The 144,179-nt window shown below is 41.7% G+C and overlaps 2 protein-coding genes across 3 annotated transcripts; both read right to left on the bottom strand.

The window, feature by feature from the left end:
• Positions 1–4,244: 4,244 nt before the first annotated feature.
• Positions 4,245–35,299, bottom strand: LOC138751726 (CKLF-like MARVEL transmembrane domain-containing protein 7). Its single transcript, XM_069914400.1, has 5 exons — positions 34,996–35,299; positions 12,400–12,573; positions 11,038–11,136; positions 8,564–8,645; positions 4,245–4,764 (listed from the first exon to the last, which is right to left on the bottom strand). The coding sequence occupies exons 1-5, from the start codon at positions 35,089–35,091 to the stop codon at positions 4,751–4,753; spliced, it is 465 nt and encodes a 154-aa protein (XP_069770501.1). The 5' UTR covers positions 35,092–35,299; the 3' UTR covers positions 4,245–4,750.
• A 15,130-nt stretch (positions 35,300–50,429) lies between these two features.
• Positions 50,430–134,300, bottom strand: cmtm8b (CKLF-like MARVEL transmembrane domain containing 8b). Of its 2 annotated transcripts, none has more exons than XM_069914398.1 (4): positions 133,816–134,298; positions 70,196–70,369; positions 57,765–57,884; positions 50,430–52,889 (listed from the first exon to the last, which is right to left on the bottom strand). In XM_069914398.1, the coding sequence occupies exons 1-4, from the start codon at positions 133,942–133,944 to the stop codon at positions 52,803–52,805; spliced, it is 510 nt and encodes a 169-aa protein (XP_069770499.1). In that variant the 5' UTR covers positions 133,945–134,298; the 3' UTR covers positions 50,430–52,802. The 2 variants fall into 2 exon arrangements, with proteins under 2 accessions (XP_069770499.1, XP_069770500.1); XM_069914399.1 differs by having other exon boundaries at positions 52,807–52,889; positions 57,800–57,884; positions 133,816–134,300.
• Between the last annotated feature and the right edge of the window lie 9,879 nt (positions 134,301–144,179).

The raw sequence follows: 144,179 nt of genomic DNA, 5'->3' as shown, positions 1-144,179 counted from the left end.
ATATTGTCCATTGTTCATCTTTTACTATTTTTGGTACACAGTTGGCCAATCTGTTTGCTAATAGTTTTGCTATTATCTTATAATCTGAGTTGAGTAGAGATATTGGTCTATACGATGCTGGTGTTAATGGATCTTCCCCGTCTTTGGTATTGCTGTAATTATTGCTGTTTTACATGAATCTGTCATGTTTTGTGTTTCTTCAATCTGGTTCATTTCTTCAAGGAGAGGAGGAATTAATAAGTCTTTAAATGTTTTATAGAATTCTATTGGGAGTCCGTCCTCTCCCGGCATTTTATTGTTCGGAAGCTTTTTTAATATATCCTGTATTTCCTCTATTTTAAATGGTTTTGTCAATTTGTTTTGCTCCTCTTCTTGCAATTTCGGTAGTTCAATTTTAGCTAGAAACTCATCTATTTTGTCTTCTTTCCCTTCGTTCTCAGTTCAGCATAATTGCTCGTAGAATTCCTTGAGGTTTTCATTGATCTCTGTTGGGTTATATGTAATTTGTTTGTCCTTTTTCCTTGATGCCAAATCCATTCTTTTAGCTTGTTCTGTTTTAAGCTGCCAAGCTAGTATTTTGTGAGTTTTTTCTCCTAGCCAAAATCACTATTGACGCAAAATCCTCTAATCCCTTTTACAATAGACAACCTTTCCTTTAGAGAATGGGAGAGAAAAGGAATCAAAAGAGTAGAAAATTGTGTTTTGGGAAATAATTTATTAACATTTGAGCAGTTGAAGTACAAATATGGGAAAACTCATGGTACAATGTTTGCATATCATCAATTGAAAGCTTATTTAAAGGATAAATTAGGATACAGACTGAGATTACCAGAAGCAAGCGGCTTTGAATATCTGATTACAGACACAATGATAATTAAAAGATTTATAACAAACATGTACATTAAGCTGCAAGATAAAGGGTCACATGATGGAGTAGTGGCCGGTCAGGGAATTCCAGCCCTCTCCCGAAAAGTTAAAAAAAACACACAAAGCACAAAGGTACAAGATTAAAATTTACAATAAAGTAAAAATAAAGGTGAGAAGAAAATGGCAGCGAAGAGAGAAAAGTCAAAAACAACGGGAAGAAAAGAGGAAGAACGTTGGAAGAAGGTGAAGGCCTTACCTGTCTGAAGAGGCCCGCCGCGGAGAGAGAAGCCCGCTCCCTCAGGTCAGTGGAAGTCCCGGGCTCGGGACTACAAAAATGGCTCACAGAGCCGAGTAAAAGTGCGCAACCGCGCATGCGCGAGGAGTCACGCATGCGCGATGCGCATGAAAAAAACACACTGACGGGAGGGGGGAACAGCTGGGGAGTCGATCTCCACAGCTGAGAGAGACACCTGCAACACAGCAGCAGGTGCAGAACACAGACAATAACGACAACAAGAAAGAAGAGGGTAAAAAGAAAACAAGGAAACAACAGATGGTCAACCCAGAGGAAGAAGAAGAACAGAAAGAAATGGAAGAAGAGAAAGGCAAGACAATGGATGTATCTTTTTTAAAGAATATATGGAATCAGTGAAAGAATGGCAATTACAAGAATTTAATGAGATAAAATGAAGAATTAAGAATGCAGAAGAAAAAATGAATAAAATAGAAATGGTCATGTCAGAGATAGGAAAAGAGTGGAAAATATGGAAGAACGAGAAATAATTGTAGAAATGGAAGTAGAGGACTTAAAAGAGAAATTAGAAGAATCTAATAAAAAAGTTAAAGAGGCACATGAGCTGTTAGCTCATAAGATAGATATAATAGAAAACTATAATTGAAGAAAAAATATAAAGATAGTGGGCCTTAAAGAAGATGAAGAAGGCAAGAATATGAGAATTTAAAAAAAGATTGGATCCCCAGGGTCCTAGGAAGACCAGAATTACAGGAAGAAATGGAAATAGAGAGGGCACATAGAACTTTAGCCCCGAAACCACAACCGCAGCAAAAACCAAGATCCATTTTAGTAAAATTCTTAAGATATACAACAAGCTGCAAGATAAAGAAAATGATGAAATAAGCTATAAACCTAAACAAAAGTGGGAAAAGGATTTAAACAAAGATAAAAAATGAAACATGGGAAAAGTTATGTTCTGGAACTATGAAGAATATAATAAACACAAGGTTACGCATGATACAGTATAATTGGTTACACAGGTTATAATCACGCCCCAAAAGTTTTTAAAAATGGGAAGAACAGTGCATGCAATTTGGGCATGTGAGAAAGTGAAAATGTTTTGGGAAGATCTAAATCAGATATTAAATAAAATCACAAAAAATAACATATCAAAAAATCCAGAGATCTTTCTTCTAAGTAATACAAGAAATAAGGAATTAGGACTCAAATTGGATAAAGCACAAAAAAGATTTATTATGATAGCCTTAGCAGTAGCAAAAAAATGTATAATGTCAATTTGGAAAATGGAAGAGAGCCTGAGAATACTGCAATGGTACATGGAAATTAATAAATGTATTCCATTGGAAAAAATAACATATAATTTAAAAAATAAAGTCACATAATTTGAACAAATTCAGGAATCATATATGGAACATAACAGAGAGGGCTTGCCTCGGACCTCCACCCCCTAAAATGATAAGACAAAATGACTTGATCCAGTGTGTAAAAGTAGATGACACATTTTTCTTGTTTATTTTTCATTGTGTGATGACATTGTTTTATGGTTTTATTGTAGTGTGTATGTTGAATATTTATTGGTTTTGGAGGGGGATGGGAAGGGTGGAAAAAAAGGAAGAAAATGACACTGAATATTTAATGAGAAACCTTTGTATATATTTTGGTTGATATGGTTCACAGTGTGAAAAATAAAAAATTATTTAAAAAGGTAAACAAAGCTGAGATTCTTTTTAAAAAATATGTCGAAAGGAGAAACCATGTCCTTCCAGTAGACAAAGAATTCAAAAAGATGCCAAAAATCTAAACAAAATATTGGAAATATTTAGCAAGACAAAGAGGAATAATGTTGCATGTAAAAAAGCTTTTTACTCCAATTCCAGTTCAGTAACGAAGCAATTCAAATTTATTCGTTGAGGATTTGGACCAACACCAAGGAACTCTGTATTCATTACAAGAGAACTTGGAGCCAAAAGCAAGACTGAGGTTGCATTAGGGTGTTGGGCATACCATATTTGGAGTATGGTGAGCAGGATATACTGGTGTTAGAGATTTCTGAGAATGATCCCAGGGAGGAGAAGGTTAACAGATCAGGAGCATTTGATGGCTGTAGTTGCTGGCATTTATAAAGATAAAGGGGATGTCATTAAATCCTGCAGGATAAAATTGATGTGAGATGTTTCCAGTAATAGGGAGAGTAGAAACCAGCCTCAATAAAAGGGCATATTTTAGAGCAGATGATTTTTTTTTCCAGCCAGAGGGTTATGAATCTATGGAATGCATTACCAGCAACTGCTGTGGACACCAAGTTATTTGGTTTATTTTAAGCAGAGATTGATAGGTTCTTGATTGTTAAGGGTGCAGAAGGTGATGGTGAGAAGGCAGGAAAATGGATCAGCCATGATTCATATGGAGGATCAGAATTACTGGACGAAATAGACCAATTCTGCTCCAACATCTTAGTAAAAAGTGAAATCATGTTGGACGTAGTTTCAGCAGTAGCCGTTTAAAGAGAATAGCTGCAATCATTAAAATCACACAGGACTATGGGAAAGGACTAAAGAAAACACAGCAGATGTCAGAAATACATAGGTTCAAGCAAGAGCTGATGAAAGATTCACACCCAAAATACAACTTTTGTTTCTGCCTCAGCAGATTCTGCCTGACCTGCTGAACATTTACAGGATTTTCCATTTTATTTCAGATTACCAGTTTCTGAATTACCTTTCTTTATACTGTGATGAATGGTTGGCTGTCAAATATCTGTTACATTAACAATTTGCAATTATATTTGCAGATGGCTACTGGCTGAGGTATAGATAGTTTTTTTTAAAAAAAGTATCCGGCACCTATGGGGATTGGTAGATGCTGAATAAATGAATTTTCCGGTTGCTTGAGATCGTGTGTTGCCTGGATTGGCAAACTGACCATTAGGGGATACCAATTTTAAACTTTTGTATTTTTTACCTATTTATTTCCATGATTATTTTGCCTGTTGCTTGAATTCCAGATAATGGTGAGTTTACGGTATACAATAGGCTTGTTGTTTGGATCAGGCTTGCAAACATTTGGCATCTCTTGTTTCACTGCACCAAATGAACAAGAGTTTGGAAAGAACAAGAACAAAAACAATGCATATTGGGTTTATTTTATCCACTATTGATCCTTCTGTCCAAAATGCATGCACAAAAATCACATCTTGAAACTAGTCATGCAAAGTTGTTTCCTGCCCAACACAGCACATCAAAAACTCCTAACTGCATGATAAAAAATAAAATCATACTTTGAAACAAGGAGGATTTTACTGGCAGTTTTTTAGAAAGTGTGAACACAAAATAGTTACAAGGATTTTTTTTGAGTTTTACATATTTTACACAAATTTGTGGTACAAATACTCTGGTAATACTGTGGTAAACCAAAATGAAGCCATATATTTTTAAGCTATTGTACAAAATATTTTCTTCCATCTCATCTTTGGTATAATTTTATAAGCTCATTTATAAAATATAAAAATATTTAACTTTTCAGACAAATAACATTAAGCATGTTCTTGCATAGTTAGATCCTAAAGTCAGTCATAACGAATAGGTGAATCCAATGAAATTGCTTGCAGCCAATTTCTAACAGCAACCATTATACAGCAACAGCTGAAAAAGAGAACAAATAAATGGAATTCCATTTACCAAATATTTTCAGGAAACTTGTACATTCATTAAAATAACTTCAAAGCTGCACTACTTATTAGGGAATGTGTATAAACCACAGATCCTTGCATATTTGGTGATTGTATGAACTAATATGCAGAGCTCACACAGTGCCCTCTAGTTCTGGCCCTTGCAATTTTTCTTGTACATCATCAGCCTTCTACGTTCCAGAGAAAATAAACCCAGCCTCTCCACTCTCTTTTAATTACAGCCCTCCATTCCAGGCAACATTCTAGCAAATCTCTTCTATTGCAGCCAGATGATTCCCATGGTGTGGCAACAAGAACTGTACAAACACTCTGGTCCAATCAACATTTTGCACAACCAACATCTCTTCTATTCAATGCTTCAACCTATGATGGCAAGAGTATCAAATGGCTTAGATAAACACAAAGGCTACATAATCTACTGCATTTTGTGTTCTGCATGACTTCAGTGAGACCAATAGCTTATTGGGTGATCACTTCAAAAAGCACCAACACTATTTGTGGGTCTCAATTTGAGTTTCTGTAGCCAACCATTTAAACTCCCCACCCATTCTATTTAAATTTTTATTTAGAGATACAGAGTCTTCCAGCCACAATACACACATGACCAAATTAACCTTTTAACCCTATACATTGTTGGAGAGTGGGAGGACCCAGAGGAAACTCAGGAGAGCGTACAAATTCCTTATAGACAGCACTGATGCTATAATGGCATTGCACTAACCTCTACACTAACCGTGCCGCCCATTGCACTAACCTCTACACTAATTGTGCCGCCCATTGCACTAGCCTCTACCCTAACTGCGCCGCCCATTCCTAATTGCATGCATATCCTCAGCCTTGTGCATTGTCAGGGTGGGTGAAAGAGAAACTTGAGGAACAACATATCATATTCTTCCTGGGCAGTCTTAACCTAATTGCAAGAACATTGAATTTTCTAGTTTTAGGTAACTGCCACCTTCATCCGATTCCACTGATCCCATCTGTTTTTTTTTCATATATAAACTGACTCTTGCACTTTTTAAACTTTTCTTTCCCCACCCCCTTTCCTAACAGTTTCTCCCTCCACCTGATTTCCAACTCTCACACCTTCTGTCCTATACTATATCATCTCAGGACCCTCTCCACCTTCTTTTCCCCCCTTTATACATGTAATTTCACCTACTCCATCGTAATCTTGAAAACAGGTTCAGACCTGAAACATTAACCCTTTGGACTTTGTGTCCCAGTTTTCAGGAATACCAACAAGCGCATCTACCCCATGTGCCAGTTTTCCAGAATTGGTTTTTATACCCAACCACCAGCTGGTTTGTACTGGTGTTTTTACTGTAGTTTATCCATAGATCCAGTCCAGAGTACAAATTATGAAAGGTTTAAAAATAGCTGGAGTCCAAAGGGTTAACTGAACTTTTTTTTCCCCCATGGATGCTGTCTAACTTGCCAAGTTCCTCAGCAATTCTTTGCTCACATCCCTTCTTCACTACTCAATCTACCTCTGTCACCACTTTAAGGGAGCTATGGTCTCTGAAAGATTCGTCCACATCGATGTTCCTACACTAGCTCTAAATAAACGACCAAAATTTGACTTCTCACAGTGAATTACCTGACACTTGTGTAGATTAAATTCCATCTATTGCTGTTCCACCAAACTTTCCAGCTGATCCATGGCTCGCTGTATTTTTAGACATCCTTCTTCACTATCCAAACTTCTATCAATTTCTAGGTCTCTACTTACTTACCAAACATGACCCTCCACATTCCAGTTCATATGTACAAGCATTAAAATTACAGTCAAAAAAATGTTTGTCAACTCCTGCCATCACCAAACCATTTTTGGATCAGGTTTGTCTACACATGTGGGATCGCTTGAGCCTTCATCTCCTAGACTGGCCTGTCATGCTCCCCTTACTCTTAATTAAGTGCTCTCTACCCTCAACAAAATAGTATTCAAGCAGGATAATTAAACTGCCCTTTTAATCCCAAAATTAAGGTGGTAAATTGAAGACATGAATACAAATTCATGAGATGAACAGATTGGGTAAATGCAGAGAGTGTTTTGCCCAGAGTAAGGTACTTGGTAATCAGAGTACAAAGGTTTATACAGGCAAGTAGCTAAAGATCTGTAATCGCATTCACGCAATTTTCTCAATGGAACATTTTGAGCGCCCCATCAATACAGAGTAACATTTTCCAAGGATTCCTACTGCAGAATTAATAATCAGAGGTTTTAAAGTCTTAGCATGATTTTCAGAAAGTTGAGGACAACACAAATGATATGGCTGCTATTTGAACATGGCATATCAAAGTTCAAGCAATATTTCATTCCTCACATGGAAGGGATCTTGTATAAACATAAAAGTAACAGATACTGGTCTAAAGGTGCTGTACTTAAATGCATAGAGCATTGGGAATAAATTAGATGACCTTGTACAGCTACAGATTAAAAGTTATGACATTGTGGCCATCACCGAAACATGGCTTAATGATGGATGTGATTGGGAGCTGAACGTCCAAGGGTCACTCACAGTGTATATGAAAGATAGGCAGGTAGGTAGAGGGGGTGGAGTGGCGTGGCCATGATAGTAAGCAATGATATTAATTACTAGAAAGAAGGGACATAGGGTCAGAAGTGGTAGAATCCTTATGGGTTAAGAAATGGCAAGGGTAAAGAACCCTATTATCAGTTATATACAGGCCCCCAACCAGCACCCAGAAAGTGGACTACAACTTACAGCTGGAAAGAGAAAAAGTGTGTCAGAAGGAAAATGTCAAAATAATTATGGGGGATTTTAACATGAAAGGGAATTGGGAAAGTCAGGAAGGTACTGGATCTGAGGAGAGAGAGTTTGTAGAATGTCTACAGGATAGCTTTTTGGAACAGCTTGTTGATAAGCCCATCAGGGGATTGGTGGTTTGGGACTGAGTGATGTTTAATGAACCTGAGGTGATTAGGGAATGAAAGGTAACAGAACCCTTAGGAAGTAGTTATCATATTATGATTGAGTACAGTTTCAAATTTGAAAAGGAGAAGCTGATATCAGGTGTGTCAATATTTCAGTGGAACAAAGGAGATTACAGTGGTATGAGAAAGGAACTGGCCCAAGTTGACTGGAAAAGTAATCTGGATGGAGGGACGGCAGAGCAGAATTAGATGATATTTCTGCAGGATAGATATATTCCAAGAAAAAAGAAAATTATGAATGGAAAAATGGCACAAATGTGGCTAACAAAAGAGGTTAAGGCTAAAATAAAAGCAAAAGGGAGGGCATACGAGGAAGCAAAAATTAGAGGGAAAACAGAGGTCTGGGAAACTTTAAAAAACTTACAAAAAGAGACAAGAAAGCCATAAGGAAAGAAGAGATGAATTATGAAAGGAAATTGTCAAATAACATACAAAAGGATACTGAGTTTTATTTTAAATCTATGTAGAGTGAAAGAGACATGGGTAGATATAGGACCAATTAAAAATGCTAGAAAAATTATAATGGGCCACAAAGAGCTGGCAGAAGAACTAAATGAATATTTGGCCTACTTCTGCTCCTTTATCTTGTGATGTGAAGTTGGGAATAGATGCTATCGATCCTCACATTTTACTGATCTTACGGCATCGGAGATAAGTTACCATATACAACATGGTGCGTTTGGGGGGGGGGGGGGGGGTGGCCAGGGTGAAATTAATGGAAGGGTAATGAAGGTTGGGAAACATAGGGGGAGAATGCAACTTTGATGTTTTCTGTATCTGGAAGCTTTCTTACTTGCTGGTTGAGGAGTACGCCACATCTTGTAGGACTGCCAGGCACCAATACCATAGAGAATTGTTGATACAAAGCCAAAGAACTACAAAATACAACAATGTTTGCAGTAATTAGAGTCAGAATTTTACAGCACAGAAACAAGTCCTTCATCCTAATTTGCCCACAAGAGCCAAGTTGTCTACTCAAACTAGCCCCATTTGATTGCATATACTGGAATCTGGGGGACAAAACAATCTGCTGGAGGAACTCAGCAGGTCAAACAGCATCAGTGGGAGAAAGAGAATAGTCAATGTTTCAGCTCAGAACCTTTCATCAGGTTCAGTCCCAAAACATTGACTATTCCTTTTCTCCCACTGATGCTGCTCGACCTGCTTAGCTCCTCCAGCAGATTGTTTTATGCTCCATTTGCTGTATTTAGTCCATATCCCTCTAAACCTTTCATATCCATCTATCTATCCAAATGTCTTTCAAACATGACAATTCTACCTGCCTCCAGCACTGCCTCTAGCAGCTTTGCTCCATATATTCACAAGTCTGTGTGAAAACATGCCCCTCAGGTCCTTTAAAGACTTTTCCTTTTCACCTTAAATTAATGCTGTCTAGTTAGTTTCCTTTATCCTGGGGGAAAGTCTAGGATTATTTACCATATCTATGCCCCTATTGATTTTGTAAACTTTATAAATTTATAAAGTGAGAACACTAAGAGACGAAAGGGGACCTTGAGTTCCAAGGAGAGAACTCCCTGTCTATCCAGCTTCTCCTATTCAAACACCACCCACCCATCCCATCAGTCTCTGTATTTGTCTCACAAATCTTTTCTGCACCCATTCCAGCTAATGATTTAGTTCCTATAGCTGGGTAAGCAGAATTGCACACAATACCCTGTCGTCTGAATGTGGTCTAATCAGTAAATGCATTGCACGCCTCCTGCGTCACCTGTTTTGTAGAACTATACATCTTCACCCCAAGTCTTTCCATTCTTCAACAATCTCCAGGGCCCTACAATTCACTGTGCAATTCCTGTCCTGCTTTAACCTATCAAAGTACAACAACTCTCACTTGTCAAGAGTTACATTTCATTGATACTTCCTTGGTCCACTGTCCCAGGATAGTAGTCAGAAAAACTTCTTCACTGTCCACTGTATCATAAATTTTGAGGTTATCTGGAAACTTAGAAACCTTTCCAACTCTATTCCGGGGAGTAGATTTAGGAGTGAAATGAGGTGGAACTGCTTTTTCCCCAGATTGTAGTGAATCTGTGGAATTCTCTGCCAAAGGAAGCAATAAGGGCTGTCCTATTAAATATATTTAAGACAAAATTGTATCGATATGTTGGGGAATTAAGGGTTATGGAGAAAAGACAGGTAGGTGGAGCAGAGCCCACAGCAAGATCAACCATGATCTTATGAAACAGCAAAGTAGGTAAGATGGCCTACTCCTGTTCCTGCTTTATCTTCTTATAGTTATCCAAAGTAGTAATAAAAACTGAGCCCAGAGCCAATGCCTTTGGCACATCACCTTCATCCCTACCTGGTTCTTTCTGCCCATCATCCCTGCCCCATCTGCTTTCATCTATCACTTACTCGCCTATCTTCTCCTCCCCCTTCCTGAACATAGGCTGACCAATCTTTTCTCTTCCATTTCAGTCTGACACAGGGTCTTAACCTGAAACCAACTTATGACTCCACAGATGTGGAGTTCTTCTACCATTCTGTTTTTGGACTATATTGGCTGCTTTACAATGTCAGGAAATGCTCAGCACAAATGAGAACATCGAAGAAATTATCCCTTCTTTTTAATTTATAATTTTTAAATTTAGACATACAGCGTGCTAAGAGGCCCTTCAGTCCACAAGTCCATGCTGCCCAATTACACCCAATTAACCCGCCACCCCAGTACATTTTTGAATGGTTGAAGGAAACCAGAGTACCCAGAGGAAACCCACACAGACTAGGAGAGAACATACAAACTCCTTACAGAGAGTTGCAGATTCAAACCCTGGTGGCTGGAGCTGTGATAGCATTGCTCTAAATCCTATGCTAACCATGCCACCCCCACAAGAGAGAATTTTATAAAAGACTCGAGTTGGAATGGGAGAAGAGTTCAAAAATAGGGCTGCATTGAGCACTATTCAATGTAAAATGAAAATAACACCTTGATATTTATGTTAACATTTTGTTTTCATTTTAGTATTCATTCCAGTCTTGTGGTTAGGTAAAGCAAATTTAAGTGCAAAAAATCTGCGGGGCAACTGTTTCACATAATTTCTTTTTAATGTGATTCATCATGTTACACTGGGTCTCTCAATGTACTCCATTGTTTTGAAAGGCATAAACTTTGTTGAGTAGTCTACTAGTGCATTCCCACAACCTGTTATAGAAAGCAATGTCATACATTCCCCAACCTGTGGGAACGGTAATTCACAAAGACATTTACATAACGTTTTCAAACGTGCAAAGAAAAATATTTCTTACCACTCCAGCTGCCAATCCAGCATAGCCAACAGCCCAAGTTGCTCCAACAATTGATGCAATCAATAGAAGAATGGTAGCAACAACATAGTGTAGGAGCTCCTGCATCAAAGCCAGAACAGTGCAACAAATGTACAATTCATTTGGTTTAATGTCAACTTAAACATTTTTATTTAAATTTAGATATTCAGCACAGTAACAGGCCCTTTCAGACCATGAGCCCGTGCTGCCCATTTACAGCCAATCAACCTATAACACCCAATATGTTTGAATGGTGGGAGGAAGCTGGAAAAAATCCATGCAGACAAGGGGAGAATATACAGACTCCTTACTGACCATGTGGGAGTTTAACTCCGGTTCCAATCGCTGGTGCTAATCGCAACGCTATACAGTTCTTTAAGAGTATGTCACAAAAAAGAAATCTGACACTTTTTCCCATTATGTTACAGTATGGACTTTAAAAAGTAACAGTGAGGAAGTGTTATAATGTTGGAGGCGCTGCTTTTTGGATGAGAAACTAAAAGCTCTCTCAAGTGGACAATAAAGTCTTACGATGTTTTACACAAAAAAAATGCAGATATCTTCCCGGTATTCTGCTTAATATTTATCCTTCAAAAGTCACCAAAAAAAAAAATGGATTACCTGCTTATCTCACACCAACCTTGGGAAGCACAAAAACTGCAGATGTTGAAATGCTGTGTAACTAATGAGAAGCTGGAGGGACTAAACAGGTCAGGCATCATCCATGGAGAGAAATGGTGAGACAACATTTCAAGTTTAAGTCTCAAGAAAGGATCTGAAGGCCCAAAACAATGACTAACCATTTTTCTCCATGAATTCTGACTGACCCAGTCTTTCTAGTTTATCATTCTTTACCTTTGCAGTCTTGTGGCATGATGCCTCCAAATTAAAACATATTTAAAAAGAGACATTGATTGTGAACTCTTTGGGATATCCAAGCTTACAAAGGATCTCACAGACACACACAGACACACACAGACACACACAGACACACACAGACACACACAGACACACACAGACACACACAGACACACACAGACACACACAGACACACACAGACACACACAGACACACACAGACACACACAGACACACACAGACACACACAGACACACACAGACAGCTTATGTGCAAGTGTGCACACAAATTCTTATTCTCACAAAGGACATTTTTTTTTAAATTGTAAACATTTGGTTAAATTATATCCCAGTTTCCTACACTTGTTTTCAACAGTACTGGTCAACATTAAGCAAATTAATGCAAGGAACCTAATAGATGTGAATATACTCACAATAAAAGCAGAATAGTAAAGTCACCAGGGAATTATTAGAATTGTAAAACTTACTGTTAATGGCCAATGTAGGCAAGTTATCTTTAGGTGAAGTCTTGTTATGTAAATGATGTAAAATATCAAAACCACGATAAAAAACCAAATGGTGACAACTTCAAAATAACGGAATGTTGGGTAATGAGTCCATTCTGAGCACCTTAAACACAGGAATGTAATGAACACCACGATCTGAAAAAAAGAACAAATATTCATTGCACTAAAGCAGATTTAACTACAGTTTCTTCTCAGTCATTGTAACTGTGCAGTATTTTTATTCCAACACAGGAATGAACTGCTGGACTGCTCAGAAAATGCCAACTTGGTATTACATGACAATAAACTTGAACTTGATTAAGCATCCTTGAAAATATTTAGAATGCAGAACGCATCCTTAAACTTTTTTTTTTAATTTTTTTTATTTTTCACACCATAAATCACATTAGCCATGATATACACTATTTCTTTTTCACACATATACAGTGACTTTTTCTCCCCCCCCCCTTTCCTCCCAAACCACCCCCCCACCCCCCCCTCTCATCCATTTTAGGTATACAATCTAGGTTGCATTAAGCCAGTCAGACAATGTTGTCATTCAACAAAATTACACCAGAAATTCTACTGAGTCCATTCTTTTCTTTTCTTTCCTTCTCCTTCCATCAACTTAGGTAATGTTTGTCCCTGGTAGGTTTTCGCTATTGTATTTAATGTAAGGCTCCTATACTTGTTCGAATATTTCAATATTATTTCTTAACCAATATGTTATTTTTTCTAATGGAATACATTTATTCATTTTAATTTGGTAGTTTCTTCCTTTTAATTTGGTTATGTATTCCATTAATATTTAAAGACATATAGTTCAGCGTAGCCCTTTTATATTTTGTTTATCTTCTCTTTCCGTTTTTCCATCATTACCTTTCCTCCTTTTCCATTTCTGTTTTCTTATTTTCAACTCTTTATAAGACAACATTCCTACAACATCTAACATTTTCCTTATTCTCCTATTTCTATCTTATTTATCCCCAATCTCCCCTTCACCTCCTGAGTTGTCCTTTATCCCTTGTCGGACAACCACATCTCCCCTCTCCATTTGGATTTGCGAATCCACTCGCAAGCGTCAACTGATTTTGCAGTGACCGCTATTTCCCCCCACCCCGCCTCCCCCAGAAAAGATTTCACTTTTCATATGTCACAAAGGTCACTCTTTTAATTCCCTCCTTATTCTCTCTATTCCATTACCTTCCCTTATTAATTCTTGTCTATACTATCTATATTTTCCTCTAAGTACAGATACATTCATGTATGCTCATTGTCTCTATTCACTCTTATACCTCTTTACCCGCATACATATCAATTGTGATCATTTTTACTCTCATTACCCGTCTTCATCCCTCAGTCTATTTTTGTCTTTACCCACATACATATCAATCGTGATCATTTTTACTCTCATTACCCGTCTTCCTCCCTCAGTCTATTTTTGTAATTGTTCTGCAAATTTTCGTGCTTCTTCTGGATCCGAGAATAGTCTGTTTTGTTGTCCTGGAATAAATATTTTCAATACCGCTGGATGCTTTAGTATAAATTTATACCCTTTCTTCCATAAAATCGCCTTTGCTGTATTGAACTCTTTTCTCTTCTTTAGGAGTTCAAAACTTATATCTGGATAAATGAAGATTTTTTGCCCTTTATACTCCAGTGGTTTGTTGCCCTCTCTTACTTTTTCCATTGTCTTCTCCAGTACCTTTTCTCTTGTAGTATATCTTAGGAATTTTACTACAATAGATCTTGGTTTTTGTTGTGGTTGTGGTTTAGAGGCCAATACTCTATGTGCCCTTTCTATTTCCATTTCTTGATGTAGTTCTGGACATCCTAGGGTCTTAGGGATCCACTCTTTTATAAACTCCCTCATATTCTTGCCTTCTTCATCTTCCTTAAGGCCCACTATCTTTATGTTATTTCTTCTGTTATGGTTTTCCATTGTATCTATTTTTTGAGCTAGTAGTTCTTGTGTCTCTTTAGTTTTTTTATTAGATTTCTCCAATTTCTTTTTTAAGTCTTCTACCTCCATTTCTGCTGCTACTGCCCGCTCTTCCATCTTGTCCATTTTTTTTCCCATTTCTGTTAAGGTCATCTCCATTTTAATTATTTTCTCTTCTGTGTTGTTTATTCTTTTTCTTAAATCCTTAAATTCCTGTGTTTGCCATTCTTTAAATGACTCCATGTATCCTTTAATAAGAGCAAGTATATCCTTTACCTTGCCTTTCTTTTCTTCTTCTATTTCACCGTACTCTTCCTCTTCCTCTTCCTCTGGGTTGACCATCTGTTGTTTCTTTGGTGCCCTTTCCTCCTCTTCTTTCTTGTTTCTATTGTCTTCTGTGGTCTCTTCTTGCTGCAGGTGTTCTGCAGCTGTCGTTGCCGGCTGTGGAGATCGACTCCCCAGCTGGTCCCCCCTCCCGTCGGTGTGTTTTTTTTCATTCGCATCGCGCATGCGTGAAACTTCGCGCATGCGCGGTTGCGCACTTTTGCTCGGCTCTGCGAGCCATTTTTGTAGTCCATTATTTACCGACCTGAGGGAGCGGGTTTCTCTCTCCGCAGCGGGCCTCTTCGGACAGGTAAGGCCTTCACCTTTTTCCTCCTTTGTCTTCTCTTCCTCTCTTCTTACCGTTGCTTTCGACTTTTCTTTTTTTGTCGCCATCTTCTTTCCACCTTTATACTCACTTTTCTGTAACTTTTATTTCTGTGCCTTTGTGTTTTCTCTTGTTTTTCCCGACTTTTCTGGAGAGGGCTGGAGTTCACCGTCCGGCCACTACTCCATCACGTGACTCCTCCACGCATCCTTAAACTTGAAGGAATATGCAACAGGCGTCACCGACTTCATCAAGGCCTGCGTGGATGAGTGTGTGTCACTGCACACATACCAGGCATTCCCCAACCAGAAGTCTTGAATGCATCAGAGGATTCACAACCTGCTGAGGGCAAGATCAAGGGTGTTTAACGCCGGGGATCCAGATCTTTACAAGAAGTCCAGGTACGACCTGCGGAAGGCTATCTCTGAAGCAAAGTGGCAAATCCCGAGGAACCTAGAAACAGAGACAGATACACGCCAGCTATGGCAGGGAGTACCTATAAAGCAAGGGTGAACACCATAGATGGCTGTAATGCTTCATTACCTGATGAGCTGAATATCTTCCAAGCCTGCTTTGAGAGGGAGAACCCAACAGTGCCCATGAGAATCCCTGCAAAGGCTGAATGAGAACCCAATGATATCTGTCTCTGAGGCCAACGTCAGAACATCATTCAAGAGGGTGAACCCTCACAAGGTGTCAGGCCCTGATGGCATACCTGGCAGGGTACTGAAAATGTACCAACTAGCCAGAGTGTTCACGGACATTTTCAACCTTTCATTGCTACAGTCAGAGTTTCCCACCTGCTTCAAAAGGGTAAACATCATCCTGGTACACAAGAAGAGCAGAATGAAGTGCTTCAATGAATATCTCCCAGTGGCACTAACATCCACTGTGATAAAATCCTTTGAGCCAGAATTAACATTTACCTAAGCAAAGGTCTGGACCCACTGCAATACTTGGCTCTAGATCAGCAACTCATACATATGGCTGCTCTTCATTGACCTTCAACACCATCAGTGTTGGTCAAGAAGCTCCAAACACTGGGCCTCTGCAACAGGATCCTTGACTTCCTCATTGGAAAACCACAGTCAGTACGAATTGGAAACAACGTTTTCTCCTCACTATCAACTCAGCCTCAAGGATGCATCTTAGTCCACTCACTATACACCCATGACTGTGTGGCCAAACACAATTCCAATGCTAGGTACAAATATACAGATAGCACCATAGTTGTCAACAAAATCATATTCGGCAATGAAGAAGTGTATAGGAGGGAGATAGATCAGTTCGTTGAGTGGTGTCATACAAATAACCTTGCACTCAACATTAGCAAATCCAAGGAGATGATTGTGGACTTCAATCAGAAGATTCAATCCTCATTGAAGGCTCAGTAGTGGAATGGGTCAAAAACTTAAAATTCCTGGGTTTCAACATCTGAGGAACTGTCCTGGAGCCTTGATTCAATCACTGTCCTGGAACTGTCGATGCAATCATGAGGAAGGCTTGCCAGTGGCTGTACTTTTTGAGTGTTTGAGGAGATTTGGTTCATCATCGAAGACTCTTGACAATTTCTACAGGTGTACAGTGGAGAGCATTCTGGCTGGTTGCATCACCGTCTGGTATGAAAGTGCCAATGCTCAGGACTTGAAAATAAATCCAGGGCATGATTAACTTGGCCTGCGACATCATGGGCAACAGACCACTCCATCAAGGACCTCAACAAGAGACAGTGTCTTAAGAAAGCAGACTCCACCCAGATCATGCCCTCTTCACTCTGCTACCATTGGGAAAAGGGTACAGGAGCCTAAAGACAAGCACAAGGACAGCTTCTTCCCCGCTGCCATCAGATTCCTGAATGATCAATGAACCAGAGACACTGCCCTACTTTGACCTTCTGTGCACTATTTTTATCAGGTGGTTTATGTAAATGTTTGCACTCTGAACAACCAAATCCATGACTTGTTCATGACAATAAATTCTGATAATTATGAAATTTCACAATATTTTTAAACAACAAGGCAGGTTAATTCCACTTCTAGTTCAAAAGATGCAAATTAGTGAAGAGGTTGTAATCCAGAATTTGCTGGTCAATAAAATGAGTGGAAACAAGTGAAACTACCATCAAGGAACCATTTTAATCATAGTTATCAACTTTTAGCATTGAGGAAATATGGCAGTGCAGGAGAGAGTGCAACTGGCTTTGTTCCAGGGTCCCAGATTCAATCCACTCTCTTAGCTACACAAGCTTACTATGGCATCCTGAAGAAATACTGGAAGGTAAATTAACCTTGTATGTAGACATGTAGAATCAAAAAGAAGTTGACAATAGAGAATCCCCAAATGATATGTTGCCTCCCTGATGCCAGGGTCTGACTGAGTTCACACCATTTTCAGGAGGATGAGTAGCCAGATGTCATGGTCCACGTAGAGACCAATGACACGGGTAATGTCATTGATGACATTGGTAATGTCATTGATGACATTAAGGTTGATGAGGTCCTGCAAAGAGAGTTCAAAGAGTTAGGCACTAGGTTGAAGGACAGGACCGCCAGGATTTTGATCTCAGGATTGATACCAGTGCCACATGCTGGTGAGGTTAGAAATAGAAGGATAATGCAGCTTCACAGGTGTCTAAAGAGATGGTGCAAGAGGGAGGGCTTCAAGTTTCTGGATCACTGGCAATTTGCACCGGAACTAATATCCTTGCAGGAAGGTTTGCTAGTGTTGCTCTGGGGATTTCAACTAGATTTTCAGGGGTATGAGATCCAAAGTGTCAGAGCAAATAATGGAGTGGAGAATGAAAAAGATGTGAAGACTTCCATGTAAAGTCAGAAGTTAAATGGTTGTATGTGGTGGAAATGTTTTCAGGTGCAGCTATTTCAATGTCTGGAGCACTGTAGGAAAGCAAGATGAGCTTAGAGCATGGTTTGGCACATGAAATTATGACATTTTGGCCATTAGTGAAACTTGGTTGCAGGAGGGGCAGGACTGGCAGCTCAATATTCTGGGGTTGCATTGTTTTTGACGCGATAGAGAGGGAAGAATGAAACGGGGAAGAGTGGTATTGTACATTAGGGAAAATATCACAGCTGTGCTCAGACAGGACAGAGGGCTCGTCTACTGATGCTCCTATTAGGGAACGGGCTAGGATAGGTGGCATGTGCAGGGGAACATTTTGGGTCTAGTTGTCAAAATGTCATTAGTTTCAAAGTAATTACAGCTAAGGATGGGTCTGGCCCTCAGATTGAGATTGTAAATTGGAGAAAGGCAAATTTTGAGGAAATGGGTAAGGATCTGGAAAGTGTGAATTGGGACAAATTGTTTTCTGGCAAGGATGTGCGAGGTAAGTGGAAGGCCTTCAAAGGTGAAATTTTGAGAGTACAGAGTTGTGTTCCTGTCAAGATTAAAGGCAAAGTCATTCTTTTTTTGTTGATATATTTGAAATGTATGCAATTGGATGTATTTTGAACTGTTATTAACATTTATAAAATATTTTTATATATATGATTTAAATTTTTGGCTCCCCTTAAGGGGTGGGGTTTCTTTTTTTTGTTGTGTTTTTGTTTTTTTATTTATATGTAAATATTTAAAATTATTTTAATGAGATCACTAAAAGAATGGTTATTATTAAAGTTTAATACAATTAAAAGAAAAATGAAAAGAACAGAAGATAAAATGCAAAAGGTTAGAACTGGTAATGACAGAAATAGGGAAAAGAGTAGAGAATGTAGAAGAGCGGGAAACGGCTGTAGAAATGGAATTACTTAAGACAAAAATTGGAAGAGTGATAAAAAATTAAAAGAGACACGAGTTGTTATCTCAGAAAATTAATATGTTGGAAAATTAGTAGGCGAAACAACATAAAAATAGTGGGTAAAGAAGGCACAGACATGAAGGAATTTATAAAAGGATGGATCCCAAAGGTCCTGGAAACAACAGAAATGCAGGAAGAAATGGAAATAGAAAGAGCACACAGAGCATTAGCTCCAAAAACACAGACACATCAAAAACCAAGAATCTTAGTAAAATTTTTGAGATACACGACAAGAGAAAATATACTAGAATAGGCAAGGAATAAAATTAAAGAAGATAATAAACCATTGGAATACAAGGGTCAAAAAATATTTTTTTACCCAGACATAAGTTTTGAACTCTTAAAGAGGAGGAAGGAATTTAATACAGCAAAATCAACTTTATGGAAAAAAGGTTATAAATTCATATTACGACATCTGTGCTTAAAATATTTATACCCGGGGAGCAAAACAGACTGTTCTCGGATCCAGAGAAAGTGCAAGAATTCACAGGACAGGAGAAGAGATGTAATAAGAATGAAGAACGGCGATAAAGTATATATAAAGATGTAAAATCAATGTATATATAAAGAACTAAAGAGGAAAAAGAGATGGGAAGGAAGGGAGTAAGGGGGAATAAAAGGAGAGAGAGCTTTGTTATATGTGTTCAAAAAAAGTGTTTTCTGGAGAGGGCTGGGTGGAGGGGGAATAACAGTCACTGCAAAATCAGTTGACGCTGCGAACAAGATCGCAACCCAAATGAAAGGGGGAGTTGTGGTTGCCCGGCAAGGGGTATGGGACAACTCAGAGAGGGGGGGAACTTTTTGGGTTAAGGTATTAGTGGATGTGGGAACTGCGGGGGTACTTTATGTCTTAAATGTGTTGTCGTACATTAAGTGTAATAAAAGAAAACTATAAGATGAAAATGGGGAAAAGGGGGATGGAGGTGGCAAAGAGTTAGAAAAGAGATGAATGCAAGATACAAGATGGCCATGTTGAACAATATGACTATAAACATTAATGGAATACATAACCAAGTTAAAAGGAAGAGGCTACTAAATTTATTGAAGAAGGAAAAAAATAGATATAGCATTTGTGCAGGAAATGCATCTAACTGAAGCAGAATATAAACTAAAGAGTCACTGGGTAGGACATGTAATGGCAGCATCCTATAATTCAAAAGCTAGAGGTGTAGCCATACTAGTTAACAAAAATGTACTAATCAAAATAGAGGAGGAAATAATAGATCTGGGAGGGAGGTATGCAATGATAAAGTGTCAGATATACGCAAAATTTTGGAATTTGCTCAATATATACGCACCTAATGAGGAGGATCAAAAGTTTATGCAGGATATTTTTTTGAGAATTGCAGACACACAAGGAAATATATTGATAGGAGGGGATTTTAACCTTAATTTGGACCCAATATTAGATAAGACTGGACAAAAGACAAGTGAAAAGAATAAAGTAGCCAAATTTATGGTTAAATCAATGCAGGAAATGAAATTTATGGATATATGGAGGAGGCAACATCCAAGAGTGAAGGAATGTTCATATTATTCGAGTAGGCACAACACTTACTCAAGGATTGATAGTTTTCCTTGAATATGGGCTGACAACAAAAACTTGAGTATAAAGCTAGACTACTATCAGATCATTCACCCCTATTATTAGCAATAGAACTGGAGGTCATCCCACCAAGAACATATAGATGGAATGCCAAATTAAAACATATTTTGAAATAAACACAGGATCAGTGAGAGACAAATTTATATTATGGGACACAATGAAAGCCTTCATTTCAGGGCAGATAACAAGTTATGTGACTAAAATGAAAAAGGACTACAATCGGGAAATAGAGCAGTTGGAAAGGGAGATAGTAAGTACAGAAAACTAATTAGTAAAAAGGGATGATATAACGAAAAGGAGAGAATTGGCGGACAAAAAAATTAAATACAAAATATTACAAACGTACAAGGTGAAGATGAACATAATGAAAACAAAGCAAAAGTATTATGAACTGGGGGAAAAAAAACACATACACACAAAATATATTAGCCTGGCCACTTAAAACAGAACAAGTTAAAAGAACAATACTGGCATCAAGGAAAAAGGACAAACAAATTACATATAATCCAAAAGAGATTAATGAAAATTTTAAGGAATTTTATGAACAATTGTATCAAACTGAGAACGAGGGGAAAGATGATAAAAGAGAGGAATTTTTAGCTGAAATTGAACTGCCAAAATTGCAAGAAGAGGAACAAAACAACTAATAAAACCATTTGAAATAGAGAAAGTAATGGATATATTAAAAAAGCTGCCGAACAATAAAACACCAGGAGAGGATGGATTTCCAATAGAATTTTATAAAACATTTTTTTTTCCACACTATGAACCATATTGACCAAAATACACAAACATTTACCTCTTGAATATAGTGTATTTTACTCCTGCCCTTTCGTCCCTCCTTCCCACACACTAAACTTTCAACATATACATTAAACCCATTAAACAATGTCATCACACAATGAAAATAAACAAAAAAATTGTGTCATCTACTTTTACACGCTGGGTCAGTTCATTTCGTCTTCTTCTCATTCTGTCATTTTAGGTGGTGGAGGTCTGCGGTAGGACTTCTCTGTTGTGTTCCATGTACGGTTCCCAAATTTGTTCGAATACTGTGATGTTATTTCTTAAATTATGTTATTTTTTCCAATGGAATAATTTATTCATTTCTATGTACCATTGCTGTATTCTCAGGCTATCTTCTGATTTCCAGGTTGACAGTATACATTTTTTTGCTACAGCTAAGGCTATCATAATAAATCCTTTTTGTGCTCCATCCAAATCGAGGCCAAGTTCTTTACTTCTTGTATTACTTCGAAGAAAGATCTCTGGATTTTTTGGTATGTTGCTTTTTGTGATTCTATTTAATACCTGATTTAGATCTTCCCAAAACTTTTCCACTTTCTCACATGCCCAAATTGGATGGACTGCTGTTCCCGTTTCCTTCTTACAGCGAAAACATCTGTCTGATACTGTTGGGTCCCATTTATTTAACTTTTGGGGTGTGGTGTATAGCCTGTGTAACCAATTATATTGTATCATGCGTAACCTCGTGTTGATTGTATTTCTCATAGTTCTGGAGCATAGCTTTTCCCATGTTTCATTCTTTATCTTTAGCTCTTGTTCCCACTTTTGTTTGGGTTTACAGCTCGTTTCCTTGTTCTCTTTCTCTTGCAGTTTGATGTACATGTTTGTTATAAATCTTTTAATTATCATTGTGTCTGTAATCACATATACAAAATTGCTTCCTTCTGGTAACTTCAGCCTGCTTCCCAATTTGTCCTTCAAGTAGGTTTTCAGTTGGTAGTATGCAAACATTGTACCATTGTAAGTTATACCATATTTGTCCTTCATTTGTTCAAAAGATAATAATTTATTTCCCGAAAAACAATTTTCTATTCTTTTGATCCTTTTTTTCTCCCATTCTCTAAAGGAAAGGTTATCTATTGTGAAAGGGATTAGTTGATTTTGCGTCAATATTAATTTTGGTAGTTGATAATTTATTTTATTCCTTTCTATGTGAAGCTTCTTCCAAATGTTGAGCAGGTGGTGCAGTACCGTTGAATTCCTATGTTGCACCAGCTTTTCATCCCACTTATATAGTATATGTTTAGGTACCTTCTCCCCTATTTTATCTAGCTCTAATCTGGTCCAATCTGGTTTTTCCCTTGTTTGACAAAAATCTGATAGGTATCTTAATTGTGCTGCTTTATAATAATTCTTAAATTTTGGTAACAATTGAAATAGGTATTGTATCCTTGGAAAGATATTCATTTTAAGGCAATTTACCCTTCCTATCAGTGCTAGTGGTAAATCTTTCCAATGTTCTAACTCATCTTGTAATTTCTTCATTAATGGCTGATAATTTAATTTGTATAGATGGCCTAAATTATTATCTATTTGAATACTTAGGTATCGGATTGCTTGTGTTTGCCATTTAAATGGTGATTCTTTCTTAAACTTTGTGAAATCCGCATTATTCATTGGCATCGCTTCATTTTTATTTGCGCTGATCTTGTACCCCGATACTTCTCCATATTCCTTCAATTTCTTATGTAATTCTCTTATTGATAATTTACCATGACATTATCTGCAAATAGACTGATTTTATATTCCTTCTCTTTTATTTTTATCCCTCTTATTTTATTTTCTGTTCTCATCAGTTCTGCCAAGGGTTCTATAGCTAACGCGAACAGTGAGGGAGATAGTGGACATCCATGCCTAGTTGACCTGCTTAATTTAAATTGGTTCGATATATATTCATTTACTGTCACCTTCGCCAATGGTCCCTTATATAATGCTTTAATACAGTTAATATATTTCTCTGGTAGGTTGAAACTCTGTAGTACTTTGAATAAATAATTCCATTCTACTCTGTCAACGGCTTTCTCTGCGTCTAAGGCAACCGCCACTGTTGGCGTCTTGTTTCCTTGTACTGCATGGATTAAGTTAATGAACTTACAGATATTGTCCGTTGTTCGTCTTTTCTTAATAAATCCTGTTTGATCTTGTTTTACTATTTTTGGTACACAGTCGGCCAATCTATTTGCTAATAGTTTAGCTATTATCTTATAATCTGAGTTGAGTAGAGCTATTGGTCTATACGATGCTGGCGTTAGTGGATCTTTCCCCGTCTTTGGTATTACTGTAATTATTGCTATTTTGCATGAATCTGGCATGTTTTGTGTTTCTTCAATCTGGTTCATTACTTCCAGGAGAGAAGGAATTAATAAATCTTTAAATGTTTTATACAATTTTATTGGGAGTCCGTCCTCTCCCGGTGTTTTATTGTTTGGTAGTTTTTTTAAAATATATCCTGTATTTTCTCTATTTCAAATGATTTTATCAATTTGTTTTGCTCCTCTTCTTGCAATTTCGGTAGTTCAATTTTAGCCAGAAACTCATCTATTTCGTCTTCTTTCCCTTCGTTCTCAGTTTGATAATAATTGCTCGTAGAACTCCTTGAAGTTTTCATTGATCTGCTTTGGGTTATATGTAATTTGTTTGTCCTTTTCCCTTGATGCCAATACCGGTCTTTTAGTTTGTTCTGTCTTAAGCTGCCAAGCTAGTATTTTGTGTGTTTTTTTCTCCTAGCTCATAATACTTCTGCTTTATCTTCATTATGTTATTCTCCACCTTGTACATTTGTAGTGTTTCGTATTTTATTTTTTTGTCCGCCAATTCTCTTCTTTTTGTTGCATCTTCCCTTGTTGCTAATTCTTTTTCTGTACTTGCTATTTCCCTTTCCAGCTGTTCCATTTCCCGATTGTAGTCCTTCTTCATCTTAGTTACATAACTTATTATCTCCCCTCTGATGAATGCTTTAATTGCATCCCATAGTATAAATTTATCTTTCACTGATTCCGTATTTATTTCAAAGTACATTTTAATTTGGCACTCAATTAATTCTCTAAAATCCTGTCTTAAGTAGCATGGAGTTTAATCTCCATCTATGCGTTCTCAGTGGGATGTCCTCCAGCTCTATTGCTAATAACAGGGGTGAGTGATCCGATAACAATCTAGCTTTATATTCCGTTTTTCTAACTCTCCCTTGGATGTGGGCTGACAATATGAACAGGTCAATCCTTGAGTATGTTTTATGTCTACTTGAATAATAATTGTCTCCTCCATATATCCAAAAGTTGCATTTCCAGCATCAATTTAACCATAAATTTGGTTACTTTGTTCTTTCTGTTAGTCTTTTTTCCAGTTTTATCCATCTTTGAGTCCAATTTAAGGTTAAAATCCCCTCCTATTATATTCCCTTGCGTATCTGCGATCTTCAAAAAGATTTCTTGCATAAATTTTTGATCTTTTTCATTAGGTGCGTATACATTGAGTAAATTCCAAACTTAATATATCTGACATTTTATCATTACATACCTCCCTGCTGGATCTGTTATTTCCTCCTCTATTTTGATTGGTACATTTTTATTGATTAATATAGCTACTCCTCTAGCTTTTGAATTATATGATGCTGCCGTTACGTGCCCTACCCAGTCTCTCCTTAATTTCTTGTGTTCCACTTCAGTTAGATGTGTTTCCTGCACAAATGCTATATCAATTTTTTCTTTCTTCAGTAAATTTAACAGCCTCTTCCTTTTGATTTGGTTATGTATTCATCTCTCTTTCTGTTTTGCAGGCGTTCTGCAAATTTTTGTGCTTTCTCCAGATTCGAGAACAGTCTGCTTTGCTGCCCCGGGATAACTATTTTAACCACCAGTGGATATCTTAATATAAATTTATAGCTTTCTTCCATAGGATCGATTTTGCTGTGTTAAACTCCTTCCTCTTCTTCAGGAGATCAAAACTTATGTCTGGGTAAAAAAAAAAAATTATTGATGGTTTTTTGTCTTCTCTCATTTTTTTCCTTGCCTTCTCCAATTTATTTTCTCTTGTCGTATATCTCCTTCCTTAAGGCCCACTATCTTTATATTGTTTCTCCTATTATAGTTTTCCATTATATCCATCTTCTGAGCTAACAACTCTTGTGACTCTTTTAATTTTATTTCTCATTCTTCCACCTTGTCTAATCTTTTCCCTATTTCTGTTATGACCAGCTCTATTGTACTCACTTTTTCTTCTGTACTTTTCATTTTTCTTTTTATTTCACTAAATTCTCATGTCAGACATTCTTTCAATGCTTCCATATATTCTTGAAAACATTTTTTTATTTATGTACTGTCCATTCATTTTACCTCCTATCCCTCTGTGCCGAGTTTGATGTTCTCCTTCTTCTTCTGTGTCTGCTCTAGGGTTTGTGTCTTCTATTTCTCTTCCTTGTATCTGTGTCTCTTCTGACTTTCTTGTTGAGCTGCTTGTTTCAGTTTGTTGGGTTTTTTTTTAAATATGGTGTCTTGATATTGGTCCTCTTCTTCTGGGCTGGTTATCTGCTGTGTCTCTAGTTTCCTTTTTTCATTTTCACCCATCCCGTTCGCATTATTTTCTTTATCTTCCCGCTGAGAGCCCTGCTGTCGGGTCTCTCTCAGCTGTTTGTGATGTAGAGTTCCACTCCACAGCTGGTTCCCCCTCCCGTCGGTGTTGTCTTTGCCGTGCGCGTCACGCATGTGCAATTCCTCATGTATGCACGGTTGCACACCTCTGTTTGGCTCTGTGAGGCATCTTTGCAGTCCTGCATTCAATGGGTCGCGACCCTGCAGGGTCTCCACTAACCTCGGGGAGTGGGCTCCTCTTTCCACGGTGGGTCCCTGCTTTTTCATACAGGTAAGGCCTTCACCTTTCTCTTCCGGCGTCTTTCTATCTTCTTTTCTTCCCGTTATTTTTGGCTTTTCTTTCTTAGGTGCCATTTTCTCCAAACCTTTATTTTTTATTTGTTGTGATTTATGTGTCTGAGGCTTTGTTTTTTTCCTCACTTTTTTCCTTCTTTTCTGGAGAGGGCTGGATTTTTCCTACTGGCCACTACTCCATCACGTGACTCCTCAATTTTATAAAACATTTAAAGAATTATTAATTCCTCCTCTCCTGGAAGTAATGAACCAGATAGAAGAAACACAAAACTTGCCAGATTCATGCAAGACAGCAATAATTACAGTAATACCAAAGATGGGGAAGGATCCACTAACACCAGCATCATATAGACCAATATCTCTACTTAACTCAGACTATAAGATAATAGCAAAATTATTAGCTAACAAATTGGCCAATTGTGTACCTAAAATAGTAAAACAAAATCAAACTGGATTTATTAAGAAAAGACAAACAGCGGATAATGTCTGTAAACTTATTAATCTAATCCATTCAGTTCAAGGAAATAAGAAACCAACAGTGGCTGTTGCTCTAGACACAGAAAAAGCCTTTGACAGAATAGAGTGGAATTACTTATTTAAAGTATTACAGAAGTTCAATCTACCAGAAAAATATAGAAATTGGATTAAAGCATTGTATAATGGACTGTTGGCGAAGGTGACAGTAAATGGATATGTATTGAGTCACTTTAAATTAAGTAGGTCAACTAGACAGGAATGTCCAATAGCACCCTCATTGTTCACCTTAGCAATAGAACTTTTGGCACAACTGTTAATAGAAAATAAAATAAAAGGGATAAAAATAAAGGAAAAGGAGTACAAAATCAGCTTATTTACAGATGACATCATAGTGTGCCTAACAGAACCAGAGGTATCAATAAAAGAATTACATAAGAAATTGAAGGAATATGGAGAAATATCGGGGTACAAGAACAATGCAAATAAAAGTGAAGTGATGCCAATGAGTAACGCAGACTATACAGAATTTAAAAAAAGAATCACCATTTAAAATGGCAAGCACAAGCAATCCAATACCTAGGGATCAGGTTAGATAATAACTTAACCCACTTGTAAAAACTAAATTATCAGCCACTAATAAAGAAATTGAAGGAAGACTTAGAACAATGGAAAGAATTACCGCTAATGTTGATAGGGATGGTAAACTGCATTAAAATGAACGTGTTCCCAAACATTACCAATTCCCTTAACAGAATAATTATTTAAGGAACTAAAGACAATAATAAGGAAATTCATGTGGAAAGAGAGGAATCCAAGGGTAGCATTAGATAAATTAACAGAGAGGTATAATCAAGGTGGCTTACAGTTACCAAATTTTAGAAATTATTATAGAGCCACACAATTGAGGTATTTATCAGATTTTTACCAGACAAGGGAAAAACTAAACTGGGCTAAGATGGAACTAGATAAAATAGGGGAAAAGGTACCGGAACATATACTTTATAAGTGGGATGAAAAGCTGGTGCAATATAAAAACTCACCAGTACTGCATCATTTACTTAATACATGGAAGAAGATCCACTTAGAAAGGAAAAAAATAACTCATTATCAAATACCAAAATTACTATTGACGCAAAATCTGCTAATCCCTTTTACAATAGCCACCTTTTCTTTAGAGAATGGGAGAGAAAAGGAATCAAAAGAATAGAAAACTGTTATTTGGGAAATAATTTATTAAGATTTGAACAGCTGAAGTACAAATATGGAATAACTCATGGTACAATGTTTGCATATCATCAATTGAAAGCTTATTTAAAGGATAAATTGGGAAACAGCTTGAGATTACCTGAAGGAAACAGCTTTGAATACGTGATTACAGACACAATGATAATCAAAAGATTTATAACTAAGATGTACATTAAGCTGCAAGGTAAGGAAAATGAAATAAATTATAAACCTAAGCAGAAGTGGGAAAAGGATCTAAACAAAGATAAAAAATAAAATATGGAAAAAGTTATGTTCTGGATCTATGAAAAATACAATAACACAAGGTTATGCATGATACAGTATAATTGGTACCAGGGTATATATTACTCCACAAAAATTAAAAAAAAAAGGATTCAACATTATCATAGATGTTTTCACTGTAAGAAGGAAATGGGAAAACATTACATGCAACATGGGCACGTACAATAGTGAATACGTTTTGGGAAGAATTAAATCAGATACTAAATGAAATTACAAAAAAAAAACCAAAATAAAAGATATTTCTTTTAAGTAACATAAGTAGAAAATTAGGCCTCAAATTGGATAAAGTGCAAAAAAAAATTCATCATGATAGCCTTAGCAATAGTAAAAAAATGTATAACGTCAACTTTGAAAATGGAAGAGAGCCTGAGTATACAGCAATGGTACATTTGTGGCAAGTCACAATGTTTGAACAAATTTGGGAACCATACATGGAACATATCAAGAGCTTGCCTATGACCTCCATCCCTTAAAATGAGAATGGAAATGGTAACATGACAAAACGACTAGATTCAGTGTGTAATAAATAGATGATGCATTTTTCTTGTTTATTTTCCTTTGTGTGAAAATATTGTTTTATGGTTTTATTGAATTGCATATGTTGAATATTTATGGGTATTGGAGGGGGTGGGTAGAGGGAAGGGAAAGGGGACAAAGACCACTGTGTAAATTTAATGAGATACGTTTGTACATATTTTGGTTGATATGGTTCACAGTGTTAAAAATAAAAAATAATTTTTAAAAGTTTAATTTCCTTTAAAAGGGTGAAAGTGTGACAGGGTATATAGATATGTTTTTGGGAGATAAATTGGCAAAGACTTGCTCGAGTAGTTTACACATAAACACTTTAAAACAGATCTGATTTGAAACACTGGAGCTCTGCCCATGCTAGACACATCAGCTCTGCTGTTTTTACAAGAGCTTTGAAGGACAAGAGACTTCACTAAAAGATTGCTGTTTACAAAAGGAAACAGATGAAAGATCTTGTTGGAGCTGCAGATTGTCTGGAAGAGAACTTGCTGTTCTAAGAGAGTCATGTGGTTTTGCAAGAGAGAAAGAGATCACTTACATAGTGTTACAGGCAGCTGGCATTGGAACAGGACAAGCTTGCAAGCTTGTGGAAAGCCCCATTTTGGAAGACAGCTGGTCAAAGCCCTTGTGGTTCATGCAAGAGGAGAGGACTAGCTGTCTAATGTTTCAGTTGGAATAAAAGAAACAAGAAAGAACTGTGGTGACCTGAAAGAAAGAGGTTATCATCTGGAGAACCCTGAGGGGGCCAGTTTCTTCGGAAAGACGCTGAAGTGGCTGATGGAAGTAAATGTACAACAGATCTTTCTCTGAAAACCGACAAGGACATTCCTGAGTGGTAACCATTTACCTTCAAGCACCAAAGCCTGGTGAACTTTATAAATGTTAAATTCTGTGCACAGTATAAGAATTGCCAGCAACCAGTGAACTTGGAGGCATGAGAAGTGAGACTGGACTGTGAACCAAAGAATTTTTCTGAACTTACACACACATTACATACACATGCGCTTAGAATTAGAAGGGGGTTAAGTAAGTCAATAGTGATAAATTAAAGTTTGATTTTATGTTGATGTTTAAAGATAATTAAAAGCAACTTTTGTTTAAGTAACCATTTGTCTTGGTGACTATCTATTGCTGCTGGGTTTTGGGGTCCCTTGGGCACAAAACAGCAGTGCCTTACCCACTGCTTTGGCTCGGCTGCGGAGAACTGCGTTGACACTATTGAGGTGGAACTCCATCAGGATGCGGGCAAACTCATTGTCCAAAAGCGTTAGAGTCAAGGTGGGAGAGCGGGTTGCTTGGCTTCACCAGAGGCAGAGTCTGAAACATTCTGATGTGCATCAAACATCACCCTTTGAGGTCAACATGCAAGCAGTGGGCACAAAGGAAGTTGGCCCCCAGGAGTGGTTGCGCTACTGCCGCAAAGGTGAAGGTCAATGTACAGCGGCTGTTTCCGAATCAAAGGGGAATGGAGCAGGTACCAGAAGTCCGAATGGAGAAGTTGTTGGCTGCCCTCAGTGCTGGGCCCTGCTTGCTGTTGCAGGTGTCAAGGCCTCCAAGGGGTATGATACTCATCTCGGTGCCAGTGTGAACCAGGAAACACCTGCCTGACAAGAAGACCCAAACATAGAGGAGGCTATCACGTGGGCTTACCACCGCAGCTATCAACAATGGTTGGCTAGGGCAATTCCCAGAAACCCACAGGGTGGACGGCATCAACGGGCCTCTATACCCAAACACTGATAATCGTAGCGGAACTGTCCTGGGTATTAACGCCTCTCCACTGGTCTTTGTCTCTCAGGTGGCTGTTTGTGGGGCTTGTTGATGTGGTCTACAATGGCACTAGTGTCCTTCTTCGCTCTCCAGAGCAGGTCCACCCAGGCCACAACCCTTTGAGGGTCACTGAAGTCCTCATCCATGATCAAGAGTTGGATATCCTCATGCAGCTGTTCCAGAACGATCTCCTCAAAGAGCAGGCAAGGTTTGTGGCCCTCGGTCAAAGAGAGGATCTCTCTCATTAGGGTGGACAGGGCCCTGTTCCCCAATCTGTCCATATGCTGCAATCGGGCAGTACACTCATGCCAGGAAAGCCCCAAAGTGCAGGTTAACTGCTCTTTGAGACCCACGTATTTGCCTTGCTCTGGAAGCTGCGTAGGAAATCTATGACCCTCGCCACTGTGTCTTGACAAAGAGTGCTGACGACATAGAAGTAGCAGGCATCGTCAGCGGCGAATTGTCAAAACTGGAACTGAGCCTTGGCCTGCATAAACCACACATGTGGCTCTGACACCCAAATGTTGGGAGCCTGAGTGAAACCACGTGGATGGTCGCTGTCTCCACTTAATCCATTATCTTCAGGTCCAATTGCCAGTTGGTCCTTTTGAGGTCACCAATGTAGCATTCACACTACACGGGCATGGAGAAGAACGACACGCACATCAAAGCCTTGAACTCAAGACTGGTTTATTGCGCTGGCTGTCACGATTAAATGAGGACCCCAGGTGCTGACATCAGGCCCCCATGTCATCGGAGTGCCAACTTGGGATTGGCCGGCATTCCTGCCAGTTCCCCATCTTCCCACTGTGCGGGATGTCACTTGGGATGATGGCCAGTGTTACCCCCAGGTCTGTGCACTCGCAGCGTTTGTCAGCTATTTTGTGGGCCAGTGCATGTCTCCATGCTTGCTTGGGCTGCTACACTGAAACAAAAACAGAAAAAGCTGGAACTCTCAAGAAGCAGGTCAGGCCACATCTATGAAAAGAGAAAAGGTTAAAGTTTCAGGTCAATGACCCTTAGTAACAACCATTTCCAAAGACTGAAAGGTTGTCTCCGAAAAATTAACTCCGTTGAGTTCAGATGAAGGATTATTGCCGAGTGTTTCCAGCATTTTCTGTTTTATTTACATTTCCAATATCTGCTGTGTGATTTCCTGAAATTAAACACATGTTGATGGTAAATTAGCAAGACTTCAATCAGCTTAAGTTGCTGTGAAGATTTTAAAAATATATTTTTGGGAACCAACTAATCTACTATAATTCTAGCATCATTTTTAATGTTGAAATATGCAATGATTCACTACAATTATCTCAGAATGAGAAATTATAAAAGGAGCTGAAAAAAATAATTGCACTACAGTAGCCCTCTTGAAAAAAAGAGCTGCTGAAGGAGATGTGTGTGTGTGTATCTCTCTCTATCTCTCTCTATCTATATAGATCCCAAGTCATCTCTATTCACAGGAGATGGTGACACATCCACCCGCAGAAAACAAAAAGCATGGATGCTGCCACAGGACTCTAGTTCTGCAATGACAAACAGGCTCTCCATGTAATTTTGAACTTCTAATCCTGGACTACGGCTTCATCTGCAAACTAAAAGTGTTCCTCACCCCTGGTGTTCTCAACCCCAACTCTGAACTTGAACCAAGCTAATACCTCAGACCATAACTGTGGGCACAAAACCAACCCACCTTGCTTACCGGAGTAGTCCTCTCCATGATACCATCTCATGAAACAATAACTATTAATATCTCACTACTTGTCAGCTCAACATCAAATGAAACATATCTCTTGGTAAATAGGATTCATGACACCACAGGAGGCTCTGGAAGAATGTGCTATATTTATCAACACTCCTAGAAATACATTGCTGACCTAACAAGCAGGCAGATAATAAATCACTGCACTGCAAGGACTAAGCATGAGTAACCCCCACTTAGCAAGATCCTGCAGAGGCTGATTCACTGTATAACTATTGCCCCTGCAAGTCAAATATTCACCACTACAGACCCCACTCTGTTTTAAAAATCAAGAATTGGAACCTAGTGCTCCTACAACAATGAAATAGAGATCTCACTGACTCACTCAAGCCATGTGGAATGGCTACCTCTGAGACTGATGCTGGGTGGGCCTGGGTGAGCATTGCAGCTACTCAGCACTGACCTACGGGACTTGATGACTCCATGGGTGCAGCCATTGCTAGAAACAAGCAGCACCCACTCCACACACACTGTCAGATTGCCCAAATTATTTGTTATCTCTCCAGAATGCGATGAAAACTGCTGCCTTCCCCTCTGTTTAGCTCTGCAAGTCTCCTCAGTTTAGTAATTCCCAATGGTAACAAGTCCAACGATAGTCAGAGCTGTTACACACTGCTTCAGAGTATCAATGATCATGCACTTTTTAAATGGTTGCAAGAGAGCCAAGAATCAGCATATATATCCCTGGCGCAGCAGTGCTATCCATTTCACACTTGTCTATAAAATAATAGGAAGGATTTTAAGCCTTTGGAAAGTGTAGAGAAGTTTACCAGGATGCTGCCCTATTTAGAGGGCACGAGTTTTGAGGAGAGATTGGATAAACTTAGGTTGCTTTCACTGGAGTGCTGGAGCCTGAGGGATAATCTGATAAGAGTTTATAAAATCGAGAGAGGCATCTTCCCAGCACAAAAGCATCACACACCAGAGAACATGCATTTAAGGGGAGGAGGAAGCTTAAGAGAAACGTTCAGGGCAAATATTTTACACAGAAAATGGTAGGTGTCTGCAACAGGCTGCCAAAAATTGTGGTGGAAACGGTAGCAAATAAAAGGCTTCTAGACAGATATTTGAATATGAATGGTCAATAGTAATCAGATGCAAGTTGATTTTTAGTTTTATTTTGATATATTTGGCACAGACACGTGGGCTGAAGTACTGCACTGTTCTATGTTCTAAGATACTATAATGACTCTTTTAGCAATGTGCCCTTGTTCCCAACAATGCATCTCCCGGAGCACGAGCTAGAGTGAGTGCATGGTGCAAGCCTTCAAATGGATGAACTGTTCTGAGATGACAAATCGTTCCATGCGGGGTTAAACAGCTAAAGAAACAAAAGATGCATCAATGAGTTCCTTTGCAATAAGCGAATGGGAGAACAGGCTAAACTCTTTCTTCTCCTCCACCCCCCCCCCCCTCCCCAAATAATTAAAAAAGAGGCTACAACATCGACGTTCGTTTGAGGCCCGATAAAGAGGAATGGGGAGCAATCTTTTTTTTTAAAGTTTGCAACACTCGGACTTAAAGCACTGCAGCCACTCAACAAATCGAACAGTTGCTGTCAAACGAAATGCAGAACTAAACCTTTGTGTGCCAAAACGCTTGCTCATTATTTCCAACATTTTCAGAAATATCAGCCAAAAATACTGACCATTCAAGACTTTCATGGGTACAAAACGAGGTTTATTTAGTCATTTGTATTGATGGAATTACTTGTCCTGCTGTTTGTCTGCAGGAGCGTTTGGTCTGGTTGTGTGTCCGCTGGTTTTGCACCGAGGACCAGAGAACGCTGTTTCATTGTACTTGTACAAATCAGGTGACAAACTTGATTTGACTTTCAGTTTGAATATCCGAATTATTTTCATTTGCTTTCAGCGCTCTCTTGTAGCAAGACTGCCTCTTTAACAGATTAAAATCACCCTTCACCCTAACTAGGATCTGTCCAAGAGGAGACTGGTTGGATAAAAGTCGTGGGTGGACGGTGGAACCAGCCCTGAGTGCACTTGTTCTCAAAAGACTCAGTGAATCAAAACAGCCGTTTCCGGATCTACACCATATTTTCTATATATAACGGGCCACATCCGAGAGTAGGTTCCAACAATGGACTTTCAATGCTAAACACGGTATTTATTTTCTCCAGTGAGATGCTAAAGTTGTAGACCCTGTGATTGCAGTCAAAACACAGAAATGCTGGAGGAACTCGGGCAGCGGCCGCAAAGTTATGTTACCGACGTTTCGTTCTCAAAGAAATCAATCATCTCTCCAGATACCGCCCGACTTGTTTCCGTTCCCCTGGGCTCAGGCTGTGCACCGAGATTCCCTCCCCTCCAAGGGGGTTCTGTCCGTCCCCTTCGAGCACCGACCCCCCCCCCCCACTCACCCACCCACACACACACACACCCCCCCACACACAAAGTGGCCACCCAGGGATCTACCCGTCCCGCTAAATTCAGTTACACTTGAGTAAAATGAATGTGTTCTCCAACTGGGCCCAGAAACATCGAATAATGGAACGAGATTTGATCACGAGTTGGTTTAATCAACTAGCACAGCCAACAACCACTAACAAACCAAAAGTTGGCTGACAACTTTCTGTTACAGATCACATTGGAAAAGTGGGAAACTTGCACAATGAATTCCTCCTAGTGTTGTCTTGATAAACAGTTACACAAATGTCTAAGGGATATTCCGCTCTCTGGAGGTGAACTCGCACTTAATAAACATTGGCAAAAATACTCCTTCTTCACACATTCATTTTAGGACACACGCTGTGCAGCAAAAAAGGGCGCGGACAGAAAAAGAACGGCGACTCCTACCGCTTGCACAATCTTCAAGATGCCAGAGAAGGACTTGGCATAGTTTACATCGAGGAATCCGCCGAGCCTGGATCCTGCAATCACGCCGTCCGCCATCCTCTCTCTCAACCCAGAACTTCCTCGCCGCACCAAGTTAGAATGGACAGTGCCCGCTTGATTGGCAGCCTCGCTATCTGGTCGCCCGCCGAATCCGAGTTGCTGATTGGCTCCTGACCTCCCAATCACCGCTTGATAGGCAGGGTTTCCGCCAACTTGGAGCTCCTGCTTCACTGTTGAGTGAGGAGTTGCAGTACCGTCCCTGAGACCTGTGACCCTGCGCTTAATGTTTATGCTTCACTGAGTGAAACGGCTTGCAGAGCTGGAAATAAGGAGAATTTCATGGTAAGTTCTCAATTGGCAAAATGACTCAATATTGACGTCATATTTACATAAACCACAACGTACTTCCTGAGTGGAAAATAGCTTTAAGTTTTCTAAGCACAAGTTCTGGGGCTAACCCAACCTAGCACTCAATATCACCAAAACCAAGAAGCTGATTGTGGAGTCCAGCTACTCCTGTCAGAGAAGAGATAAAGGAGTGTCATCCCCAAGCTGAGAAACAGCTTGTCCCCATGGGCAGTGTTGGAATCTAGAGGTTAAAACATTATGAAAGAAATAATTAATTAATAATTTTATATTTACTGCATGGTTCAGGGAAAAAGAGGAATGTGATTAAGTGGCAATCACAGCATGGAGCAAAGTTGGCTGAGCAAAATTGTCTGCTCCCAAATACAGGGAGAGGAAATGCATAAAACGATTTAGGAGGAATTCAAACTGAAGGAGGTGGGGAGTAGCACAGGAGACACAGGCCAGACCAGAACAAAGAATGGCCTGCAAGAAACAAAGGGAATGGAAAACCAGTCTAGGAGGAAGATTAAGGCATGAGGAGGTGTTAAAGAGTACAGCAGAAATTGGCCAGACAGGAACAGAATGGTGATTAGAAATATCTGGGGATGAATTAATTTCTGATCCAATCAACAGGATAGTCTGGCCTGGAGGATTAAGATGGGAGTGCTACACCCCAGATATCTGCAAAACAGGAGATGACTTGTGATAACCCTTATGCAAAAAGATCTAGCAAAGGAAGACAATTTTTGTTCTGTATGATAATGAAATCTAGCAAAGGAAGCCAACTTTTGTTCTGTATGATAAGGTTGATCTATATAAACTGAGCCAACTGGACAATAGGGGTCAGTCTTGGGGAGTAGCTCACTGTGCAGGTGACCTATGAACTAATGATTGACCCAGAGCTCTGTTAAGTTTTATTCTTGTGCTGTGTAATAAATTGACTGTTGAACCGAATACCTTCTCCTATCACTTCATTCAAAGAAAACGCTGGACTCAGACTACACATAGACTAAATTAAGAGTAAGGTAAAGCCAGAGTCCGACAGCAGTGAGAATGCTGAACAATCACTGCTCAATGCAGTGATCACTGGGGAATTAGAGGTAGAGAGGGTGGGCACGTTTACTTTCCTGGAAGTTGCTATCATCTTAGACCAGGAGAAGGCTTTTGACTGGAAATCACACACATAAATGATGGAAGTGCTCTCCAAACTTTGGCTTTGGGGAGGGTTTCTGGAATTAAATTGAAGTGTTCTCACGAACATACGCAGTGCAGTCCAAATCAAAAGCTTCCCATCAAGTCTTGAGTCAGGCAGGGCTGCCCAGTGTCTCCAGTCTTATTTGTGTGCTGCATTGAGCCCCTTTGCTGAGGTCATAAGTGGAGTGACATTGCCAGGCAGTGGAGGCACTCAGGTCAAGGCCTCTCGCACATGAACTACGACTTCTGTTTGGCCACATGATCAGTCCACAGATTGATCAGCATCTGCAGCCATTTTGGTATGGTAAACTGGAAAATGAGTAACTGAGAGGAGCGCTCCCAGCCAGATCCTTCCTGTACAACTGGAACATTACCTACAATACACGTTGTCTGCAATTTGACTATGTTGGAGAGAAGACAGTTGCCCACCTCTTTATAGAATGCAGATTTGCTAAAAGTGTGCGGAGAATGATGCAAGGGTCCTTGTCACAGTTCAACTCTAGGAGCAGCGTGACCAATGCAGACACAGATTCAGACATCCTGAACTGCTGGAAGATCATCAACTCTATGAAAGATTCACTTTGGTCTGCCTGAAACCTACTGGTATTTCAGCACACGGAAATGTCGGTGCGGAAATGCTGCCAAATGGAATATTCCAGACTGCAGGAGGGATGCACTGAGGCTTGGTGCAGCCAACATGAGGCTGGTACAGTCTAGGGCAGGTGTTCCCAACCTTTTTGTTCCTCTGTACCCCATGGACATTTTTATAGGTTCCCGTGTACTCCTAAAAATTAAGGATAAAAAAACACGACATTGTGGAATCTGACTGCAGATTACAACACCATGTATTGTACAGTAGTGATTATTCTCTCAGACCCAATGTACCCCCTGAAAAGTGCTAATGTACCACTGGGGGTACATGTACCCCAGGTTGGGAACCCCTGGTCTAGGGTATTCCCATTACCAGACATTGAGGGGCTGAGACCAAGGGGAAGCCCCTCAAACAACAGAGGCAGGAGTAATGACAAGGTGCCACAATGACGGTAATGGTGTTACAATGTACAGTGATGGGAATGAATGGATACGAAACTAAGGGTGGGAGGAGACTTTGAACGGTTTTCCTTTTATAAATAATTTACTGTGAATAAAGTCTATTTTTGGTTTAAAAAAAAATTAAATTCCTGCAAGTCACTATCTTGGAGACCTTTCCTGGACCCAACATCCAAACGTCAACATGCAGAAAGCACATCAGTAGACATTGTTTTGGACAAATGAGAATTTCAGATGGCTAGTGCGAGTAGTTCAGCATTCTCACTGCCCATTGGGAAAAGCTGTTTCTCAGCTTGGTGATGCTGGCTCTGTTACTCCTTTATCTCTTCTCTGACAGGAGTAGCTGCAAAATGCTATGTGCAGGGTGGAAGGGGTCCTCAATTATTTTGTGTGCTCTCTTCAGACAATGATCCCAATAGATCACATCGTTGGGGAGGGATGGAGGCTTCAGTGATCCTTTCTGCCACTCTTATATTCTTGTAGATTGACCTGCAATCCATTTCTCTGCAGCAACCATACTACACTGTGATGCAGCCGGCCGGGATGCTCTCGATAGAGCTCCATAACATAAGGGTGGCCCGCTTCAGTCATTTCAGGAAGTGCAATCACTGTTGCAACTTCCTGACAAGGGGGAAGATGTTGACTGTCCACAATAGATCACTAGTTAAGTGAACTCCAAGGAACTTGTTGCTCTTCTCTCTCTCTAGTACAGAGCTGTTGATGTATAGTGGAGAGTGGTTGTTCCTGGCCTATAGCAGCACTATGGCAGTACGGCAATTCCCAGGAAGCATCGGACTGGCCATGTGACGTCAGTGTGTGAAGATGTTAGCGCATGCCAAGTGCGTGAATCTGGCAGTTGCGCGGGTGTTGAAGTGTAAATCCATTTGATTCACTTTAGTAAGACCTTACTAAAGTGATTCCAGTGGCCACAATTGTGTAATGGAGGATAAACATTGGGAGAATTTAGTAAGATTTAGAGTAGGTTACATACATACACACATTTTAAAACAAATCTTATTTGAAAGACTGAAGAATTCATATTCAGTAATATTGCAGGATGTTTGGAGACTTTTATGCACATTTCACAAGTAGGTGCTAATTGAAATGATGTCATGAAATGAATAGACCATTGTTTGGAATTGGAGACAGGCAGGCTGGATAACTACAAGGCTTCTGACCTTTCTGCAAAGTTTATCTAAGACAACAGCTTGACCAAGAGAGGAGAACTCCTGTGGTTTGCTGAAGAAGGTGGGGGTTTTTGCAAATGGGAAAGTCACGTGGGCTTTCTGGCAGCTGGCAGTTGGCAGTTGGAGAGAGAGGGAGAGAAGACAAGCCCTCTCAGCTAGTGTGTGTGACACTGAAAGAGACTGAAGAGTCACGGCTAAAACAAGTCAGGAAGAACTGGTTGGAAACAGAAAGTTCCAGAGCAGTGGATGGCTGGAAGTGCTATCTGTCTGATGTTTCTCTTGGAATAAGTGGAACAGAAAGGAACTCTGTGATAGCCTGAAAGAAAGAGGTTATCATCTGGAGAACCCTGATGGGGCAAGTTTCATCAGCAAGACATGGAGGTGACTCATGGTGGTACCTCAGTTGTGGAAATCCTGGAAAAACAAATTTCTCTCTGCAAACCCTACAAGAACCTTCCTGAGTGGTAAACATTTACCTTTCGAGCACTAAAGCCTGGTGAACTTTATACATGTTAAATTCTGTGCACAGTATAAGAATTGCCTGCATCCAGAGAACTTGGAAGAAGGAGAAGTGAGATTGAACTGTGAACCAAAGAATGTTTCTTAAATTTACACACACATTACATACTAAAATGAATGTGTGCTTAGAATTAGAAGGGGATTAATTTGGGTTAGTTAAGTTAAAGTTTGATTCTGTTTTCATGTTTAAAGTTGATTAAAAACAACTTTTGTTTTAAAAACTACTTGTTTTGGTGAATGTCTATTGCTGCTGGGTTTTGAGGTCCTTTGGGCTCGAAACAATTGGTGACCCCGAATAATCCAAAAATGTATTTTTGGACAAACATGGACTCTGCAGCCATTGCTATGAAGCTTCTACCCTTCTGGACAGCAGGGCTTGGAACTGTGGTTCCAACAGACTGAAGCACAATTTCATCTTTGCAAAGTCGAATTGGACGCCACTTGTTATTACCATCTTGCCAGTGCCCTGGACCAGACTGTCACTCAGGGGGTCGGCGACTTCCACCATATCCCAGGAAGTATGACACTTTAAAAGCACTTTTATTACATGCATTTGGTATGTCCCGTAGGGAAAGAGCAGCCAAACTACACATTTCGATGGGTTGGGAAATTGCGTCCCTTCAGAACTGATGGATGAAATGCTGTTCCTGGCAGCTGGCAAAAGGCCCAATATGTTATTCGAGTAGCTGTTTTTAGAACAAATGCCAGATGATATTAGGCTCTTGTTATCCAAGTGTTCATTTGAAGACCTAAGGGCTGTAGCGGCAGAGGCAGACATTCTATGGCTGGCTAAAAAGCACAGCCAGAGTCCTCCTGAAGTCCACGATCATCTCCTTCGTCTTGTTCACATTGAGACTCAGATTGATACTCTCACATCATTTTGAGATTTTCCATCTCTTCTCTGTAGTGTGACTCATCATTGTTGCTGATGAGGCCAATTACTGTTGTATCATCTGCAAACTTGAAGCTGTTGGAGGTGGACCTGGCGAATCAGTCGTGTCAAAAGCAGGCTGAGCACGCAGCCCCAAAGTGCACCAGTACTCAGCATGACAGTGATTGATTTGTAAGGAGTTTGAGGAAGAATTTGTAGCAAGTTTGTGGAGTTTTGGTATGCCACTGAATATTCTCGGAAACATCCACAGGTGTATCATGGAAAGCATTCTGGCTAGATGCATCGCCGTGTGGTATGGACAATAAAAAACTCCAGAGGGTTGTTAACTCAGCCTGCAACATCACAGGCTTCACATTCCATCACATTCTTCACTCCATCGTGGACATCTACATGAGGTGGTGTCTTAAGAAAGCAGCCTCAAGGACTCCCACCACCCTGACCATGCCCTCTTCATTGCTACCATAGGGAGAAAGATACAAGAGCATGAAGACAAGCACTCAGCAGCAAAAGGACAGCTTCTTCCCCTCTGCCATCATATTCCTGAATAAAAAATGAAACATAGACACTGTCTTATTATGCCTTTTTATTTCTCGCACAACTTTTATTTATATTTCATGGTAGTTTATATAAATGTTTACACAGTAATGTTGCTGCAAAACAACGAATTTCATGATATGTTCATGACAATAAATTCTGATTCTGGTTCTTCCTCTTTTCTCCATCTCTCTCTGTCTTCTTTCTTCCAGCTCTCCACCCCCTTTCCACTCCCTTCACAGAGCCATCTCCACTCCCTTTGTTTGCTGGTGTACCCTCCCTCTCTTATACATCTATTTATTACCTACTGCCTGTGGGACTGTGCTCCTCCTCCTCCTCTGCCCCTCCCCCCACATTTTGTTCATTCCTTGATGAAGGTTTCAAGCCTGAAAAGTTGGTTATGTATCTTTATCTTTGCTACATAAAGTATTCTGTTTGACCTGCTGAGTTTTTCCAGCATTGTGTTTTTACAGTTTGTTTATATTTCTTTCTTGTTGACATTTCTCACTTTTGTATTCCTATCTTTTCTTGAGTACAGTTTTTTTTTGCACTCGCAACAAGTAAAAATTTGCCTGGCTTGCAGGAAAAAGAACCTCGGGGTTTGATGTGACATCATGTGTGTGTTCTAATAATCAATCTGAACTTTGAACTTGGAAACACAAACGCTATAGATTCGGGAATGTTGATCAAAGAATTGCTGGAGGAATTCAGCAGGTCAAACAGTATCCATTAAAAAATATACTTTATTCACAATGAAAAAATACAGTACAGGTCTTTTCACATTCATAGTGTCATATTCATATATACAAAGGAAAACATTGCAAAATGTTTTCAACATTCATCGTGTCTAATGTGCATTTATATTTACTTATTGTACATTAACGTTATAGCACCGCTGCCACTGATATAGCTGCATCCCTGGATTATTCCCAGTTCTACTGTCTGAGCGGTTTTCCCACATCTTAGCCTTGCAGCATCCAGTAAGGATCTTGTTCTGTGGTCCTTCCCTGAAGAGCTCTTGCATTAGTTGTACCAAACCTCAGCGTGTACTCCTGCAGCCTGGAATTTGCCTTTTTGGCAGAATTCCCATCCATGGGTAGAAATGGCCACAATGTTTAAGGTTTGAACAATTGTAGGTGGAGAGGAGGTGGAAACAATAGAATCAGATGAAGGTGGGGGTTACTTAAAATTAGAAAAATTGATGTTCATGTTGTTAGGTTAAGGCTGCCCAGGAGGAATATGATGTGTTGTTCCTCTGGTTTATATTTGGCCTCACGCTGAGGCTAAGGAAAAAGCATGTAGGAATGGTTGTGGGAGTTGAAATGGCACACAAATACAGGTGCTTCTCAACCTAAGATGGGGTTGCATTCCGTAAGCCCATCGTATGTCGAAGCAATTGTAAGTCGATAAAGAATACCGCACCTACCATTTTATATAATTACATTTTGAATACCTTTATTACACACTGGAAAAGAAAAGAGTTTGGGAACCATTATCCTCCTGGAGGGATCAGAGTACATGGGGCAGTGAGCACCCACTCAAGTGTGCAGGACTGAGGTGAAGTTCCCTGACATCACCCTGCCAGTAACTCACAGAGACATGTATGCTTCCCATGCACTGCCCACTCTGACCTGGACCAGCCGCCCCTCTGGTCCTCCCCATCAGAGGTGACCCCTAACTAATCTATCTTTTGAGATCTCTCAAAGATCCACAACAGGAGAAGACTACCCTTCAAGCTGTTCCTCTTTTCAATGTGAGGGTCTACAATATGCTCACCAAAACAGACTTCTGTGATCCCATCATTGATTCCAGCCTTCAGCGCCGGCTCATTTAAACAGCAAGGAGCTGCTATTACTAATTATGTAGATAATTTTTAGCAGATAGACAAGAGCTGTTGCCATGGACATGTTATCAGTGGGCATTCCATCTTAAAAATCATGCCCCTTCCAAGTACAGCTTTTGTAATTGACCTGGCTTTTTTTTAATTGCACCCTGAGCTGTGTATATACTCTTCATGTGTCTCTCAGCACATTCAGGAAATGGTAGTTTCTGCTTTTAATTAGAATGTTACATATAATAATTACAATGTTACATATCATAATTGCAATGTCACAGATCATAATTACAATGTCACAGATCACACACTAACAGGAAATATTGTATACATTTTGTAACCACTCGTCAATGATGACATCCCCCCCCCCCCCCCACCCCCCCCCCCCGACCCTCCCATTAACAGAAACTAATTCCTCGGGGTGGGACTTCTGGGGCTTTCATTTAAAAACTAGCAATTTGGCCAACTTTCAGTCCTGACTCCTCCTGGCTATCTTTATAGAGAACCAACACAGGCATTTCTGGCACCCATTTAAAGGGAACGTGAGCAGGAACAGCATCCTGGTGTCAGATGACATCCTGAAAAAATAGGGCACTTCCATGAAAATACCCTGGATGCACGCCTGCCAGCCAGTCCCCTGCCTTAGCATGGGATAACACGGTGACGGACATCAGGGCTCGGTGCTGAGGGAGTGCCCAAATGTGAAGCCAAGGCGCAGGATGCACTAACCAAGAGAGGGCTTTGGCACCTCATTGATGACCTTGCTCTACCTGCTCGCAAACATTGGTGGTAAAGGTGCACACCTATGCAAGCTTAGCTGGAGAAAACAGGCATTTGAGTCAGTGAACAGATAATTTTCTTTCTCTTCCCTCGTCTCTCACACTGGGGAGCAGTTTCCACATCACCCTGCTCCATTGGGAATAGACATCCCAGAACAGATACCACCAGTCACTGAGCACCAGGCAGAATGCATTCCACCCACTACTACCCTCTTCTTTCTGCAGGAAAACCAATTCCAAACAGCCAAGGTTCCATGATCCAATACCTCATGGCTTTCTGACCAAGTCTACTAAATGCCTCACTAAAATCCATATATACCACATCTACCTTCATCAGTTTCTTTTGTTACCTTCTTAAGAAACTCAATTAGGCCCATGAGGCACAACCTTCCCCTCAAAAATCCATGCTGACTATCCTTGAGAAGATTATACTTCTCCAAATGTTCAGAAATCCTGTCCTACTAGAATCCTCTACAATTTTTTTGCTAACCTCTGATGTAAGACTCACTGGTTTATAATTCCCAGGATTCTCCTTATTTTTTTAAAACAAAGGAACATTTGCCAGTGGCCAGGGAGAACACAGAAATTGTTGTTGTTGATCCACTAATCCTGCCCTCACTTCCTGGGGTACATCTCATCCAGTTCCGGGGACTAATCAATCTGAATGTTTTTCAGAAGATGTATCACTTCTTTCTTATCCTGCAAAAGCTTATTCTGTTGCAGGGGTGGCCAAACTACAGCTCGCAAGCCACATGCAGCTGTTTGACATACAATGTGCGGCCCACGGAACTATGTTGACTGAGACAGGAATTGTACAAGCCGATGCTCATAATGGTAGTGTTAGTGGGTATGGCTTATGATTGAAAATATTTGGTATTTATGTGTGTACTTTTTGATTATTGAAACAAATACAAATCAGCAGTATAAAAACGACATATATGAATAAATATTATTAGGTACATGTATTTCTTAATATTTACATAACATTATTGTAGCAAAATGTGCATGTAAGAGTAAAAATGTAATATTTTTTCACGTCATGTAGCTCTCAAACATTTGAAATTTATCATATGTGGCTCTTAAGTTAAGCAAGTTTGTCCATCCCTGTTCTATTCTGACCTCACCTTGACTAAGTTCCCTCTCTCTGGTGAACACTGAAGCAAAATATTCTTTTAGGACTTACCATACCTCCTCTACCTCCAGACGCGCTGCCTCCTTTTATCCTTAGGCTCTCATTAACTCTCCTCAGTCCTGTCTTAAGTTTCTTCCTGGCTACCATATAATTCTCATAAATCTTTTGCTTCCAAAATGTTGTGTATTCTTCCTTATTCCTCTTAACCAGCTACCTCACCTTTCGTGTCAACCACAGTCTCCTTATCCGATCATTATTTCCCTGTCTCAGTGGGACAAACCTATTCAGTAACCCATACAAGTGGTCCCTAAACATCCTCCACATTTCTTCTGTGCTTCTCCCCGAGAACGTCTGTTCCCTATTTACTCTCTCTACTTTCTGCTTTACCCATCTTAATTAGCCCCTCCCCAATTCATCATTTTGATTCCTCTTATCCTTGTCCATAGTTCTCCTAAAGTTCAGGGAGTCGTGGTCACTTTCATCAAAATGTTCCCTGATGAAGGTCTCTCATCTGACCATGTTCATTACCCAGTATTAAATCCAGTATGGCCTCTCGAGTTGGCTGGACCATATACTGTGTCAGGAATCCTTCTTGGACACACCTGACAAATTTTGCCCCATCTATCCCTCTTGCAGTCAGGAGGTGCTAGTCAAAATTTGGGAAGTTGAAGTCCCCCTGAACAACAACCATGTTATTCTTGCACTGTTCCAAAATCTACCAACTTATCTGTTCCTCAGTATCTGGAGGGAGGTCTATGGACTACTCCCAATACAGTAATTGCACCCTTCCTGTTTCTGACTTCCACCCACAACTGACTAAGTAGAGAGGTCCTCCAGAATGTCCTCCCTTTCTGCATCTGTGATGCTAATCCCTGTACTTGCATCAGCCAAGTCTCTGTAACAGCCACAACATCATAATTCCACATTCTGATCCACACTCCAAGTTCATCTTCCTTATCCCAAATACTTCTTGCATTGAAATAAACACATTTCAAACTCTCCAACTGATTATATCTATGCTCCCTCCACTGCCCGTCATTCCTCTCAACATTTCCACCTTCTCTGACCTCACATTCTGGTTCCCATCCCCCTGCCATACTAGTTTAAACCCTCCCCAACAGCTCGAACAAACCTTCCCACCAGGATGGTGGTCCCCTTCCAGTTCAGGAGCAATGTGTCCCTTTTGTACAGGTCAGACCTTCCCCTGAAAAAGTCCCACAAATCTGAACCCCTACCCCTACACCAACTCTTCAGCCATAACTTCCTCTTCTTGGCCTCACTAGTACAGATAGCAATCCAGAGATTACCACCCTTGAGTCCTGCTTTTTAACTTCCTTCCGAACATTCCCTACATTCCCTCTTCAGGACCTCATCCTTTTTCCTATCCATGTCAATCATCTTCACCTTATTTCCCTCTTGTATTCATATGACCATCAACTCTTCATTGATTTTTAGTTTTGGAATTTACCTACACTGAGTAATTTAAAGTTGCCATTGAACCAATCAGTTTGGGATGTGAGAGGAAATGTATACAGTCGCAGGGAGCATTTGCAAACTCCCCTTAAGATCCACCAATATCCCCTTAACTAGAGATGAGCTTGAAATTCCCAGTTTCATCCTTCTGTTGTAACTCAGTGCTAATCCGAGGAGAGAGGCAATGTGGAATAACAGAAGGATGTTATTGAATCAAGAAAAATAATTTGCCAGGATTTTTCATATGACGAGGATGAGGAAGAAATCCTGTTCTTATTAGCAATGGCAAATCCCCCAGAAGCAGCATTAATGCTGGAAGGATGTCAAGGATCAGTCAAATATTCTCTATTCATTAGCATGAAAATGTACTGTTGCATAATTACCAGTCAATTGCTGGCTGTGACTGAAACATTAAAGCGCTAAACCCCTGCGCATGTCTTTGATTGCATTCAATGTGGCAAACTTAACCACATCTCCTTTTGCCAAAGTTTACAGAACATCATTCAGTTTATTCTCACTTATCTAGGTTCAGCCGGAGAATTGCCTGCAGTGGCTGCTTGTTCCTTTTCTGTACCAACACTGGAGATCTCCAACTTTAGATGCCTCCTGTGCTTACTGGCATGGTGCCCAAAGCAAAGTTTTCAGCAGAATCTGTTTCCATGATCTCACTTCGCTCCACTTACCAGCTATCATTTTTAACAGCTCTTCCACAGACTTGGTGGGGATGAGGTGAAGTCTGACCTGCAGCTTCAAATGAGCAGAAGTTCCTCATATTAAACAATCTCCACAATATCCAATATCTTCTGACCTAAACACTGCTCCTGAACAAAATGATTCTTAATGGGAAATTCAAGATTCCTTTTTACTGTCATGACAAAACGTGTAATATTACACAAAACTGCCTAGCTCCTGCTCAACGGTCACATGATCCTTCTGGCAGGAACCTCTTCAGAGGTCACTCACTATACCTGTTAATCAATGCCAGGCCCACCCACAGGTAAGTTACCACCTTGAGATTGGCTCCTTTGAATACCTTGCCACATTTGGGTGTATCTGAGCCTGACCCCCCCCCCCCCCCAAAGCTGGCTGCAGTATAAAGCCTACCACATGGAGGTTCGCCCTCTTTTCCACTGGGAACCATCCCGAAGTCCACTCCAGGCTGCTAGCCCTGGGTGACGTTGGAGAGTCATTTGCAAGGGGTGTGCTGGTAAAGGGTGAGGGTGGGGTTATCCTAGAATCACTATTTTGTCTGGTTTTCAACGATTACTGTGAAAACTTTTCCTAACTAAGCTGTGCCATGCCTTCACCATACCAAGGGAAGGGAGGTTTATACTGTTTGTTGGGTCTCTCTGATTAGTATGATTATGTGTCTGACTTCCCCCACGAGGAAATAAAGATAAAATTGTGTTTAGACCCGCTGCTTCTCAGTCCCTCTGAACTTTTATCCCTTAACAGTATGAGAGAAAAAGAAACAAAAGTCCCTTCAGAGTCATCGGCTTCACCTCCAATGCTCTGGAGACGCGCACGTTTCAATCCTTTGGCAACCCGATCTCCATCCATTCGGAGAGTGGCGGTGCTTCCGGAGCCACTGCTCCTGGTGCAGACCCGCGGGGAGCGAGGAGCGGAGATAACAGCGCTCCCGCAGGGTCCAACCACCCAGTCGACTTCCAAGAGCTGTGAAAGGAGCCGACGACAGTTTGATTTAAAATCCCGCGCCCGCGGGGTCTGCGCCCCAGATGGCGGCACCTATGAGGGGTTGCACACTCCGGGGGGGGGGGGGGGCACAAGGCACCAGAGTCTGAGAAGGAGAAGCCGATGGGACCGTGACCGCGACGGCAGACAGTGAGGGGGCTCTGCAGCTTTAAGTAAGACCCACCAATGCAGGGGGCTACTGAAAAATCGAGGCGAGGAAACCACGGAGGCTGGGGAACAGCTATTGGGAGACTCACATGGGGCTGCAGACTTCTGGAGTCTGAAGGAACTGGGATGCGAGGGGGTGCCAGAGCCGCTGAGCGGGTTCGGGTTGTCAATGGTTTGGAATGGGCTCTGTGTGGCTGCGGCAGACACTCGGTGGGGTGGGGTGGGGGGAGGGAGACTCTCCTTTGCTTCTCTTTCTGAAATTTCATGTAATATAAATGTCATCTTGAATCTTAAGATCCAAATCCCGATATGATCAGCACCCGAGCGAGGGAGGCCCTTTGGGTGCCCTCAGCACCCTCTTGAATCCAGCTCTGATCGGGTTCCAGCAGCCCACAGCCTGTGTGAGTCCATTCGCTGCCGCCGTGATCACTGTTGTGTAGGGACCTTCAGCTGCTGAGTCCCTCGCTGGTCCGCTGTCGTGATCACCCATTCCAGGGACCCTGGAGTCTGCAACCCCTCACGACGGCTGCCAGCACAGTCACCACCAACTTGGGGCCAGAGCCAGTGGTTGCAGAATTTCAAAATAAAACACCATCAGATCCTTTAACAGGCCGTTTAAAGCTTGTACAGAGTCTTCAGCAATAGACCGGTAGCAATTTTCCCCAGGACCACACCAGCAGTTGCCGTTACAGCTGTTCCGGCAGCATTTTCTATTCTCTGAACCAGAACATGTTCTAATAACATTTATTTTTAAATTTAGACACGCAGCATGGTAACAGGCCATTTTGGCCCACGTGTCTGTGCCACCTAATTTATACCCCATTATCCTCCAACCCCCAGTACATTTCTAATGGTGGGAGGAAACCGGAGGCCCCAGGGAAAACCCACACAGACACAGGGAGAATGGACAAACTCCCTCCAGACAGCCCCAGGGAAAACCCACAAAGACACAGGGAGAATGGACAAACTCCTTCCAGACAGCCCCAGGGAAAACCCACACAGACACAGGAAGAATGGACAAACTCCTTCCAGAGAGCCCCAGGGAAAACCCACACAGACACAGGGAGAATGGACAAACTCCTTGCAGAGAACCCCAGGGAAAACCCACACAGACACAGGAAGAATGGACAAACTCCCTCCAGACAGCCCCAGGGAAAACCCACACAGACACAGGGAGAATGGACAAACTCCCTCCAGACAGCCCCAGGGAAAACCCACACAGACACAGGGAGAATGGACAAACTCCCTCCAGACAGCCCCAGGGAAAACCCACACAGACACAGGAAGAATGGACAAACTCCTTCCAGAGAGCCCCAGGGAAAACCCACACAGACACAGGGAGAATGGACAAACTCCTTGCAGAGAACCCCAGGGAAAACCCACACAGACACAGGAAGAATGGACAAACTCCTTCCAGACAGCGTGGGATTCAAACCCCAGTCTCGAATAACACTGTAAAGGTGTTTGTGGCTAACCGCTACACCAACCATGCCTCCCTTGTTTAATGTTTAAAAACTTAGGGTCACAGTTGACCCCAGGATAATATTTCAACAATTTATTTGCATCGACTGGAGACAACTATTTAAATCTGAACTTCAACACATGGGCTCTTTAAATGAGTAGCTGCTTTTAAGCACCTGTCCAAGTTATCACCTGACTGTGCATGTACAACCAGACAAAACAGCATTTCTCTGGATTCCAGTGCACACACATATCACAACACATACTTAAAAATATAACAGAAAATACAATATAGAATCATTTACTCATTTTCATTAGTCAGAGACCCAAGGTTACAGAATATCTTTCATCAATCTGACAGCCTGCAGAAATAAGTTTTTTCACAGCCTGACTAACATGATTTTGATCCTCCAGTACCTCCTTCTTGATGGTAAATGCTGTGTGATGATGATGGAACGGATCCTCAATAATTCTTTGGGCTCTATTAAGCAATGCTTGGGGTTATTATCATCAGTTGAGGAAAGAGAGACCCCAGTGATCTTCTTGGCCATTTTGATGATCCACTTTGCAGCTACCATACCACACAATGATGCAGCCAGACAGGACACTTGCAATTGGACACCTGCAAGATGTTGTCAAGAGAGTGGCCACCTCAACTTCCTAAGGAAGTGCAGACACAGCTAGTTGCAAAACTATACTCCCTGTAAATGTAGAGTCTGTTGTGATATAGATCAGTAAATGGATGACTGGTCTGTGGAGATTCAGTTGTTCTCTTGGTAACATTAGAGGCGATACAATTGGCCACAGCAAGAGTAAGACTAAATGTCAGACGATAATAGAGGGGGGTAGTGGTAAAACAAACTGTGATCACCATAATTTAATCCTTTGCCTCGCACCCCCCACCCCATAAAAGACCGGGTGCAGTGCTGGCTAGAGAATATTTACTGCCCACTCTTAATTTCCCACTGAGCTGAGTGACTTGTTTCAAGGAGAGAATTGATTAGATTACTGGTCTGGAGTCACATTTAGACAATACAGGACAAAGATGGCAGAATTTATTCCACATACTGAATCATTTGACTATATAACAATGATCCATTAGATTCCTAAATCACATTACCAGTTATCCCCATACAAACTCCAGGTTTTATTTAATTCAATTGACTTTTCTGAGGCTATGGTGTTGTTTATTTTCAGCATAAACCACTGTACCACATTCCAGAATTTAGCATTGTGAGATAACCTACAAGTCTTTATTATTCAGACTTTGTCAAGTAAAAATACTGGATGACCAATGAAAGGATCGACTTGTATCTTCAGGAGTTAAATTAGAAAATCTGCAGAAACTGGGGTTGAGAGTAATACACAAATGTGCTGGAGAAACTAAGCAGGTCACTCAGCATCAAGAGGAAGTAAAAGGTAGCCAATGTTGTGAAGAATAATGCTCAGGCCCAAAATGTTAGTTACCTTTTACTTCCTATGGATGCTGCTGTGTGACCTTCTGAACCTAGCACATTTGTGTTTTGGATTAGTACCTTCGTGTGTGAAAGGTGTAGAAATGCAAAACACAGCAGGAAAGGATTAACGTGGTGGATAAATTTACTGAAAAGAAATGGATGAACAAACCACCAAAGAGCAATGATTAGGTTATGAAAAATTCTTCATATAGATAACAGTTAATTAAACCATAGCAGCCAATGAACATAACAATTTTTGCTTGTAGAAAATATGCAAGCATATGATTTGATAGAATGTCATTATTCTATCTTTACAGGAAACAATCAGCAGAAATTTGGGGACAATTCCAAATTAACAATCAATTATACTGAAGAGATTCACCAACATAGTATGAGAACTTTCAGATTCTCTCAATCTTTGAAGGATTGTTTCTAAAGTCTTTTTGGAAATTTTTTTTTAAACATTTTAATTTAAATTTAGACATAGAGCACGATAACAGGCCCTTCTGGCCCACAAGCCCATGCCACCCAAATACACCAATTAACATTAAAACCCCATACATTTTCTATTAAGTGTGCAAAAAAAGTGTACAAATTTTCAGTTTGCATCCAATATATGACAAATGTCATTTAATATTACATCAGTTTGATGAAAGTACCAAATTTTTAGTCAACAGTTTAACAAGTTAAATATTGAAACATAATATTTCAGGTAAACAGTACATTAAAGCAATAAGCAATATAATGTAGCCAATTTATGGCTATCTTCCTCTTTTAAAAATTTCCAACATTCAAGATCAATGTAAAACGTGATAATATTTTTTCACAGGGAAATGTACAAAGTTAATTTTCTGACCTTTAAGGACCATTAAGGATTGCTTTCACTGCTATATTTTCAAAGATGGGCATCTTTTATAATTGTTACCATTAAGCACAAATTATTAATGTATTATTTTAAATGTATTTGAATAAATGTTTAATTAAAAATGGCTGCCATTTACTGTGCCAATTTTATCCAGTCAGCTCTACTGAAATGCAATACTTGGTATTATTTCTATTTGTGAAAACATGGACAAAGTTATTTTTCTGCTGTGTCTATTAAAGCTTCAATTTGTAAAATTGCTCCATTTTTGAAACTGAGACACACCAAGCAAGAAAGTCACAAGAACGGTAGCCAATAGTAGCTATGTTATAAATGGCCATCTTTCAGGATCACAAATAAAAATGTTTAATGCAAGACTGCAGAAGAAATCCTGGCTTTAATCCTGAATTTACTTACAAATATGCAGAAAAATTACTATTAAGTATAATAAATATATAACATTTTAATTTACATAATTGACAGATGGAAAATTTTGGCATTATTTTGGAAAAAAAATACCAATATTGCAGTGAAGCCCAAAGTGATAAAAGATTCCAATCGTTAATAAGGCAGCACATCAAATTAAAAGCAATCAATAATAGTTTTATAAAATGGTAAAATTTTGAATTTGATCTTTATTGTTTAATACATTTAATAAGACATAAGCATAAGCATTATCTAATGGTAATGTATGCTATGACTAATGTGTCAAAATTATGCTGCTTTGCTGGGACAGCAGTAGAGACACAACAGTTGTCCACAACGACTTGCATTTAGCTATGATTCACACTGCAGATTTTCATTTGAAGACTCCCACGGGAAGTATACAAGCTGAATGCAGACGCGGTGACACATAACTAAGATGGTCCCCGTAGTCTGTTGACCACCAGCACTCATTTTTGAGACAGCAGATTGTGCCAAAACAAGGCCACCTATCTGTATATGGAATTGCAAATCACGAGGATCGTCAGTGCCCCTGAAATGGAGCAGAAGCAATATACCCAAATTTTACAACCTGGAGCAGCTGCAACATTAAATATTCCTTTCAGAGAGTCCTAAATGAACCTTTCTACAGATGTAATTGTAATGAACACTGACCAAGTATGCACTTTAACAGATCTTCATGTTTCCTTTGTTCATGTTACATTTCATCCATTTACCGGCAAGTACCCTATGAATGAGCCAATTAAGGACCTTGGTCCCTTGATCTCCAGGTCTGAAAACTAAAATATGCATTGCCAGAGTAACAGAGAGTGACCACGAAAGCAAAAACCTGCAAAAAGAAGAAAGAAGAAGACTTTAATTGTCCCTGACAACTCATCTGTGAGAAGTACATCCAGACTGAGTTAGGGAGCTGGAACTGGATGAACTCTGGATCATTTGAGAGGCTGAGTGGTTGGTAGATAGGAATTGCAGGGAGGCAGTCACATCCAGGAGGCACAAGGCAGGCAGCTGGGTGGTGGTGAGAGGAGAGAAAGGAAACAGTTAGTCAGTGGAGGGTATCCCTGTGGCTGGTCTCCTCGATAATAAACAAACCATTTTGGTCACTGTAGAGGGGAATGACATAGCAGGGACAAGCCACGACATGGAGTCTGGCCCAGTGGCTCAGAAGGAAAGAGAGAAGTGATAGGGGATTTGATAGAGGAACAGATGAGAGGTTTTGTGCATGAGATCAAGACTCCTAGAGGGTACGTGGCCTCGCTGTCATGGTCCATGTCGGGACCAATGACGTGGGTGGGAAGGGTGATGAGGTCCTGCAAAGTGAGTTCGGGGAGTTTGGAGCTAAGTTAAAGGACAGGACCTCCAGGTTTGCAATCCCAGATTGCTACCCAAAACACCAGCTAGTGGGGTTAGAAATAGGAGCTTAATGCAGCTTAATACATGGCTAAAGAGATGGTGCAGGAGGGAGGGCCTCAGATTTTTGGAAGAGTGGGACCTTTACTGGCAGGAGAGGGACTAATATCCTTGCAGGAAGCAGTAGAGACACAACAATTGTCTACAACGACTTGCATTTAGTTATGAATTGAAGGTGGAAGGGAATTAGAGGGCCAGAACACATAGTGGAGTGGTTATGAAAAAAAAATTGTTAAGCCTGCAGGCAAAGTTAGGAATCAAAAGGTTGTGCTTCGTGGGAATAATGTTCTGAGTTGCATCTATTTTGCAAGGAGTATTATAGGAAAGGCAGATGAGCTTAGTATTGACACATGGAATTATCATTGTGGCCATAAGCGAGACTTTGTTGTAGGAGGTAAAGGACGTAGGTCAATGTTCTGCAGTTCCATTTTTCATATGCTAAAGAGGGGGAGGGATGAAAGAGAGAAGGTCAGTATTGCTGGTCAGGCAAAATGTCACAGCTGTGCTCAGAGAGGATAGACTAGAGAGCTCATCTACTGAGGATATATGGGTAGAACAGAAGAATTTGAAAGGTGTAACCACATTAATGGAATTGTATTGTAGACCATCCAATAGTCAGTGAGAATTGGAGGAGCAATTCTGCAGAGAGATACTAGACAGCTGCAGGAAGCAAAGTTGTGATAGTTGCAAACTTTCCACATATTGATTGGAACTCCAATACTGTAAAAGGGCTGAATGGGTTAGTGCAGTGGTTTTCAAACTTTTTCTTTCCACTCACATACCACCTTAAGTAATCCCCATTCCATAGGTGCTCTGTGATAAGTAAGGGATTATTTGAGGAGGTATGTGAATGGGGGAAAAGGTTGAGAACCACTGCTCTAGAACTAATTGTTACTGAAATATTTTGCTTGAGAAAAATTGCCATTGGCCCATTTCCTTTGGAGATATGAAACTGTGCACATAATGAGTCAATTAGGTATGATTAAAACAGTGGTTTCCAAACTTTTTCTTTCCACTCACATACCACCTTAAGTAATCCCTTACTAATCACAGAGCACCCATGGCATAGGGATTGCTTAAGGTAGTATGTGAGTGGAAAGAAAAAGTTTGAAAACCACTGGGTTAGAATTTGTCAGATGTGTTCAGAAAGATTTCTAAATCAACAGGAGAGAGGCTATACAGGATTTCGTATTAAAGAATAAGATGGATGACTTTCGGCCTAGTGATCATAATGGCAATAGTTTCAAGATAGTTAGATCTGGTCCTTGTGTTAGATTCTAAATTAGAGAAACGACAATTTTGAGGAGTTGAGAAAGGATCTCGTAAGCATGGACTAGAACAGGTTTTTCTGGCATGGGTGTACTTGGTGAGTGGGAGTCCTTCAAAGGTGAAATTTTTAGAGTACAGAGAATGCATGTTCCTGTCAGGATTAAAGGCAAAGTTAACAGGCATAGGGGACTTTGGTTTTCAAGGAACATAGAGGATCTAGTTAAGAAGAAGAAAAGTGTATTGCAGGAATAGGCCACAGGGGAAAAGGAGTATAAAAATGCCAGAAAAAATCAGGAAGGAAAACGGGGGCTAAGAGAAGACACGAGGCTGTTTTGGCAGACAAGGAGAAGGAAAATCCTAAGGGTTTCTATGGAGATATTAAAAGCCAAAGTGTAGCTAGGGATAAATGTGGTCCTCTTGAAGATCATAGTGATCAACTATGTATGGAGCAAAAAGAGATTAGGGAAATATTAAATCTTTTATTTTGTATCTGTATTTACTCAGGAGACTGACACAGATTCTATAGAGGTAAGGCAAACAAGCAGCAAGGTTATGGAACTTACACAAATTAAAGAGGAGGATGTGCTTGCTTACTTGAGGCAAATAAGGGTGAATAAATCCCCAGGGTCTAACAAGATCTTCCCTTGGACCTTGAGGGTGCAGAGGCCGTGGCAGTTATATTTAAAACATTTTTTTTGCCACTGGTGATAGCTAATTTGAGTCTGATGTCAATAGTGGGCAAGTTATTAGAAGGCATTCTAAGAGATTGGATTTACAAGTACTTGGATAGACGCAGAGTGATTAGGGATAGTCAACATGGTTTTGATCATGGTAGGTCATGTTTAACCCATCTTCTTGAGTTTTTTTTGTGGAGGTTACAGTAAAGTTGATGAAGGAAAGGCCATGGAAGTTGCCTACATGGACTTTAGTAAGTTCTTTGTCAAGACCCTGTATGGGAGGTTAGTCAAGAATATTCAGTTGCTTGGTATTCAGGATGCAGTAGTAATTTGGATTAGGCATTCACATTGCAGGAGACACCAGAGAGTGGTAGTAGATGATTGCCTATCTAACTGGAGGACTGTGACTAGAAGTGTCCCTCAGGGATCAGTGCTGCGACCATTGTTGTTTATCATCTATATCAAAGATCTGGATGATAATGTGGTAAATTGGATCAGCAAGATTACAGATGACACAAAGATTGGAAGTGTAAGGGAAAGTGAGGAAGGCTTACAAAGCTTGCAGCAGGATCTGGGCCAGCTGGTAAAATGGGCTGCAAAATGGCAGTTGGAATTTAATGTGAATAAATGTGAGGTGTTGAACTTCGGGAGGGCAAACCAGGGTAGAACATACACAGTGAATGGTTAGGCACTGTGGAATACAGTAGAGCCGAGGGATAAGACAATATGATATTGGAGCAGAAGTTGTCTATTTGACCCATCAAGTCCACGCCATCATTTCATCGTAACCGTATCCATTCTCCCACTCAGTCCCACTCCCCTGTCTTCTCCCTGATACTCTGACAGGGAAAATAGATACATAATTCCTTGAAAGTGGTGTCACAGGTAGATACAGTTGTAAAAAGAGCTTTTGGCTCATTACACTTCATAAATTAAAGTAATGAGTAGAGGAGTTGGGACTTTATGTTAAAGTTGGGATGTCATTGGTGAAGCCATATTTGGATTATTGTGTGCAGTTTTAGTTATCTAACTATGGGAAAGATATCAATATGATTGAAAGAGTGCAGAGAATATCTACAAGGATGTTGCTGGGACTTGAAGAACTGAATTCCAGGGAAAGTTTAAGAAGATTAGGACTTTATTCCCTGCAGCATAGAAGAATGAAAGGAGATTTGATAGAGGTATACAGAATTATGTGAGGTATCAACAGGAAAAAGGCATGCAGGCTTTTTCCACTGAGATTGGGTGAGAAAAGAACTTTAGGAAAGTGAAAGGAGAAATGTTTAAAGGAAACATTAGGGGGAACTTCTTCATGCAGAGAGTGGTGAGTGTGGAATGAGCTGACAGCTGAAGTGGTGAATGCAGGCTACATTTTAGCATTTAAGATACATTTGGATAGGTACAGGATAGGAGGGGTATGGAGCAATATTGTCCGGGTGCAGGTCATTGGGACTTGGCTGAAGAATAGTTTGACACAGAGTAGATGGGCTGAAGGGCTTGTTTTGTGCTATAGTGTTCCAGGGTTCTGAGGTTCATCCTATTAAAATCCACCAATTTGCCTTTCATCCTGATAGGAATATAAAGCATCACATAAATATATTGAAATGTTATGAACAGTAATTAACTTCACATGAATATTCCTTGCATATACGACACATTGAAGTTGGAAGGGCAAGAGTTTAAATCCAAAGAACCCTGTTCCTTTATCTTGTTGTATTCCAGACTCTGAAATAAATCTCAGAGCAGAGAAGATTAAGAAGAGAGATGCCCAAAGATATGAGTGGCTTTGATGGAACAAATAAGGTAGCATTGTTTCAAATGGCAGGAAGCCTAGATGAGTTCCAGACAATTGCAAACACCATAATCTAGCCACTATAAATGGAAAAGAATCATAGAGGAGTGGATGCTGATGTGACTGAGAAAACATTGCAAGGGTTCATCGAGAGGAGGAGGAGATGGGGAACAGGATTAATGTGATTGATCTGCTGGGAGATAGAATGGACTCCATAAGCCAAATGGGTCAAATTGTAGATCACAAGCATGCAAATATTTTATTTCACTTTAAGTTGATCTTCTTTTTCATACAAAATAGCTTGCACAGAGTGTGCAAAGTGCCAGGTTCAAGAGAATCAGAAGCAGTTCAAAGGAAATTCCATTGGGGTGGGTGCAGAGGTCCACTGGGCTGGTCTCCATACATCTGAAAAAACTACGGAAGGGCAAAAACAATTCTCCAATTTGATACTGCTTTCAGGATTGAATATGAAAATAGAATCATTTTTGTTTATTCCTAAAGCAGTATATTAGTCAGAAAGGAAGAAAGACAAAGGAAAAAAAAAAGATGCACTTACAGTGGAAGCTATCCAGCAGTTGTAATTAACTGTACCTTTAGGAGCTTGGTTAATGGAAACCGCATCCATAATTGAGGCTAAGAGGTACATCAAAGCTGCACTGGCATTAAAGCTCAAACCCTACAGACAAAACACAGAATATTACTACAGTATACTTAACATCTCCATTAATATTATTATAGATGCATTCTCTGCAGAACTGGGAGGAGAAAGAACTTTGTATTGGAATTAAGAGTCAGAATTAAATAGCACTGAAATGGGCCAATTGGCCCACTACATCCATAATGACATTTTATTGCTTGGTATCACCAATCCCATTTGCCCACATTGGGTCCACATTCTCCTCATTCGCTGATTTAAGTGCCTATCTAAATGTAGTGATTGTATTCTACTACACCACCTCATCTGGCTGCATGTTCCAGATATCAACCACTCTATTTTTTTTAAGTTAATCTTCAGGTCCCCTTTCAAATTCTTTCCTCTTTGTTTTTGATAACTCTGTCATGGAAAAAAAATATTCTGACTATGGTCTCTGATTATTTTAGGATCACTCCAGAGAAAATAAACCCAGCCTATCCAATCTCTTCCCATAACTAAAGTCCTCCAGTGCAGCATATATCCTGGTGAATCTCCTCTGAATTCTCCCAAGTACAATCACAAACTTCCTAAAGGTTGACAACCAGTACTTCAAATAATATTCCAGGTGCAATAATAAACTGTTTGCACAACTTCCCAATTTTTATGTTCTGTACTCCAACCTATGAAAGCAAACATGTCAATATATTTACCACCATACCCATCAGCTGTGTTATCACTTTCTGGAAACTATACAGTACACTTTCAATCCAAAAATCATTCAGTTCAACAATATTCGTTCATGCTCTACCCTTTATTGCATCTCCTACTTCATTTGACTTATTAAAATGCATCTCCTCAATTGTTGGGGTAAAATTCCTTTGTCAATACTCCAACTTTCCGTCTGACTTACATCTTGCTGTTTCCTTGATCAAATTTGCTACCTTTCTGACCGCAACTCCAACTTGTTGTATCCACAGACTTGCTAATCATACCTCCTGCATTCAACAAAAGCCCCAGTACCACACTGGTCAGATACTTCCAAATGAGAAAAGCATCCTTCCACTATTAATCTTTGCTTCCTATCACCAAGCCATTTTGGATCAAATTAGTCAACAAGTCTTGGATCCCATTTGCCTAACCTGGACCAGCCCACCATGTGAGACCTTTCTAAAGTTGTAATTGACAACCTCCACAACCTTGCTTTCAATCATCTCAGTTAATTCCTCAACACAACTCAAATTAAAATATTCAGGATATTTTAAAAGATTTTGTATCATGAAAAACTATGACTGAAGCATTCTAATATTGGTCTTATTTGGGTGCCATGGCCTCATGGGCTGGAAGGACCTGATACCATTCTGTATCTCTAAATTTAAAAAAAAACGTACTTTCACAAATAGAACATTTACGAACCACACTCAAGGGTGCAGAAAGCAGTCAAGAAAATTTCACCAGTTGAATTGGTTTTGATCCTGGTGATTGAAGGCAGAATGATGTGAGATGTAATCATTAAACAGGCATATAGCACAATGCCACACTAAGGTATATTTTTAGATTTACATGTGGAGTTTTGGATCCATCATCTTTTGAAATATGTTTTTAAGTTATTGTGGAAGCCAGAAGGAAAAGTATATAACAAGATCATTTCGTCAATTGCTAAAAAATTTTACAGAAAGGAAACATTGTTTTTTGTTCTACAAATTGTAGAAACATTATAAAAGAAAACAAGTGATTTTCCTTGGCCATGGATATTTGTATAAACAGTACTAACATGCATGAAATTAATTTGGGATGACACAGTGGTACAGCTGGTATCCCACAATTCTGCACGTTCTCCTTATGTCCATGTAGGCTTCCCTCAAGTACTCTGGTTTTCTCCTGCATTCCTCCTGTTAGTTGGCCTCTGTAAATTGTCCCTATTATGTTAACTGAGAGGTAAAATTATAGGAAGTTGACAGAAAAACATTTTTAAAATGGAATTACCAATTGATACAAACATCTGTTTGCTGTACAAATAATTACTTTTATGTACATTGAATAAATGTGCTATTGTATTCTCAATACATCACTTCCTGAACCATCCCTGTTGGCTTGCTACAATTTTGATTTTTAATTAATCTAGCCACCTCAAATTGAGGTACAAAAACTGACCAGGGCCTCTGAGCTCAGGAGAGGGAAAAGTAACCAGTGATCCTGCTCTTGATTGATGCACATCTGTGTCAAGTGAGGGCAAAAGCAGATTCAGCAGTAATGTTCCAATAAAACCACCTGTTAACACTCAACTTCTAAGTTCAATGGAAAGTGTCCTGTGCTGATCCATCACAGTTTGATATGGGATCTGCTCTGTCCAGGTCCACAAGTTGTGAAAGCAGCCATCACACTATTCTGGGTAAACTTGTACCTCTCACTTTGTTCATTTTAGATTGGTCACAGTGTTTGAGCTACCGAAAGAAAACAGAGAGACACGCCGAGAGCACTTCAGTTTATACAAATCTTTATTACTAAATCTAAAGCTGATTTTAAACTACAATATACAAGCCCTTCACAATTATACTTATCATCGCCTGGACTGGTCAGAACTGCCAAAGCGAGGCAACGACCGCACACTTGTAGTAGGTTGTCTGGGCGCCGGTAGCAGCTTCTCCACCTCCCCCGACCGGGACGTTGGTTGGACTTTAGAAGTACTTCTTGCTAAGAGATGTTTCCATCCCTCAGAGAGTCTCAAACTTCAGCAGCGGGACCATGGCTTATATACCCAAAAATTGTTTACTCATAGCATATCACCCCGAATAAATGGTTTACTTATCTTCAAGGTCTCCTGACAGTCTGCGACCAACAAAAGACAACTGCATCCTGGGCCTCATGGTGTAAATTAGATTATATATCCTGGGCCCCATGATGGAATTTAGATTATGCATACAATTATCTCAAAGTAGGTTACTGATACTCAGCCTTGCATAAGCAAAAGCTGGTCTAAATCCTCCATTACATTCCACCCCTTGGTCGCAGTCTGTCACTTACGAGACCTAACAAGCATTCGAGTACAGAAGGAGCGAAAAAGAGAAACCAAAGCTACAATAATCACAAAAATAAGCAATAATACGAGCAACCGACGGAGAATATTGTGGCCCAATCCCCCACATGTACCAGTTAACCATGAAAAACGATTCCAACCAAGGCTCAAACTATCCTTGTGGGTGTTGGAACCAAGAGGGTTAAGTAATCATAGAAAATATGCCTATGTACTATTCATTATGTATTCATGAATGCAGTACTATGTTTCTTCTTTGGCTTGGCTTCGCGGACGAAGATTTATGGAGGGGGTAAAAAGTCCACGTCAGCTGCAGGCTCGTTTGTGGCTGACCAGTCCGATGCGGGACAGGCAGACACGATTGCAGCGGTTGCAAGGGAAAATTGGTTGGTTGGGGTTGGGTGTTGGGTTTTTCCTCCTTTGCCTTTTGTCAGTGAGGTGGGCTCTGCGGTCTTCTTCAAAGGAGGCTGCTGCCCGCCAAACTGTGAGGCGCCAAGATGCACGGTTTGAGGCGTTATCAGCCCACTGGCGGTGGTCAATGTGGCAGGCACCAAGAGATTTCTTTAGGCAGTCCTTGTACCTTTTCTTTGGTGCACCTCTGTCACGGTGGCCAGTGGAGAGCTCGCCATATAATACGATCTTGGGAAGGCGATGGTCCTCCATTCTGGAGACGTGACCCATCCAGCGCAGCTGGATCTTCAGCAGCGTGGACTCGATGCTGTCGACCTCTGCCATCTCGAGTACCTCGACGTTAGGGGTGTGAGCGCTCCATTGGATGTTGAGGATGGAGCGGAGACAACGCTGGTGGAAGCGTTCTAGGAGCCGTAGGTGGTGCCGGTAGAGGACCCATGATTCGGAGCCGAACAGGAGTGTGGGTATGACAACGGCTCTGTATACGCTTATCTTTGTGAGGTTTTTCAGTTGGTTGTTTTTCCAGACTCTTTTGTGTAGTCTTCCAAAGGCGCTATTTGCCTTGGCGAGTCTGTTGTCTATCTCATTGTCGATCCTTGCATCTGATGAAATGGTGCAGCCGAGATAGGTAAACTGGTTGACCGTTTTGAGTTTTGTGTGCCCGATGGAGATGTGGGGGGGGAGGACCTCAGTTTTCTTCAGGCTGACTTCCAGGCCAAACATTTTGTCAGTTTCCGCAAAGCAGGACGTCAAGCGCTGAAGAGCTGGCTCTGAATGGGCAACTAAAGCGGCATCATCTGCAAAGAGTAGTTCACGGACAAGTTTCTCTTGTGTCTTGGTGTGAGCTTGCAGGCGCCTCAGATTGAAGAGACTGCCATCCGTGCGGTACCGGATGTAAACAGCGTCTTCATTGTTGGGGTCTTTCATGGCTTGGTTCAGCATCATGCTGAAGAAGATTGAAAAGAGGGTTGGTGCGAGAACACAGCCTTGCTTCACGCCATTGTTAATGGAGAAGGGTTCAGAGAGCTCATTGCTGTATCTGACCCGACCTTGTTGGTTTTCGTGCAGTTGGATAATCATGTTGAGGAACTTTGGGGGACATCCGATGCGCTCTAGTATTTGCCAAAGCCCTTTCCTGCTCACGGTGTCGAAGGCTTTGGTGAGGTCAACAAAGGTGATGTAGAGTCCTTTGTTTTGTTCTCTGCACTTTTCTTGGAGCTGTCTGAGGGCAAAGACCATGTCAGTGGTTCCTCTGTTTGCGCGAAAGCCGCACTGTGATTCTGGGAGAATATTCTCAGCGACACTAGGTATTATTCTATTTAGTAGAATCCTAGCGAAGATTTTGCCTGCAATGGAGAGCAACGTGATTCCCCTATGTAACAATTTACATTGTTACTATGTAACAATTTACTATTTACTTCAATTATACTGTTTAAGGGAAATAGGAATGCAATTAAGTAACAGCCACAGTATGTAGCAAAGTTGGCTGATTATAGTACGTGTAGAATTTGCTGCCTCCAAATACAAAAGAGAAAATGTATAAACCAATTTAGTACGATAAGTCATGAGGAGGTGATGAGTAGAACAGAAGACTATGGCCAGACGAGAACAAGAGTACCATGACTGAGAATGTCAGAGACAAAGAAAATGGATAAACCAATTTAGTAGGAATGCTATGGCATAAGGAGGTGTTGAGTAGAACCAGACAAGAACAAAGAAATAATTAGAAATATCTGGGGTATGAATTGATTTCTGATCAAGACCACAGGATGTTCTGGCCTTGAGGATTAAGATAGGTCTACACCCTAGATAACTGCAGAGCAGGAAATTGCTTGAGATAAATCTTATGCAAGGAATCTAGCAAAGAAAGCCAACTCTTGGTCAATGTAATAAGGTTGATCTATATAAACAGAAGAGACTGGACAATAGGGGTCAGTCTTGGGGAATAGCTCACTGAGCAGGTGACCTATGAACTAACGACTGGACCAGAGCTCTGTTAAGCTTTATTCTTGTGCTGGGAAGTTGACAGAAAAACATTTTTAAAATGGAATTACCAATTGATACAAACATCTGTTTGCTGTACAAGTAATTACTTTTATGTACATTGAATAAATGTGTTATTGTATTCTCAATACATCACTTCCTGAACTATCCCTGTTGGCTTGCTACAATTTTGATTTTTAATTAATCTAGCCACCTCAAAACTATGTTTTATCTTGTGCTGTGTAATAAACTGATTGTTAAACCGAATACCTTCTCCTATCACTTCATTCAACGAGCACGCTGGACTCAGACGACACATAGACTAAATTGAGGGTAGGGTAAAGCCAGAGTCCGACATGGGCCACAATACCCAGACACTGAAGCTCACGAACAGATTTTGAAACATGCTGAACAATATCAGATATATTAGTGGATACATCAGGCCGTGTCCCCCATGGGCAACTCCCTCGGAACGTCCTTGACATTACAAATCCAATTGCTGGCATCAAAGCAGCGGTTAAGCCAGATCAGCAGGAGCGCAAGACGGAGGACCTGGAACAAAGAAGCCTGACATATGTCACTCACAATGCCGTAAGCATTCAGTATTTAAACAAACTAAATCATCCTATCCCTCAATAGCTACCCACCGAGTGTTACCCTGGGCAGGTGTCACTATTTCCCCTTTTACAGGAGGGCCACTACCTGGTGGTGCCACCCATACCTTTTGTCTGGCATTCTCTAGCTTGGGAATGGGGGGCAATGACTGTTTTTCCTCTGGAATAGGCTGTAGTTCAGAAGTGTGAAGAAGTCAGTGGAAAGGTGTACCTCCCTTTAAAGGGCGATGATTCAAATTGTCGACTGCCTGCTGCAGCACATAACACCACCCCTTCAGGGTCTCCAGTGGTGTTAACAAACGAATTTGTTCCTTCAGTAAGCCGTTCATTCGTTCAACTAACCCAGCAGCCTGTGGGTAATAAGGAATATGGTGGACCATAAGATACTGTTGTCAGTTGCTCAATCACAGATTGCCTTCCCGGAGAAGTGCGAGCCATTATCAGACTGAATTTCCTCTGGTACATCATAAAGAGAAATTAAATGGTTTAGTCCTTGGATAGTGCTAGCTTGGTCAGCTGTCTTGGTGGGAAAAGCAAAAACCAGGCCCGAAAAGGTGTCAACCATTACGAGGACGTAACGTTTACCCATACAATCTGGCATGGGGCCTATGTAATCAATTTGACAGACCGCAGCCGAGTGAGCTCCCCATCTTATTTGGCCATGTGGACCAGGAGGAACGGTGCAGGACTTCACAAGCTGGGATGCTGGGCATGTACACATCACCATGCAGACATCGTCTTGATGGACGGGTAAGGCATGTGTTCGGGCCCACACAGCTGATCCCTTCTCCCCCAGATGGCCACTATCGGCACGGCTGATAGTGGCAAGCTGATCTGCTACTGCATTATGTTGTGCCATGTTCATCATCGCATTGGTATGGGCGTCAACATGATATACAGTTATCTCACGATGGTGGGAAGCATCCCACAACAGCTGCCACAACTGTTTGCCCCATACTGGGTGGTTATGTACCAGCCATTCGTTCTTTTGCCAATCAGGCATCTATACCTCTAGTTCATTGGCTAATGAACAGCCCAGGAATAAGTAAACAGGCGAAGAGGGTGATCACTGGGGTCTAGTGGTAAAGTGACGACCCTCAACTCAGCATACTGGTTGGAGCCACCATCCACCTCCTCCGATAAGTGAGTTCCCGACCTGGGATGGTAAGCCACCCCCTTCCACTTCTGCTTTCCTTGCACCCACCGGCTGCTACCATCAGTAAACCAGGCGTCCTCTTGTTCTGCTGGAGTGAGCAAGTCATATGGTTTACCCCACTAAACTGGTGAAGGGGGTAGGGGAGGGGGCAAGGCGGGTTCAACGTCCTCATGACGAGATGGAAGATCAGCCACCTGTTCGTGTATGTGGCCCACCCCTTCAGGCCCTCTGGTCGCCTGACTCTGAATATACCACTTCCATTTAACAATAGAAGACTGCTGAGCCCGCCCAATCTTTAGATTAGTGTCATTAGCCAGGACCCAGTTCATTATTGGAAGTGAAGGTCACAATTGAACATCTGCATCGCCTGTCATTCTTTCTGTCTCCAGCAGGGCCCAGTAACAAGCCAGTAACTGTTGTTCAAAAGCAGAATAACGAGTGGCAGCCTCGGGCATGGTTCGTGACCAGAATCCCAGCGGGACTCGGCGACCCTCTTGTTTCTGCCAGAGGCTTCAGGAGGCCACATGATCAGTAACGGAGACCTGTAGTTCGTACGGAGTATTTGGGATACGGGGATAAATGGGAAGGGCCTGAAGAATAGCCTGTTTGGCGGACTGAAACGCCCTTTCCTGATCGTTACCCCTTAAAGAATCTGTTTTCTTTTGGGTAACCTTATATAGAGGATGTAAAAGCAACGCCAAGTGTAGAATATGGCGTCGCCAGTATCCCAATAACCCTAGGAAATGCTGGGTCACTTTTTACTAGTAGGAGTGGCCAAGACCGCGATCTTATTGCGAACTTTATCAGGAACCACCTGTTCTCCAGTATGCCACTGAATCCCAAGGAAAATAACCATATGGGACGGGCCCTGAACCTTGGCGGGGTTAATGGCCCACCCTCTTTACATCAGGGCATCTTGGACATTCTTCATACCTTCCTGTATCATCTCTTCCATGGCTCCTTGGATCATCACATCATCAATATAATGGTGAATCGAGAGAGAAGGCGATACTGGCACCACCTCCAAATCACGGGCAATTAGGCTGTGGCAAATAGTGGGAGAGTGTACATAGCCCTGAGGGAGGCGGGTGAAGGTATACTGGCCCACCTTCCAGGTAAAGACGAACTGATCCTGTGAGACCTCAGCTATAAGAATACTGAAGAAGGCGTTAGCAAGATCAATGACAGCATACCATGTTCCTGAGTTCCCAGAAGCAATGTTTTCAATAAGGGTAACAATGTCCGGAACTGCCGAAGCAAGTGGTGGGGCATGTTTGTTCAAAAAACGAAAATTAACTGTCAATCTCCATTAGCTATCCGGCTTCTGGACCGGCCAAACAGGGCTATCAAAGGGCAACATTGCGGGCTTCACTACCCCTTCTTCTTCCAAAGCATCGATGGTGGCAGAAATCTCTTCCTGCCCTCCAGGGAGGCGATATTGTGGAATGCATACTGGTTTCAGCGGGGGGAGGCACCATCACAAGATCCCACAGCCCAACCCACTTCTAGTCCTTGTGTTATAGTCCAAATTCCAAATGCAAATCCCCCTTGGCTAGTATTAAGGGCCGTACAGGCTAACATATGAATCGTCAGTGGGAGCCACCAGGATATGTAACCATACAGGGGAAAGGCCATCACCCACCGTGGCACGGACTTTTATTTCCTTCGTATGCCGGACAAAAGGTATGGGTGGCACCACCAGGTAGTGGCCCTCCTGTAAAAAGGGAAATAGTGACACCTGCCCAGGGTAACACTCGGTGGGTAGCTATTGAGGGACAGGATGATTTAGTTTATTTAAATACAGAATGCTTACAGCATCGTGAGTGACATATGTTAGGCTTCTTTGTTCCAGGTCTTCCGTCTTGCGCTCCTGCTGATCTGGCTTAACTGCTGCTTTGATGCCAGCAATTGGATTTGTAATGTCGAGGACGTTCTGAGGGAGTTGCCCGTGGGGGACACAGCCCGACGTATCCACTAATATATCTGATATTGTTCAGCATGTTTCAAAATCTGTTTGTGAGCTTCAGCGTCTGGGTATTGTGGCCCACAAGGATAGTTTGAGCCTTGGTTGGAATCGTTTTTCATGGTTAACTGGGGGATTGGGCCACAATATTCTCCGTCGGTTGCTCGCATTATTGCTTATTTTTGTGATTATTGTAGTTTTGGTTTCGCTTTTCGCTCCTTCTGTACTCGAATGCTTGTTAGGTCTCGTAAGTGACAGACTACGACCAAGGGGTGGAATGTAATGGAGAATTTAAACCATGCTTTTGCTTATCCAAGGCTGAGTATCAGTAACCTACTTTGAGATAATTGTATGCATAATCTAAATTCCACCATGGGGCCCAGGATATATAATCTAATTTACACCATGAGGCCCAGGATGCAGTTGTCTTTTGTTGGTCGCAGACTGTCAGGAGACCTTGAAGATAAGTAAACCATTTATTCGGGGTGATATGCTATGAGTAAACAAATTTTGGGTAATATAAGCCATGGTCCCGCTGCTGAAGTTTGAGACTCTCTGAGGGGTGGAAATGTCTCTCAGAAAGAAGAACTTCTAGAGTCCAACCAATGTCCCGGTCGGGGGAGATGGAGAAGCTGCTACCGGCGCCCAGACAACCTACTACAAGTGTGCGGTCGTTGCCTCGCTTTGGCAGTTGGGACTAGTCCAGACGTTGATAAGTATAATTGGGAAGGGCTTGCATATTGTAGTTTGAAATCAGCTTTAGATTTAGTAATAAAGATTTGTATAAACTGAAGTGCTCTCGGCGTGTTTCTCTGTTTTCTTTCGGTAGCTCAAACACTGTGACCAATCTAAAACGAACAAAGTAAGAGGTACAAGTTTACCCAGGACAATTGGCGTAGTCAGCAGGATTGGTCTCGAGATGTTTCGCTGAAAGAAAGGTGAGCCCTGAACAGTTCTTGATTCTGGGATGCACTTCCAAAGATGATGGGTTTAGCACGTTGGCCAATACCCTGTCTTTGTTGGGACCACCCATAAGTTGGGATAAGAGGTTAGATCCATCAAGTGCGCCTCTGGGAGAGCGGGTTGCCACTCTCCTTTGAGAAAGTAAATTTCCTGTTAAAATGGGGACGCTGATGGACGGTTTTTGGCTGCTGGCCACAGCCTTACGCCACGCCGTTCAGAGTGAAGCAGAAGTTGTTCAGCGAGAAGTAGAATCCCAGCACAAGTGAGAGCAACTAGAGGAGGAGATAGAAGCCATGCAACAATGCTGTTCCATGATGAGCGAGATTGTTCGCACCAGTCAGGACTGAGCCAAAGAATGGGAGGATAAGCATGTCCAAACGATTTGCCGTAATATTAAACTCCGGCAGCAGCTCAGTGCAGATAAGGAAAAGCAAGAGGTAGAACCCAATCCACATCGTATTTGTGCCATGATAAGGAATGGCGACGATCCTGATGTAATTGATGATTGGGATGGGAATATCTGGAATGATGACAATGGTAATAATGTCGATACCCTTCGGCGTGTCTCTCTGTTTTCTTTCTGTAGCTCAAACACTGTGACTAATCTACAAGTTTACCAGGTCACACACAAACCAGCCTTCCCTCAATCAACTCTTATCTTCTGCTTCTACTGCTTTAGGGAAAAATTGAAGGACCCATCCCACTCTGGTCACATCTCTTCTCCACCCACCCCTTCCCTTTCAGGTAGAAGATGCAAGAGCTTAAAAACACCAACCTCCAGAATCAAGAACAGTTTCATTCCTACTGTTATAAACTCTCGTAACCATATAACGATTACAGTACAGAAACAGGCCATCTTGGCCCCTCTAGTCTGTACTGATTTAAATGATCCCCTCTAGTCCTACTTACCTGCACCTTGCCCATAACCCTTCAAACCCCTCAGATCCATGCACCTATCCAACTTTTTCTTAAATGACAAAATGGACCTTGCTGCAACCACCTCTTCCGAAAGGTCATTTCACTCACCCACTCATCCAAAGTGCTCCCCAACACACACCTCAGTCACCTGCCCTATCTCATTCCCCAACAGTAGATCCCCAACAGTAGTGGGTACCTCAACGTATTGCTGCAAAAAACTATCCTGCACACATTTTACAAACTCTAATCCATCCAGCCCCTTCACAGAACGTGTTTCCCAATCTATATTAGGAAATTCCCCACTAACACAGCCCTGTGCTTATTACAAATCTCTGCTATTTCCTTACACATTTTCTCCTCTATTTCTCGGTCCCCACTAGGTGGTCTATAATGCATCCCTATGATTATAATATCTCCTTTTCCATTTTTAAATTCCACCCATATCACCTCCCTTGATAAGCCCTCGAATCTATCTCACATCACCACCACTGTTATATTTTCCCTGACAAGCAATGCCACGCCACCCCACCCCCCCTTACCCCTCCAATTCTATCACACCCTAAAGCAGCAAAATCCCAGAATATTTAGCTGCCAGTCACAACCCTCCTGCAACCACATCTCACTAATCGCCTCCACGTCATACTGCCAAGTGACTATCCACACCTTCAATTCGTCCACCTTCCTTACAATACTCCTAGCATTAAAGTAAATGCATTTCAGAGATTTCCCACATCTTTCCTTCTGTTTGTCCCTATCTTTAGTGTCAACTCTATGATGCCTTGCACTGTTAAGCTCTATAACCTACACTTTTGTTTTAATATAAAACTATGTTTTTATTCTTGCATTGCTTGCTCTATTATGTAGAGGCTGATTTAAATTTAAAATTTTATTTACAGCACAGTAGAAGCCAATTCCAGCCATTTAAACCAATGACACTTAAATTAATTTACAATCCCATACGTTTTGGAGGGTGGGAGGAAATCAGAGCACATGGAGGAAGCCCACGCAGACACAGGGAGAATGTACAGACAGTGCCAGAATTGAACCTGGGTCACTGGCACTGTAATAGCATCACGCTAACTGCTAATCTGCTTGATAGTAAGATAAATAAAGTTTTTCACTTTATCACAGTTCACGTAACAATAAACAATTCAACTCAGATTCATACAGAAAGGAAGGTCTATTGGAGCACTGTATATAATAGCATCATAAAACTATCACTCAACATCAATAACTTCAGGACAGCAGGTGGAGAAAAATGGAATAATCTTGAAAAAATTAGGAAAATCAAGTCTAAGCCATCTGGCCACTCACCACTGTTGTCCACGGTATCTGAGGAATCTTTGTATACACCATGGTGATGTAGAAGATTAGAAAGAAGACTGTGAGCACCCAGTAAAAGACTGCCACAAACATCACCCAACCAAAGGCAGACACAGAGAAGTACTCTGTACTGGCTATTAATATCCACACCAGCAATCCCAGTACCTGGAGAGGAAAAAAAACTTTTCAAGCTATAAGACTCATTATTGGCCTGCACATGGATTAGCAAAGAGCTGGGATTAATTAAAATAATTCAACAATAATATTTACATTTGATCACATCCCTTAACTGCACAGAATCATACTTCACATTCCTTCCCAAAAAAAAACCTGGTGACCATTTCATGAAATGATTCTTCAGCTTTGCTGCTGGATATGGAACTGGAATTGGAAAGGGCATCAGACGAAACGCAGATAAATTACTTAGATATATTTTCTCAAGCTACTTGTCGGATTGCAGGCAGCTATATTTAAAAAAGGACAATTGAAAAAAAATGAAAACCTGAATTTTAGTATTAATGGTAGAAGGACCAGCAAAACAGTAAGGATTTCTCAATTTCTCCGTCTCTGCTGCATCTGAGCCCAAGTCCAGATCTTCCAAAATGTCTTTCTTCCACAAACGTGACTTCCCCTCCACCACCATCTACTCAACCCTCACCCACATCTCCTCCATTTCCCGCTCATCTGCCCTGGCCCCCTCTGCCCCCAGATGCGACACTCACAGAGTCCCTCTTACACTCACCTACCACCCCACCAGCCTCTGCATCCAACACATTATCCTCTGGAATTTCTGGCACTTACAACAGGATCCCAGACATATCTTCCCCTCTCACCCCCTCTCTGCCTTCCATACAGCTCTCTATGTGACTCCCTCATGCCCTCATCCCTCCCCACCAATTCCACCCACCCCCAGCACCTTCCCCTGTGGCATCAACATTTCTGCTGACCTGCTCTCTTCTCCCACCCTTCCCCCCTCCCTCTTCCTTTCTGCCTTCCAGCTCTTCTCCCCCACCCCCCGCTCCCTCTCTATTCACCTGGCCATCCCTCCTCCCTTTGATTGCTGTTGTCCTCTCCCTCCTTTCTCCACCTATTACCTCCTGCCTTTGTGATAATGCCTCCTCCCTACTCTTTTTTGTTCAGATGCCTGCCAACATTTTTCATATCTTGATGAAGTCTCTAGCCCGAAACGCCAGTTATGCATTTTTACCATTGCTATATAAAGGACACTGTTTGACCTGCTGAGTTTCTCCAACATTATGTTTTTACTTCATCAACGGTGTCTGCAGATTTTCATGTTTTACCCAAAACAGTAAGGAACTCTTCTCACTTAATACACTGGAATTTGTATTGTTCATTCCAGCATTTTTTATTTTAGCTTTCTTTCATTTGGAATTTGAAAACTATTACAGATATTTTGGAATCATTACAAGCAAATGAAATAATTAGCTATTTCATGTTCCGAGTTGGTGAATAATTCTAGACTTCTACACTGACAGCACAACCATGTACAGTATATTGACGTCCAAACATCTACTGTGGTGTTGGTTCAGCATTTTGCCATTGAACAAAGAGAATGTGGTCGTCCATGTCAAATAGACTTGTGCCAGTAATCCATCAGTTTTCTTGAGAGCTGAACTCCACATGGAATCTGGTGGCAGAGTCCAGCCTTGCTGGGAGTAAAAATCCTGCAGCAGATTTGAGACCTCATTTAATTAAATATGGAACAGGATCAGTTATCTTCTTTGATCTTTTTTTTACCACCATGTGCCTCCAGATTCTGAGAGTTTAATTTGTACTCTCCCATGTGTAAATCATAATGTTCAACTCTGTGCAAATGTGCTTGCATTTGCCCACAACATTCAGGCCATTATAGTTTTTTATACAAACTGCATCTACAATGGAGTCTTGGTCGTGGGAGAACAAGATTTCTGGAACTATCCTCCCCTCTTTGTATGTGTCTGCTGATCTTGCACTGTGGTTGCTCAACTCTTAAAGTAAACGCTTTATTATCCTTTCACAATATCAGTAATCACTACTGCCACTTTGTTACATTTAAAGTTATGACACAGATACAATAAACTACAAGGTATTTAGATTTTCAAATTAAAATTCAGTTATTACTATTTATAACACACCTGATCCCATGGGGGGCCCACTGTCCCTTCAGATACTGCAAGCCCCCACTCTAACGACGCATGTGCCCAGAAAGAGGGGCAGGCAGTCAACTCATCCAGAACTCTTAACTGTCTGTCAAATTGACTCACGAATGGCCAACTTGGCAATGCCCAGCAATAATCCAACGAGGAGATCCTCTGAGTGACCGACCCAACTACCGTCCCACCCCTGCACCAGTAGCGGGTGGCTGAAGTGCAGCCAGAATTCATGCAGGCTGCGGACTGCTGGTGACTGGCTCGAGATTGGCTGAAGGGGAACCAGGTATCAGAACTGGGATGTTAGTGGGTCTGGAGGCTTCCTGATTGTGTTAGAGCTTGGGTTGCTGATGGTTTGGGCTGAAGGCTATGTGGTTGTGGAGACTGTGGGTGTATTGGAGGTGAATCTATGGACATTCAGTGACTCTGGGGAAGTCTCTCTTTTGCTTCTCTTTCTCTGGCTGTAAGGGGCGCTGGGCAAATTTTGTTGATAGTAAATCTATGTCTGCCTTACTGCAAACTAAAGGAAATTTTGTGTAATATCAAATTTTATGTTTTATTACATGACAATAAAATTATCTTGAACTTCAGGAGCAGGCCCCTTCAGGTAGGCAAAGAGAGACTACAACATCTCACACCATGTACATGTGGCACACTCTCTCCTCTCAGCCACAGAAATAACAAGTGGTCGGGGTGTAGGTGAACTGACTCAGGATGCGGTTGTACCCCAGGTCCCCGATGTAAAGGGAGTACTCCCACGTAAAGAGAAACATCAAACCTTGATTCCAACAAGAAACTCCGGCTGATCAGGGGTCAGCCCAGCCAGGATTGCAGCAAACTTGCACTATTATTTTCTCTTGGGATGTGGGCATTACTGGCAAGTCAGCATTGAATAACTTGTAGAGAAGGGAGTGCACTTTCTTGAACTGTGTCAAACACTGCAGTGAAAACACTCCAATAAATAATTTCCAAAATGTTGGCTGGGTGTTTATGTAGAAAATAATGATAAACATATGCCAGAATCGTGGATGAGCAGAAGGGAAATTGAAAGCTGCGTGGCATTCCCATAAAAAGAAAATGGCAAAAATCCTTTAAAAGAGTGGAAGAAAATACATTCCAGCCAAAGGCAGTAACAGAAAATATTTCATTTTGATTCATTTTAGAGATTTGAAACATATTGCGTTAAGAAACTTCACAAAATTGCAGCAGTGTTTTTGTGGATGGCATATAATTGCAGCCATTGTGTATTGATAATAGAAGGACTGAATGTTTATAAAGCTAGGGTTAAGGTTAGGGTTTGCCCCGGATGGTAATGAACTTTATGAGTAACTTAACAGCTGCACTCATCCAGACAAGGAGATTATTGTGCATTGTAGATGGTGGAAAAGCCTTGTAAGGCATACCCAATTGCTGATCTGCTTTTTGATATTTATATGGCAGTAGGTGCAGTAGAACAGAGGGAATCTGGGAATATGGATCCATAATTCCTTGAAAGTGGCATCAATAAGGATGAAGGAGATTTACAGGATGTTGCTGGGAATTGAGTTAAAGAAAAAGGGTTGAATAGTTTAGGATTTTATTCCCTGGAGCATTGGAGAAGGAGGGGAGATTTGATAGCCATACAAAATTATGAGGGATATACTTTAGACAGGGTAAATGCAAGCAGGCTTCTATCACTGAGGTTGGGTGAGACAAGAGCTGGAGGGCATGGAGTAAGGGTAATAGGTGAAATGTCCAAGGGGAACATTAGTGGGAACCTGTTCACTTAGAGGACCATGAGAAGGTGGAATGAGCTGCCAGTGGAAGTAGTGGATGCAGGATCGATTACAATATTAAAGAGAAATTTGGACAGGTACATGAGGACTGCAAGAGCAGGACTTGGAATGAAGAGTGTTTAAAAATCAGGGAAGGATTTAAAAAGCACCTGGAAAGGTAGGTGCTTCTTTAAATTTCTCCATTGCCTAATTAGCTGTAGACAATAAAGGGAAGGGTAGCTTTAATGGAGTGCCACAGTGGAAGTAGGACTTTGAGGCTTTTGCTTGAGAGGCATTGGCGAGCAAAGGTGGTGGTGGTGGTGTAGGAGTTAAGGTATGGCAAGGACAACCTTGTTGAGCAACAAAAGTATTTGGCAAGTAGGCACAGGTAAGGACACATTTTTCTAATTAGTTTTTCCATTTCATAAGACAGTGGGAATGGCAGCTAGAGCAGAGGCATGTATCTCTTGCAAAATGTAGATAGTCAGGAGAGCCAGAAGTATCCCTGACAACTTCATCTGCCAGAAGTGAATCCAAATGCAGCTCTTTACAGCCATGTTAGGGAATTGGAGTTGAATTTGGTTGAACTCTGGATCATTTGGAAGGCTGAGGGTGTGATAAACAGGAGTTACAGGGTCATCATCACCTAGAAGGAAGGTTGCTGGGTGACAGGAGAGGGAAAAGGAACAGGCAGTCAGTGCAGGATGCTCCTGCCATACCATGAGAGAATGAGATAGGACAGGTGACAGAAGTATGTGTAGGTGAACACTTTGGATCCTGTAATCATAATGCCATTAGTTTCATGCTAATTATGGATAAGGATAGGTTTGTAACAGACTTCAGCAGGGATTTTATCAGAAGGCTGCACCTGGCAATTGGAGTCAAGTGTCTCAGGTAGTTGGATTGGAAAAGCTCAGACCAGCAGGAAGCTGATTGGGCAATTGAGATCAAGTGATCTACAGGGCACAAGGTTGCTGTCTGGAGAAGTAACTGTTAACTGGGATTTCACACTGTGCATGCAGCATTGAGTAGGAAATTCACAACTAACTAGTTTTTTTTCTACAGGTTGAAATTTTTAATTAAAACATTGGAGAAATGACAATTTTGAGGAAGGATCTAGAAAGTGTGGATTGGCTAGGTTGTTTTTTGTCATGGATTTGCTTGATAAATAGAAGGCCTTCAAAGGTGAAATTTTGAAATTAGAGAGTTTGCATGTTCCTGTTAGGATTAAAATGAGCAGACATATGGAACTGGCTGCATCACAGTCTGGCATGGGGACACCAGTACCTGTGAGCAAAAGCCTTGCAAAAGGTAATGGACATAGTGCAGGGCATGACAAGTAAAACCCTCCTTACTAACAAGAAAATCTACAGGGAATGCTGTGGCAGTCATCAAAGACCCACACCACCCACCACATGCTCCGTTCTCGCTGCTATCATCAAGAAAGAGGTATAGGTGTCACAAGACTTGCACCATCAGTTCAGGAACAGCTGCTACCCCTCCACCATCAGACTCCTCAACAACAAACTCAATCAGGGACTCATTTAAGGACTCTTAAATTTGCACTTTATTGATTTTTTTTCTCTCTATTGCACAGTCAGTTTGTTTAGTATCTTCTTGAATATAGTTTTAAGTAGTAATTCAGCCTCACCCACAGGAAAAGTATTTCAGTGTCGTATGTGATGTCGTGTACAGATATTCCCCGATGTACAACCTATGCAACTTACGGCCTTCTGTTTAGAAGACGGGGGAAAAAAAATTTAAGAAAGAAAAAATATAGCGTATATACTCGTGTAATCATCATATTTTTAGACCATTTTTTCAAGCCAAAAAATGGGGGGCAGGGTTGAATTTTACATGGGTTAAACTTTTGACCTCGTAACTGCAGTACCTGCTTCTTTCAAGGCTTTGGGAGCTGAGATGGCTATGACCAGATGGCATGTTCATGTTTGGAGCAGCAGGAATTAGTATACGTGGGCGGCTGGAGTGTCGGGAGTTAGTGTGAGTGAGCAGCCAGGGCATTGGAGTTCGGATGCATTAAAATAGCATTAAAATCACGGTCACCCTATAAGCTGGGTCTAAAAATCCTACCTTAACGGTGAAGGCTTAAACCTGCTGCCATCTTCCTGCCAGCTCCAACACAATTTTGCATTTGCCCTTTTAGTTACCAGCAAAGCCTCAGCTCTCCTCCACAGGGTCCATCCACCCAGTACGGCTGCTGTGGGCTCTGTACAGGCTTTAAACAGCCTATTACAAGAGCTGACAGTGGTTTATTTTAAAATATCTAAATAAAGTTGAAACATTTTACATGGTAATTTGTTGTTAAGATATCGTGATTTGCTTTTAACAGCATCTACTGGTCAGCGATAAATGCCAGATTTGGGTTGTCTTATACAAAATGTATCACTCAAAAATTATTTTAGGTGGAAATTCCGGGTCACCCCATGCACGGGTCACCCCATGCACGGGTCACCCCATGCACGGGTCACCCCATGCACGGGTCACCCCATGCACGGGTCACCCCATGCACGGGTCACCCCATGCACGGGTCACCCCATGCACGGGTCACCCCATGCACGGGTCACCCCATGCACGGGTCACCCCATGCACGGGTCACCCCATGCACGGGTCACCCCATGCACGGGTCACCCCATGCACGGGTCACCCCATGCACGGGTCACCCCATGCACGGGTCACCCCATGCACGGGTCACCCCATGCACGGGTCACCCCATGCACGGGTCACCCCATGCACGGGTCACCCCATGCACGGGTCACCCCATGCACGGGTCACCCCATGCACGGGTCACCCCATGCACGGGTCACCCCATGCACGGGTCACCCCATGCACGGGTCACCCCATGCAACCATATAACCACTTACAGCATAGAACAGGCCAGTTCGGCCCTACTAGTCCATGCCGTAGCAAATCCCCACCCTCCTAGTCCCACTGACCAGGACCCGGTCCATACCCCTCTAGTCCCCTCCTATCCATGTAACGATCCAGTCTTTCCTTAAATGTAACCAATGATCCCGCCTCGACCACATCTGCCGGAAGCTCATTCCACATCCCCACCACCCTCTGCGTAAAGAAATTTCCCCTCATGTTCCCCTTATAATTTTCCCCCTTCAATCTTAAACCATGTCCTCGAGTTTGAATCTCACCCTTTCTTAATTGAAAAAGCCTATCCACATTTACTGTCTGTCCCTTTTAAAATCTTAAACACCTCTATCAAGTCCCCTCTCAATCTTCTACGCTCCAGAGAAAAAAGCCCCAGTCTGCACAACCTTTCTCTGTAACTCAGACCCTGAAATCCTGTCAACATTCTCATGAACCTTCTCTGCACTCTCTCTATTTTGTTTATATCTTTCCTATAATTTGGTGACCAAAACTGTACACAGTACTCCAAATTTGGCCTCACCAATGCCTTGTACAATTTCATCATAACCTCCCTACTCTTGAATTCAATACTCCGATTTATGAAGGCCAACATTCCAAATGCTTTCTTCACCACACCATCTACCTGAGTATCAGCCTTGAGGGTACTATTTACCATAACTCCTAAATCCCTTTGTTGCTCTGCACTCAATTGTCTACCATTCAATGTATATGACCTATTTAAATTTGCCTTTCCAAAATGCAGCACCTCACATTTATCTGTATTAAATTCCATCAGCCATTTCTCAGCCCACACCTCCAGCCTTCCTAAATCACCTTTTAATCTACGGTAATCTACCTCACTGTCCACAACACCACCAATCTTTGTGTCATCCGCAAACTTGCTTATCCAATTTTCTACCCCTACATCCAGATCGTTAATATATATAACAAATAATAGTGGACCCAGGACCGAACCCTGAGGAACTCCACTAGTCACCGGTCTCCAATTGGACAAACAATTTTCTACCACTACTCTCTGACACCTTCCATCCAACCACTGCTGAATCCATTTCACTACCTCCTTATTTATACCTAATGCTTCCACCTTTTTTCCTAACCTCCTGTGGGGAACTTTGTCAAAAGCTTTACTAAAGTCCAAATAGACAACATCCACAGCTTTCCCTTCATCAACATTTTTTGTAACCCCCTCGAAGAACTCAATCAGGTTTGTCAAGCATGATCTACCCCTGACAAAACCATGCTGATTACTCCCTATCAATCCTTGTACCTCCAAAAATTTGTAAATAACATCCCTCAGAACACTTTCCATCAACTTGCCCACCACAGACGTCAGACTTACAGGCCTATAATTCCCAGGTTTGCATTTGGACCCTTTCTTAAACAGAGGAACTACATGCGCCACCCTCCAATCCTTTGGTACCACCCCCGTGGCCAGTGACATCCTAAATATCTCTGTTAATGGCCCCACTAACTGTCCACTAGCCTCCCTGAGTGTCCTTGGGAATATTTTGTCCGGTCCGGGAGATTTATCCACCTTTATCTTTTTTAACACAGCCATCACTACCTCCTCGGTTATCCTTATATGCTTCATTACCTCCCCACTATTTTTCTTTACTTCAACTGGTTCAACATTTTTTTTCCCTAGTGAATACTGAGGCAAAGAAATCATTCAAAATTTCCCCCATTTCCTCAGACTTCTCACTCAGCCTACCCTCGCTATCTACAAGGGGTCCAATTTTATCTCTCACTAATCTTTTACTTTTAATGTACTTATAGAAACCCTTTGGATTTATTTCTACTCTCTCAGCCAAACCCTCTTCATGCCTTTTTTTGGCCTTTCTAATTTCTTTCTTAAGATTCCTTCTACACTCCTTGTAGTCCTCCTTCAACTTCTCAGCTCCCTGCTCTTTATACCTCTTGTACACCTCCCTTTTTCTCCTAATCAAATTTCCAATATTCTTCGAAAACCAAGCCTCCCTATGACTTCCAGCCTTTCCTTTGATCCAGACTGGGACATAACTACTCTGTACCCTCAAAATTTCTTTTTTGAATATCCTCCATTTTTCATTAACATCCTTACCTGAAAATATCCTGTCCCACTCAATACTCCCCAAATCCCTTCTTATTCCTACGAAATTTGCTCTTTTCCAATTCAGAACCTCAACTTTAGGCCTCTCCTTGCTCTTCCTTAAAACTACCCTAAAACTAACAGAATTATGGTCACTAGACCCAATTGGTTCTCCAACATTAATGTCCGCTACCTGACCTAGCTCGTTCCCTAACAGGAGATCCAGTATTACACCATCCCGTCGGTTCTTCTACTAAATGATTTAGAAAACAATGCTGAACTCATTTAACGAACTCCAGCCCATCCAGCCCTCTAACCGTATGGGTATCCCAATCAATGTGTGGGAAGTTAAAATCTCCCATGATCACTACCTTATGATTTTCACACATATACGTTATCTCCCTACAAATTTGTTCCTCTAGTTCCCTTGGCCCATTTGGTGGTCTGTAATACACCCCTATTAGCACCCTCTTGCCTCCTCCACCCTTCAATTCCACCCAAACAGCCTCACTGGTCGATCCCTCCATACCATCCTGCCACCTCACGGCAGTAATGTCCTCCCTAACAAGCAGAGCAACTCCTCCTCCTTTTTTACCCCCTGATCTATAACATCTAAAACAAATGTATCCCGGAACATTAAGTTGCCAGTCCTGCCCCTCCTGTAGCCAGGTCTCACTAATTGCCACAATATCGTGACCCCAAGTATCTATCCATGCTCTCAGCTCATCTACCTTGTTCACTATGCTTCTTGCATTAAAATATATGCATCTCAGAGAATGACCCTCACATATATTCTCTTTTTTACCTTCTACCCTAATCTCCATCCTACCTTTCTTATCTTTTTTTATTCCTAGCTAGGTGGCCATACTCCCTGGACACTGCTCTCACCCTCTGTTCTCGGGCCAGCCTATGCAGGGGCCAGCCTATGCAGGGGCCAGCCTATGCAGGGGCCAGCCTATGCAGGGGCCAGCCTATGCAGGGGCCAGCCTATGCAGGGGCCAGCCTATGCAGGGGCCAGCCTATGCAGGGGCCAGCCTATGCAGGGGCCAGCCTATGCAGGGGCCAGCCTATGCAGGGGCCAGCCTATGCAGGGGCCAGCCTATGCAGGGGCCAGCCTATGCAGGGGCCAGCCTATGCAGGGGCCAGCCTATGCAGGGGCCAGCCTATGCAGGGGCCAGCCTATGCAGGGGCCAGCCTATGCAGGGGCCAGCCTATGCAGGGGCCAGCCTATGCAGGGGCCAGCCTATGCAGGGGCCAGCCTATGCAGGGGCCAGCCTATGCAGGGGCCAGCCTATGCAGGGGCCAGCCTATGCAGGGGCCAGCCTATGCAGGGGCCAGCCTATGCAGGGGCCAGCCTATGCAGGGGCCAGCCTATGCAGGGGCCAGCCTATGCAGGGGCCAGCCTATGCAGGGGCCAGCCTATGCAGGGGCCAGCCTATGCAGGGGCCAGCCTATGCAGGGGCCAGCCTATGCAGGGGCCAGCCTATGCAGGGGCCAGCCTATGCAGGGGCCAGCCTATGCAGGGGCCAGCCTATGCAGGGGCCAGCCTATGCAGGGGCCAGCCTATGCAGGGGCCAGCCTATGCAGGGGCCAGCCTATGCAGGGGCCAGCCTATGCAGGGGCCAGCCTATGCAGGGGCCAGCCTATGCAGGGGCCAGCCTATGCAGGGGCCAGCCTATGCAGGGGCCAGCCTATGCAGGGGCCAGCCTATGCAGGGGCCAGCCTATGCAGGGGCCAGCCTATGCAGGGGCCAGCCTATGCAGGGGCCAGCCTATGCAGGGGCCAGCCTATGCAGGGGCCAGCCTATGCAGGGGCCAGCCTATGCAGGGGCCAGCCTATGCAGGGGCCAGCCTATGCAGGGGCCAGCCTATGCAGGGGCCAGCCTATGCAGGGGCCAGCCCATGCAGGGGCCAGCCTATGCTATAGCAGATATGATACTGACAATAAATCTGAACTTTGACTTTGAACCTTGGTTTTCGAGGGATATTTGGGATCTGGTTAAGAGAAGAGAGAGGGGTATATTAGCAGGTATAGACAACAAGTAACAAATTAAGTACTTGAGGAGTATAAAAATTCAGGAAAAAAAATGAGGAAAATCAGAAGGGCTAAAAAGACATGAGGTTGCTTTGGCAGACAATATGAATGAAAATGCAAAGGGCTTTTAACAGATATATTAAGAGTAAAATTATAGTAAGGGACAAAACTGATTCTTGAAGATCAGTGGTCAGCTTTGAATGGACCCAGAAGAGATGGAGGAGATCTAAAATGTTTTTTTTACACCTGTATTTACTCAGGAAACTGGCACAAAGTCAAGGGAAGTAAAGAAAATATGCAGTGAGGTCAAGAAACCTATATAAATTAATGAGGAGGAGGAGGTGATTGCTGTCTTAAAGCAAAATAAGTATGCATAAATCCTCAAGGCCTGAAAAGATATTCCTTCATTAAATTATCTAACATAAAAAGGTTGAAGAGGATTTAAATAAATGGATGAATTTACCCATAACGTTAGAAGGTAGGGTTAACTATATTAGGATGAATATACTTTCAAGAATACAGTATCTTTTACAAACTTTGCAAATACTATTGCCTCAAAAAATTTTAAGGTTAAATAAATAGGTAATGAAATTCCTCAGGAAAGGTAAGATGTCAAGAGTCTCTATAGAAAAATTGAGAGAATTACAGCTTCCTAACTTTAAGAATTATTATCAAGCAGCTCAAATGAGATTTCTTCCTTTTTTTTGGAGAGAGAAAACCCACATGGGTTTAAAATAGAATTAGAAAAATTATGAGAGAGATTAGCAGAAGAGTTCACATATATCTGTTTGGAATAAGATAAATGATAAAATTGGAACTAAGGGAAGTGTGTTGCCTAAGATACTGTTTTTTTTTCAAAATTATACCTTTTTCAAAGGATAACCAATTTTTAAATATTTGGTCCCATAAAGGGATCAAAAATATTGAAGGTTGTTATGAACAGGGTCAAACTGGTAACACTCTTTTCTGTTATTTCCAATTGAAAGGATGTTTAAGAGAAAAAAAATAGGTTCTGAAATGTCATTATCTATTTATAATGAAGTGGAAAATCTCATTAGAAGGGGCAATATTAAAAAATTCATTTTGACAATGTATCTTTTGATACAAACAGGAATCCCTAAACATGGAGTTTATAAATCGAAACAGAGGTGAGAGACTGATTTGAATATTATAATTAATGAACAAAGATGGTCAGAGCTATGCTGAGACTGTATGACTATCAACGTAATATGATCAACGTAAGGTATAGATTAGTTCAATATAATTTTCTATGTCAATTTTTCCTTACACCACAAAAATTGAATAGAATGAAATCTAACTTATCGGAACAATGTTTTAGATGTAGTGTAGAGGTGGGAACTTTCTTGCATGGTCATATTTTGGCAGTTTTGGGTGGATTTAGGGAACTTTTTAGAGCAGGTAACAAATGTGATATTTCCACAAAATCCAGATTTATCCCTATTGGGGAATATACAAGGGATGAGGCCTTAATTAGAATTATTAATATATCAAATGGAATTAGTTGAAATTGCACTAGCAGTGGCATGAAAATGTATTGCAACTGCTTGGAAATCAGATTCACATTTGGGTATGAAGATGGAATGCAGAAATTCAGAATTTTATTCTTTTAGAGAAAATAACATATAATTTGAAAAACAAATACAGTATATTTGTGCAAATTTGGCACCTATATATGCAAACTTTAGGTATAAATATGTAATAGTTTTCTACCTTCCCCTTGAGTCCTGTATTGATTCTCTCTAAATTGACTTTAAAGAAGCTTGGTTAATGTCCTGTGTGTTTGTCTGTGCATCTCAGAGAAATCCTTAGATTTTCTTTTATCTTGCATTACAATATTAATGTACTTAAAAAAAAAAAAAAAAAAATTGGGGTAATCGGGGAAGGTTAGGGTAGGGGAGAGTTTATAAGTATCATGTAGTGTATTTTTTGATTTTTATTATTGTTGTATTAACTCATTTATTTAAATTTTCCATACATGCATTTAACAAATATTCTCCCCAAAAATTCCCTTAGACCTTGAGGAAGGCAAGTGCAGAAATTGCAGGGGCCCTAGCACGTATATACAAAATATCCTTAGCCACAGATGAGGTGCCAGAGGATTGGAAGGTAGCTCATATTGTTCTGTTATTTTAAAAATCTCCATAAATAACCCAGGAATTATAGGCCATTGATCCTGACATCAGAAGTAGGTAAGTTATTGGAAGGTGTTCTAAGATATCAGATATACAAGTATTTGGTTAGTCTGGGACTGATTAGGGATGCACAAAGTGGCTTTGTGCATGGTAGGTTGTGTTTAACACATAGTTTTTTGAGGAGGTTACCAGGAAAGTTGATGAAGGAAAGCCTATGGCTGTGGTCCACATGGATTTTGATAAGGCCTTTGACAAGGTCCCACATGGGATGTTGGTCAGGTAAGTTCAGTCACTCGGTATTCCTGGTGACATAGTAAATTGGATTTGACATTAGTTTTGTGGGAGATGCCAGGGAGTGGTAGTGGATGGTTCACAGGATCACAAGATAAAAGAACAGAAGTAGGCCATTCAGCCCATCGAGACTGCTCTGCAAATCCCCTGAGCTAAACTATTCTCTGATCTAGTTCCAAGTTCCGACCTTTTCCCCATATCCCTTGATATCCTGACTAATTAGATACCTATCAATCTCCCCCGTAAACTCCCCCAATGATCACACCTTCTCGACTGTATGTGTCAACGAATTCCACAAATCCATAACCCTCTGGCTAAAGAAATTTCTCCTCATCCCTGTTTTAAATGGACACCCTGTGCCATGTCTCAAGGTCTAGCTCGGAAATAAGACACATACAGCAAGAACTGCAGTTGACACTGATTTTAATGAACTGGCTGCTCTCTTTGATATGGTCAGGAAGACCCTGGCAGCCATGTGACTGATGGGCATAACCCATTCCCATTCAGGCTCTGATTGGTGGGATCGGCCCATTTTGCTGCAGCATCATCAATGGGTGTGGTTTGTGGTGCCCTGGGCGCCAATTGGCCCTTTTGCGATCCGTCGCCGGTGAATGGCTGGCAGAGCCCGTTTTGCAGTGGCCTATGGGAACAGGCCACTGATGCCTCGTGCAGCATGCTCGATTGCTGTATTCAAATGCCATCTTCTGTGGCGACTGTTGTGGGCCGCTACACAACCCCCTACCTGCCCCAGAACCAGCAATCGGAGACCTTTGGAAGGCCTGCCCCTGCAGCGAGGGATTGGGAGTGTGATTGGTTGACTGCTATCCAAATGTGCTGGTTTGAATCAGTCAATCGTGAATGTCTCTTCCCTGCCACTGATGTCCAGAACGCAGGTGGAGTGATATGGGCCCTCGTACAATCTTTGGAGCAGTTGCTGGTGAGCTCTGTGCCTCACGAAAACGTATTTATAGTTCTTAAAGTCTTTGGAGTTTATGGATCGGGATGGCCATGCGCTTTGGGAAGTGTTGGGGCGAGCATTCATAGAAACAGAGAAGATAGGAGCAGGAGTAGGTCATTCAGCCTTTCGAGCCTGCTCCGCCATTCAATGAGATCATGGCTGATCTTAAAGTTCAGTACCCGTCCCCGCCTTCTCATTCCCAAGCGTTTGCGCAGTCTGACTAGTGTGGTGTCTGGTGGGTCTTCTGGGATACTAGCCAAGTATTTGCCCAGGATGACTAAGGGCATGCCGTACACTATCTCAGTTGTAGATGTTTTGAAATCCTCTTTGGGTGAAGTTTGGATGCCCAGGAGGACCCACAGCAGTTCATCTGTCCAGTTGGGCCCTGAGAGTCTGGCCATGAGCGCTGATTTAAGGTGCCTATGGAACCTCTCCACCAATACGTTGGCTTGCAGGTGATATGCTGTTGTCCGGTGGAGTTGGGTTCCCAGAGCATTGGCCAAGGCTGTCCAATGGATGCCAAAGTGAACTTCCATGTGAAATGGCAGTTGCTAAAAAGAAGGGGGATGATGCAGGTGCTGAAGGTCCATATGTTTTGAGTTATTTGGCAGCTCTCCGTTCTTGGCCCATCCTTTGGTTATGGGCGTCGGAGGTGGAGGGGAGGATGCTGACCTCATTCCCAGTGTAGACCAGGAACTGGTGGCCCGACAAGAAGTCTCATATATGAAGCAGGCTTTGATGTATGGCAGCCATCAATGACGGTTGGCTCTGGCATTTCTCGGGAATATGCAGGGGAAGCAGCCTTTAAACCCCAGCGTTGACGATTAAAAACAGTACGGCTCACCAGTGGGTTCTGTTGGTCGGCAGGCTTCTTGGCTGGTCGCTGTTGTCGAGGTGTCGTCACCTGTTCCACCATAGCGCAGACGTCTCTCTTCACCACCCATAGCATGTTTGCTCGGGCAGCTATCTTTCTGGGGTCATCAAAATCATCTTCTGTGATGACCAGCTGGATGTTTTCAGGTGGCTGCTCCAGGAAGATCTGCTGAAACAGCAGGCAAGAGGTGTGGCTATCATTAAGAGCAAGAATGTTGATCATGAGGGTGGAAAGGGTCCTGTTCCCCAAACAGTCCATATGCGACAGTTGGGCCACACACTCTTGCTTTGAGAGCCCGCAAATGCAGGTTAGTAGCTCCTTCAGGGCCACATACTTCCTTTGCTCCAGGGGATGCTGAAGAAAATTATATGGTCACCCTTCTAATCCACATCTACTCTGTCCAATCCTTTCAGCGTTCGAAATGTTTATATGAAATCCCCTCTCATTCTTTTATACTCCAATGAATACAGTCCAATTGACTTGCTGACAGGAGGCCTGTGATTAGTGATGTTTCTCAAGGGTCATTGCTGGTTCCATTGTTTTTTTTTCATTATCAATGATTTTGATGATAATGTGGTAAATTGGATCAGCAAGTTTGCAGATGATACAGAGATTAGAGGTGTAGTGGACATTGAGGAAGGCTTTCAAAGCTTGCAGAGGGATCTGGACCAGCTGGAAAAATGGGCTGCAAAATGGCAGATGGAATTTAATTCCGACAAGTGCGAGGTGATGCATTTGGGAAAGTCAAATCAAGGTTGAACCTACACAGTAGATGGTAGGGTTCCAAGGAGTGCAGTAGAACAGAGGGATCTGGGAAAACAGAAACATTACTTCCTGAAATTGGCATCACAGGTGGATAGGGTTGTAAAGAGAGCTTTTGGCATATTTTCCTTCGTAAATTTAAGTATTGAGCATAGGAGTTGGGATGTTATGTTAAAGTGCTACAAGACATAGGGAGGCCAAATTTGGATTTTTGTGTGCAGGTTTGGTCACCTAACTACAGGAAAGATATCAATAATATTGAAAGAGTCCAAAGAAAATTTATTAGCATATTGCTTGGATATGAGGAAATTAGTTACAGGAAAAGGTTAAACTGGTTAGCACTTTATTCCCTGAAGCATATTAGTGTGAGGAGAGAATTGGGCAGAGGTATACAAAATTATGTGGGTATAGACAGCAAATGCAAATAGGCTTTTTCATTGAGTTTAGATGAGATACAAACCAGAGGACACGAGTTAAGTGAGAAAGGGGAGAACTTCAGGGGAAACATTAGGTGGAATTTCTTCACACAGAGTGTGGTGGGAGTGTAGAACGAGCTGCCAGTTGGGTTGGTGAATTTGGGCTCAATTTTAACATTCAAGAAAAATTTGGACAGATACATGGATGAAAGGGGTATGGAGGGTTATGGACTGGGTGCAGGTCAGTGGGATTAGGCAGAATAATAGTTTGGAACAGTCTAGAAAGGCCAAAGGGCCTGTTTTATTTTGTGCTGTAATAGTCTATGGTTCTATTATATACAGTAGTGGCTATGAAGGACTAAGGTCCGGCTGCAAGTTGATGGAATGATACTTTATCACTGACTTGATGGGCTGAAGAACCTGTTTCTGTGCTGTAGTGTTCTATGACTGGCCCAGTTATCTGGACACAGGTGACTACAAAACAGTGAAAGTGAGGGATTCAGGGATGCTAACCATAGGAGTAAATTGTTCAACAGACTTCCTTGCACTTGTGGAATAAATCATGTACACCTTTTATCAGTATATTTGTAAGTATTGTCTCTGTCTTGCTTCATGCAGGAGTGAACTTTATTTTATCGACAAGTTATGAATGGAGTGGAACATTATGCAATCATCAGAAAACAACCTTCATTTCTGACTTTTGGAAAGAAGGAATTTTACTGTTGAAACAGATGAAGATGGTTAGGTTGTGGACATTGCCCCAAGGAACAATTTCAGTGATATCTAGGGCCTGGGATGATTTGACCTTCAACAACTACAAATCCTTCTCTTTCGCTTTCAAATACCTCCAATTTGATGAGGTCTTTTCCACTCCTGTAGTGGAACTGGAATTTGTTTAGAATCTAATTGGCTTAAGACTAACTTCTGGAGCATGTTCACCACACAATTCTTTTGCACTCAGCAATTTCTTTATCACTTCTCAAAACTGAGCCGTCATACTGAGTACAGAGGGCGGCCTTCGTTATGTTACACTCCCATGGATGGTACATCTTCTAGTCCAATTCTAAACATTTGGGACTCTGTAGGTCATAACAAGATTCATCAGGAGCTATCTCCTCAAGATCTGGCAGATCCCTCCTAGTATCGTTAGCATTAATCTCCGTATAGTAAGGAGTGTAAAAGGACAGGAATGGGGTCTCCCATCTCAGCAGCAAATGCGCTAGCTCTGCGACCATGAGACCAATCAATTATGTTTCTTTATATGGAAGGAATGCAGAAGAACCCAAAAATCTTTGGAGAAGAGTATGATGAATAATTAGGGAGATAATATGAGCTGTAAGGCTTATTAGAGTCAATAGGGTCAGATTGGGGTAACCCAAGTATGACTTCTTGCATAGTTAGTTGAACTATTTTCTGTCTTATTTACTTGTTTTGAAACTTTTAAAAATGTTTATTTTTCTGAATGTTGCAAAGAGAAGGGTCTTTTAAAGGTATTCTATGATATTTCAAGTTTATTCTTGCTGTAGTATATTGTTTATTTTACTATGTGTCACTGTAACACATCTTATGAAAGTTTTTGATAACAGCATTCCACTTACAACTACACCCTCTACCTGCACCCACATACTGCAATAATGAAAGCTCAGTCATCCACGCTGTAGAAACAGCACCATGACAATGTAATGGAAACTACCAAGCTTTTTTTTTAAAAAAAAATCAAAATATTTCTTGGAAATTTTGTCCATCGTCTCTCCTCTGGGACAAGTGATAGATGAGAAAATAGAATGGTGATAGGAGAAAGAGGCAGAGGGCTGAGAAATAGACTCTGATAGGAGGAAGGAATGTAAAGGGATGGAGGCTGCAGGATGGAAAGTCTGGGTGATGGGCAGGTAGAGAGGATGGGGGAGAGGGGGAGGGGGGAAGAGAGAGGGGGGAGGGGGGAAGAGAGAGGGGGGGAGGAGGGAAGCGAGAGGGGGGGAGGAGGGAAGCGAGAGGGGGGGAGGAGGGAAGCGAGAGGGGGGGAGGAGGGAAGCGAGAGGGGGGAGGAGGGAAGCGAGAGGGGGGGAGGAGGGAAGCGAGAGGGGGGGAGGAGGGAAGCGAGAGGGGGGGAGGAGGGAAGCGAGAGGGGGGGAGGAGGGAAGCGAGAGGGGGGGAGGAGGGAAGCGAGAGGGGGGGAGGAGGGAAGCGAGAGGGGGGGAGGAGGGAAGCGAGAGGGGGGGAGGAGGGAAGCGAGAGGGGGGGAGGAGGGAAGCGAGAGGGGGGGAGGAGGGAAGCGAGAGGGGGGGAGGAGGGAAGCGAGAGGGGGGGAGGAGGGAAGCGAGAGGGGGGGAGGAGGGAAGTAGGAGAAATCTAGTGTGGGGTTTGAGAAAAACGGGGAAGATTAGCAGAATTCAACTGGATGAAGACTGCCAAGAGAGAATAAAAGGTGATGTTCCTCGAATTAGGAAGTGGCTTCATTCTGACATTTTCTTGCAGCAACTCTAAAATCCTGCATTCCCTTAATATCTAAAAAAAACTGTCTCTATATTAAAGAGAGGGCAGCATCACCCTCATCTACAAAAAGAAGGGGGGGTGAGGAGGACATCAGGAATTGGTGACCAATTTCACTGTTCAATGTAGGCAACAAGATCCTGTTGAAGGCCATCGCCAATTGAGTCCAGTCTGCTCTGGGATAGGTGATCCGCCCTGATCAGACCTGCGCTGTTCTGGGCAGGAAGATCTCCGACAGCCTCCTGCTGCTCAGGGACACCATTGCCTATGTGCAGGACAGGGGGTGGATGCTTGCCTGGTCAGCTTAGACCAGGAGAAGGCCTTTGACCAAATTTCTTTGGGGAGGGAATTAGGAATTGGATCCAATTACTCTACACAGACATTCGTAGTGCAGTCCAAATCAATATGGGTAGGAGACAGATAGTTTCCCCATTGTCTGGTCTTGGGCAAGGCTGCCTTCGGTCTCCAATCTTACTTGTGTGTTGTATAGAGTCCTCTGCCAAAGTCATCGGGAAGGACCAGGGCATAAGAGGAGTGATGTTGCCAGGCAGCAGAGGCACCCAGGCCAAGGCCTCTTTGTACATGGATGACATTGTGGCCTTCTGTTTGGACATGTGATCAGTCTGGAGACTGACCAGCATATGTGGGCTGTTTCATTGGGCACTAGGGCCAACCAAAATAAGAGCCAGACAATGCTCTTCAGTAATTGGCCCAACAGGTCCACCATCCCCTTCACAGTTATAACGGACTACATGAAGATACAGGTAATCTGGTTTGGAGGGGCTGAGGTTATTGCTAAGGTCCACCAAAAATTGGGAGTGTGGGCTTCGTGATTACAAGAAAAAAAACTTGGTCATCAGGTGTGAGGTGCTCTTGGTGCTGCTGTACATGGTGCAGGTGTGTTCTGTCCCCCGCACTTACGTCTGGTCAGGCACCAGAGCAGTATTCTAATTAATTTGGGGCTCCAAAATGGACACGGCCAGAAGGAACACCAAAGGGTGTACCCAATGTGGAGCTCATCCTGATGGCTACCTTCATGTGTGGCTGCATCAAGCTGTGTGTAGAACCAAGGTATGAGAGCAAGTGCTGCTAAGTGCCAAGGGTTGTGAAGGATAGGCCTGTCCCTGCTGCTGTGCAATGTCCAAGTTAGCAGTATTGTGCCACACTACTTATCCTTTGAGGAAAAGTTCTTCCAGGTCAACACCTTCGACCACGGCCATTTGGCAATGGTCAGCATGGAATGTCCTGCAGAAACTGAAAGAGGAGAACTCAACAGATCTGGTGGAATGGTTCCCAGAGCATAATGTCCAGGTCATCTGGCAGAACACCTCATCACCAACAAGAACCAGGACTTGGCCTGGTTGATGGTGAGAGGGGCCCTCCCAGTGAGATCCTTCCTGTATGACTGGAGCATCACCCTCAATTCATGCTGTCCTCAGGATGGCTATGATGGGGTGGAGGCCATTGCCCACCTCTTTGCCAAATGCAGATTCAAGAGGGATGCAAAGGGCGCTGTCACAATTCACCCCCCCCAGTGACAGAATGACAGAGGAATCCTTGATTTACAGACTGTTCCTGGGGACCTACTTGGAGTCCAACATCCAGAACTGCAGGAAAACCATCAACTCAGTAAAAGACACCCTTTGGTCGGCCCTAAACTTGGTGTTCTTTCAGCACACTGAGATGTTGGTCCAGAAATGCTGCCACCTGGCACATTCCAGGCTGCAGGACTAAATGCCGAGGAACGTGCTGAGGCTTGGTGCGATCAATGCGAGGGCACTGGAGAAGGAGTACAGTTTAGAGCACCCACCTCCTCTCCAGGAGAGGCTGACACTGAGGGGAAGTTCCTCAAACCAAGGGGAGAAACAACAAGATGCCACAAGGGTGGTGACTGAACATTAAGGCAACAATGTTAAAAATGGAAGGTACGTCAATGAGATGACTGACAAAATGTAAAAAAATTTCTGAACAGCTTCTGAACTGTAAATATATCTCCTCGATATGAGGTAACTGACACTATGTAAAAGTTTGTAAATATCTTGCTCACTAGGATTGAAATTAAGAATGTTAAATGTGGAACAGATTTTGGTTTTGTATTGTACATAACTTACTGAGAATAAAGTTTTTTTGGAGGGAAAAGAAAGAGATGAAGGACCTTTAACCCACTTATTACCAAGTAAAAACAGAAAGCTGGAGAAACTTAGCAGGTCAAACAGTGTACTTTATAGCAAAGATTAAGATACTTAACCAACTTCTTGAGATTGAGCCCTGCTGAGTTTCTCAAACTCTGTTTTTACTTCAATCAAAGTGTCTGCAGACTTTTGTGTTTTACACTTATTTATACCAATCCTGTTTCCCAGCTTTTGGCCGATAGCCGCCTTTGCTTTGACATTCAAACACTCATCTAAATACTTCTTAAAATGTTGTGAGACTATCTATCTCCACCAATCCCTCAGGAAGTGTGTTCCAAATTTAAACTGCCTCTGGGTGAAAAGAATTCCTCAAATTTTTGGCCGTTTAACTGAAATACATCCTCTTTGGTCATGGATACTTAAATGGGGAACCTTTCTCACTGTCTGCCATCTTTATGTCCCCCACCTTGGATCAGATCGTTCCCTGTGCTGCTTGAAAGAAAATGAGCCCAGCTGATCCAATGAGATGATACATAAATGCATCAACTACAATAGAAAAAAAATGATCACAATATTCCCAGACAGAAAAATAGATAACAAATATAAAAGGAGAGATAAATAAATGTTCACAGTTGCAGTTAGTGCCAAAAATGTGACATTTCAATAATGCAGACAGATCTTTTGGTGATTTCTGAATAGTTTATGGTTAGTATCAGTATAGTATAGGGAAGTTCAAGGGCTCAATCACTGAGGGAAAGAATACTATTCTATACCTACATGTGCTGGATCTTCTATACCTGCTGCTTGAAGATGGTGGCGCTGTTGCAGGTGCAGACTTGAGGGGAAGCAGAGATACAGTGCTCCTGCAGGGTCCCGCTGCCCAGTCAACTGCCATAGTCTCCGCAAGGGCTTTGAACACCCCATTGAGGGATCCGACGGTGGTTTTAGTTGAAATCCCGTGGCCGTGGCAGCGTCCATTAATTGGCAGCAGCCACAAGGGGCTCCAGACTCCGGATAAGAGGAGGGGAGGACTGGAGCAGGGCACTAGAGGATAGGAAGATCATGCACCGCCTGAGAAGGAAAAGTGGAGGAGACCATCCGCAGGGTCGGTGACCACGGCAGCGGACCACTGAGGGGGCTCTGCGGCTGAGGGACCAGTGCATGCGACGGGCTGCTGGCGACTTGAGGCGAGGAAGCTGTGGGCTGCTGGAGACTGCTGTCGGGAGACTTGTGCCGTGCTGGAGACTGGCTCGAACTGACTGAAGGGGTACCAGATATCAGAATCTGGATGTGAGGAGGTGCCGAGTGGGCTGAAGGGTTCCTGACCATGTCAGAGGTTAGGATATGGAGGTTAGGTTGCCAATAGTTTGGACTGGACTCTGTGTGGCTGCGGGGGCTGCGGAAGCGCTGGAGGCTAATCTATAGACACTTGGTGACCCGGGTTGTGGGGGGGGGGTGGGAAAGAGATCCTTTTGCTTCTCTCTCTCTGACTTTAAAGTGTGACTGTAAAAGGCGTTTAGGCAATTCCTGTTGGTGGCAAATCTGTCTACCTTGCAGCAGGCAACAAGACATTTCATGTAATACAACACTATTTTATTACTATGATCATAAACTTGTTCTTGATTTTGAAGGGAGCAGTGAAAAGAGGTTATGACTATGGTGAATGGGGCCCTCTTGAGGCAGCATCTCACATAGATCTCTGCAATGGATACGATATCAGTGTGTGTGGTGGACTTCGCTAGGTTTGCCATGTTCTGCATTCCTGGGGACTTGAATTACAACCACTTAGTTTACTTTACACAGTGTTTGAGAGTTTGAGAGACCATGGCATGTTAAATTTCCTCAGGTTTAGAAGGTAAAGGTGTTGGTCTGCCTTCTTCATTGTTGCTTTAGTGTGCTGGCTCCTGGAAATGTCCTCATTTATGTGGACTTTCAGGAAATTGAAAGTATTAATTCTCTCCACCCACCATTCTACCATGATGAAGACGGGTGCATGGCCCTTCAACTCTTCCTGACATTTAGCTCCTTGACCTCGCTGAAATTGGGATCAAGATTGTTCTTCTGGCTCTATCCAACCAGATTCTAGATTTCCTTATGATTCATCATTACCCATTATTTGGCCAGCAATGGCAGTATCATCAATGAATACATAGATTGTGTCAGAATAGAATTTGGCTATGCAATTGTAGGGAATAGAACAGGAATAAAACAGCCTTGAAATGTCCCTGTTTTGATGGCGAGTGAAGACGAGGTGATGTTGCCAATCCACATTGATTGGGGTCTGCTGATGAAGTTGAGGATCCAGGTATAAACGAACAAGCAGAGGCCCAGATCCCCATGTTGGATTTATTAGTTTTGCTGGCATAATGGTGTGACTGCCAAGCTGTAATCAATGGACCACAACCTGAGATAGGTGTTCTTGTGGTCCAAGTGAAACACAAAAGTCTGCAGATGCTGTGATTGTAGTAAAAACACACTGAAATACTGGAGAAACTCAGCTGGTCTTTTCAGCATCCATAAAAAGTAAAGGTATACTGCTGATGCTTTTGCCCGAGCTCTTCTTCAAGGAACAAGCAAAATGAGCCAGAAGCAGGAAATCTCAGAATTCAGACAGTGCTGGCTGGGGGAGGAATTCAGAACAATAAAAGGTGTTAATTGCATATGATAAGGGATGAGGTAAGAATTTATCATGTGTGTGAAAGAAAACAAGGAAAATGGAGAGAGACAGAGCTGAGGGAAGGTGGGAAGAGGAGGGGTTTAATGAAAGCCAGAGAAGTCAATATTAATGCCATCTGGTTGGAGGGTGCCCAGTCAGAAGGTCAGGTGTTGTTCCTCCAATTTGCAGGTGGTCTCAGTCTGGCTGTACATGAGACCATGGACAGATATGACTGCAAGGGAATGGGACCGGGAATTGAAATGGGTGGCCACTAGGAGATCCATGCTATTTTGAGGAAAAGACCACAAAGGGAGCACCGGATGCAGTAGATGACTCCAGCAGATTCACGTGAAATGTTGCTTCACTGGAAGAACTATTTTGGGCTCCGAAAGGTAGTGAAGGATGAGGTGGTGTGGGCGCAAATGGAGCATCTCCTGCGGCCACAAGGATAAGTTGCAAGGGGATGATAGGTAGGGAGGGAGGAGTGGATAAAAGAGTCATGGAAGGAGCAGTTCCTGTGGAAGGCGGAGATGGGAAGAAAACGGAATCTGTCTAGTGGTGGAATCTCGTATGGTGCCAGAAATTGGGGCAGAGGATGTGTTGGAGGCAGAGGCTGGTGGGATTGTAGGTGAGGACAAGAAGAATCCTATTCTTGCTGCGCATGGAGGTGGAGGGGCCAGGGCAGATTTGTAGGTAATGGAGAATATGAGGGTGAGCACCAAGTTGATGATGGTAGAGGGAAAGCCATATTGTTTGAAGAAGGAGGACATCTCTGATGATTGGGCATGGAAGACCTCATCCTGGTCTATCTGGGTGCTGTTGCAACAGAAGTGGAATGATTGAGGGAATGGAATGGAATCATTACAGGGGACAGGGTGGGAAGAGGTGTAGTCGAGGGAGCAGTGGGAGATGGCTTTGTAGAAGATGTCTGTTGAGAGTTTGTCTCCTGAGATGGAGACAGAGAAATAGAGGAAAGGGAGAGTGTTGCTAAGTGATGGACCAAGTGAATTTGAGGTCAGGGTGGAACAAAGTGGATTAAGTCAACAAGCTCATCATGGGTATGAGGCAGCATCAAAGTAGTCGTCAATGTAGCAGAGGAAGAGTTGAGGGGCCTTGCCTGTGTTGGCTTGTAGGATGGGTTGCTCCACATAGCCAACAAAAAAAGCAGGTATAGCTGAGACCCATGAGGGTACCCATGGTTACCCCTTTAACCTGTCGAAAATGGGATGAGTCAAAGGAAAAATTATTGAGGACGAGTACAAGTTCTGCCAGCCGGAGGAGGGTAATAGTGGTGTGGGACTGGTTGGGTCTATCGTCCAGAAAGAAATGACGGGCTTTGAGGTCTTCATTATATGGGATGGAGATCTATAGGGATTGGATGTCCATAGTAAACATGAGGTGGTCGGGTTCGGGGAACTGGAGGTTGTTAAAGCGACGATGGGCATGTCCCAGATATAGGTGGGAAGGGACTGGACTAGGGGTGGACAAAACAGAGTCAAGATTTGATGGGGCAGAAGCACGTGGACAGGTAACCCTCACTATAAATATCAATTTTCATGGCTATCAGTACGCCTCAACAGGGAATTGCCAATATTCACCATACTCCAGGTGAAATTTCATCTCATTGGTTCGAAATGGCCATCCTTGTATTAAGTGACCCTTGGTTCAAGACAACCCAGTTAGTGAAAACATCAGCTCAGCATCTTTGGCACAGTCAAATCCAGTGAGAGTGTTGCATCTTTCCATAATCTCTCATTCCTCTGAACTCAAAAGAGTACAATTCTTGTCTACTTCAAAGAATGCAAATCTATATATTAAATTCCAGATGAACCTTTTAAGGACTATTTAATTGAAGCATTAAATAACTGACAAAAGGCAAAGGAGGAAAAACCCAACACCCAACCCCAACCAACCAATTTTCCCCTGCAACCGTGTCTGCCTGTCCCGCATCGGACTTGTCAGCCACAAACGAGCCTGCAGCTGACGTGGACTTTTACCCCCTCCATAAATCTTCGTCCGCGAAGCCAAGCCAAAGAAAGAAAAAGAAGAAATTGAAGCAAGACATCTCTACTCTTATTCAAATACTCTTGTTAATTTGTCAAAATACAAGAAAAGATATGGAGATGCTGGAAATCTGAAAAGAAAAAAGGCAAAAAATGTTGGGAAATAAATCAGCAGGTCATGCAGCATCTGTCTCATTAATGAGCCACCTCTGAGACCTTCATCTGAGCCCAACATACAATTTACTTTGATTACTTGCTGAACTGGCATAGTAACTCTCCATAGTAACAATCAGTTCCAATGAAAAACCCTTTGTGTACTTGGTATATTGAAACAAATCCAAATGTCTAATTAATGGACTGCTGCTACTTCAGGATGATGTCTGTACCAACCACATGCATCGCCACCGTTGCCAACAATGAGATTTTGAGAAATTGCTTTCAGCAATACTTCACCATGCACATCGCATAACAGTCAGCACAAGGCTGTTACAGTGGGGTTTGAATTCTGCGCTGCCTTTAAGGAATTTGTAATTCTCCCAGTGTCTGCATGGGTTTCATCTGGGTGATCCAGTTTCGTCCCAACATTCTAAATGTTCCGAGGGTTTCAAATCAGTTGGGTGTAATTGGGTGGCATAGGCTCATGGGCTTAAGAGGCCTGTTACCATGTGTGAATTTAAAATCTAAAATTAATGTCTGCTACAAGAAGAATAATTCTACTCAGTAGGACCACTCCAAATCAATGTAAAAAAAAAAATAAGAACCAGAATGGGTTATTTAGCACTTTGAGCCACTGTCATTCATCATGATCATGGCTGCTCTTCCAACTCAATACCAATTTCCTATACAATCTCACATCCCTCAATTCCCTTAACATCTATTGATCCATTTTGAATAAGCTCAGCTTCCAAAACCCCCAGGGAAGAGAATGCCAAAGATTCACCAGCCTGTAGATAATTCTTTTCTCTCCTCTCTGTTCTAAATGGTCAATTCCTTAATCTAAGACCCTGGTTCTAGACTCCTCAGTCAAGGGAAACATGCTCCTTGCACGTAGCCTGATGATCCCTATAAGAATTTTGTACATTTCAAATGATAGTTCCTCTCATTTTTCCAAACTCTTCTCTGGCCAAAGGGTGAAAATCTGTGGAATTTGTTGCCACAGATAGTTCTGGAGGCCAACTCATTTGGTGTATTTTGTCAGTTTGATAGGTTGTTGTTTAGCCAGGGCATCAGAGGTTATGGGGAGAAGGCTAGGCAGTGGGACTGAGAGGAAAATGGATCAGCTTGTAGCGGCAGCTCCACTGCTACTGAAAGAACACACACAACCAGACGGGTTGAGCTCAGCGAGCAGACTAGTTTATTGCAGGCTGCTGGGTTGTACTTATACTCCCAGCCCGGACCTGGCTGAGAACCGCGCTGGAGGGAGTTGACGTCACCCGGGTGTCATGTGGTTCCCCAGCGCTGGCTTCTGAGGCTCGTGCTGGGAGGAAGGGAAACACCCCTGACAGCGCCATTTTGTCCGGCTTCCCCGCCACGTGGCTTACAAGCGGGGCCGGTTCAGCTGCCTAGTGGTGAGGTGCCACACAGCCAATGTCCTTTTTCGCCGGGCGGCCTCGCTTCTTTGGCTGGGCTATGACCACTGGCTCAGTGGGATCGAGGTGCGCTGGCTTCAGCCTGTCCACGGTATACTGCTCCTGCCTGCCGCCAATGTCCAGCGTGAACATGTAGCTGGAATGCTGTACAACCCTGTACGGCCCCTCGTACGGTCGCTGCAAAGGTGCCGCGGTCAGGCCCCGCCGAACGAAAACATACTCCGCGGATAGCAGTTTGCCGGGAACGTGAGATGAGTGGGTGTCATGCCTGAGCAGCGGTGAGGGTTCAAACGAGTCAAAGCGTGCCCTGAGGTGAGGAAGTAGTTGGTGCGTCGACCACTGCGGATTGTGAGGTGCGTTGACAAACTCACCAGATAGTGCCAGCAGCACCGTAGACCAGCTCAGCAGATGACGGCTGCAGATCTTCCTTGGGAGTGGAGCGGATGCCCAGGAGCACCCAAGGCAGTTCGTCCACCCAGTCGGGACCGGTGAGGCGGGCCATGAGTGCTGACTTAAGGTGGCAGTGCAGACGTTCCACCAATCCATTGGCTTGTGGATGGTAGGCCGTGGTCCAGTGCAGCTGGATCCCCAACCTATTGGTGAGCTGTGCCCAGAGCGCAGATGTGAACTGGGCGCCTCGATCGCTGGTGAGGTGACCCGAGACGCCGAACCAGGCGATCCAACCATGCTCGGGAGCAGGAGTCGGTGGAGGCGTCTAGCATCGGGATCGCCTCAGGCCAGCGAGTGGTGCGGTCCACCATCGTAAACAGGTGACGGTTGCCCCGGGAAACCGGTAAGGGCCCCACGATGTCCACGTGAATGTGGCTGAACCAATCCCAGACGTGCTCAAACTCCTGTACGGACGCCCTGGTGTGCCTGGGCACCTTGGACGTCTGGCAATGGGTGCATGTTCTGGCCCAGCCCGTGATCTGCTTCCGCAGCTCATGCCATACGAACCATTCTGCCACCATCTGGACCGTGGACCTGATGGACGGATGTGAAAGGTTGTTGCTGGGGAACCACTGGTTGAGGGGTGCCCATGGAGATATCGCACAGGATGGTGCCTTTGCCACTCGGAGTTGGGAGGTCTCAGAACCGCAGGCCCATGATGGTGGTCTTGAAGGCCCTCATCTCCTCATCAGACTTCTGGTCCCGGGCGAGCTGGTCGAAGTAGAGGCTGTGCGTCAGCGCGCAGATGGCTGGTCGCAAGAGTGCATCGGCAAGCACATTGTCCTTCCCTGCCTTGTGCTGAATGTCGGTGGTAAACTACGACACGGAGGAGAGGTGACGCTGCTTGCGGGCCAACCAGGGATCCTTTGCCATTGCAACCACCTGGGTGAGGGATTTGTGGTCGGTGAAGATGGTAAAAGCCCTCCCCTCCAAAAAAAATAGTGGAAATGCCGCACCACCAGTAACTCACAGTCGAAGGCACGATACTTGCATTCCGGCGGGCGGAGCAGGCGGCTGAAGAATGCCAGCGGCTTCCAATGTCCATTCACCTGCTGCTCCAGGATGGCATCGACAGCTGTGGCAGAGGCATCGACAGAGAGTGCCATATACAGGTCGGTGTGCGGGTGGGCAAGCATGGTGGCCTTTGTGAGGGCGTCCTTGGTGGCCTCGAATGTGGTGCAGGCTTTTGGGTTCCAAGCAAGCATTTTGTGCTTGGCTGCGATGAGGGCGAATAGTGACTGCATGATGTGCGCAGCTCCCGGAATGAAGCGGTTGTAAAAGTTGACCAGACCCGCGAACTCCTGCAGTCCCTTGAGGCTGTCTGGGCGTGGAAACTCAGCCGTGATGGTATGGCCCAAGAACTGCATGGACTCTTGGCCGAACTGGCACTTGGCCGGGTTGATGGTAAGGCCGGGAGTAAAGGGCGTGTAGGTGGCCCTTGTGTTGTGCCTGGTCCTTGCTGGCGATGATCTCATACAAATAAATAAAGACGAAATCCAAGTCCCTGCCCACAGAGTCCATGAGGCGCTGGAAGGTCTGAGCGGTGTTCTTGAGCCCGAATGGGATGTGCAGGAATTCGAATAAGCCAAAAGGGGTGATGATGGCCACCTTGGGTGCACCGGAATCTGGTGATATTCACGCACCAGGTCAACCTTGGAGAAAACCCTCACACCGTGCAGGTTTGCTGTAAAGTCTTGGATGTGAGGGATGGGGTAACGGTTAGGAACTGTTGCCTCATTGAGCTGTCGATAGTCTCCACAAGGACGCCAGCCGCTGGAGGCTTTCAGGACCATGTGGAGTGGCGAGGCCCACAGGCTGTCAGACTGCCGAATGATCCCCATTTTCAACAGGTGTGAAAACTCCTCCTTTTGTCAGGCGGGAGCCGGCATGCTTTGGTGTGAACTGGTGGGCCCTGGGTGGGGATGTGAAGGAACACGCCGTGGTGTGGCGAGGCAGTGGAGAATTGTGGCTTAAGGAGCATCGGGAACTCATCCAGGATTCGCTGGAACTCATCTCTGAGCGTGCTGATCGTGGCCATCTGCGGTTGCTCCGAGCGGGAGGTGTCGAGGCGAAAGGCCTGGAAGGTACGGGCATCCACCAGGCGCCTACCTCGTATGTCCACCAGAAGCCCGTGTGCGAGGAGGTAGTGTGCACCCACGATGGCATTCAGGAGGGATGAGACAGTGAACCTCCATGTGAAATTTCATTGGCCGATCTGGAAGTGGACTGTCTTTTCTCCATTATGTCTGGATTTCTGTTGCGTTGGTCACACGGAGGGGAGGTCCATGAGCTTGGTTCCTGGACTCAATGGCCGTGGCCAAGATGACGCTGATCTGGACTCCAGTGTCAACGAGGAACCGTCAGCCACTGACCGAGTCCTGCAGGTAGAGGAGGCTGTGACCTTAGCCAGCCGCCGCAGCCATTAACAGCGGCTGGCCTGGTCATTTCCCTGGAATGAGCAGGGCTGACGGCACTTTGAGCCTTGGCTCCCCAGCGCTGGTGGTAGAAGTCGAGGCCTGGAGCGGATGCTGTGGCCTTGGTTATGCTCTTGGGGGTCCAAGCAGGGGTTGGATGCTCTACTGCAGCGCTAAGGGTGGGCTTGGCATGGTCATGTCCATGCCTCATGACCTGCTGGACCGCTGAGCCCTCCGGGAATCGTGCGAGCCATAGCTCTTGGGCCTTCTGGGTGACCTTCCTCGGTTCGGTGAAGCTCTCCTGGACCAGCAGCGGCCGGATTTCCCCGGGCATATGGTCAAGGAAAATGCGCTCGAAGAGTGGGCACTTGGTATGCTCACCCATGAGCGCGAGCATCTTGTCCATAAACTCCATCGGGACCCGTCCCCAAGGGCGTCGAGGTTCAGCATCCAAGTGGCACGCTGGTGTCTGGATAGTCCGAGGGATCCGGTAAGCACATGCTTGATGGCCTCATATTTGTCTTCGGCGTGTGGGTGCTGAACAAGGTGCAGCACGCGTCTGGGGGTGGCCTGGTCCAGGGCAGTGACCACATAGTAGAATTTGGTAGTGTTGGACGAAATCTGGCAGAGGTGAAACTGGGCCTCCGCGTGGCCGAACCAGGACTCCGGCTCCTGAACTCAGAATTCAGGCAGTTTCACTGCTATAGCGCTGATCCCAGGTTTGCTCATGATGAGTTCAAAGACGTTTGAACCAGTTAGGGTCACGAATTGTAGCAGCAGCTACATTACTCCTGAAATAACACACAAACCAGACGGGTTGAGCTCAGTGAGCAGACTAGTTTATTGCAGGCTGCTGGGATGTACTTGTACTCCCAGCCCGGACCTGGCTGAGAACCACACTGGAGGGCATTGATGTCACCCGGGTGTCACGTGGTCCCCTAGCGCGGGCTTCTGAGCCTTGTGCTGGGAGGAAGGGATCAACCCCGACGGCACCATTTTGGCCGGCTGCCCCGCCACGTGGCTGGTTCACCTGCCTCAAGGTGAGCCGCCACAAGCTCATGATTAAATGGCAGGGCAGACTTGATGGGGTAAATTGAAAATTTGTACTCCTATGTCTTATTGTCGAACGATAAAATACAGGCTTTCACCTCCTTAATCAGTAAAACCACCATTCCTGGAAGCAGTCTAGCAAATCTTCATTATGCTTTTTATTTTAGAAAGTTCATCTCTTTTTTTCAAATATATAGATAAAGATAATTAAAATGTACAAGCATTGCAGTCTCACCAAGGTCCTATATAAATGTAGTATAAGACATCTATACTCCTGTACTTAAATTCTCTAGCATTGAAAGCCAGCATACCATTAATTTTCTGAAATGCTTGCCACATCAGAACGTTATCTTTTGGTAAATGATGTATAGTGATATCAATATGTATGTTTTTAATATTTGGGTCCTCATTATACCAGCTCCCTCCCTTCGCACTCTTAGTCATAATGACGGGCTCTGGCCCACCACGTTAACAAGTCTTTGTCTCCCACTGATGCTGTTTGACCTGCTGAGTACCTCCAGCAGGTTGAATGTTGCTCTAGATTCCAGCCTCCCCTGTGTCTCTTTGAGTAATACTGTTGTTCAATCATTCATCACTAAACAAAAATCTACCTTTTTGTGCACCAAAATAGATAATTTTGCATTTTCTACTTTCTGTTCTATTTGCCATGTTCTTTCCACTCATTCATCTTGTCCCTGTCCCATTGATGACTCTTTATAACCTCCTCACTATTCACAATCCCACCTCATGTTTTGTCATCAGCAAAATTGGTGAAATGTTGTAGCTGTTCTTGACCAATCTTCTTCTCAATAGCCCTCACTGCAACTTGCCTCCAAGAAGTACTTTGCAGGGAAGTGTTCACTTACAGAACTATTCAAATTCTAATAAGACTAAACTTAATCTGATTTCAGTCAATAAGCTCTATCAAACTGCTTGTAAAATCGGGTTAACTGGGCAATTTGCATGATTAGCCCGCCAGTTATGCGAGTTTGAAAAGGTCTGCATATTAGGGTCAACCCCGTCAGAACCCAACCGGGTCCCTGACCTACCTCAGAGGTAATCAGGGAACCCAGTTAAACTTGCCTAGGTCTTGTCCATGACCGATTTGAAAATGGCTGACCCGCTTATTCCTGTGATGTCAGGTTTTGTGTTTGTCACCGGGCACCCAGCATCTGAACATCCGGCAATACTTCTGGTGAGTGTATGATATGTCATTGCGGGGATGGGATCCCCCTTAAATAGTCACATTGGCGATTTAATGGGTAGAGCCCCCTGTAATTTGAAAGGTGCTTTCAGCACCTTTGCCCCAGTAATCGCACCCGAGTTCCAGAAGGGCTTCCCAGGTGCTGCAATTTGAAAGAGGCTATTGAGTTACACACACCCCACCCCCCTCAGTTGATGAAAGGAAAAATTTCAGAAGACAGAGGCACAAAAATGGCACTAAACACATGGCCAACTGAGTAGCGGTGATCACGCTCCAGCAAATTGATACCTCAAAGCAATGGAGAAATTCACCATCACCAATGCTGCCTCTACAAAAGGCTCCAAATATATTGTCCAGACAAACACCCACTGTCTTCTCACATAAAGTGAAAAGTACCCCTCCACCCCCAAAAGTCATTTATCTCATCATAACTCCTGCTCCACATATCGGAATCTGTGGATGTCACCTGGAACACATCAATCACTTCAGAACTTGATCCCAAGGAACTCTGTCAGAAGAAAAAGGCAAGAGAATTTAGGACCGTTTTAGCGCCTTTCAAAATTTACTAATTCCATTCTGTAATGAACTGCTTAGAGTGACACAGTTGGCAGAGTGGTACGCTGTTACAGTGCCAGTGATTGGGACTGGGGCTCGAATCCCACACTGTCCGTAAGAACTTTGTACATTCTCCCCGTATCTGCGTGTGTTTTCCCCAGGGGCTCCAGTTTCCTCCCACTGTTCAAAACATACTGGGAGTTGTAGGTTAATTGGGTGTAATTGGGCAGCATGGGATCAAGGATTGAAATGGCCTGTACCGTGCTATATGTCTAAATTTTTTAAAAAATCACTGCAACTTATATTTTAAATAAACTGAACAATCATGCTGGAATTTCACAAAGTACAAATTTAAGGAAATGAAAAATGCTCAAAGATTCAGAGATAATAAGAAAGAAAGAGTCATAGCAGGCCAAATAAAGATTGCCATAGTTCACGGTTAATGCACTTCACTTTTTTGTACCAATTTAGGGAAACCCATTTCCAAAATTAAGGAACTGATTAAAAGAGCTACTTCATCATTTAACATCAAATCAATGTCCTATTTTAACATTTTAAAATATAATTAAATACAAAAATCCAAATCTTGGCATGTGAAAAAGCTATATAAATTTCCACAGGACTAAACAAAGCAATTGAAATACATTTTACAGGTCACTAACCCTGAATCACTTTTACAATAATATTCAGGTCTAAAAAGAACAATGTGTTCAAAATCTGTTTCCAAAATGTATGCTTTATACAATGGTCAGCATTTCAGATCAATGATTAAAGCTGTTGAAACTTCATTCACTCAAAAGTTTGATTGAAGGGATCCAAAGAATCTTTCCAGTGAAGAGAGGAATTTACTTTAAGGACAGCAGTGCAACTGTAGCAATTATTTGGTCGGCTCCCCAGTTTAAATGTTGTGTTGTCAATACAAATTTCAGTATCAGCTTGTATTTGAATTTAAATAAATTGGGCAAAAAAGGAAATTGCAATTTGCTCAATAATCAAATTACTTTGTGGGATTTGGTGTTGACCCTGAATGTGTGGATTTTTCTAAAAACACCAAAATCAATGAAAAACATTGTCTATTTAATTAATCTTGTGCTCGTCAGAAGTGGGGGAGATGATCACTGAAACAGTCCATAAATTAATTTTTCCAGGAAGTTTAATATTCCATTTGGAGAGTTCAGTGCTCATGTGAACCAGTAGTAATAACTTTTCAGTACAGGTGTGTATGGAGGGCATTTCATGGCAATCGACACCTGCTTGGCTAGTTGATGAGGATTCTGATATGAATAGACAAGTAGGATAGATGAAGGAAATGCAGTGGATGTTGTGTACTTGGACGTCAAAATGGCCTCTGACAAGGAGCCACACCAGGCTGCTAAACAAGATGAGAGCCCATGGAATTACAAGAAGGAACCTCGCATGGGTAGACCATTGGCTAATCGGCAGGAAAAAGAGTGGGAATAAAGGGATCCTATTCTGATTAGCTATGGTTACCAGTGGTGTTCCACAGGGGTTGATTGGGGGCTGCTTCTTTTTACATTGTATATAAATGATTTGGATTATGGACTAGATTACTTTGTGGATAAATTTCCAAAAGATATCAAAATAGTTGGTAGGACGGGTGGTGCTGAGGATACCACAAGGTTCCAGAGACTTGGATAGTTTAGGAGAATGGTCAAAGAGGTGCCATATGAAGTACAATGCTGGAAAGTGTATGTTCATGCATCTTGATAGCAGAAATAGACAGGCAGACTATTATATAGATGGAGAGAAAATTCAAAATTCTGAGGTGCAAAGGGATTTGAAAGTCCTCATGCCAGATACCCTAAAGGTTAACCTCCAGGTTCAGTTAGTGGTGAAGAAGGTTGGCAATCATTTCTAGAGGAATGGCATATGGATTATAATATTGAGACTCTATTAAGCACTGGTGAGACCTCGATTGGAGTACTATGTGAAGTTTTGGGTGCCTTATTTGAGGAAAAAAATGTGCTGGCATTGGAGAGGGTTTAGAGAAGAGTGACTAAAATGATACCAAGAATGAAAGGGTTAGCATATGAAGAACAATCGTCATCTCTTGGACTTTACTCGTTGGAGAATAGGAGGATGAGGGGGGACCTCAGAGGATTTTCAAATTCTGAGAGGCCTGGACAGAGTAGATGTGGCAAGAATGTTTCCCTTGGCAGGGTATATCAGAAGTGTCAGTGCCAGAACAAATGTTGGGGGGGGGGGGGGGGGGGCACTAGTGTGCTAGAGGGGGCACGGTGCAAAGCACATAAACTTCCTCAGCCGGGGGGGGGGGGGGTACTCTTACTATCATCTGCCCATCTCCGATGTAGGTGCCGAGAGCACTGCTTTTGTGATGTCGTGTCATTAGCCACTAATGATGCTTGACGCATGCTAGTGACGTGACCTGGGACAGGTCACTAGACGCTAGTGGGAGTCACATGATGGAGTAGTGGCCAGTCGGGAAAGCCAACCCTCTCCAGGAAAATAGGAAAAAAAGATACAAAAAAGCAAAACATAACAGAAACAGAGTACAGGAAATAGAAGAAAAAGATACAGAGAAGAGAAAGAAGATGGCTTCCAAGAAGGAGAAAGTAAGTACAGCTGGAAAAAGAGTTATAAAGTTACTGGAGAAGAAGGAACAGGACGCTGTGGTGACGAGGAGCACCTGACCTTCGATGTCAGTACCTTCCCTACAGAGTCACGATCCACCAGCCAGTACACACAAAAATGGCTCTCGGAGCCAATCAAAAGTGTGCAGTGCGCAATCAGAGGAGAAAGAGGACACCGGCGGGAGGGGGGCTCAGCAGAGGAGCGGGCTGTCACAGACCAAGCAGCTGAGAGACGCCCGACACCAGGGCTCTCAGCTGGAGGATAAGGAAGACAGCAGAAGAGGGTGCAACGAAACAGACGTGGAAGACAGACGGAGGGAAGATCGACAAGAAGACCAATGTCAAGAAGCACAACAGGTGAACAGCCCAAGAGGGGAGGAACAGCAAGAAGAGGCCCGACAAAGAGATACAAGCAGCTCAACAGACACAAAGAGGAGAAGAAAAAGATACAGACACAGAAGAAGAGGAAGAAGACCAAGATCTTGACAGAGAAATAGAAAGTAAAACTGATGGACAAAGAAATAAAAGGTAAAACTGATGAACAGAATATAGATAAAGTCTTTTTTGAAGAACAAATGAGATCACTAAAAGAATGGTTATCAGAGTTTAATGCAATTAAAAGGAAAATGAAAAGGACAGAAGATAAAATGCAAAGGTTAGAACTGGTAATGACAGAAATAGGGAAAAGAGTAGAGAATGTGGAAGAGCGGAAAACGGCTGTAGAAATGGAAGTGAATGACTTAAGAGGAAAATTGGAAGAAAGTGACATAAAAATTAAAGAGGCACAAGAGTTGTTATCTCAGAAAATTGAAATGTTGGAAAATTATAGTAGGTGAAACAACATAAAAATAGTGGGCCTGAAGGAGGGTGAAGAAGGCACAGACATGAAGGAATTTATAAAAGGATGGATCCCGAAGGTCCTGGGAATGACAGAAATGCAGGAAGAAATGGAAACAGAAAGGGCGCACAGAGCATTAGCTCCAAAACCACAGACACATCAAAAACCAAGATCCATCTTAGTAAAATTTTTGAGATAGACGACAAGAGAAAATAGACTGGAATGGGCAAGGAATAAAATTAGAGAAGATAATAAACCATTGGAATACAAGGGTCAAAAAATATTTTTTTTACTCAGACATAAGTTTTGAACTCTTAGAGGAGGAAGGAATTTAATACAGCAAAATCAACTTTATGGAAAAAAGGTTACAAATTCATATTAAGACATCCAGCCGTGCTTAAAATATTTATACCTGGGGAGCAAAACAGACTGTTCTCAGATCCAGAGAAAGTGCAAGAATTCACATAACGTTTGCAGAGCAGCAGAAGAGATGAAGAGATGTAGCAAGAATGAAGAATGGCGATAAAGTATATATAAAGATGTAAAAACAATGTATATCTAAAGAACTAAAGAGGGAAAAGGGAAGGAAGGGAATAAGGAGAAAAAAGAGAAAGCTTTGTGTTTTTTAAAAAAATGTTTTCTAAAAAAGTGTTTTCTGGAGAGGGCTGGGTGGAGGGGGAATAACTGTTCCCTGCAAAATCAGTCGACTCTGCGAACAAGATAGCAACCCAAATGCAAAGGGGAGTTGTGGTTGCCCGGCAAGGGGTATGGGGCAACTCAGAGAGGGGGAGGGGAAAGTTTTGGGGTTAAGATATTTGTGGACATGGGAACTGCAGGGGTACTTTATGTCTTAAATGTATTGTCGTATATTAAGTGTAATAAGAGAAAACTAAGAGATGAAAATGGGGAAAAGAGGGATGGAGGTGGCAAAAAAGTAGAAAAGAGATGTATGCAAGATACAAGATGGCCAAGTTGAACTATATGACTATAAACATTAATGGAATACATAACCAAATTAAAAGGAAGAGGCTACTAAATTTATTGAAAAACGAAAAAATACATATAGCATTTGTGCAGGAAACGCATCTAACTGAAGCGGAACGTAACAAACTAAAGAGAGTCTGGGTAGAACATGTAATGGCAGCATCCTATAATTCAAAAGTTAAAGGTGTAGTCATACTAGTTAACAAAAATGTACCAATCAAAATAGAGGTGGAAATAATAGATCTGGCAGGGGGGTATGCAATGATAAAGTGTCAGATATACTCAATTTTGGAATTTGCTCAATATATATGCACCTAACGAGGAGGATCAAAAGTTTAGGCAGGATATTTTTTTGAAGATTACAGACACACAAGGAAATATATTGAAAGGAGGAGATTTTAACCTTAATTTGGACCCAATGTTAGATAAAACTGGACAAAAGACAAGTAAAAAGAATATAAGTAGCCAAATTTATGGTTAAATCAATGCAGGAAATGAAACTTATGGATATATGGAGGAGACAACACCCAAGAGAGAAGGAATTTTCATATTATTCAAGTAGGCACAAAACTTACTCAAGTCAGCCCATATTCAAGGGAGTTAGGAAAACTGAATATAAAGCTAGACTATTATCTGATCATTCACCCCTATTATTTGCAATAGAACTGGAGGACATCCCACCAAGAACATATAGATGGAGGTTAAACTCCATGCTACTTAAAAGACAGGAATTTAGAGAGTTTATTGAATGCCAAATTAAAACATATTTTGAAATAAACACAGGATCAGTGAAAGACAAATTTATATTATGGGATGCAATGAAAGGCTTCATTAGAGGGCAGATAATAAGTTATGTCACTAAGATGAAAAAGGATTACAATTGGGAAATAGAGCAGTTGGAAAGGGAGATAGTAATTACAGAAAAAGAATTAGTAAAAAGGGATGATATAATGAAAAGGAGAGAACTGGTGGACAAAAAAATTAAATACGAAACATTACAAACATACAAGGTGGAGAAGAACATAATGAAAACAAAGCAAAAGTATTATGAACTGGGAGAAAAAACACAAAATATTAGCCTGGCAACTTAAAACAGAACAAGCTAAAAGAACAATATTGGCATCAAGGAAAAAGGACAAACAAATTAATGAAAACTTTAAGGAATTTTATGAACAATTGTATCAAACTGAGAATGAGGGGAAAGATGATAAAATAGAGGAATTTTTAGCTAAAATTGAACTGCAGAAATTGGAAGAGGAACAAAACAAACTAATAAAACTATTTCAACTAGAGGAAGTACAGGATATATTTTAAAAAAGCTGCCTAACAATAAAACACATGGAGAGGATGGATTCCCAATAGAATTCAATAAAACATTTAAAGAATTATTAATTCCTCCTCTCCTGGAAGTGATGAACCAGATAGAAGAAACACAAAACTTGCCAGATTCATGTAGGACAGCAATAATTACAGTAATACCAAAGACGGCAAAGGATTCACTAACACCAGCATCATATACACCAATATTTCTACTTAACTCAGACTAAGATAATAGCAAAATTATTAGCAAACAGATTGGCCAATTGTGTACCTAAAATAGTAAAACAAGATCAAACTGGATTTATTAAGAAAAGACGAACAGTGGACAATATCTGCAAACTTATTAATTTAATTCATGCAGTTCAAGGAAATAAGAAACCAACAGTGGTTGTTGCTCTAGACGCAGAAAAAGCCTTTGACAGAGTAGAGTGGAACTATTTATTTAAAGTATTACAGAAATTCAAACTACCAGAAAAATATATAAATTGGATTAAAACATTGTATAATGGACCATTGCCAAAGGTAACAGTAAATGGATACGTATCGAGTCACTTTAAATTAAGTAGGTCAACTAGACAGGGATGTCCACTATCCTCCTCATTGTTTGCCTTAGCAATAGAACCTTTGGCAGAACTGATAAGAATAGAAAATAAAATTAAAAGGATAAAAATAAAGGAAAAGGAGTATAAAATCATCTTATTTGCAGATTACATCATAGTATACCTAACACAACCAGAGGTATCAGTAAAAGAATTACATAAGAAATTGAAGGAATATAGAAATATCAGGGTACAAGATCAATGCAAATAAAAGTGAAGTGATGCCAATGAGTAACGCAGACTATACAGAATTTTTAAAAGAATCACCATTTAAATAGCAAGATCAAGCAATGTGATACCTAGGGATCAGGTTAGATAATAACTTAAGCCATTTGTACAAACTAAATTATCAGCTACTAATAAAGAAATTGAAGGATGACTTAGAACAATGGAAAGAATTATCGCTAATGTTGATAGGGATGGTAAACTGCATTAAAATGAACGTGTTCCCAAACATTACCAATTCCCTTAACAGAATAATTCTTTAAGGAACTAAAGTGAATAATAAGGAAATTCTTGTGGAAAGGAAGGAATCCAAGGGTAGTGTTAGATAAATTAACAGAGAGGTATAATCAAGGTGGTTAACAGTTACCAAATTTTAGAAATTATTATAGAGCCACACAATTGAGGTATTTATCATATTTTTACCAGACAAGAGAAAAACCACACTGGACTAAGATAGAACTAGATAAAATAGGGGAAAAGGTAACAGAACATATATTTTATAAGTGGGATAAAAAGCTGGTGCAATATAAAAACTCACCAGTACTGCATCATTTACTTAATATATGGAGGAAGATCCACTTAGAATGGGGGAAAAAAAAAATGAATTATCAAATACAAAAATTACTATTGACGCAAAATCTGCTAATCCCTTTTACAATAGATAACCTTTCCTTTAGGGAATGGGAGAGAAAAGGAATCAAAAGAATAGAAAACTGTTTTTTGGGAAATAATTTATTAAGATTTGAACAGTTGATGTACAAATATGGAATAACTCATGGTACAATGTTTGCATATCATCAACTGAAAGCTTATTTAAATGATAAATTAGGAAACAGCTTGAGATTACCTGAAGGAAGCAATTTTGAATATGTGATTATAGACACAATGATAATTTAAAAATTTATAACAAACATGTACATCAAACTGCAAGAGAAAGAGAATAATTAAATAAGCTGTAAATGCAAACAAAAGTAGGAACAAGATCTAAACATAAAGATAAAGAATGAAACATGGGAAAAGCTATGCTCCGGAACTACGAGAAATACAATAAACACGAGGTTACGCATGATACAATATAATTGGTTACACAGGCTATACACCACACCCCAAAAGTTTTTAAAAAAAAAAGGGATTCAACATTATCAGATAGATGTTTTCGCTTTAAGAAGGAAATGGGAACAATATTACATGCAACTTGGGCATGTATGTAAGTAAATACGTTTTGGGAAGAATTAAATCAGATACTAAATAAAATTACAAAAAATAACATTTCAAAAAAAAACAGATATTTCTTTTAAGTAACATAAGAAGTAGAGAATTAGGCCTCAAAATGGATAAAGTGCAAAAAAAATTCATTTTGATAGCCTGAGCGATAGCAAAAAAATGTATAATGTCAATTTGGAAAATGGAAGAGAGCCTGAGTACACAGCAATGGTACATGGAAATGAATAAATGTATTCCATGGGAAAAAATAACATATAATTTAAAAATAAAGTCGCAATGTTTGAACAAATTTGGGAACCGTACATGGAACATATCAGAGAGAGCTTGCCTATGCCCTCCATCCCCTAAAATGAGAATGAAAATGATAAGACAAAACTACTAGATTCAGTGTCTTCAGTGTGGAAATTATAAAGACTGTTTACATCATGGCCTAGTTTGGAAACCAGTTTCTAGGAAACTACTAGATGACGCATTTTTTTTGGTTTATTTTCCTTTGTGTGAAAATATTGTTTTATGGTTTTATTGTATTGTATATGTTGAATATTTATGGGTATTGGAGGTGGGGGGGGGGGGAAGGGAGAAAAGACCACTGTGTAAATTTAATGAGATACGTTTGTACATATTTTGGTTGATATGGTTCACAGTGTGAAAAATAAAAAATTATTAAAAGAAAGCTAGATGCTAGTGATGCTTGATGCACATTAGTGACGTGGGCAGGGCGGGTCTGATGTCAAACGATGGCTATGACTGAATGTGGAGGAACGGCACCTTGCTTGGGGGGAAATTCATGCAGATATCCCCTCCTTGGCGCCAGAATAGAAAGGCTTCAATTTAAAACCTAGATGGAAAAAATTCTTTAATCAGAGGATCAAGGCTGTGAAAGTAAGGTCGCTGAGTGTATTTAGGACAGAGATTGACAGATATTTGATTAGTTAGGCATCAAAGGTTACGTGGAGAAGGCCAATGAGTGGGGCTGAGTGGGCAGATGGATCAGCTCATGATTAGAATGGCAGAGTAGACTCAATGGGCTAATGGTCCTACTTCTGTACCCATATCTTATGATCTTTTGATCTTCCTGAATGGCCAATCTGGGTTTATATAGACTGCATAAATATAGCAGCAAATTATTAAGGGTAATTTCCAATGATTATGCTCCCATTAATCAGCATTGCTATATCTTCTGAAAAAAGAAAAATGCATTTACAGAGTACAGTTCAAGTGCTTTGAAAGCTTAATTTTGGAACAAATCAACTCCTGCCTCAGGAGGGACTTGGATCCAATTTAATTCAATTATTGTCACATGGGCCAACTGTGCATGTCATCACCTGGACCACAAGAGCACCAGGCTAGTGTTCATTGACTATAGCTCAGCATTTAACATCATCGTACCACCAAAACTAGTCATCAAGATTTTTAGGACTCTTTTGTTCCTCAATTTGTAATTGGATCCACAGTTTCTTCATTATCAGACCCCAATAAGTGTGGATTTGCAAGATCACCATCTCCTTCAAGGCTGCATGGTTAGTCTTCTGCTCTATTCCCTCAATACAGATAATTGCGTAAGAAGGTTCAGCTCCAACGCAATCTATAAATTCTCCGATGACACCACTGTTGTTGGCTGACTAATGAGTAATGATGAATCAGAATTATTTTTAAAAATTTTGACATTCAACACGATAACAGGCCCTTCCGACCCACGAGCCTATGCTGTCCAAATAATCCAATTTCTCTACCACCCCTGTAAGTTTAGAAGGGTGGAGGATACTGGAGTACCCGGAGGAAACCCATGCAGACACAGAGAGAATGTACAAACTTCTTGTAGACTTGTCTTCATTGGCGAGATGGTGGTGGAGAGGGTTATCCGATTCAGGTTCCTGGGCCTCTATGAATTGGAAGATCTGTCCTGGGACCAGTATATTGAGGCAGTAATGAAGAAGGCATATCAATGTCTTTACTTTCTCGGGAGTCTGGAGAGATAGAGCATGTTGTCAGATACTCTATGGAACCTCTACAAGTGTGTACTGTGGAAATTATAAAGACCGTTTACATCATGGCCTAGTTTGGAAACCAGTTTCTAGGAAAATGGAAGGCTGCAGAAAGTGGGACACCAAGCCAACAGGCACCACTGAAGACACCTACATAAGGTATTGCCTTAAGAAGGAAGGCAACATCATAAATGATCCCCATCATCCAGGTTACAACCTCTTCTCACTGCTACTTCAGGTAGAAGATCTAGAGCACGGGTGTCAAACTCAAATTCACGGAGGGCCAAAATTAAAAACTTGGACTAAGTCGAGGGTCGAACTAAATATTTATTGAAAATTTTCAACAACATCTGCATGTTTTCTCTTCTTTCAACATATGTAATGTTAAACTTTTTCTTATTAAAATAAATGTTTAATAATAGTTTTGGATAAACTCTTTCCAGAAGCATTAACAAATGAGAAATAAAATATTCAATAAATAATATTTCTCTATAGAGGATTTGTCAAATGTTGCTAGTGCGCTGTCGAATAGTAAAATCTGAGGGCTATTGAGAATGTGGGAGAATAACATGATTCCTGAAACAATCAAATGGGTGACTGATTGTGGGCATGAACTCTAGCAGGGTTATTTGCCATGCCCTTTTTCCATTGGTACAGATATCCTTTGATTTACACACTTTTCAAGTTTTATGCCTAATGAGCTTGTATCCAGGTGCAGGACCATTTTTAACCAGGAATATATTTATCACTGTGACATGAAACTATTGGAAGATCGTTTTATCCTGAGATTAAAGTTCATAATCCTTACTCAGGCCTGTGTGCGGGAGGGCGGGGTTTGCGGGCGATCGGGTTGGACAACGACAGTGCGGGGGCATCGGCTCTCGCTGCAGGGCGGCATCTCGGCGGATCAGCGGCCCTGTCACCGTGAGTCGCGGATCGGCCTACGGCAGGGAGGGGGAGTGGGCAACGGTCCTGGCGAGGTCAGGCCCGAGGCCTCCGGTTCAGGGCGCTGGGAAGCGGCCTTGGCTTCCCCTGACACCGGCCAGGCCCCAAAACCAAAGTCCACGGTGAGACCCTGCAACGTAAACAGAGGAGGTGGGGGCGATTAGCGGGCTGACGCCAATGCATTCTGGGATTTGTTGTATTACTGTGCATGCGCTATACTGGCGCGGCGGCCAGCGGGCCACCTCTAATACATTTTTGAAATGATCTTGCGGGCCAAATATAATTATATCGCGGGCCAGAGTTTGACATGTGTGATCTAGAGGCTTGAATTCTGGCATTTCTAGGTTCAAGAACAGTTTTTTTCCTAACAACCATCAGGGTCTTGAACTTTCTCTAACCAGAACTACTCTAGCACAAAAGTTCAAAGTTCAAATTTATTGTCAGAGTACATACATTCATCAAATACAACCCTAAGATTCCTTTTCCTGCAGGCCAGGCAAAATTGCTACTTTTTAGTAGTGCAAAAAAAAATACTCAAGAAAAAAGTTACGTATACAAAAGAAAGAAATTAAAACAATCTGACTGCAATAAAGAAAAAAAATTCAGTAACGAATAATGTGCGATGTAAGAATCCTTAAATGAAATCAACGGTCTGTCTTTGCTATTGTAACACTTTTTCTTGAAATAACTGCAACTGATTTATTAGAATAAATTTGCCATGACCTATAATCGTAAATAGTCCTATAGTGGAATGCCTAGGGAAATAGTTCATGGAAATTTTAGTAACGGTTGGGTTATTGTATCAGGATTGGGACAACTTGCATTTCATGGTATAGATAAAGGATTTTGATGTAAAATTAGGACTCATTTTGAAATGGTTTAAGTTTGAAATTATACCAACACTGGCATTGAGGTGATAGTGCAGCAGGTTTATGGCCAGAGGAAGCTCTTGAATGTAGTTGTTACTTCGATACAGAATTGGCAAATGTAATACATTCTGGAAAAGTGAAAGATGTACTTCGCCTGCCTGTACAAGGAACTTTTCATCACTAAATGTTACAGACAGGCATATTCCAAGAAATTGAGGTGATGTTGATGTATGCAAATAGAATATTTCCTTCTGTGAATGTACTATTTATACATTTTATGACTGATTTTGAAACAAAGTACTCCTTCATTAGGAATATATAATTTAGGAATACATATTATCCATTGCACAGACACTTCCATATGCTGATCTCTTTGACAGTTATAAAAAGGTGTTGAAATTTATTACTGTGTGGCAAACCGTGCCACTCCATTATCAAACCAGTATCTGTAGTTGCGGGCCCCTGCAGGATCAGGAGTTCCAGGGGGTGGGGGGGGCACAAAGAACTCTGGGTGGCGTGTAACTTCAGAGGTTGGGTGATTGTGATAGCGCGCCAACTGTAATTATTTAAACTCCTGCAAAGATTCCATTGAACAGTTCTGTTGGTTTAGCTCCCAGACAACATCTGTTGTGCTTTATTCACTGCACCACTCACTTCGATACCTCTTATCTGCAGATTTTTTTGGTATCTGTATTGCGTGAATAAATATATTCCCAACTGGTTAGGAATTAAAGTAAACTTCTTCCAAGTACAGTTAGTGCAGCAGCTACTTAATCACTAGGTACTGACTTTACAATAGTCAGTCAGTCAGCATTTTTTGCCATTCTTTTAAAACTGTAAAAATGAAATTGCATTTCTCTAAGACAAGGCTTTACTTAGTAACATAATACTATACATAAGACCAAGCAAAGAAGTGGGCAAAATGGCACCGTAGCAATAATAATTGCTGAAGAAGTCCTGCTCATCTTTCCTAATAATTTGGGTTAATAATTGATTGTAAAAGTTGCACATTTGTGATCGAAACATACTGCTTAGCAACTGGATATTAATTGACCACCTTGACAGCAATGCCCAATTCTGTGTCTGTTTCAGTTCACACCAATTAATTGGTGCAGCTCAACAGTTTCACAAATCAAAATTTTTACAAGTGAATACAAAGGAAATCTTACAGTGCTCAGACAGGTTGGTTAATGTATGAGTGACTAGGTAACTCATCCAGGCACATGACTGACTGCCGCCAAGGCTCAAGTTAACAGATTTGAGCATTTTGCCTTACTTCCACAACAAGGCAAGGGAGTGGAGATCAGATCAATGAGGCTGAGCAGCCTGATGCACTCATTGCAGAGTGTCTTGTGCATGAATAATGAGCACAGAAGTAGTATCCAAGAGCAGCCAAGGCACTGGATGCCAGAAAATTGGTTGACATTTCAGGAAAAAGAGACAATGAGAACACCCAAAAACAATAGGTCTGGCCCCTCAGACCTACCCCATCTTTCAATATGACTGAGCCTCAACTCCTTTTCAGTTCCAATTTCCCTGATCTTCAATCTTTCAAACATCTATCTGTCACCACTTAAAATATAAAAAATTATTTTGCCTCCACCACTCTCAGTGGCAAAGAATTCCAAGGGTTTATTGCCTGCTGTTAGAAGAAACTTCTATGCCCACACTTCCTCCACCACCTCCATTTGGGGTTCCCAAACTGTCCTTCTAAATGAAGTAACACTGTGAATCTGCAGGGGGTCATCGACTGCATCCACTGCTCGCACTGTGTCCTCCTCTACATCGAAGAGACTGGATGCAGACTGGGAGATCGCTGCGTTGAGCACCTTGGCTCTGTCTGATGCAATAGTGAGGATCTCTCTGTGGCCACCCATTTCAAATCTCCACACCATTCCCATGCTGACATATCTGTCCATGGTCTCATGCACTGCCAGACTGAGACCACCCACAAATTGTAGGAAAACATCCTAATCTTCTGTTTGGGCACCCTCCAACTGGATGGCATTAACGTCAACTTCTCCAAGTTCCGTTAGCATCATCCCATCTTTCCCTATGTCTCCTTTCCTCTCGCTCTGTGTCTGTCTGGCTGTCTCTCTCTCTCTTTTCCCTTTTTCCTCAGTTTCCTTTACCATAGGCTTGCATTCACAGAGCCAACCCCTCCTCCCCCATAAATTCTCAGACCTGAAATGTTGGTTATGTATTTTCACCTATGGACGTTGTGAGGCCTTCTGAGTTCCTCCAGCATTTTTGTGCTTTTACTACAATCACAGCATCTGCAGACGTTCGTGTTTCACAAACATCTACGCACTTCATTTTAAATGACAGGTCCCTTGTGTCATAGCTGTATTCATTTGATCACAAGTCTCCCACCAATGTAAATAGCTTGATATCCCACCTCTCCCCTCCCCAAATGATGATTTGCCTAAATGTAAATAGAAGAAAATGAAAGAAGAAAAAAGAGAAAAAAAAACATGCAGTACCCATAAGACCTACACCGAAGAAGCTTGAAATAAAAGTAATACTGAACAGGGGCAACCAGCATCTATGGAAAAGAGAGGTTGATGACTCTTTGTCAGAATTAGGCAACTCTGATGCAAACAGAAAAGACCAGTGATTCAAAATTGTTAAGTCAACTCCTGGGAAGTGGTGTAGTACAAGTTGGAAGATGGGTCCCTGTTCTTCAAAGTTGAGCTTCCTTTGAACAGTGTAAGAAGTCAAAAGTAGGTCAGAATGGGGTTGATTGGAGAATTAAAGAAAAACGACAATTCTTGCACAACATAGAGAATTAAACAATATGGAAATAGTGTGGAAGATGATCGAAGTAAACAGATCAATCCTCAAATTTATTGAGTGAAGCAGGCTTGAACAGGTGAACTACCAACACTTACTCTGGCATTCCACATTCTTTTCAGGAATCCCAAAGCCAACATACAATCAGTCAGGAAATTCTTCTCCAAAATGAATAATGTGAACAACACAAATGAGATTTTGTGAACACAATGCATTTTGCTCATGGTGGGTTGCTTTTGTGATTGCCAGTGGTGTATCACTGGGATTGGATTGGATTTCAGACCGTCACACGCACACACATACCCACACACACTTGGGTGATATGACAAGCATGTTTGTAAATGATACAAAAATTGTAGGTGCTGTTGGCAGTGAGGGCATTAGTCTTAGGCTACACAATTATATTGGTTGTAATTATTAGTGAGCAATGGAAGAAATAATTTAATCTTGATAAGTGTGAGGTAATCCCACTGGGGGGGATCAAATAAGCGTAGGGTATTTATCATGAATGGTAGGGCCCAAAAGAATATTGTGGATTAAAGTGACATCGTGCACAAGATCAAAGTTAGATCTGAAGGCAGATACCAGGTACAGTGCCTTCCATAATGTTTGGGACAAAGACATCACTTTTTTTTTTATTTTCCCCTGTACTCCGCAGTTTGTAATTTTGTAAATTTGTAATCAAACAATTCACATGTAATGGCAGTGCGCATTTTATTTCAGGTTATTTGTATAGGTTTTGGTTTGGCCATGTAGAAATTACAGCACTTTTTACACATAGTTCCCTCATTTCAGGGCACAATAATGTTTGGGATATAGCAATGGTACTTATTTTAATGTAGCCACGTTTAGTGCTTTGTGGCATATCCCTGCTGAAGTCTGTGATTCATAGACATCACCAGCTGCTGAGTATCTTCTCTCATGATGCTCTGCCAGGCCTCAACTACAGCCAAATTCAGCTCCTGCTTGTTTCGGGGACTTGTCCCCGAAGTTTTCTCTTCAGCACATGGAAGGCAGGCTCAATTGGACTTAGATCGGGTGACTGACTTGGCCATTCAACAATTTTCTAGTTTTTAGCTTTGAAAAACTTCATTGTTGCTTTAGCAGTATGTTTGGGATAAAGCGCCATCCAATGAGTTTTGAGGCATTTGCTTGAACATGAGCAGATAAGAGGTTTTTATGCACCTCAGAATTCATTTTTTAACTGCCATCAGCAGTTAAAACATCAAATGAAGATAAGTACTTGTGGCAGCCATACATGCCAGGCCATAACACCCCCACCACCATGTTTCACAGATGAGGTGGTATGCTTTGGATCTTGGGCAGTTCCTTTATGCCTCCACACTTTGTTCTTGCCATCACTCTGATACAGGTTAATCTTGGTCTCATCTGTCCACAAGACCTTTTACCAGATTTCTGCAGGCTCTTTTAAACACAGGCAATCCCTGGGTTGAAAATACCTAATTTACAGAAAAATTCATACTTGCTTACTGAGAAGTCGATCGGAAGTAGAATGCAATGAACGTCTGGATTGAGCGTGATTATGCTGTAGGATACTCTTGTGCGATGCTGCCATCGCACAGCATCGTGAGAGAGTTTGCAGTAGGATACTCTCGCACGGTGCTGTTATTACCCAGCAGGGAGGGAAGGAGGGAGCAAGAGAGGGGAGCATGAGAGGGAGGGAGGGGGAACAAAAGAGTAGCCTTCTCTTCATCATCTTCTGTGAATGTTAACTTGTAATCATGATCTTATGACCATATGTAGTTACTTTTATTCTTATGTACAGTATTATTATGTTTAAGATCTTTTAGTGTATTGGGAAGTGTTTTATGTACATATAAAAGTATAATATACTAAGATAAACTTTGACGAACTGATGCTAAATAAGGACCGTATGTACCCATTCCAACTTAAATACAAATTCTAATTAAAGACAAACTTGGGTAACTGAACTCGTTTTTAAACCCAGGGACTGCCTATACTTCTTGGCAAACTATAACTTGGTCATCCTGTTTGTGGCTAACTAGTAGTTTGCATTTAGCAGTATAGCCTCTGTATTTCTTTTCGTGAAGACTCCTGCAGACCTTAGTCACTGACACATCCACACCTGCCTGCTGAAGTGTGTTTCTGATCTGTCAGACAAGCGTTTGTGAAGCAAAATGGCCTAAGCATTATGATGCACTGAAATAGGGGCATTATGTACAAAGATTGTTGTAAATTTCCTCATGGTCAAACCAAAACGTTCACAAATAATCTTTAATAAAATCTGGAATGTCTACTTTAATCACATGTAAATGGTTAGATTACAAATTTAAAACTGTGGAGCAAAGGAGAAAATAAAGGAAAAATGTATCTTTGTCCCAAAGATTACGGAGGGCACTGAACATGGGTGAGGAAGACATGCAGGATGCTTATCTTTGTGACCTGGGCATAGAGTAGAAGAACAGAGAGTTCTTTTTTTTTTTTTTTTTTTTTTAAATTTTTTATTTTTCACACCATAAATCACAATAGCCATGATATACACTTTTTCTTTTCCACACATTTACAGTGATGAGAGTTCTTAATGGAACATTATATAACAGGGCTGATGCCACAGCTGAGATACTTTGTGTAGTCCTCATCATCACATATAGGAAGGCTGTGATTGGACCAGAGAGGGAACAATTACTGGCACTGTATGTAATTATTTTGTTAATATCCATGAGGTTGATAAGGGGAGAATCGCCAGGATGTTGCTTTAGTTATGAGGAGAGACCAGGACTTGTGCATAGAACATAACAGCACAGTACAAGCCCTTCAGCCCACTATGTTGTGCTGACCCATATAAACCTACATCAGGATCAATCTAATCTTCCCCTACCTCACAACCCATAACTCCCTATTTTTCTTACATTCATGTGTCAATCAGAGAGTCTTTAAATGTCCACGTTGAATCAACCTTAACTGCTACCCATTGCATTGCAGGTACCCACCACTCACCTTAAATAGATGTCCTGGTATTGCCCTTTGCTGTCCTGATGAAAGTGGTGATGAAAGTTCAAACTCTCTATGTCTCTCATAGCCTCTATTAATTCACCTCTCTTCTTTCATCACTCCAAAGAGAAAAACTCTAGCTCACTCATTGCTTCCTCTTAAGACATGTTCTTTCATCCAAGCAACATCCTGGTAAATACTCTCTGCAACCTCTCCAAAGTTCCCCTAACACAACACAATAATCTAAGGTGTGGTCCATCATATCAATTGTGCAAAAACTTGTTTTCTTTGGAGCAGTGGAGGAAATCACTTGATGTACATAAAATAAAAACAGGTATAGATTGGGCAGAAAGCAAGAAACTTCCCCCTATGGCACAGGTATCCAACACGAGAGGACATCAGTTTTAAAAGATGAAGAGGAGACAGATGAGAAAGGAACCAAGGAAGAAGATTTCTATGTAGAGGCCAGTGGGCAATTGAATGCTCATAAATGGGATTAGTAAAGATAGAGACATGATGGGTTGAAGGGCCTAGATCTCTGCCACATGACTATGATGCCAATTCTCAGGGTGCAGAGCAAAACATATATTCTATGCAAGAAAAAAAAATCAAAATTACAGTCTACTGTAGTCATCTATTAAATTGTGGTTGATATTTATATATCATTTATATTTTATTCCTCATGGATATTACCAAGATAATTACGTACAGTAATCATCCCCACTCTGAGATGCAGAACATTCTTTTCTTTTTTTTAAAAAAAAAAACAGCCTTCCACTCAAGCTATCTTCAATTCATTCACACTGCATGCCTCTTGCTCACACACTTCTATAAAGCTCCACAGACGCAAGTGTTCTTTTCAAACAAATGACGCACACTTAGATTAATTATAAACACAATCATTAACACTCTATAAATAAGTCAACTTCCTGGGGGATGCATGTTCTGATATAGGATTTTAGAGTCATAAAGTCAGACAGCAGAGAACAGCACAACCCACCCATGCCAATCAAGTAAACATTCGGGTCTCGTCCCACTTGAAAACTTCCCATCCATACCTCTCCAAATGCCTTTTGAACATTGAATCTACAATTTCCTCTGGCAGTTCATTTCACATACAGACCATCTTCTGAGTGAAAATGTTGCTTCTCCTCCTCGGTGCCTCCTCTTATCTAGTCCATGCCCTCTAGTCCTAGAATTAAGCAGCAGTTCAATCCTACATGCTAGGAAATAAAAACCAAGACGATCCAATCTCTCCCTATAACTCATGCTCACTAGTTCTGGCCACATCCTGATGAACATCCTCTGCAACCCCATCCAACTTATTAAAATCCTTGTTATAGCTGGGCAAGAGATCTGCCCATAGTACTCCCAAGTATGGCCTCACCAATGGTCTGTAACAGCTGAATCATAAGGTCCCAAATTTACTCCATCCCCTGCTCAGTGAATCCAAGCATCCCAAAATGCCGCCTTCACCATTTTGTCCATCTACATGTACTTTTTGTGGAAGTATGCACCTGTATCCCTCAATCTTTCTGTTCTACGACACACTTCAGGCCCCGCCATTTACTGTGCAAATCTTACCCTGGTTTGATTTACCAAAGTGCAATACTTAAGATTTGACAGAGTTAAATTCCTCTTTATCAGAGTCAATTGAACACATAATAAAAGGGAGGAATGTGGCCTCATTAACTTGTGCTTTGTCATACAAACCCTGTCCACTCAGAAACGTACCAGATGCTCAGAATGTCAGAGCAGAACTTTAATAAACTTTCAGCAGCAAAAGTATTTAACGTTGAAAGGAAAATAATTTGATATTTGTAAAGTTAAAAGCACTTATTATTTTGTGATTTTTTTTTCAGAATCAGTAATATCTTTAACTACACTATAAGTTTCTGAAAGACTCCCACCTTGAGCACATTTGAGATACCTTTTCTTTCGTTTCCTCTTCTCCAACTAGTTTATTTATCTCTCTCCAATCAGAACCTGTAACGTTGGCACATTAGTGCTATGGTAACATTGTATCATTGTTAAATTAGCATTCAAAGACCTGGCTAGTGATTGGTCGATATGATTCAAGTTGTTACCACAAAAGCTGGAAATTTAATTTAGAATGACTACAATATTTAAGAAGGAGTCAGAATATCAGTGATGGTGACAATAAAATCTCATGATTGTCAATAAAACCCAGCTGGTTCATTAACTTTATTCATCTGTGATGGAATGACCTATCCTTGCTGGTCAATACACAAATATACTGGAGAAAGCAGCCTGAGCAAGTAAAGGGCAACCAATGTTTCAGGCCTGGGCCTTCGTTGGGTATAAGCAAAACCCTGCAGGCAGGGGGAGAAACAGAGACTAACAGGTAAAAAGTCGTAGGTAATACACGTGGGAGGGTAGAAGAGAAAAAATTGAGAAGTGATAAGAGGAGAGGGCCTAGATTAGCTATTCAGGAACCTTTCTGTTTTTGCAGAGCCCAGGCATGAAACATTGGTTACCCTTCTGTTCCTTTGGATGTTGAGTGATCTGCTGAGTTTCTCCAGCATGTTACTGTATTGCACTCGAGCCCAGCATCAGCAAACTTTCTTGTTTACATCCTTGCAGAGTTTGGCCTATGTCTTGGGGAGGAAACAGTGATCTGCCCTCTTAAGCAGCTCAAAGTTAAAAAGATAAATTCTGGCCAATAATGTCCACATCTGAAAAATTATTCCATTCCACTGACTTTACCAAGGGCGAAACACATGTCTATTGGCTCTTCATCACCCAATATAATGCAGAGAGAACCAGAAACAGAATTTATTGACATGAACATGTCACAAAAAAATTTCATGAAATAAAAAGAATAGAAGGTACAGAAGAAAAAGTGAGTAGATTGGAGATGGTCATGACAGAAATAGGGAAAAGAGTAGACAAGGTGGAAGAACGAGAAACAACCGTAGAAATGGAAGTGAACGACATAAAAAGGAAAATGGAAGAATCTGATTTTTAAAAAAAGTTAAAAAAACACAGGAGTTGTTAGCTCAGAAGATGGATATAATGGAAAATTATAATAGGAGAAACAATATAAAGATAGTGGGCCTTAAGGAAGATAAAGAAGGCAAAGATATGAAAGAATTTATAAAAGAATGGATCCCCAGGGTCCTAGGAATGCCAGAAATACAGGAAGGAATGGAAATAGAAAGGGCACACAGAACATTAGCCCCAAAACCATAGCCACAACAAAAACCAAGATCAAGTCTAGTAAAATTCTTGAGATATACGACAAGAGAAAATATATTGGAGAAGGCAATGAAAAAAATGAGAGAAGACAAAAAGCCACTGGAATACAAAGGTCAAATTTTTTTTTTCTACCCAGACATAAGTTTTGAGCTCCTGAAGAAGAGGAAGGAGTTTAAAGCAGCAAAATCGATCCTATGGAAGAAAGGCTATAAATTTATGTTAAAATATCCAGCAGTGCTTAAAATAGTTATCCCGGGGCAGCAAAGCAGACTGTTCTCGGATCTGGAGAAAGCACGAGAATTTGCAGAACACCTGCAAAACAGACAGAGAGATGAAGAGATGTAACAAGAACAAGAATGACGACAAACTTCATATAAAGAAGAAAAATAATGTATAAATAAGAACTAAGAAGGGGAAGAAAGAGAGTAAGGGGGGAATTAAGCTTTGTTATATGTGAAGATAAAAGTCTTTTCTGGGGGGGCTGGGTGGGAGAGAATAACAGTCACTGCAAAATCAGTTGACGCTTGCGAGCGGGTTCGCAATCCAAATGGAGAGGGGAGTTGTGGTTGCCCAGCAAGGGACAAGGGGCAACTCAAAGAGGGGGGAACCATTTGGGGTTAAGGGAATTTTAGATGTGGGAATAGTGGAAATAATTTATGTTTTAGAACTGTTGTCTTACATTGTGTTCAAAAAAAGAAACAGAAATGGATAAGGAGGAAAGGTGGTGATGAGGAAGCGGAAATGAGAGGTAAACAAAGTATGAAATGGCCATGTTGAACTATAGACTATAAATATTAACGGAATACAACCAAATCAAAAGGAAGAGGCTGTTAAAATTACTGAAGAAAGAAAAAATTGACATAACATTCATGCAGGAAATACATCTAACTGAAGTGGAACACAAGAAATTAAGGAGGGACTGGGTAGGGCCCGTAACGGCAGCATCATATAATTCAAAAGCCAGAGGAGTAGCTACATTAATCAATAGAAATATACCAATCAAAATAGAGGAGGAAATAATAGATCCAGCAGGGAGGTATGTAATGATAAAGTGTCAGATATATTCAGAATTTTGGAATTTGCTCAATGTATATGCACCTAATGAAGAGGATCAAAAATTCATGCAAGATATCTTTTTGAAGATTGCAGATACGCAGGGGAATATACTGATAGGAGGGGACTTTAACCTTAATTTGGACTCAAAGATGGATAAAACTGGAAAAAAGACGAGCAGAAAGAACAAAGTAACCAAATTTATGGTTAAATCGATGCAGGAAATGCAACTTTTGGATATATGGAGGAGACAACACCCAAAGGAGAAGGAATACTCATATTATTCGCGTAGACATAAAACATACTCAAGGATAGACCTGTCCCTGTTGTCAGCCCACATCCAAGGGAGAGTTAGAAAAACAATATAAAGCTACATTGTTATCAGATCACTCACCCCTGTTATTAGCAATAGAGCTGGAGGACATCCCACTGAGAACGTATAGATGGAGATTAAACTCCATGCTACTTAAAAGACAGGATTTTAGAGAATTCATTGAGCGCCAAATTAAAATGTAATTTGAAATAAATACGGAATCAGTGAAAGATAAATTTATACTATGGGATGCAATGAAAGCATTCATCAGAGATAATAACTTATGTAACTAAGATGAAGAAGGACTACAATCGGGAAATAGAATAGCTGCAAAGGGAAATAGCAAGTACAGAAAAAGAATTAGCAATAAGGAATTAGCAACAAGAAGAAGAGAATTGGCATACAAAAAAATAAAATATTAAACACTACAAACATACAAGGTGGAGAACAACATAATGAAGACAAAACAAAAGTATTATGAGCTAGGAGAAAAAATGCACAAAATACTAGCTTGGCAGTTTAAGACAGAACAAACTAAAAGAACGGTATTGGCATCAAGGAAAAAGGACAAACAAATTACATATAACCCAAAGCAGATCAATAAAAACTTCAAGGAATTCTACGAGCAATTATATCGAACTGAGAATGAAGGGAAAGAAGACAAAATACAAAATAGATGAGTTTCTAGCTAAAATTGAACTGCCGAAATTGCAAGAAGAGGAGCAAAATAAATTAATAAAATCATTTGAAATAGAGGAAATACAGGATATATTAAAAGAACTAACGAACAATAAAAAGCCGGGAGAGGACGGACTCCCAATAGAATTCTATAAAACATTTAAAGACTTATTAATTCCTCCTCTCCTTGAAGTAATGAACCAGATTGAAGAAACACAAAACATGCCAGATTCATGCAAAACAGCAATAATTACAGTAATACCAAAGACAGGGAAAGATCCACTAACACCAGCATCGTATAGACCAATATCTCTACTTAACACAAATTTTAAGATAATAGCTAAACTATTAGCAAACAGATTGACTGACTGTGTACCAAAAATAGTAAAACTGGATTTATTAAGAAAAGACGAACAACGGACAATATCTATAAGTTCATTAACTTAATCCATGCAGTACAAGGAAACAAAACGCCAACAGTGGCAGTTGCCTTAGACACAGAGAAAGCCTTTGACAGAGAAGAATGGAATTATTTATTCAAAGTACTACAGAGGTTCAACCTACCAGAGAAATATATTAATTGGATTAAAGCATTATATAAGGGACAATTGGCAAACGTGACAGTAAATGGATATATATCAAACCAATTTAAATTAAGCAGGGATGTCCACTATCTCCCTCACTGTTCGCATTAGAACCACTGGCAGAACTGATAAGAACAGAAAATAAAATAAGAGGGATAAAAATAAAAGAGAAGGGATATAAAATCAGTCTATTTGCAGATGATGTCATAGTATACTTAACAGAACCAGAAATATCAATAAAAGAATTACATAAGAAATTGAAGGAATATGGAGAAGTATCGGGGTACAAGATCAACACAAATAAAAGTGAAGCGATTCCAATGAATAATGCGGATTTCACAAAGTTTAAGAAAGAATCACCATTTAGATGGCAAACACAAGCAATCCGAGACCTAGGTATACAACTAGATAATAATCTAGGCCATCTATACAAACTAAATTATCAGCCATTAATGAAGAAATTACAAGACGACTTAGAACATTGGAAAGATTTACCACTAACACTGATAGGAAGGGTAAATTGCATTAAAATGAACATCTTCCCAATGATACAATACCTATTCCAATCATTACCAATTCACGTAACAGAGAAATTCTTCAAGGAGCTAAAGAAAATAATAAGGAAATTCTTATGGAAAGGGGGGAATCCGAGGATAGCGCTAGATAAATTAACCGAATGGTACAAACAAGGGCGCTGTAAGAATTATTATACAGCAGCACAATTAAGATACCCATCAGATTTTTATCAAACAAGGGAAAAATCAGATTGGACCAGATTAGAGCTACATAAAATAGGGGAGAAGGTACCTGAACATATACTATATAAGTGGGATGAAAAGCTGGTGCAACATAGGAATTCACCAGTACTGCACCATCTGCTCAACATTTGGAAGAAGCTTCACGCAGAAAGGAATAAAAGAAATTATCAACTACCAAAATTAATATTGACACAAAATCAACTAATCCCTTTCACAATAGATAACCTTTCCTTTAGAGAATGGGAGAGAAAAGGGATCAAAAGAATAGAAAATTGTTTATCGGGAAATAAATTATTATCTTTTGAACAAATGAAGGACAAATATGGTATAACTTACGGTACAATGTTTGCATACCACCAACTGAAAACCAACTTGAAGGACAAATTGGGAAGCAGGCTGAAGTTACCAGAAGGAAGCAATTTTGAATATGTGATTACAGACACAATGATAATTAAAAGATTTATAACAAACATGTACATCAAACTGCAAGAGAAAGAGAACGAGGAAATAAGCTATAAACCCAAACAAAAATGGGAACAAGATCTAAACATAAAGATAAAGAATGAAACATGGGAAAAGCTATGTTCTGGAACTATGAGAAATACAATAAAACGAGGTTATGCATGATACAATATAATTGGTTACACAGGCTATATACCACGCCCCAAAAGTTAAATAAATGGACCCAACAGTATCAGATATATGTTTTCGATGTAAGAAGGAAAAGGGAACAACAGTATATGCAATTTGGGCATGTGAGAAAGTGGAAAAGTTTTGGGAAGATCTAAATCAGGTATTAAATAGAATCACAAAAAGCAACATACCAAAAAATCCAGAGATCTTTCTTCTAAGTAATACAAGAAGTAAAGAACTTGGCCTTGATTTGGATGGAGCTCAAAAAAGATTTATTATGATAGCCTTAGCTGTAGCAAAAAAATGTATTATGTCAACCTGGAAATCAGAAGATAGGCTGAGAATACAGCAATGGTACATAGAAATGAATAAATGTATTCCATTGGAAAAAATAACATATAATTTAAGAAATAACATCACAGTATTCGAACAAATTTGGGAACCGTACATGGAACACAACAGAGGAGTCCTACCGCGGGACCTCCACCACCTAAAATGACAGAATGAGAAGACAAAATGAACTGACCCAGTATGTAAAAGTAGATGCCACAATTTTCTTGTTTATTTTCATTGTGTGATGACATTGTTTAATGGGTTTAATGTATCATATAGGTTGAACGTTGAGTGAGTGGGGAGGGGGTGGGAAGGAGGGAGGGAAGGGAAGGGGGAAAAGGGGAGAAAATGACACTGTGTATATTCAAGAGGGAAATGTTTGTGTGTATTTTGGTCAGTATGGTTCATAGTGTGAAAAATAAAAAATTTTTAAAAAAAATGTCACAAAATGTTGTCATCAATCCAAGGCAAGATTGACCACTATCGGCAGAAGGTTGCTGACAGTTAAAAAAGGACCACACAATTATAACAGAGCCTGGCAACTCTTTGCAAACTGCTCTCCTTCCATTTATTATAATTGTTATTATTCAAAATCAAATCAATTAGCTTTATTGTCATTGTACAAGTTATACAACGAGATTTATGACAGCAGTTCAAGGTTACCAATGCAGCGACGCAACCACAGGCAGCACCACACAAGTTAAATAAATAATTTAATTTACAGTGCCGTATATGTCCTTTATGTGAATGGAGGGGAGGTGTCAGCTGTATGTATGATAGATGTGGAGGACAGAGAGGGGAATTTGTGGATATGTGTGTTCAGTATAGAGACAGCCTGGGGGAAAAAACTGTTTCTGAGTCTCTTTGTTCTTGTCTTTATTGACCTGTAGCGTCTGCCAGAGGGTAGTAGGTCAAACGGATGCAGGGCAGGATGGGTGGGGTCCTTTATTATTGCTTGTGCTCTACTGAGGCAACGAGAGGTGTTGAGATCCTTCAGGGAGAGTAGGGAACATCCAATTATCTTTTCTGCTGCCCTCACCACCCGTTGAAGTCTTTGCCGCTCTTCTTCAGTGCAATGGGAGAACCATACTGTGCTGCAGTACAGCAGGATGCTCTGTCTGGTGGAACTGTAGAAGGTCATCAGCAGCTTCTGACCCACCTTGCTCTTTTTGAGCATTCTCAGGAAGTACAGGCGCCTCTGAGCCTTTTTAATGACTGTTGAAGTGTTTACAGTCCAGGAGAGGTCGTCTGAGATATTGATGCCCAGGAGGGTGAAACTGTGGACCCTCGTCACACAGATCAGACCTGTTCTTCCTGAAGTCCAGGATAATTTCCTTTGTTTTTGTGGTGTTTAGGATCAGGTTATGAGCCCGGCACCACTCGGTCAGATTCAGGATTTCATTCCTGTAGGCAGACTCATCTCCCCCTGTGATCAACCCCACCACCGTGGTGTCATCTGCAAGCTTCGCTACGGTGTTACTGGCGTAGACAAGTCTGCAGTCAGCGGTGTAAAAAGTGAAGAGCAAAGGGCTCAGCACACAGCCTTGTGGAGAGCCCGTGCTCAATGTGCGGGTGGAGGACAGGTGGGTTCCAAGTTTGACTCTCTGTGGTCTATCTGTAAGGAAATCTTTGATCCATGAACAGATGAGAGGATGAAGGCCCAGAGCAGACAGTTTACTGACTAGGATATCAGGGATGATGGTGTTAAAGGCTGAGCTGAAATCCACGAAAAGTACCCTTGCATAGGTGTTCCTGTGTTCCAGATGGCTCAGCACAGTGAGGAGGATGATGGATATGGTGTCTTCCATTGATCTGTTCGCTTTATAAGCGAACTGGTATGGGTCGAAGGAAGGAGGCAGACAGTCTTGGATGTGGCCTAGGACCAGTCGTTCCAGGCACTTGGTGATGACAGGTGTGAGTGCTACTGGACGATAGTCATTTAGGCCGGTTATTTATGGTTTCTTTGGTATGGGTATGATGGTGGAGGCCTTCAGACAAGCTGGTACAATGGCTTTTGACAAGGAAAGGTTGAAGATTGTAGTGAAGACCTGGGACAGCTGATTTGCACAGGCCCTAAGTATCTTCCCCGGTACGCCGTCTGGACCAGCCGCTTTTCTGGGGTTTACCCTGGCAACTCTTTGCAAACTGCTCTCCTTCCATTTATTATAATTGTTATTATTCATCTCTATTATGTAAAGGTTGGCTTATCTGGATAGTATGCAAAAGTTTTTCACAGGAAGTCGCTGCACATGACAATAGACAATTTGATTTGATAACTAAATTCACAACATCTGCCACCTTCCTATATTTTCTTTATTGCCTTTTCCATCTGTGAAGATCACCTACTGTTCATTAAGCAAACATAGCCAAGTCTATCACAGACTCTGACCTCCCATCTATTCAGATATTTATGTGAGGTGCCAACATCATAAAGGATCCCCACACCCTGTATTCGGTCCACACCTGAAAATTTCCTATCCGCATCTCTGCCAGCTCATTTCGGATACTGATTATCTTCTGAGTGAAAATGTTGCCCCTTGGGTGCTTCCTAATTCTCTCTTATCTAGCCTATGCCCTCTAGTCCTAGAGTTAACTACCAGGACAAAAACTGTGTGCATTCACTTTATCCATGACTTTACAAACCTCTACAAGGTCACAACTTTTTCCCACTGCTACCTTCAGACAGAAAGTACAGAAGTCTGAAAACCAGCACCTCTAGGTTCAAAAAACTGTTTCTTTCCAACAACCATCATCAGACTCTTGAACCTCTCCTTGGTACTCTAATCATGGACTGCACCAACACCACAAAAGGATCTGTTGCAAGTCTATTTTTGCACAAAGAGGATAATGAATATTTATTTTTATATTTATTGACTCTTTAATTCAAATATGTATACTATAGTAGTTTGGTTTATTTTGGTAGTTATTTTTTTCCCCCAAAGTACTTGTTCAGCTGCAGCAAGTAAGAATTACTGTGCATATGTACAATTAACATTGTATATGACAATAAACTCATTACCATTATCATCTCTCTCCACTTTAGTGCATGCCAGCTTTTTCAGTTTCTTTTCACCAACATAAATCAGCCATTCAGTATTCTCTGACTTTATCTCCGCTCTCTTCAAGAGTAACCATTATCTACTACAACTTAAATTACAGGTCCCAAAGTTTGGCCTTGGTGCTAGTATTGTACAGTGCACAGTTAGTGTTAGTATTTTTGTCTAGAGTTGAAGCCCATGAGAAGTGGTTTGTATATTGAGATCACATGCACCATGCCAAATTTCGCAATCAATACATCAATACAAATCCAATCACATGAGCTTCAAAGTATTATTTTCTCTTGGCTCTTCCAGCTTTTAATCAAATTTTTAAAAAATTATCAGCAAATATAACTCACACAGAAGAATTTTAAAAGTTAATTTAGATTCATATTGAGTACACTTTCAATAAAACTTTTCTGGTGAGGGAGCAAACATCTGGTGTGGTATTTGTGTTCCAATTTTCCTAATGCAAGTATTAAAAAATCTCCCTCTTTCCCATAGTGTAGAGTAAGGAATCAACTCATTATCAGCTGCATTTTCATAAAATAAAAATGATTGTCATTGGTTCGAAATGTCTGATACATAATTTGAGTGTAAGAAAGGCAGATGCATTCAGACAGAGATGGGATGGCAGTCATCTTAATATATTCTCATTTGATTTCTGATAGAGTGTCAGATGAATCACAGAGAGAGTGAAGGTATAGAACTTGAATGGCAGAAGAGAAGAGTTCGATACAACAATGAATTATTCTCAATTATATGATTTTTTTGTAGTTTTTAAATTTATAAATAAATTGTAAGCAGACAACAATGAATGGGAGAGGTGAGGAGGGAGGAATGCAGCGAGTGGAAATGAAGCATGAGTGATTGCTCCCCCCTCCCTCCCCCCCCCCCCCCTCCCCCCCCTCCCCCCCCTCCCCCCCTCCCCCCCCTCCCCCCCCCCCCCCCGATTTGCTTTGTATCTCGTTGCTAGTGGTGTTAAGGTGTGCTGCAAATGATTGAGAGAGCTGATGGGACCATAAGGGGAATGAAATGGGATTAGTGTTGTGGTGGTACACCACCAGCTTACTGCAGGAGTGTAAGGGGGACAGGACAACACCTGGCCGGCTATCAATCAGTCGGCCTGAATGGATCAAGCCCCACCCAGTCGGGTGTCAATCACCCTCTGGGCTATAAGCCTGTGCAGCTTCCCGAGGCCTCACTCAGAGTTGCTCCAGCCACAGCCAGCCTGCCTCTGTGGAGGTTTTTGTGGATTAAAGCCTGTTGTTCAGTCTCTACTTTGTGTGTGTCTGATTCTGTCTAACAGTGCACCACAAGTGTAAAGAGGTGTAACCAGCATGGATTTAGTGGGCTGAAAGCCACGCTACCCAGTTGAATGACTCAGTGGTTTCTTTCCTAGTTCCAGATAGACAGACCAACCCCCACTTCCCACCTGTAGGAAAGAAGACTGAACTACAAGATAAATAATGAGAACTGGGGGGTGGAGGGAGAGCTCAACACACACACTCTCTAACGAGAAATGAAAAAAGTGCTACAGAGAGGGAAGGAGCTGGAGAGATGGGTAGAGCGAGTTCGCAACCTTGAGACATTAGAAGATAGGAAAATGCCCTCAGTTTCTGACCTAAGGTGTGAATGATCAGTCAATACTATTTTAAAACAAGCCTTCCACTTATGCGCATTGGACTTGGAAATCATTTTAATTCAAATCCGAAACGACTATTTTTCCCACGTCTGGGAAACGGGCGCTTTAATCGGTCTCTCCCGTCAGGCTGATCATGGGAGAAGCGGTCACCATTCGGTCTTGGATCGAACAAATGAATGAAGGGAAACTCACGCTAAAACTGAGCGAGCAAAGACGATTGCAACAACGTGGTGGATCTGACTTGTGCGGCTGGAGGAGAGAGAGGCTGGAGGAGAGAGAGGCTGGAGGAGAGAGAGGCTGGAGGAGAGAGAGGCTGGAGGAGAGAGAGGCTGGAGGAGAGAGAGGCTGGAGGAGAGAGAGGCTGGAGGAGAGAGAGGCTGGAGGAGAGAGAGGCTGGAGGAGAGAGAGGCTGGAGGAGAGAGAGGCTGGAGGAGAGAGAGGCTGGAGGAGAGAGAGGCTGGAGGAGAGAGAGGCTGGAGGAGAGAGAGGCTGGAGGAGAGAGAGGCTGGAGGAGAGAGAGGCTGGAGGAGAGAGAGGCTGGAGGAGAGAGAGGCTGGAGGAGAGAGAGGCTGGAGGAGAGAGAGGCTGGAGGAGAGAGAGGCTGGAGGAGAGAGAGGCTGGAGGAGAGAGAGGCTGGAGGAGAGAGAGGCTGGAGGAGAGAGAGGCTGGAGGAGAGAGAGGCTGGAGGAGAGAGAGGCTGGAGGAGAGAGAGGCTGGAGGAGAGAGAGGCTGGAGGAGAGAGAGGCTGGAGGAGAGAGAGGCTGGAGGAGAGAGAGGCTGGAGGAGAGAGAGGCTGGAGGAGAGAGAGGCTGGAGGAGAGAGAGGCTGGAGGAGAGAGAGGCTGGAGGAGAGAGAGGCATTGGGGCGGTGAAGCATGGAAATGGCACACATTGAGGATAAAACGTAGAGCTAAACCGGGACTTCTTCCCAACCCAGTTCAAATGCCACTCGGTTTTCAGTTCATGAGGACACTAATGCACCACCAGATCGGAAGCTTTCACAGATTCAAGGAAACCAAAAGATTGGGTTCCTTTTCAGTTCCGCGCAGCTCCTGGCTTCAAAGAGAAGCCGGCCGCCGTCACTTACAATCTCGGCGATCATCAACAACCCAGGGAGAGTGGTGAGAAAAGCCCTGTCGCAGCTCCTGGCCGCGGAGCCGAAGGACACGGTGAAGGTGCTGCTCGTCGTGCTGATGGTCCGGGGGAAATCTTCCATCTTTGAAAGCCCAAGACGTTGAACTCGGCAAAGTTTCCCAGCGTGTGACTGGGCAGGAGCCGGACCCGGGGCGCTGGAGTCAGGGCTCCGACGAGTCCATGGTGGACGATCCCGGCCGGACGCCTGGCCACGATGCAGCAGAGCGGGCTGAACTCCCCCAGGTGGCTGTGCCTGCACCAGGTAACCTCAGCAAAACTCCCTCGACACGCCCCTCCCGGGCTCCAAATGGTCACATCGTTCATTCCTTCTTAAAGAGACAGGCCACGAAATTTCACCTTCCCGTTTCTGGATCCCACCGCAATCACAGAGCTGATTCTGCGTCGCAGCACAAGGCCGGAGAAGGGCAAACAGTGGACTTTATATAGCAAGGATAAAGACACAAAAGCACACTTCAGCAAAATGTAGGCAGGCTTCCGAACGAAATGGTTGGGGGGGGGAGGGGACGATCCCACAGGTAGGAGATAATAAGGGAGGGAGGGCACACCAGCAAACAAGGGGAGGGCTCTGTGAATGGAGAGCTGGGGAAGAGAGAGAACAGGGAGTGGGCTAGCAGAAACTGGAGAAGTTGATATTAATCCCATCCAGTTGGAGAGCACCCAGATGGAAAATTAGGCATTGGTCCTCCTATTTACAGGGTGGACTTGGTTTGATAGTACATGAGGCCATGGATAGGTGTGTCAGTGCCGGAGTGGGGCACAGAATTGAAATGGAGGTCGTTCATTCTGTTGCATTTTGGATTTTGTGCAATTCCACCGACAGCTTATAACATTTTATAGAGTGGCTTCAAAGTTACTTGTCGAATTTTTGCATTTAGATGCCAAAAGACAAAATGATGACAAGGACAGGGGTTTGAATTTTATGAAGAAGGGTTTTGAAGGAATATTTTTTGGTGAGTTGAATATCAAATACACCTGGAAGCCCATCGACTTGATAGAGGTGTTTAAGATTTTAAAAGGGACAGACAGAGTAAACGTGGATAGGATTTTTCAATTAAGAGTGGGGCAGATTCAAACTAGAGGGCATAGTTTAAGATTGAAGGGGGAAAATTATGAGGGGAAATTTCTTTACGCAAAGGGTGGTAGGGATGTGCAATGAGCTTCCGGCAGACGTGGTCGAGGCGGGATCATTGGTTACATTTAAGGAAAGACTGGAGAGTTACATGGAGAGGAGAGGACTGGAGGGGTATGGACCGGGTGCTGGTCAGTGGGACTAGGAGGGTGGGGATTTGTTATGGCAGTAGGGCCGAACTGGCCTGTTCTGTGCTGTAAGTGGTTATATGGTTATCGTCACATTTTTTCTGCTGAAAACACCCCAAAAAGCGAAATCCTATTCAAGTCTGAAAGTGTGTCGAGATACAACCACACCAACTTCATGGCAAGTAACCCCTTCAGGGCAGTGCACCCGATACCTGAATGAGCAGCTCTTTTATTCTGCCCAGTACTGTTCATGATGTCAGAATAAATTATGAAAATGAGAGTTTATTGTCATACACATAAGGACAACATACAAATGTTCTGAAATTCTTGCTTGATGCAGTTACAGAGGTGTGTAAATGTACTAGTTAACAATAACTATAAATGAAATTACCAAACAAGAAAAAGATAATAAATATAAAAAGACAGTTAGAACAAAAAAAATGTGATGTTACAAAGATGCAGGCAGTTCTTTAGTCCTGGAGTAAAGTTCTGATTAGGATGCGATGGGAAGGTTCAAAACTCTGATAGCTGTTGCAAAAAAAAGGACACAATGGTCCCAGAAATATTGATGGGAGAGTTTGAAACATTATTTAAAAAAGGATCTCACAATAAGATAGCAAATATTGATGTATATCTTGTATCAACTAAATGGGTGTGAGTGTTCAAGACTACATCAATCTCATGCCTCAAATGTTTGCCCTTTTTATCAGATGATTCAATTCAAACAGAACGTTTTATGCAGTGATAAAATGACTGGTAGTTTAAGAATACCTTCTTCACCATTCAATAGATGATGACTCACTTTTTATATCTGTGCTGCTTTCCCTATGCATAGAGTCATTCAGCACAGGTCCACCATATCATCATATCCTTTGATTTTCTTAATATCCAAGAGTCTATTAATCTCTGTATTAAATATACTGAATGATTGAGTTTCTGGATTTTTTCTTCAGAAATACTAACATTAATACCATGTTACTCTCCCACAGAATTCAATATTCTTAATCTACACCAGGGGTGTCAAACTCAAATTCACGGAGGGCCAAAATTAAAAACTTGGAATAAGTTGAGGGCCGAACTAAATATTTATTGAAAATTTTCAACAACATCTGCATGTTTTCTCTTCTTTCAACATATGTAATGTTAAACTTTTTCTTATTAAAATAAATGTTTAGTAATAGTTTTGGATAAACTCTTTCCAGAAGCATTAACAAATGAGAAATAAAATATTCAATAAATAATATTCCTCTATAGAGGATTTGTCAAATGTTGCTAGTGTGCTGTCGAATAGTAAAATCTGAGGGCTATTGAGAATGTGGGAGAATAACATGATTCCTGAAACAATCAAATGGGTGACTGATTGTGGGCATGAACTCTAGCAGGGTTATTTGCCATGCCCTTTTTCCATTGGTACAGATAGCCTTTGATTTACAAGTTTTTTCAAGTTTTATGCCTAATGAGCTTGTATCCAGGAGCAGGACCATTTTTAACCAGGAATATATTTATCACTGTGACATGAAACTATTGGAAGATCGTTTTATCCTGAGATTAAAGTTCATAATCCTTACTCAGGCCTGTGTGCGGGAGGGCGGGGTTTGCGGGCGATCGGGTTGGACAACGACAGTGCGGGGGCATAGGCTCTCGCTGCAGGGCGGCATCTCGGCGGATCAGCGGCCCCGTCACCGTGAGTCGCGGATCGGCCTACGGCAGGGAGGGGGAGTGGGCAACGGTCCTGGCGAGGTCAGGCCCGAGGCCTCCGGTTCCGGGCGCTGGGAAGCGGCCTTGGCTTCCCCTGACACCGGCCAGGTCCCAAAACCAGAGTCCACGGTGAGACCGTGCAAAGTAAACAGAGGAGGTGGGGGCGATTAGCAGGCTGACGCCAATGCATTCTGGGATTTGTTGTATTACTGTGCATGCGCTATACTGGCGCGGCAGCCAGAGGGCCACCTCTAATACATTTTTGAAATGATCTTGCGGGCCAAATATAATTATATCACGGGCCAAATTTGGCCCGTGGGCCAGAGTTTGACATGTGTGCCCTATGCCATCGGAACTCTGTAATTAGTAAGGGATTGCTTAAGGTGGGATGTGAGTGGGAAGGAAAGGTGAGAATCACTGCTCTAGACCCAATTGCTTGAGAAAAATTGTCACTAGCCCATTTCCTTTAGCGTTCTGAAACCGTGCACATGACGAATCAATGAGGGATGATTAAAGCAGTGGTCTTCAAACTTTTTCTTCCCACCCACAGACCACCTTAAGCAATCCCTTACTAATCACAGAGCACCAATGGCACAGGGATGCGAGTGGAAAGAAAAAGATTGAGAACTGTTGTATTGTGGTAACTCCACATCTGATTAGGTTAATTGTTAGGCAAGTGGTCAGAGAAGGACCCCCCCCCACCCCAAGAAAGGCTTAAATCACAGGAACAAAATAAGCTTCCGTCTCACTGCTCCCAATCTTACACACAGTCCTGATGTGGAATGTGGGGTCGCAGCTCCACGTTCACCCGAGATCAGGTGCTGTCTGTGTGGAGTTTGTATGCTCTCCCCTTGTCTTGGACCAACAGGTCGGTCGCCTGACGAAGGCACCCGAACCCCCCGTTGAAACGCTGGCATCCGGGGCGGTGGAAGAATTGGCTGAGAAGAGCGCGTTGCTCCCACTCCCCTCCCATGGTTGGAGAGGGATTAAACTGCGATCTCACGGCGCCGGGCTCGTCTCCAATAAAAGGAGCGGGAGGCAGGGTCCGCTGCACACGGAGCGAGGGGGAAGGCATCGCCAACGAGACGTTCGGTCCGGCGTCGCCGCTGAAGCGCAGACCCAGCGAGGATGGTCCCCAACTCCAGCCGCGACTGTGTGTCCGGGATCCGGGCGGGCTGAGTGCGGCGCTCCAATCCCCGGGATTCGGGACTCTGAGATCCCTCCACACCTCCGGTGTCTTCATTTTCACCTTCAGTGTGCATGCGCTATACTGGCGCGGCGGCCAGCGGGCCAACTCTAATATATATTTAATATGATCTTGCGGGCCAAATATAATTATTTGGCCTGTGGGCCAGAGTTTGACATGTGTGATCTACACCTATAATTAATACCTATTACACCATATATTTGGCATGTTCATTACTCCTATACTGAACAAAAGCCTATTAACTACGACAGATGGTTAAATATCATCTCTCTTGTTGTTTAATAGATTTTGCCACAATTATTGTGGCAAAAAATTCCTTTTGACTGACGTTTTAAGTTCATGCATTTTGTCAATCATCCTGATTCATTGGCAACATTTCTTAAGGAGGTACAAGAATTCAAAAGTCAGGGAGAGAGGATTGAGATCAATTTTAAACAATGGGTTCCATTCACAACAAATTAATGAGACCCAAAAGCTGTCATTTATTGACAGTTCAGCATTTGTTGTCATTCAAAACCATTGGAAATCAAGTAGTTTCTGCCTTCGTAAACTGTAATAAGTATGCTACCTGTGATATAAACTGTCTACTAAATCCTAGATTTGATCCTCAGCTTGTGCCGAACTCGTCGATGTTAAATGGGGCCTACCTCTGTGCTCAGAAAGGGGAAAGCAGTAAGGATTCTCCCTCTGACCCCAGGCAGGGACCCACCATCTGGCAGTTCTGGCAAATGTCAGTGGGGCAGATACATTCAAGGACCACCTGGTCTTTGTGAAAAATTAGATCAAACAGAAAGATAATCAACATCAAAATAACTCTATTTGCTCCTTATTTATCTTCCTTTTAACTTGTTCTGATTTCATGCAATTGATTGTGATGTTGTTGTCCTGCTAAATCATGTAAATGTTCATCTTTCAATGACCTCCCTTTAGGCTGGTGTACTTCAAATACCATTTTAATTCTAGTCTGACATGGTTTCACTTCCATTGGAAGTGAAGTTCAGCAGGGATTGGTTCAACCTTGAGGAATTAAACATCACTGTAGAAGGTTTGGAGATGGGTTTGGGTGGTGCTTGGAGATTTATGGCAAATAAGGAAATGGGATAGAATCCACAAATGGTTCTGGAAATTACCTTTTTTTTTGAGTTACAGCTCGCTAACAGGTCCTTCTGGCCAAATTGTCTTTTTAAGTTGTGGAAACAAACCCCCAAACACTGCTCTCATGCTGCCCTTGCTTTGTGCTGATAGATCTTCTTCAATGTAATAACCATATAACAATTACAGTGCGGAAACAGGCCAATTTGGCCCTTCTAGTCCACACTGATCCAAGTACCCTCCTCTAATCCCACCTACCAGCACCCTGCCCATATCCCTCCATCCCCCTCCCATCCATATACTCATCCAACTCTTCCTTAAATGACAAAATTGACCCTGCCTCCACCACCTTTCCCGGAAGCCCATTCCACACAGTAACCACTCTTGGAGTAAAGAAGTTCCCCCTCATGTTACTCCTAAACCTTTGCCCGTCAGCTCTCAACCCATGACCTCTTGTATCCACCTCTCCTATTCTCAATGGGAAAAGCCTTTCCACATCAACTCTATCTATCCCTCTCATTATCTTGAACATCTTTATCAAATTCACTCTCAGCCTTCTACATTCCAAGGAATAAAGACCTAATTTGCTCAATCTTTCCTTGTATTCCAGATGCTGAAACCCAGGCAACATTTTTGTAAACCTTCTCTGCACTCTCTCTATCTTGTTAATATCCTTCCTATAAATCCGTGACCAGAACTGCACACAGTGCTCTAAATTTGGCCTCACCAATGCCTTGTACAGTTTCATCATTACTTCCCAACTCCTATATTCTATGCACTGATTTATATAGGCAAGCATACTAAAGGCCTTCTTCACCACCCTATCCACATGTGCTCCTACCTTCAGGGAACAGTGCACCGTTATTCCTAGATCTTTCTGCTCCACTGCATTCTTCAATGCCCTTCCATTTACCACATATGTCTTGCTTTGATTATTCTTTTCAAAATGAAGCACCTCACACTTATCAGCATTAAACTCCATCTGCCATCTTTCACCCACTCCTCTGCAATCCTTGAAAACCTTCTTCATCATCCACAATTCCCCCTATTTTAGTATCATCTGCATATTTTACTAATCCAATTTACCGCCCCATCCTCCAGATCATTAATATATAACAACGGTCCCAATACCGAACCCTGAGGTACACTGCTTGTCACCGGCCTCCATCCTGACAAACAATTATCTACTACTACTCTCTGGCACCTTCCTTCCAGCCACTGTTGAATCCAATTGACTATCTCCAAATTAATACCCAAGGACTTAGCCTTCCTAACTAACCTCCCATGCAGAACTTTATCGAAGGCCTTACTGAAGTCCATATAGACAACATCCACTGCTCTACCCTCATCAACATTCATAGTCACCAATTAATATATTGAACCTCTGTAGTACTTTGAATAAATAATTCCATTCTACTCTGTCAAAGGCTTTTTCTGCATCTAAGGCAACCACCACTGTTGGCGTTTTGTTTCCTTGTACTGCATGGATTAAGTTAATGAACTTACAGATATTGTCTGTTGTTCGTCTTTTCTTAATAAATCCCGTTTGATCTAGTTTTACTAGTTTTGGTACACAGTCAGCCAATCTGTTTGCTAATAGTTTAGCTATTTTCTTCTAATCTGTGTTGAGTAGAGATATTGGTCTATACGATGCTGGTGTTAGTGGATCTTTCCCCGTCTTTGGTATTACTGTAATTATTGCTGTTTTGCATGAATCTGGCATGTTTTGTGTTTCTTCAATCTGGTTCATTACTTCAAGGAGAGGAGGAATTAATAAGTCTTTAAATGTTTTATAGCATTCTATTGGGAGTCCGTCCTCTCCCGGTGATTTATTGTTTGGTAGTTTGTTCTATATATCCTGTATTTCCTCTATTTCAAATGATTTTCTTAATTTGTTTTGCTCCTCTTCTTGCAATTTCAGTAGCTCAATTTTAGTTAGAAACTCATCTATTTTGTCTTCTTTCCCTTCGTTCTCAGTTCGATATAATTGCTCGTAGAATTCCTTGAAATTTTCATTGATCTCCGTTGAGTTATATGTAATTTGTTTGTCCTTTTTCCTTGATGCCAATACCGTTCTTTTAGTTTGTTCTGTTTTAAGCTGCCAAGCTAGTATTTTGTGCATTTTTTCTCCGAGCTCATACTTCTGTTTTGTCTTCATTATGTTCTTCTCCACCTTGTATGTTTGTAGTGTTTCGTATTTTATTATATAAGGGACCAATGGCGAAGGTGACAGTTAATGGATATATATCAAACCAATTTAAATTAAGCAGGTCAACTAGGCAGGGATGTCCACTATCTCCCTCACTGTTCGCATTAGCTATAGAACCACTGGCAGAACTGATAAGAACAGAAAATAAAATAAGAGGGATGAAAATAAAAGAGAAGGAATATAAAATCAGTCTATTTGCAGATGATGTCATAGTATACTTAACAGAACCAGAAATATCAAAAAAAAAGAATTACATAAGAAATTGAGGGAATATGGAGACGAATCGGGGTACAAGATCAACACAAATAAAAGTGAAGCGATTCCAATGAATAATGCGGATTTCACAAAGTTTAAGAAAGAATCACCATTTAGATGGCAAACACAAGCAATCCGATACCTAGGTATACAACTAGATAATAATCTAGGCCATCTATACAAACTAAATTATCAGCCATTAATGAATAAATTACAAGACGACTTAGAACATTGGAAAGATTTACCACTAACACTGATAGGAAGGGTAAATTGCATTAAAATGAACATCTTCCCAATGATACAATACCTATTCCAATCGTTACCAATTCACATAACAGAGAAATTCTTCAAGGAGCTAAAGAAAATAAAAAGGAAATTCTTATGGAAAGGGGGGAATCCGAGGATAGCGCTAGATAAATTAACAGAATGGTACAAACAAGGGCGCTGTAAGAATTATTATACAGCAGCACAATTAAGATACCCATCAGATTTTTATCAAACAAGGGAAAAATCAGATTGGACCAGATTAGAGCTACATAAAATAGGGGAGAAGGTACCTGAACATATACTATATAAGTGGGATGAAAAGCTGGTGCAACATAGGAATTCACCAGTACTGCACCATCTGCTCAACATTTGGAAGAAGCTTCACGTAGTAAGGAATAAAATAAATTATCAACTACCAAAATTAATATTGACGCAAAATCAACTAATCCCTTTCACAATAGATAACCTTTCCTTTAGAGAATGGGAGAGAAAAGGGATCAAAAGAACAATAAATTGTTTTTTGGGAAATAATTTATTATCTTTTGAACAAATGAAGGACAAATATGGTGTAACTCATGGTACAATGTTTGCATACCACCAACTGAAAACCTACTTGAAGGACAAATTGGGAAGCAGGCTGAAGTTACCAGAAGGAAGCAATTTTGAATATGTGATTACAGACACAATGATAATTAAAAGATTTATAACAAACATGTACATCAAACTGCAAGAGAAAGAGAACGAGGAAATAAGCTGTAAACCCAAACAAAAATGGGAACAAGATCTAAACATAAAGATAAAGAATGAAACATGGGAAAAGCTATGTTCTGGAACTATGAGAAATACAATAAAATGAGATTATGCATGATACAATATAATTGGTTACACAGGCTATATACCACGCCCCAAAAGTTAAATAAATGGGACCCAACAGTATCAGACAGATGTTTTCGCTGTAAGAAGGAAAAGGGAACAACAGTACATGCAATTTGGGCATGTGAGAAAGTGGAAAAGTTTTGGGAAGATCTAAATCAGGTATTAAATAGAATCACAAAAAGCAACATACCAAAAAATCCAGAGATCTTTCTTCTAAGTAATACAAGAAGTAAAGAACTTGGCCTTGATTTGGATGGAGCTCAAAAAAGATTTATTATGATAGCCTTAGCTGTAGCAAAAAAATGTATTATGTCAACCTGGAAATCAGAAGATAGGCTGAGAATACAGCAATGGTACATAGAAATGAATAAATGTATTCCATTGGAAAAAATAACATATAATTTAAGAAATAACATCACAGTATTCGAACAAATTTGGGAACCGTAAATGGACCACAATAGAGAAGTCTTACCGTGGACCTCCACCACCCAAAATGACAGAATGATAAGATGACGAAATGGACTGACCCAGTATGTAAAAGTGGATGACACAATTTCTTGTTTATTTTCATTGTGTGATGACATTGTTTAATGGGTTTAATGTATCATATATGTTGAATGTTGAGTGGGTGGGAAGGAGGGAGGGGGGAAAAGGGGAAAAAATGACACTGTGTATATTCAAGAGGGAAATGTTTGTGTGTATTTTGGTCAATATGGTTCATAGTGTGAAAAATTTAAAAAAACATTCCTAGTCGCCTCTTCAAAAAATTCAACAAGATTGGTCAAACACGACCTTCCACGCTCAAATCCGTGTTGAGTGTCCCTGATCAGACCCTGTCCCTCCATATACTTCTATATACTATCTCTAAGCACATTTTCCATCAATTTACCTACCACAGATGTCAAACTTACAGGCTGATAATTGCTAGGCTTGCTCCTCGAACCCCCTTTTTATGCGCACACGCCAATCCTCTGGCACTACACCCGTCTCTAATGACATTTGAAAAATCACTGCCAGAGCCTCCACTATTTCCTCACTAACTTCTCTCAAGGTCCTGGGGAAAATCCTGTCAGGATCTGGAGACTTATCCACCCTTATATGTTTCAAAAGCTTCATCACTATATTCTCCATATTTACCCCCTTTGCTTCCTTTACCTTGCAGTTCAATATCCTTCTCCTCAGTAAATACTGAGGAAAAGAAATTGTTCAAGACCTCCCTCATCTCTTTTGGCTCCACACACACTTGTCCTTTCTGATTCTCTATTAGACCAATTTTATCTCTCACTTTCCTTTTACTATTTACATATTTGTAAAAGCCCTTTGGATTTAATTTCACCCTGCTTGCTATAGCCACCTCATACCTTCTTACTCTGCAAATTGTACTCTTTACACAGCTACATTTAATGCTAGAGGTGACCTGTTGTGCTGTTCACAG

Source organism: Narcine bancroftii, chromosome 1 (assembly GCF_036971445.1).
Source record: "Narcine bancroftii isolate sNarBan1 chromosome 1, sNarBan1.hap1, whole genome shotgun sequence".
In the NCBI taxonomy this organism is placed as follows: domain Eukaryota; kingdom Metazoa; phylum Chordata; class Chondrichthyes; order Torpediniformes; family Narcinidae; genus Narcine; species Narcine bancroftii.
Note: the sequence above shows the minus strand (reverse complement) of the source record. Positions and strands in the feature narration are given on the sequence as shown.

Bases quoted from the DNA above. Each gene is read 5' to 3' on its own strand.
- cmtm8b (XM_069914398.1), bottom strand. From the start codon at position 133,944: ATGGAAGATTTCCCCCGGACCATCAGCACGACGAGCAGCACCTTCACC. The intron at 57,885-70,195 runs GTGAGTGGCCAG...TTTTGTCTGTAG, and splicing joins AGATACCGTGGACAACAGTG to GGTTTGAGCTTTAATGCCAG. The intron at 52,890-57,764 runs GTAAGTGCATCT...TTCTTTTTGCAG, and splicing joins ACTGCTGGATAGCTTCCACT to GTTTTTGCTTTCGTGGTCAC.
- LOC138751726 (XM_069914400.1), bottom strand. From the start codon at position 35,091: ATGGCGGACGGCGTGATTGCAGGATCCAGGCTCGGCGGATTCCTCGAT. The intron at 12,574-34,995 runs GTAGGAGTCGCC...TCTTTTTTTCAG, and splicing joins TCTTGAAGATTGTGCAAGCG to ATCGTGGTGTTCATTACATT. The intron at 11,137-12,399 runs GTAAGTTTTACA...GCTTTGATGCAG, and splicing joins GCCTACATTGGCCATTAACA to GAGCTCCTACACTATGTTGT.